At 41.9% G+C, this 144,179-nt stretch overlaps 3 protein-coding genes and 1 non-coding gene across 8 annotated transcripts; 2 read left to right on the top strand and 2 right to left on the bottom strand.

The window, feature by feature from the left end:
* The first annotated feature begins 13,645 nt into the window (after positions 1-13,645).
* SAT1 (spermidine/spermine N1-acetyltransferase 1) lies at positions 13,646-16,642 on the top strand. Its single transcript, XM_044235212.1, has 6 exons — positions 13,646-13,905; positions 14,133-14,184; positions 14,279-14,362; positions 15,738-15,839; positions 15,939-15,979; positions 16,119-16,642. The coding sequence occupies exons 1-6, from the start codon at positions 13,840-13,842 to the stop codon at positions 16,287-16,289; spliced, it is 516 nt and encodes a 171-aa protein (XP_044091147.1). The 5' UTR covers positions 13,646-13,839; the 3' UTR covers positions 16,290-16,642.
* Positions 16,643-55,531: 38,889 nt separating this feature from the next.
* On the bottom strand, positions 55,532-116,192 carry APOO (apolipoprotein O). Of its 5 annotated transcripts, XM_044235498.1 has the most exons (10): positions 115,973-116,192; positions 114,271-114,423; positions 88,053-88,160; positions 86,625-86,744; positions 84,118-84,172; positions 80,814-80,909; positions 74,531-74,622; positions 70,684-70,764; positions 59,509-59,574; positions 55,532-55,788 (listed from the first exon to the last, which is right to left on the bottom strand). In XM_044235498.1, the coding sequence occupies exons 2-9, from the start codon at positions 114,340-114,342 to the stop codon at positions 59,539-59,541; spliced, it is 660 nt and encodes a 219-aa protein (XP_044091433.1). In that variant the 5' UTR covers positions 114,343-114,423; positions 115,973-116,192; the 3' UTR covers positions 55,532-55,788; positions 59,509-59,538. The 5 variants fall into 5 exon arrangements, with proteins under 5 accessions (XP_044091433.1, XP_044091434.1, XP_044091436.1 ...); XM_044235499.1 differs by lacking the exon at positions 59,509-59,574; XM_044235501.1 differs by lacking the exon at positions 114,271-114,423.
* On the bottom strand, positions 71,688-71,837 carry LOC122897722. The gene has a single exon (XR_006382598.1). It is a non-coding gene; the product is annotated as a U12 minor spliceosomal RNA (small nuclear RNA).
* Positions 116,193-116,861: 669 nt separating the features above from the next.
* Positions 116,862-138,268, top strand: CXHXorf58 (chromosome X CXorf58 homolog). The gene is made up of 9 exons (XM_044234758.1): positions 116,862-116,895; positions 119,340-119,466; positions 120,705-120,804; positions 123,029-123,141; positions 123,565-123,676; positions 129,696-129,827; positions 135,013-135,242; positions 137,396-137,558; positions 138,092-138,268. The coding sequence occupies exons 1-9, from the start codon at positions 116,862-116,864 to the stop codon at positions 138,266-138,268; spliced, it is 1,188 nt and encodes a 395-aa protein (XP_044090693.1).
* The last annotated feature ends 5,911 nt before the right edge of the window (positions 138,269-144,179 follow it).

Raw genomic sequence — 144,179 nt, 5'->3', positions numbered from 1 at the left:
AAAGGGTTACATGCACCCCGATATTTACAGCAACATTATCAGCAATAGTGAAACTACGGAAAGAACCCAAGTGTCCATCAACTGATGAATGGATAGAGAAGATGTGGTATAAATATATATATATGTATGTGTGTATATATATATATAGGCGTATCACTCAGCTATCAAAGAGAATGAAATCTTGCCATTTGCAATGACATGGATGGAGCTAGAGTATATTATGTTAAGTGAACTAAGTCAGTCAAAGACAAATGTAATATAATTTTACTCATATGTGAAACTGAGGAAACAAAACAGATGAACATACGGGAAGTGGGAAAAAAGAGAAAGGCAAGCAAACCGTAAGAGACTCAACTATAGAGAACAAACTGAAGGTTGATGGAAGGAAGTTCATGGAGAATGGGCTAAATGAGTGATGGTGAGTAAGGAGGGCACTTGCTGGCATGAATGCTGGGTGTTGTATATAAGCAATGAATCACTAAATTCTATTCCTGAAACCAGTATCACACTATATGCAAACTAACTAGAATTTAAAATAAAATTTGGAGAAAAAAAATAAAGCCTCTATGACTTAAGCTACTATAAGTAGGCTCTTCCCTTAGCTGTAGTTAAAAGCACCCCTAACTGATAAAATGATCAAGTTCATTATAAGATATACCACCTCTCTCTAGGTGTGTTAATACATGCAATTAGTTTACAGTCAAATTAACTGGTCTGGGATACAGTTTGATCTCAATTTTACTTTCAGAGGCTACCCTAACTTCACTCGCTTCTGACTCCACTACCCCAATCATGCAATCACCCCAACTGTCACAGCACTGAGTACCTCAGGGCTCCTTTCCTGGCACTCCTTTCCCTGCTCTTTCAAATCTTTCCAACTCCAGCCAGGTTGTGGGCATTTCTGAATCAAAATCATCTCTTTTACTGCGATAAACAACTTATTTCCGTGCTGAAGGATTCAGAATGTAGTTGATGTTACCATTAACAAAAGCTATAGAATTCCATTTGTGGGAGTCTGGATACCACGTTTACTTACTTTTTCTTTATCTCATTCCAGTTTCAAGAGGCAAAAACAAGATGTAGTAAGTTTTTCCTTTGGGGGTTTCTTACCTGATAGAGGAACAACAGTAGCCCTGTGTTTCTGTTTGTCCTATTTGTTCTTTGTTCCTTTTTCCCTCTTTCCCGGTCTTCCGTTGGATTGTTTATTATGAGTCCATCTTATCTCCTCTATTGACAAATTAACCACAACCTTTTAATATTTTTTAGTAGTTGCTCTAAGCTTTACAATATGCATCTTTAACTTAGCACCATCTCCCTTTGAATGTTATAGCATCTAACATACAATGTAAGATAATCTTTTAACAATATACTTGCATCCTATCTCCCCCATTCTTTCTGTTGTGCTCCTACACTCTACCTCTATAAATGTTATAAATCCCATAATATACTGTTATTATTTGTACTTTAAGCAGTTAACTTTCTTTTAAAGATATTAAAAACAAGAAAAATGTCTCTTATATTACCCACATATTTACCGTATTTATTCTTCACTCCTTTGTGTAAATTCATGTGTCCATCTGGTATCCTTTTCCTTTAGCCTGAAGAACTTCCTTTAGCATGCTTGTAGTAGAAGTTCGCTATTGATGAATTCTCTTGGCTTTGGCTCAATTGAAATGGCTTTATTTTGCCTTCATCTTTGAAGAACATTTCTACTGGGTATAAAATTCTAGGACCATGCTTTTCTTATAATGCTTTAAAGATGTTCCACCATCTTCTGGTTAGCATTATTTTTGATGACAAACCAGTAATTAATTTCATCTTTAAGATTTTCTTCTTATCACTGGTCTTCAGAAATTTAATTCTGTAGTGTCTTAGTGTGGTTTGTGTTTACATTGCTTGGGGTTCATACAGATTCCTGGATATGCTGAAGAGAGTTTGCAATAACTGTGGAATAATCTGGAAGCTGAACAACAGAATTACAAAACTGTACATTGTGTTTCACTGTTATCATGTTGCTTAACCACTATTGACAGCTCCTTAACAGCTTTTTCACCATGGTTTCAGAGACCAGGTACTGAGAAGAAAGTTTGGGAAATTGTTCTGTCTGCTGTCCTGCCCAGATTCTAAGCACTGTAACTGCATAATTTCCCTCCACCTATTTTATAGGTAAAATACCTGTGAAAAGGAGAAAGGAAAAAAGTTGCATGAATTAATATGTTCTGCATAATGGCCTTTTCCACATTTCCTCCTATTTTCACTAAGCTCTTCCTTTTTAAAAAAATTTCCAGGTATGGTTTATAGTTGAATATTAATCAGGTCATGGATGAGGTCCACTTCTAAAGTGAGACAGAGCTGTAAATAATTTATCCTGGGGATCTGTCTGGAATGAACCTTGTCTACAAGATGTCTGGCCAGGCAGATAAAATTCTGCAGGCAGAGCACAATAGGGAATACAATACTAATTACCCAGCCGCTATAATAATTCCTGATTCTATGGCCACTGGGGCAGGCCTCATGGGCTGGCAAATGTTAACAGAATCATTGCACAAGTACTATTCATGAGGAAGGTCAAAGCTTCATGAAAGAAGAGAATGATCCTGCATAAAGGCAGAATAAAAAATACGTTGAGAGATAAATCCTTCTCTGTCCTTATTGGACCATTCACAATTATTCTTCCTAATCCAAAAACCATTACACTTCTTATATCACCAGCTAGACAGAAAGGAATAAACATGGGGCACCTGGGTTGCTCAGTTGGTTAAGCAGCTGCCTTTGGCTCAGGTAGTGATCCCAGGGTCCTGGGATCGAGACCCGCATTGGGTTCCCTTGCTCGGTGGAGAGCTTGCTTCTCCCTCTCCCTCTGCCTGCCGCTTTGCCTACTTGTGTTCTCTATCTCTCTGTCAAGTAAATGAATGGAATCTTGGGGGAGAAAAAGAAAAAAGGAATAAACATTTAGAGGGTACCTACTTTATTCTAAGCACTCTATTAACGGTTTTTACTAAAACATTATTCAATATTTACAATCATAGAAGGAGGAAATATTTAACTCCATATTCCAGATAAGCAGAACTGAGATTCAAGAATCTCATCCAAGGTCACACAACTGGTAACTGGCAGCCCTGGAATTTGCCTCTAGGTCTTCCTGGCCTCAGAACTTACTGCTTTTGCTGCCATACAGTGCATTCAGCTCCAGCTTCCAGAAAGTACTTCCTGAGGGGCGCCTGGCTGGCTCAGTGGGAGGAGCATGCTACTCCTCTGATCTCGGGCTTGTGAGTTCAAGCCCCGTGTTGGGTGCAGAGCTTACTAAAAATAAATAAATACACTTTTGAAAAAAAAGTACTTACAGAGCCAACTGCCCTTTGGTTTCATGTCAAAAGGTTGGCATTCAGTAAGTCACTTGCCTAGATGGAAAAACCCACTCCTCCTGCCAGATGGTATGTGTGTACTCTATCTGGAAGGGAGTACTGGGTTAGCACTCATCTCAGAAAGAATGATGGGAGTGTCGTGCCCCAGATTCACCGGCGAGATGTTCAGAGGGGAATCCTCCATGAACACAAAGCCCTGTGACCTCTAGAATTCTCCTGCAAAGAAGTCTGGACGGGGGCAGCTGCTTGCATCCTCATGGGGTGGCATGGGTCTCCTAGCAAGTTGACTGTTTACTTGTCTCAGGCTGTAGGGTTCCTGATCCATACTGCAGAGTCCTACTCACCAGTCCTGTCCTTGGGACAGGGGGCAGGAGCACAAGGCAGAGGAGGAAGGCTTAGGAAAAGGAAGAAATCGAGGAGAGGAACTGTCAAGGCCAAGCATTCTTTGCTGTAATTAAAACAAGGCATGTGCCGATGAAACTTAATTTGTGAGCAGTGGACCAATGCGTGGAATGTTCACAGCTTTCTGCCTGAGTTCCAGCCTCGGGACAGTATTTAATACACTGTCTCTTAATTTTCCACTTTTGCTATAAGATCTGTGAGGTATAGTAAAAGATCTCTTGCCTTAGAATCAGAAGACCTGAGCTGTATTTCTGACTCGGCCACCTTCTAGCTGTGTGACCTTGGACAAGTGCTTTACCCTCTCTGGGCTTCAGTTTTCTTAGCTATTAGATGAGAAATTTGTACTAGCAAACAACTACCATTCTGTGCTTCTATGATGATGGAAATCTCAACAGTAGAGGTCAGAGAGCCTTAATGAAAAAAAAACCATATTATTCCAGATTACATTCATCCGAGGTAGTTTCATTTAAATGGCTGATTTTATTCCCAGTTTTCCCTGAAGCTCTGGAATGGAGATGTATAATTAACCTTTTTTGAAGAACAACAATGAATACCTTTTTAATTTAATAAAATCTAGATGACAAAACAGAACATATGTTTAAAAAAATCAGTTATAATACATAGTAAGCAAGACTACGTGAAATCACATCTACAAAACACCAAGCAAGGCGTGCCACTCACAATAGGCAGTAAGAAAGTCTAGTCGCAGATCTGATTTCTTCCTCTCCTATGCACTCTGCTATAATTAATCTTTTAAGGAGACCTTAAAATATATTATAATTCTTTCAATCCTATGGTCCTGGGTCCCCTTTTGATGTCCTTGTCCCCTTTCTCCTACCTCCATCATTTCTGCAAAAGGAATGACTCACCCCCTTCCCCTCTACCTCCAGAACCAGCACTGAGGTAATAACCTTTGGTGTCTCTAGCACAATATGCCCAACATGCACTCACATAAGGGCCAGAACGTGGGTCTGTTCCTTGCTCCTCAAGTCAGACAGACACTGCTTGGGTGGAGTTCACTCCCTTGCCCTTCCTTCTTTGAAGTATCCTCTATTTTCCTGGATTCACAGTTAACACCTAATTGCCACTTTATGAATGGTACAAAGATTGGTAAGCAGGATTCTGAACTTGCAAATCTATTGCATGTACCCAGGGGCCACAGGGAAAAGAGGGGGTGTCTTATACTTTGTGCACTAACAGGCAATTATTTCCTATGATCTTCTTCCCGGGTAACCTCCGTACCCAGATTCAAAGAGGTGATACTTTGAGCGGCCTACGGATGGCTGACGGCACTCTGCAGCTTTCCTACGTATTTATGAGGAGTTAGAGCCCCGATCCCTGAGCTGAGTGCTTGGCAGTAAGCAGTCTTCCCTTCAGACAGGACTTCAGAAGGGAAGAGAGGGAGTGTGGCCTAGAGGAGGAAGCTGGCACTGAATGGGTGACACACCGTGAATCTGCCCCCTCAGTTCTGGCGGTTCCTGTCCCTTTTCTCTAGGAGGCTGGGTCCTTTTCATCCACAACTAGAACCTGTGATGTTTAACCGTGAGGCCCCGGTGAGCGGGACTCAGCCACGTTTCTTTCATATTCCCCAAGCATAGTGCTTAGCCGGAAACAGACCTTAATAAATGTTTGTTAAATGTTAAATAACACACGGGCTTTTGCTGACCTTTCAGTGTAGACTGACCTCAAGGTGGCCTCCACGATCCGGCCTCCCACTGCTCACGCTTCTGCGCGCGCCTCTCCACTGTGCCCACCGGGCAGCACCTGTGACTTGCTTTTACCCAAGAGACTGTGGTAAGGTGATACGGTGTCACCCCCATGATCGTGTCACATTCTGTAAAACGCTCTCTTGCCAGGCAACAAAAGCAAAACTAGACAAACGGGACAACGTCAAACTTAACATCTGTACCTCAAAGGAAACAATCAACAGAGTGAAAGTGCAACCTAAGGAATGGGAGAAAGTATTTCCCAATTGCATGTCTGATAAGAGGTTAATATCCGGAATACAGAAGGAACTCCTACAGCTCAACCATCAAGAAACAAATAACAGGTTTAAAAATGGCCAAAGAACTGAAATGGACATTTCTCCAGTGAAGATATACAAATGGCCAAAAAGCATACAAAAAGATGCTCAACATAATCATCAGAGAACCACACGTCAAAATCACAGTAAGCTATCACCTCACCCCTGTTAGGATGATCACTATCCCCCCAAAAATGAAAACAAAAATAAATCATATCATATCTTATGATCGCAATCACATGTGGACTTTAAGAAACAAAACGAATGAGCAAAGAGGGGAGAGACAGAGAGAGAGAGAGAAACCAAAAAACAGACTCTTAACCATAGAGAACACACTGCCGGCTACCAGAGGGGAGGTGGGTGGGAGGAGTGGGTGAAACAGGAGACGGGGATGAAGGAGGGCACTGGTCCTGATGAGTGCCGGGTGATGTACGGAAGTGTAGAATCACTATAGTGTATGCCGGAAACTAGTATTACACTGTATGTTAACTAACTGGAATTTAAATAAAGACTTAAAAAAATGAAATTAGGGAAACTTACACACACACACACACACACATACAATGGAATATTATGGAATATTATTCAACTTTTAAAAAGAAGGAAGTTTGGGGGCATCTGGGTGGCTCAGTCATTAAGCATCTGCCTTCAGCTCAGGTCATGATCCCAGGGTCCAAGGGATCGAGTCTGCATCAGCCTCCTTGCTCAGCAGGGTGTCTGCTTCTCCTTCTTCCTCTGCCTCTCCCCCTGCTTATGCGCTCGCTCTCTCTTCTCTCTCTCTCTCTCTGACAAATAAAATCTTTGGAAAAAAAAGAAGGAAGTTTGATCATAGGCCACAACATGTATAAAACTTGAGGACATTATGCCAAGTGAAATAAGCCAGTCACAAAAAGACAGTGTATGATTCACGTATATGAGGTATCTAAAGTAGCCAGACTTAGATTCAGAAAGCAGAATGGTTGTTACAAGGTGTCAGGCGGAGGGGGAAATGAGGAGGTATTCAATAGGTGTAAAGTTTCAGTTTTGCAAGATGAAAAATTGCTAGAGATTTGCTATACAACAATATGCATACAGTTAACACCATGGTATTGTACAAATGGTTAAAAATGGTTAAGATGGTAAACTTTATGTTATGTGGGAGTTTTAAGAAAAGACTATCTTGCTAACAGTCTAATCTGTAGACTCTCCTTGTTGGCTTGATGAAGGAGATGCTATATGCATAAGCCTAAGTGATATGGAACTGCAGGCAGCTTCTAGAAACCACAGGTGGCCTCAACCAACAGGCAGTAAGAAGCCAGCGTCCTCAGTCAAGGAAATGAATTCCACCAATGCCAACAACTTGAATTCGTAAGTGGATTCTTCTTTGGCCATACTCCCATAAGCCCGGCTGATGCCTTGAATAGAGGAACTAGCTAAGCCATGCCTGGACTCCCAGCCTATAAAAACTGCAATAATAAATGTACACAATTTAAGCTGCTATGTCTGTGGTAAGTTGTTATGTGGCAAAAGATAACTAATACAAAAGGGATGGTATAAAAAAAACTCGCTTCCAAATAACTGCCTTGCTATTGTGGAACCCTGAAAAAAAAAGCGGGGGGGGGGGGTTCATGGTGGAAAGTAATGGCCCTTCGGCCAACAAGAACAATCTTAAGCCATAAACATTCAGAGACTTGGAATATGTCTACATCTTTGCTTGGAAGTCACTCAGCTTCTACATCTTGTTTCCAGGAGGCAACTGCTGCAGATTTAACACAATTGCCAAGAAAGGGGGGAAAAAGAGTCATGATAACACATCTTAAAGTTCAACCCCAGGGTCTTGATGGTCTCTCTCTGCCCTAATTCTTTATGATCTTCAGCGAGAGCCCCATGGAATGCAACAGTAACAGCCCGGGATAGGTTAAACTAGGATGGTAAATTTATAGATCTCAGCTTATAAATACATAGGGAGGCTTAGGATATAGCCTTATAACATGGGAATGTCTCTGCCTCCGTCTAATGATAATGACTTCTCATTCCTCAGTTTGTTGTAGGCATTCCTTGTGGCAAGGGTCAGAAATGAGCAGAACTTGGCACATCCACGGGATTTCAAGTATGATCACTCCTATTTCTGCACGTTCCTGAATAGTATCTACCACTCCCAACCTTTCTCTTTGGCCAAGGAGATTCTTATTTCCACTTCTTTGTAAAGTGAGTGGAATGGAGACTTTCTGACCTTTTGGTTCCCTTTTTCCTTGCAAGTGTGTAAAGTGGTAGACGTGGGTATGGGGGGTATGTGTGTGAGATGGACAAAAATAAGCAATGGGGGTAGTTGGAAACATGCAGGCCATCCCATCTGTGGCTAAGCCGAGCCAGAAACTCAAATGTGGTCAGTCTTCCCTGGCAGGTTGAAGACATTGTCTCAGATCTCCACGTCTTCCCTGATGTGCCAGCAGAAATGAAAGGACTTTCTCAGTGCCAATGAGAAAAGACACTGAATGGTATGGCTTGGATCCGAATATTGACAAAGCAAGTAGAATGCTGTGATCGGCAGCCCCCCACCACTGCCAAGGAGAACCATGTATTTGGGTGTAGGGGGAAATAATTACTCAAAAGGAGAAGATGCTTTTCTGGGAAACATGAGCCCTGATCTTTCCTCTTGTTCAGTGTATTTTAGACTGTACTATGAAGTCCTAGTTTCAGTTATACCCCTGCTCCTTGTGGTGAGCAGTGAATCTCCCTTTTGCCTAAACCAGTGAGAATCAGGTACTAACACTTGCAAACAAGAGTCCTGATGGATATCTCACTTATTACTGACCAGCCTCTTAACTGCAGCCTAAAGTAACACAATACTTCACATTTACAGAGAGAAGTCTTATACTTTTGATGGCCCATCCCTAAAGAAGAAACAGATTTCCAGATCCCGGAACACATAATTTCTCAAATAAAGAAAAAGATTAGGAAAAGAAAAAAAAATCTTAGGCCCAAACAAGGTGTTTTCCTGGAACTAGTTGTTTTATTACCTTTATCCCAAAGGGTGTCACCCATGTGTAGCAAGAAAACTCCTTCTGGGGAAGACCCAAACTCTAGTCTATCCCAAGTATTATAACCTATGGAATACAGATGTCAGATGTTAGCAAAATTTAGATACTTTGAGCTAGAGCAAGTACATCTGGACAGTCACCTCAAATTATACTTTCATGTAATGAGGAACCCGAATTTACAGTGTTTCTCTGGCTTCAGATCAACAAAATTATATCCCTGCTCACCTAGTAATTTTACTTCTATGAATTTTCCTAAGTAAACAATCAGAAACCCAGGCCAAACTTGGATGGAAAGATGTTCATCAAAGCATTATTTATCATCAGAAAAAAAAAATCTGGGGCACCTGGGTGGCTCAATGGGTTGAGCCTCTGCCTTCGGCTCGGGTCATGGTCTCAGGGTCCTGGGACTGAAGCCCACATTGGGCTCTCTGCCTGCCTCTCTGCTTGCTTGTGATCTCTTCTGCCAAATAAATAAATAAAATCTTTAAAACAAAACAAAACCAAACCCAAATTTTTCAATAAGAGAATGGTAAAATAAATTGCAAAAAATTGACCTCTAAGAAGCTATTACATTTTTTAAAAAAAAATTTAAATATACTTAATGACATGGAAAAATACACTACAAATGTTAACAGTAATAAAGTTAACAGGCCAGGTGCTATGCTGAGAGCTTCATAATGTACTACCTCTTTTAATCCTCACAACAACTAACCATATTACAGATATTATTTACTCATTCCAGACAAAGAAAGGATGACTTCACAAGGTTAAGTAAATGACACAATCACACAGATGGGGAATCCAAATGCGAAGCTGTAGTAGCTAAGAAGCCACTACACTACTCTGAAGGATAGAAATTATAGTTATAGGATACCAATTTGTTATTATTACACACATACACAAACAGAGGTAATTTTTAAACTACTTTAAAAGTACAGCAAAAAAAGCACAGACCAGTCAGAATGGACACTACGACCAATCATAATGGAAGCCAGATGTAAACAACCAAAATGGCCATCTAGTTTCAATGAGCCTTTGCTGTATAACAAACCACCCCAAAATTTAGTAGCTTTCAACAATTATTTTATTGGCTCATGATTCTGTGAGTTGATAATGTGGTCAGCGATCAGCTAGATGGTTATTCTGTTGTTTTTTGCCTAGGGTCACTGGTATGACCACAGTCAAACCTGACAACTCAGTTGGGATTGGATGGCCCAAGATGGCCTTACTTACATATCTTGCAGTTGGTGCTGGCTACCAGGTGGGCCCCTGTCTTCATGAGGTCTTTCCTCCTTGAGAAGGCTAGCTCAAGCTGCCTCGATGGTGGCAGCAGTGTTCCAAGAGAGCATGAGCAGAAGGCTTTAAGATCTTTCAAGGTCTTGCTTAGTTGTTTATCACCACTCCTACTGCATTCTATTTGTCGAGGCAAATCACAAAGCCAGTCCAGATTCAAGGAGTGGGGAAACAGACTCTACTTCTTGGTGAAAGGAACTGCAATGAATTCCTGGCCATGTTACATCTTCTACAACTAAGTATCTGTCCTGCATATATATGTACACAGGAAAAAAGATGGGAAGGAAATCAACCTACCAACAGAATTATTTTTATTAACTTTTTGTATTTCTTCCATGCTCCAATTTTCTTAATGAATATGTTTTACCTTTATAAACAGAAAAAGAAAACCCTGACACTTTCTGTAATAGTTCAACAGGGCAGCTTGGACAGCTTCACTTTGGCATGGAAATCAACCTAATTCCTTCTTTCCTGGCTCTATCACTTCCTAGCATTGGCAATTTTGTAACCCTTCAGAGTCTCCAATTTTCTCAGTTGTAAAGATGGAGCTAACATCACCTATTTCACAAGACAGTTGTAGAGATCAAATGAGACAATGAATATAAAACACTACCCCCCCACCCTCCATACACCCCGCCCCCACCTTGGTGGTTTCCCTTCCTCCTACTCCATCCAAACTAAGACCTCCCCAGTTTTATTGGAATTCTTTCTCACAAACCTTAATTCTGTTATAGTAAACTCATACACATCTCTAAAGGTCAACTGTATATACCCTGAGGGCTGGTTTCAAAACTTAATCCTCCCTTATAACTCCCAAGTACCTAGCACAAGACTCAATAAGTACTTGTTGATGTGTTGACTTATTAACCAAATCAAAGTTTTCCAGTTAATCCCTTTTTATGCAGTTTAAATATAAATTCCAGTATCAAGAGTAACATCGGTCATCCATTGTATCTATTCCTGACAATGGAAAAGCCTAACTTGTTCACCACCATAAGAAAAATTCAAATTTCTTATGGTTCTAAGCTTCTACATGCACACAAATACAATCACAATGAGTTGTTTTTGTTTCTGGGGCTTTTTAAAAACCCATATGCTTTTCATAATAAGCTCTTCTTGGGGCACCTGGCTGACTCAGTTGGTGGAGCCTGTGACTCTTAGTCTCCCGGTTGTGAGTTCAAGGCCCAGATAGGATGGAGAGATTACTTAAAAAAATAAAATCTTTAAAAAAGAAAAAAAAAAAGAATAGGCTCTTCTTGCCATAATGGCAAAGTGGAGCATAAAAGCATGAAATTTAAACTGGAAAAACAGAATACATAGATTAAAATGAAACAAACTTTAATGAAACAATCATTCTGAAAAACTAAGCAACACAAACTGAAAACAGCCTTGGTATTGCCTCAACGAAGGAGGCAGCTCTCATCAGTGCTTAGTCATGGAGGTCTAATTTACTGTTATCAGTAAACACAAAGGTAACCCGCTCTCGTAGCTCCTCCCACAAGTTAGATCCAAACAGAATAGGGAAGGGTCTGTAAATGGTCATCCATAAGTCACAGTGTCAGGAAAGACACTATCTGAGTGGCTTAGGCAGATGAGAATCAATGCTATTTTTAAAGATCCTAGAGAAAGACATTTCATAAATTCCTGGGTGAGTCACTTTGCAACATCCCCAGAGGGTGAGAAGGGTAACAAAGAGCCCACTTTTGCTTTCTTTTTTACATACAGGATATTGCTAGGAAAGGCAGAGAATCACTTGTTGAATGTTTGGGTGGGGGGTCATCTGGTGATAGCCCACCTCTTATTCTATGGACTGAGAACCCTGTGGCCCCCTTTCATGCTTCGACTCATCCTGGAACCCAGACAGGGGTGCCAAAGCAAGCCCTCACAGGCTGTCTGGGATGGTGGGTCGTAAAAGAAAAACTGCATCTCCCAGAGGCTTGAATGCTTACTCCAGTGGGTACAATCAGGAAATAGCTATACTCTAATTCAACTGTTCTCAAACATTTTGCTCTCAGGACATTTAAAAATCACTGAAGAGGGGCACCTGGGTGGCTCAGTGGGTTAAGCCGCTGCCTCCAGCTCAGGTTATGATCTCAGGGTCCTGGGATGGAGCCCCACATCAGGCTCTCTGCTCAGTGGGGAACCTGCTTCACCCCCCCCCCGCCTGCCTCTCTGCCTACTTGTGATCTCTGTCTGTCAAATATATAAAATCTTTTTAAAAATTAAAAATAAAAAAAATAAAAATCACTGAAGAATCCAAAAAGCTTATCTTTGAAAATTCTATTAAACATAAGAATACACAAAACACACATTCCTTTAGTCACCAGAGCAATGTCATCACACATTCCAGAAATTTGTAATTATTTCAAAATAAAAAGTTAAAGGGAAAAAAGCAGCACATAGGATGGGGCAAGTAGGGATTACAACAACGTCCAACAGCAAAGGAAGCCAGAAGATAATCTGACATCATCACTAGGCTGAAAGAAAATAACTTTCAATCTCAAATTCTGTAAGCAGTGAAATAAATCCTTCAAGAATTTTAAGATGAATTGAAGACCTATTTAGACAAGCAAAGCAGAAAATTTTTCAAAAACAGATCTTTACTGAGGGAAATTGTGAAGAGTGTACGTCAGGCAGGAGAATGTTTCCACAAGGAAGGTCAAAGATTTAACAAAGAATAAGAAGGAAGAAAAGTAAGAAAGAAAACAGTGTGTCAACTCTAAAATTAAAAGTATGAAAGAAAAATTATTAAGGAATCCATAAAGTTGGGGCGCCTGGGTGGCTCAGTGGGTTAAGCCTCTGCCTTCAGCTCAGGTCATGGTCTCAGGGTCCTGGGATCGGGCCCCGCTTCCGGCTCTCCGCTCGGTGGGACGCCTGCTTCCCCCTGTAACTCTGCCTGCTGCTCTGCCTACTTTAAATAAAATCTTAAAAAAAAAAAGGAATCCAAATAGTTTACCTTAGGGAACTTTAAAAAACACAAGAATATACAAGCACACAGTCCATTAGTCATCAGAGCAATCAATGACTTCATCACTCACACATCAGGTCGCCTCTGGAAAATTCCAGCAAGTACAAAAAAGGCCAATGACGTCTTACTGTTATTATGAAACTAGTTTTGACACACACTGCCTGAAAGGACCTTGGGACCGAAAGGGTGCCCCGCCCCACACTTTAGAAAACCGCTGCTCTAACCCCCATGTTGCTCAAGTCTGGCTCTCCTGAGGTTCACTTCCCGGCCGGCCAAGGAATAAACAGCAAGGTCACCGGCCAGCGTTCACAGGAGGAACTCCTCTTTTCCCTTTGGCGAAGGTGCCTGGGTGACGCGCATCTAGTCGGGTTTCCGGGGAGGCCTTAGAGGCGCCGCTAGAGGGCGCCCCGAGAGAACCCCGCGACGCACCTCAGCGCCCGCGCCCGCCGAGTTCACACGGAAGCCCGGAAGAGAAGGCGGCGTCCGGAAGAGGGGGGCGGTCGCGGCCTCATTGGACGACGTGCCTCCGCTTCACGGTCGGAGGCGGGGCTTCTTTGCGCTAAAAAGCGGGACCCAGCGGCCGCTAGAGCGCGCAGGTTTGGTCGCAATCCGGTGTAGCTTTTCTGTCCTAAAACCGAGGTCCGCCGGGTCATGGTGCCAGCCTGACTGAGAAGAGGACGCTCCCGGGAGACGAATGAGGAACCACCTCCTCCTGCTGTTCAAGTACAGGGGCCTGGTCCGCAAAGGGAAGAAAAGCAAAAGACGAAAATGGCTAAATTCGTGATCCGCCCGGCCACCGCCGCCGACTGCAGTGACATCCTGCGGCTGATCAAGGTAGCGGAAGGCCCGGGCTCCTCCGGGGGCGGGGGGTGGGAGGTGGGGAGCGGCTCCCGCAGGAGCCCCTCTCTCCGCTAGCCTCCCCCGGCCTCGGCCGGGCCGTCCTGGGCCGGAATCTGGGGACGAATCGCCACCCCGCGCACCCCATTCCCAGTGAGCTGGTTGCGTCCGGGCCTCACTGAGTGTTCTACTTCTCTCCCTCTTTCCCATGTGCATCGCCCCAGGAACTGGCTAAATACGAATACATGGAAGACCAAGTAGTGTTAACTGAAAAAGGTAACGCGACCGTAGCTGGGCGGGGTTAGGGTGTCGGGTCCTTGTCCTCGGCACCGAGGCCATCACTGTGTGTCCTTGCTGCCCCTTGTTGCAGATCTACTAGAGGATGGTTTCGGAGAGCACCCTTTCTACCACTGCCTGGTTGCAGAAGTGCCCAAGGAGCACCAGTCTCCGGAAGGTAACCGCCCTCCCCTTCCAGAAGCCAAACACCGAGTGTTTTAGAAAACGCGTAGTGTCCCTGGTGTAGAACCACTGACGACACAGGCCAAAGTTACTGAGAAATTGGCCAGAAACAATAGCCAGTGTTCAAACTACTGAGGAAAAAGAAAATAGATGTGCTGCACATAATAATAGGGCGGGTTGAAAGAGCTGTTTAAGTAAGTATCAGAGTGCTGTGGAGACCCGGAAGAGTTAGGTATAATGTCATTTGTTGTAATTCAGTTTCATAAATGGTTCTTGTTTGACCCTAACGTAACCTTTTTTGTAATTGTGTTAAATCACATTTTTTTCTTTAATTTGTCCCAATCTTCAGGTTACAGTCTCTAGCTTCGCCATGTACATGGCCCTTCCGTGTACATGGATGGGCGGGGAGGTAACTAAAAGATCCTTTACACAATAAAGTAGATGATCATGATAAATGAGGTAAGGTCCTATTATCACACACTTAAAACACGGTAGATCAGAAACTCCAGTGTACTCTCTTCCTGTGTTTGCAAAGGACTATAAAATGGCTAGAAAGTTTAATTTGAAACCTTGGCCTCCATTTGAAATTATAGATAGACACCCTATAAGAGGGAGTCAGATTGTTTTATTTTTTGCTGGTCCCTGTTGACTGGTCAGAAGACAGAGCTAAAAGGGGAAGTTGTTTGGGTGGGTGCTTCATTTTTTTTCTGAAGTCTCTTCCCCAAGCTAGAAGAAATGAACAGAAAACATAAGGGATGAGGTACTTTTTGGAGGTATGTAGATGTTATATAACACCAGTTTCTGGGTACCTCTGCTTCTTCTGGCTTAAAACTGGGGAGAGCAAATTGAAAAGCTGTGAATTGGAAGGCAAGTTCTGAAATTAAACATTGCACTTTTGGCCTGATGTCCTGACCTTAAGGAAGCAGAGTTTCAACTACAAATATTTACTATTCTGAACTGCCGTGTAAACCCAACTTATTCCCAAGTCAACATACCAATATCAGTAGGATGTGAATAATGTGTGTGTTTTGTTTAAGACTATAGCAGTCTTGCTCTGGCAAGTAATAAAAGCATTCTCACTTCCTGAGGGTGAGATCCAGCAGGTTGCAGAACGGCCAGTCCATGATTTTAGCCTCGCTTCAGCTAGTCCTAATGTGTGCTTTTTGCAAATACATGTCCTGAGAACAGTGAGATCATCCACCAGTGGCCTGGACTGCTCTAGCATAAAAATCAGTCCCGATTCAATGGCTACTTATTTCTGTAATACATGCATGTCGATTTTTTAAAACCTACAATAGGCTTCCGATTTTGCAGCTACAACTTTTATGGGTGGCTTTTCGTCCACATCTCATGTGATACTCTTATTACAGGACACAGTGTTGTGGGTTTCGCCATGTACTACTTTACCTATGACCCATGGATTGGCAAACTCTTGTATCTTGAGGACTTCTTCGTAATGAGTGATTATAGAGGTATGGCTGAGTTTAGGAGGAGGGGGGTTTGCTCTCAAGAGAAACCAGGGCTTAAAGTCCTGAAGACGGCTTTTTAAATGGTACTTCTCTTCCCTTTAGGCTTTGGCATAGGATCAGAAATCCTGAAGAATCTAAGCCAGGTATGTCTTGGTTCGGGAGAGAGCTGGTTTGGTTTCCAAATTTGTGAGTGTTACTGAGTTATGTTAATGACTGAATCAGATCGGGTCTTGGAAAGCAGGTGAAACGTCACTGAGTTTGTTTCACTCTCCGTCACAACAGGTTGCGATGAAATGTCGCTGCAGCAGCATGCACTTCTTGGTAGCAGAATGGAACGAACCATCTATCAACTTCTACAAAAGAAGAGGTGCTTCTGATCTGTCCAGCGAAGAGGGATGGAGACTCTTCAAGATCGACAAGGAGTACTTGCTCAAAATGGCAGCAGAGGAGTGAGGAGTACTGATGCAGACAGTGACAGCTTCCATTCTATTTTAGATTAAATTCTCAACTGATCTTGCTTTCTATCCTATTTGTAGTCAAATAATAGAATGAACACCCATTCCAAAGCTTTATTACCAGTGGCGTCGTTGCATGTTTGAAATGCGGTCTGATTAAGATGGCAATCTTGTATGCGGTTTGGAGTCCAATTTCTCCTTGAACATCTTTTGATAAACAAGGTGGTATGATCTTCTTGTATATGAAAAAAAACTTCATTCTTGTGAGTCATTTAAATGTGTACAATGTACACACTGGTACTTAGAGTTTCTGTTTTGATTCTTTTTTTAATAAACTGCCCTTTGATTTAATTGGTATAAGCATTTTTACTAATCTTTCATTTCTCAAGACATTTCTCTTGCTGTTGAACACGAAATAAAAATGACCAAGAAACGTAACTCGATAACCTTACAATTATTGAAAAACAGTTTTTAACCCAATTTAAAGTGGTCATGAGCTGTTCTCAAAGTCTGGAGAGAAGCCAGTTCAGTTCCCTGGTTTTATAGGTAGCAGCGTGTAAAATGACTTGACGCTGGTGACACTGGACACTTCATCTGACAGAATTTTCAAGAGCTGAGAACCAGGTTAGCAAGAAAAGTCCATAACAAATAAGCCCAATGGTTACCCACGTAAAAGGCGGAGACGGGATGGAGGGGTGGCACATACCTTGCCCGAACAACCTCATCCCGCCCAGAATCCCATTCCGAAGGGGAAAGTGGATCGCTTTGCTAATCAGGCAGGAGTGAACCAGCATTTTTACAGGAAATGTGCAAACGAAAAGGCTGGAGGTGGGTGTGGGTCCCAATCAGGGAAAGTTTAACTGGAGCCCCAGTCTATGGTACTGTGGTACCAGAATGAGTTTCTATTTTAAACAATAGTGCCTAAAATGGGGTGGTAAACAAAAACTTTCTCCAGAACTGAAAATGAAACTTCCAAGAAGCATGAGGAAGAGACAGCCTTAGGTAAATTTGACTTCCTCCTTTTTAAAGTTATATCTGCCAGTAACGCTACACCCAACGTGGGGCTCGAACTCACCACCCTGAGATCAAGGGTCCTCCGCTCCTGAGTCAGCCAGGCGCCCCTGTTACCTCCTTTTGTTATTCATGACACTGAGCTAAACCCCTAAACCCAGCAGTTCACATAATAAAATGGTAGTTAATAAGAACCACTGCGCTGATTTCCAAGACTAATGTTTTCCAAGTCATCAGATACCTAAAAAACCATGCTCCCCATCTTCTTTCTGTGTTCTCCAGGAAAGAAATACTAGGCTCCTCCGTGAAAGGGGGGTTTTGCCCAGCATCCCCTGCTCTGGTGTCTGTTCTGGCTTCCGAAGTTAGAAGGCAGCCATATAAACAAGTGGGATCCTGTACTGTACTGAATACAGGAGAGCTTTGGGATTTAGTGGTGGCTCAGAGAGCATTATGAAAACAGGTTTCCAGAGTCCAGAGTCCTGCTGGGATGATAAGGAACTAGGAGAGAGAAGCTGGCAAACATCAAAAGGGTTGACTAAACACAAGAGAGCCTCGTGGGGAAAGCAGGCATTTTGAGAACTGTGTTTTGGAAAGTGGGCCTCTTTGAAGTAAACAACTACATGCTGACTGTGGTTAAATATGTGAATACATTAGATTAACCAAGCGAGTTACAATATAACTCTTTGTTTTCTCATTCTTCTTAGAGCTTAGCCCTAAAAATCCAGGGTTGTCGCCCAGAAGCTTTTATGAAGGCTGTGTCCACTCTAAAGTAGTCCCTTCCATTCAAAATTTAGAAGCTGCAACACCACAGCATCAGCCCCCTGAACGCCTAACTCAATTGTAAAGATACCTCCTGAAAAACTAAACTGTAAAATCTGTAAAGTTTGTAATCCCTAGGCAAGTAAGAAAACACATCCTGGGACATTTTATAAAAAGAAATAATAAACAATGATCAAACCAGAAAGTGGGGGAAAAGATAGCTTCATGTAAAGATAACTTTAAAATTATTTTACTAAAATATTACACCTGACATAATCACTTGGGGAGAATAGGATTTCTGACCTAAGGATTTGCCAATCATTATATTACATTGGATATTTCAGGGTGTGTGTGTGTGTGTGTGTGTGTGTGTTTAAAACAACTGCTATTCACTAAGTGTATTCTGTTCCTCCAAAAACTTACAAAATCAAAATCTCTGAAACTATTAAAATGGGAAGTAGCTGGGTTTGTCCATATCCAGGCCTATGACACCATGCTACTGGTGCCACCACAGGGTTGACGGTTAGAGCCATTGTCCGTCACTGTCCAAACCAGAGCCCAAGACCACCAGCTGCTTGGCCTCCACGGGGCAGCCTTTCTCGGGCAAGAAGTGGGCCGTCACACAGAAAGGCAGAAGCAACAAATCGGAAAAAGCCTAATGACTGATTAATGCCTTATACCCACTCTACCCCATCCTGTGAGTCTCCTTCTCACTGGGTCCCCGGCAGGACCTAGAATGGATGGCACTTAACCCCTGTTCCGGAGGCAAGTGGCTGCTCTGAGATACCGGCGCCACCATCTCCTGCCAGGGGAAGTGGCTTCCTCCCTGACCCTGGCCGGCCTGGCCTCCCGTTCAGAGTCTGCAGGCGGGCTTGCCCGCTCCTGGAATTCTGTTCGCTCCACTGGCTACATCTTTGTTTTCTTGTTTCATCATCTCTTCCTGTGGACTGTCACCTCTGGGCGACCCTGTCCATTATTCTCATCCCTTTTCTTTGTGCTGCCAGGCTAGGCTTCAAGCCAGTCAGGGGTTACCCACAGCTCAGACTGAGAGTCCCACGCCCTTACTGAACATCCCCTCCGACGTCAACACCTTCCTTGCCCCACCTTAGGCCACCAAATGCCCTTCCTCAGGACGCTCTCCCAGCACCGCATTCCCCCATCACCTCTTTCTTGTGGTTCACCTCTGCCCAACAGATGTTTTAGTAGTTTCCAGATGGCTCTCAACATAACAGTTAATAATAAGAGTTAACCTTGAGCAGGTACTCCCCAGGAACCTGGCATTGCACTTAGCCCTCTGTGATCACTGTTACCATATCCTCGCCGGTACACTACAGAGGGAACTGCTCTTACTAGCTGCTTCTTTAAATGAGAAACTAAACCTTTGAGAGGTCAGGTTGCCCAAGGCCACACAACAAGGCCCAGGAATCAAACTCCCACACCAAATTTCTCAAATCCCTGGAGGTTCACTCCCATACTCTTAAAACACCTCATATTCTCTATAAGAATGACTGAATTTGGTGTTTCCTCTGGATTATACTCTAAAGATTAATCATAGAAGCATTTTTCTAGATCATCAAAACCAGGAGTTCCCCGTATTGGCCGCAGGTTAGAATCCTCTAGAAAGCTTTTAAGAAATACCAAAGCCTCACCCTGAGAAACTAATTTAATTGTATTTGCACCTGCATCTCAAAGTGAAGCCAGGATGGAGAGCCACTGATCTAGATCGTGACCTTGTGACTGAACAGTTGTGAGCACAATCATTTCGGCTTGTGTTTATGCTGCTCACCTTATCACCGTGTCATTAACAAAGAGCAAGTCTCACCACACAGCATGAAGGAGAACCTTCTAGAGAGTTTTTACAAAAAAATTACCACAGAATTGTCACCTAAGTACATACAGTGCTGAAACCAAGAACGTCCACCCTAGCCATCCGTACCATGTTCCTCTGCAAGCAACAACTTCACTTAAGCAAAATGTATTCCCTCGTATTAAGTCGGTGTGGTTGATTTGACTTTTATTAGTTGGGTCATTTTTTTAAGATTTGATTTGTAAATGTATATACATTTTACAGTCACGTTGGAGCTATGAACATAATACATTCACATCCAGTTATATGTGTATAATAAGTAATATAATAAAAGTAATTTCAGTTATATGTGTATAATAACTAATATAGTAAAAGTAATTTCTCTGGGGATCTGTGAGAATTCTGCATTTTTGAACAGATTTTTCTCTAATTAAAAGAAATTTTTTTAGTTAACGTACAGTGCGATATTGGTTTCAGGAGTAGAATTCAGTGATTCATCACGTACATGCAACACCCAGTGCTCATCGTAAAAAGTGCCCTCCTGAATACCCATCCCCCATCTAGCTCACCCCTCACTCACCTCCCTCCATCAACCCTCAGTTTGTTCTTTTTTCTTTTAAGTAGGCTTCATGCCCAGCGTGGAGCCCAACGTGGAGTCTGTACTCATGACCCTGAAATCAAGACCTGAGCTAGATCAAGAGTCAGAAGCCTAACTGACTGAGCCACCCAGGTGCTCCTGTTCTTTGTCTTTAAGAGTCTCTTATGGTTTTTCCGCTCTCTCTTCTTTCTTTCTTCCCCCCTCCCATATGTTCATGTTCTGCTTCCTGAATTCCACATGAGTTAAATCGTATGGTGCTTCTCTTTCTCTGGCTGACTTATTTCACTTAGCATAAAACACTCTAGCTCTCGGGTGCCTGGGTGGCTCAGTGGGTTAAAGCCTCTGCCTTCAGCTCGGGTCATGATCCTGGGGTCCTGGGATCGAGCCCCGAATCGGGCTCTCTGCTCAGCAGGGAGTCTGCTTCCCTTCCTCTCTCTGCCTGCCTCTCAAATCTTGCTTATTTGCAGCAACATGGAGGAGCTAGAGTGGTTTTTTTTTTAAAGATTTTATTTATTTATTTGACAGACAGAGATCACAAGTAGGCAGAGAGGCAGGCAGAGAGAGAGGAAGGGATCATGACCTGAGCCGGAGGCAGAGGCTTTAACCCACTGAGCCATCCAGGTGCCTCAAGATTTTATTCTTTTTGATGGCTGAGTAATATGCCAGTGTGTGTGTGTGTGTGTGTGTGTGTACCACATCTTTTTAATTCGTTCATCAGTCGATGAGTATTTGGGCTCTCTCCGTAGTTTGGCTGTTGTTGATAATGGTGCCATAAACATCGGGGTGCATGTACCCCTTCGAATCTGTATTTTTGTATCCTTTGGGTAAATGCCCAGCAGTGCAACTGCTGGGTCATAGGGTAGCTCTATTTTTACCTGTATAGGGAACCTCCACACTGTTTTCCAGAGTGGCTGCACCAGCTTGCATTCCCACCAACAGTGTAAGAGGGTTCCGCTTTCTCTGCATCCTTGCCAACACCTGTTGTTTCTTGCGTTGTTAATTTTAGCCAAGAATTCCTTCCTTGAAAAGGGGTCTGTGTTAAGTTGGAGATACACTGCCACAGCCATAATGCAAAACTGCCAGCTTCTGTGGGGTCAAAAAAAAAAGAGGGTGTCAGAAGTAGAACTTTACCAGTTGGGCTTCAACTTGATCAGATTCAAGTTTGATTTTTTGGTAAGAAAATTTCACACACACACACACACACACACACACACACAAAACTTCACAGATGATTCTCCCCCCATCAAGAGGCATAAAATGTCTAGTTGTCTCTTTGTGCTGCTGGGGGCTGTTAATATCAACACCTACTTGGTCCACTGATTCACCAAGAGTTGCAATATGGTGATATTCTATTTCTATCGTTTCTTCATTTATTAGCAAAAATATTTCTATAAAAAGAGTGCTCTCCCATCTTATATTTCATTAACATGAAATGCACCCATCAAAGGCAGGATAAATACTTGATTTTTCCCTCTGATTTACTGGCTCTTGAAAGAGCGAATTGGGTTTCCCAGCATCTTTCAATTAGCAGCCCACACCCTGCCCCATCTGCCACCAAATATCATTATTAACTCATGGACTTGAAACATTTCCTGTGCCTTAATTCATTGTCCTTGTTTTTCTTACTAAAGCTCAGATGGCCTGATTGTTCAGTGAGAGCTTCTTCCAGTGGGCTTCAGAGTCCTTTGGACACGACCCCAGAAGCTCTTGTTAGTTTCTTTGCTTTTAAGATGTCTCAGAGGCATCCTGTAAAATTTCCTGCCCCAGATCGAAGGCTAGGTCATTCTGGGCTTCAGAGGTTCCTAGAGAAGCAACATTTACCAGGAGCCACTGTGTTCTCCACTGCTTTGACAACGACAGGGACACAGCCGGGAAAGCCTTTTAAAGATTTTATTTATTTATTTGACAGAGATCACAAGTAGGCAGAGAGGCAGGCAGGGGCGGGGGGAAGCAGGCTCCCCGCCGAGCAGAGAGCCCAATGCGGGGCTCGATCCCAGGACCCTAAGATCATGACCTGAGCCAAAGGTAGAGGCTTAACCCACGGAGCCACCCAGGCACCCCGGAAAGCCTTTTAAATGGGGGCTGAGGGTGGTGGCGTTTCACTTCTGACTTAGCTTAGAGAGACTTTCCCCAGCTCTCCTTTTCCACCTGGTTGCTTATACCGCTTTCTTTCAACCAGTCGCTCAGTAACGATGACAACAACGACGACAACAACAACAACAACGAAAGTGATTTCAGAGGCAGTGTGGGTCTGGTGGAAAGCACACTCTGCTTGGAGTCAGAGGTAGCTGAATTAGATCCTGGTTTTTCCTCATTACAACTGCCATTCATAAATGAGATTATGAATATGGATGTGCACAATGCACATCAATTATTAATAGAGTCTACGTGATCTGCTTATCATGACCTATGTTGAGCATTTCCTATGTGCCAGATGTTGTGATTTTGTTCTTCATTAATCTTCATGACAACAGCATAGGGTATTTGAAGGGTGACAGAATATGCCACCCCCAAATATGCCACTTCGGCAGAAGGATTATTTTGAGCTAAGGGCACTTGAAAAACAGCAAATGCGAGAAGAGTGTTCTTATCTCCCCTTTTCTTTCTGAAAACGGGAGATAAATCTCCCATGCACGATGTCTCCCTCCCTGTACCAGGAGAAAAGAAACACACTTCCACAGGGAGCCAATGCCAGAATTCTGTACAGAGTTTGTTAAAATAATCCTCTTTCTTTAGCCTCCCCATGTATTTTAGCTACTTTTCTACAATTGCCTCTTTGTTTGACCTAGTTTTTTAAAAAGATTTTATTTATTTATTTGACATAGAGAGAGACAAAGAAAGAGAGCACACACTCAGGGGGAGAGGCAGAGGCAGAAGCAGACCCTCACCCATGCAGGATTCAAACCCAGGACCCCAGAATCATGAGCCAAAGGCAGATGCTTAACCGACTGAGCCACCCAGGTACCCCTGTTCAACCTAGTTTAAAAGGATTTAGGTTTGTGGTGCCTGGGTGGCTCAGTTGGTTAAGCATCTGCCTTCAGCTCAGGTCGTGATCCTAGGGTCCTGGGATCGAGCCCTGCATCGGGCTCTCTGCTCAGCGGGAAGCCTGCTTCTCCCTCTCCCACTCCCCTTGCTTGTGTTCCCTTTTTCGCTGTGTCTCTCTCTGGCAAATAAATGAAATCTTTTAAAAAATGAAAAATAAGGGGCACCTAGGGGTTCAGTGGGTTAAGCCTCTGTCTTCAGCTCAGGTCATGATCTCGGGGTCCTGAGATCGAGCCCTGCATCGGGCTCTCTGCTCAGCAGGGAGACAGTTTTCCCTCTCTCTGCCTGCTTATAATCTCCCTCTCTCTCTGTCAAATAAATAAAATCTTTAAAAAAATTAAAAAAATAAAAGCATTTAGGTTTTGCCACATCTTTGGAGCTTCAGTTCCTTAGGAGGGCTCCCATGTCACATCATATTTATATTAAATAAATGTGTATGCTTTTCTCCTGTTAATCTGTTTTATGTTAATTAGATTCTCAAGCCCAGCCAAAGACCCTGGAGGATGAAGTTTTGCCTTCCAGAGGTGTGCTGGTAAAGCAGCTGGAAGTGCAGGGTTTGATTCCTAGAAGTTGCACACTAACATGGTGTAAATACTTCCACGGAGGCTGATTTGAAGCTACCAATGATTTTAACCACCGGCTTGCAAAATTCCTGAATATTTAACCAGAGGTTCTCCCAAGCCGGCAAGAGCCTGCTTCAGCACACCACTGAATTAGGCCCACTTTAAAAATGAGGAAACAGAGGCTGAGGGAGATTGAGCAACATGGATTCACTCCGGGCATGCAGGTCCGGACTGTCAGCCGGCTTTGTCCCTCCGCAGCTCTGCACACACGTGCTTTCTCTACCACACACTTGCCCCCTCTCTAAGCCGTTGGTTCATACTCTTCGGCCTCAGATTTGCTTATGCCTAACAGTGTGACCCACATGTTTACTTCCTTAACTGTTAATATCCTGGGAGCAGAAGTCATATCCCGTAATCTTTATATCCTCGGGGCCTCATTTCCATGCATGGTACACAGTGGGCACTTGATAAAATACTTAATGTCATTAAATAAATGAAATAAACCAGCTCCAGCTTTAGAGGGAAAAGTGAGAGAATCACCTCTAATGTTATTCTTTACTTATAAAAGGCCCCCATTTTGAGAGTCACAATTTAATTGGAAAAAAAGAAAGCTCATGATTAGAGAGCACTTTTAATCCTCAAAACAAAGCCATTCTTTTGTGCATGAGGAAGGCAGGGAAGAGGGGGTGAAGCAATTTATTCAATGTCATACAACCAAAAGGCAGTGGGGTTAAGATGTAAACTGATAGCCACATCCGGCTACCGCTCACAAACTGTAACTCACCATCTAGGGCAACCGTATATGGCGGCCTTTGGTCATTGATACTGGTGGTGCTTCGGGGCTAAGACTGTTTCTTTGACCTGGAAAATGTCTCACCTGTGCCTAGATTAGGTATGAAGGACCTGGGGGGAATGTGCTTTCTATCAACTGCTCCCTGCCTCAATCCTTCTCAGTCAGCCCTGCAAGAAAACTCCATTTTTCCACAGAAGATCTGCTTCAAGACCAGGCAAGTGGATCAGGAACCATCCCATTTCACTTTTTCTTCCTCAAAATATATGTGAGTTCTGTTACTAGAAACAAAAATGTGCTCTCCCAAATTTTCCACACAGGCCTCCAAGGAGTTGAAAAACAAAAATCATTTTCCAGTTTCTCTGGCTTCAAGCCTGACTCTAGGACGAGATCCAACACTAATCACCATCCAAATGCCTGTCAGCAAGACAGTCGCTGCGCACTCTGGCGTATAGTACTGAGGCAGTCTTGTGCAATGTTGTTAAAGCATTATGTTATAATTATACCCCGGCCTTGTTTCCTGCACATCTCGCAGATGCTTATCCACCAACGGGGTGTTAGCTGACAACCACTCTAAACAAGCCTGGACAAAAGAAATAATAGCGGTAACCCCAAGGAACTTCTGGGAGAATATGCAGCTGATGTTCCAGAATGTTCGGCCAGTTCAATATTCTCTTATAGGCCAGTCAAACGTCAGGCAGCCTTTCTACCTTCTCCTCCTCTGCCTTTGACTACTCTTCATGCTCTCCTGTCTTGTCCAGAACAATGTCACTTTACTCCTCTGCATCTTAAAATATGTCAACTTAAAACATGAAACACTGGAGGAAATTCTTATAACCCCTCAGCCTCAGAACCCAACATTACCCCACCTCCCAGAGAAGCTAAAATGCTTCTCTATAAGGAATGGCAACGCATGCTGCTCCTCAGAACTGTTAAAGAAGGGTTACCTACCTACTGTCTTACTGCTCCTCCCCTGGGATGGGAGGAAAAGGGTTATGCCAGGGCCATGGACACTCATGGTCATGAACACTATGGTCTCGTGCCAGACCAGATGGAATTCTGGGGAAATGTTCCCACTGAAATCCAGGGAAGGGGTGAAGAGAAAGATCCTGAGAGAAGAATCTAGGTGGTGATTTCTTGGCTGTGTTTTAGGAGGTTTCCAAGCAGGTTTTAATTAACCTTCAGCTGAAACTTGCTAAACAAGTTTTGCAACCCAGGTTATTGTGTTAGTATTTTTCCGGGTGTATTGTCCTAGGTTTGAATTTCATGAAGTTTATTATTCTAACTACAACTCAATGGGAAAAAGCTAAGTATACGTTTTAAAACCTAGGTATTTCCTGGTAACGACTTGTAGAAAAGAACGATATCTTCATAAGATTTGGACCAAAAAAAGAAGTGAAAATTTTGAAGGTGACATTTATGAGTGATAAGATAAAACCAAAACTATTTAAGAATATGCCTTTCTTCCAAAGAAATATTCAGTCTTTTTGTCCAAATGGTAATTTATTTGAGACCTAGCTTTTAAAACCCTAAAACAAACCCTTAGGTTGCATATGCTCCAAATGCGGCAGGAGGGAAGGGAGGCGCAGGAGACAAGTTGATCGAAGTAAAGCCATTTTGGTTTTAGGCTGATGCTTAACCTAAAAGTCAGTAGGTCATGAAAAGAGTCACAAGATACAACTCACGGAAGACCATGAGACCCTACTCCCTCTGGCAGTAAAAGTCATATAGGCTGAACATTTTTTTCTTTTTTAAAGGAGGCTCCATCCCCAACATGGGGCTTGAACTCATGACCTAGAGATCAAGAGTCACATGATCTACTGAATGAGCCAACCAGGCACCCCTAGGCTAGACATTCTTAAAATTGCTTCCTGTGGGTAATTCCACAACCCTAAGACAATGGAAGAACTAACCATCCCATGTAAGTGATCAACCCAAAATTAAAGAGTAAGGCCCTCTCTGTATGGTTAGCTAACTTAAAAAAAAAAAAAAACAACTTTTAAAACCCTTTAGTAGAGGCAAAGGGGGTTCCTTTTCCCATCTGGGAGGAGAGCCTACTATTTTATCTGTGAAGCGGCTCCTTTCTTACTTCTATACTTTATAATTCTATACTTTATAAATCTTTGTCCCTTTCTCTAAATGATTTGCTCTTGAATTCTTTCTCGGGCAAAGCCAGGAGCCCTCTTGGCAATGGGCCTGAGGCCCTCCCTCTCAGGGCCTTGGCTGTTAGGCATCACAACCCCTAGGAGACAAATTCAAAATAGTTTCTGTTTCTTTCTGGTCTACTTCATCAAGTCCTACATTTCAGAGACTTAAGTACCACATGATCTTTCTGCAGCAATAGCCACTGAATAATAATCACTCTGTCCTCAAAGAGCCACGGAGAAGAGTAAGCTTTGAGGAAACTCAGAAATCATCAAAAGATGCTGCCCAAGAGGCCTCTGTCCCAGAGCTCTCAGAATAATTTCTTGGGCGCCTGGGTGGCTCAGTGGGTTAAGCCGCTGCCTTCAGCTCAGGTCATGATCTCGGGGTCCTGGGATCGAGTCCTGCATCGGGCTCTCTGCTCGGCGGGGAGCCTGCTTCCTCCTCCTTCTCTCTCTGCCTGCCTCTCTGCCTACTTGTGATCTCTCTCTGTCAAATAAATAAATAAAATCTTTAAAAAAAAAAAGAATAATTTCTTGACATGATCTCTGATCAGTCACTCTCTATAGTCATTTTTATAAGCCTCTGCCCCCAGCACAGAGGAGTCATCTAGCTCAAGGCCTTCAAACTGAGAAACATTTGCCACTTAGGGTATGTAAGAACTTTTCAGGGGACTGAGTTTTAGGAACTTGGTATCCAAACCTCACATTCCTGGAAATAATCTGCCTGATAATGACCCTGAGGGGAAGCGGTCAGTCTTGGTACTCCTTGCCCATCTCCAGTTTCATAATTGCCCTTCTCCCACAAAGATGTATCTCTCACTCATCCCAAATCTCAGCATGGTGTGCTACCTTACACTATAAAACCTCTGGGCACTAAACCAAAAATAATTCAGCAATGTACAGCTCCAAAGGGTTCAAGTTCCTTGAAAGTAAGGACAGTGTGGGGGAGGAAAAATAATTTTCCCTCTACCCTTCTAGGTTCTTGGCTGAGACTCCCTGGAATAAAAGATTAGCAGGAGAAAAAGAAACAGGAGTTTAACAACATGAATACATCCCGTATACACGGGAGAGCCCAAGATAAATGAGGAACTCTCCCAAATGACCCAAACCACCCCTTAAATATCATCTCCAGCTAAAGACAAAAGAAGCTGCTGAGAGAGGGCAGCTATGGGAGGCTAACAGGCCAAGCACAGGAAACAAAGGCATGGTTGTTACCCAGGTTTGTCCTTGCCTTCTGCATTGATTAGAGTTTCTAGAGATTTACAGTCATCCTTTTCTAGAGAGTGAGAAAGAGAGAGAGAGAGAGAGAGAGAAACAGATGCTCTTACAAATGGAGATTCCCCTTGTAAATTTAAATGTCTCTTACACAAGGGTAATTTCTAGTCAGTTTTCAGAGCTTCTCCTGTGTCTGTTGTCTGTCAAAAAACAACCAGCTCAAGATAATCTGTATGCCGAAGAGACATATTTGGGGGTGACATATTCTGCTCCCCTCTACCAGCTTCTCAGATTGCTTAGGAGCACAGAAGGTTTCATTTCAAACCCCACATGGGAAGCTAATCTAAAGGTTCTCTCTTGGTAGAGATGTCAGTGGTACAATACAGAAACTACTAGTTAAAGAGCATCAGCAGTCAGTCAGCTAGTGGGTAACCAAACATACTCGAAGAGATTGCTCAAGGATTTTGTCAGGATTGTTAATTACCTCCCAGAAGAGACTGCAAATTACATCAGACATAAAAGTTCTATCCCAGACTAGATTTAGAACAATTTTCTCTCTCAAGACCTAAAAAAAAAAATAGATAGGAATTGCATCTTATTTTATCCAGGTGACAAACTGCTTTAACCAAGCATTAGCATAATATTTTGTGTCTATTTGCATTGAAAAATGAAGTGAGATTTTCTTGGAAGATTTCCATTCCCCTTCACCTAATTAGCTCCTATTCCTCCTCAGCTCCCAGCTTAAACTGTCACTTCCTCCCCGACCACACACCCACCCATCTCCTATTACACATTCCTTTAACACCTCCTGACTTGCACTCTGCCCAGGTGTGATGTGCTGTTTGTGGAATTCTTTAAGATCTGTCTCCTCAACCAGAGCCAAGCTCCACAAAGGTAGGAATCCTATCAGTTACAGGTCCACCGTTGCTAGGTGAGCAGGAAGAGGGCAAACATTTTGCACAATTCTTTAAAAGTGAGTTAGATTTGTCTAGTTTGACAGTGAGGATTGGCTTGGCCATTAGGTTAACAGAGCAATCACCTTCCATCAATTGGCTGAGCAAAATGAGCTGTGCCAAGATTTTGAAACAACAAAAACAGATTTAATGTGTAGGTACATAATATATAGTATATCAGAAATCACCTTCTTTACAATTACTTAATCTATGTTTTTACAAATAGGTCAGTTTGAAATATGCATGAAAAATTTTAAAAATTAAAATTTTAAAAGACAAAATACGTCATGGGGCACATAGTTGTTCAAAATTCTTTTAGGGCACATGGGAACAGAAATACTTGGACAAAACTGACATAGTAAAATCACTGCCTTAATGCGGACTCCCATCTCTACTGTTCCTGAGTGGGGGTCAGGCAGCATCTACTTGAACACATTTGATGATAGGGAAATTACCTACATGTAGCTCAAAGGATTTCTGGAAAGCTCCATTTGTGAAAAACTTCAGCTAGCCTGGACTCGAAAGCTGCCTCTTTGTTATTTGCATTCACCCAATGGTGGCCTTAATTCTGCCCACTGGAGCTGGAACAGCATCTCATCCCCTGAGCAGGCTTTTGATGATTCTAAGACAGATGCCTCAGATATCCAATCCTTCAATCTTTTTTATTAAGCATAATTTCTAGGCAGGGCACCATCCTTCTTTGAAGATCTCGGTTTCCCTTTGCCTAATTAACTCCTACTCTTCTCAGCAGTTGGCTTCAATGTCACTTCCAGCACTTCCAAGCAATGTGTCCATTTTCCACACATGGAAAAGCGAGAAGGCAGGGGGTAAAATACCCAGCCTGTCCTCATATAGCTTGCCCCCCCCGCCAACATTTTCTTTAATTTTGAAGAAGAGCCTCTTTGTGCACGGCTACCTACACTTTAATTGCTGGGATATGTCACATGGTAAGCTTTAGCTGCAAGGGAGGCTGGAAATGCTAATATTTTGCTTTCCAGTTACTTCTATAGAGAAAGTCATGGTAAGATGAGCAAAGTGATAAAAACATATATTGCAAGAATTACAAGCTATAATTTTTAAAGCAATTTGGAGGAGACTATAAGGTAAACTAAGTATATCAGCTAACAAAGTACTTAAACAAAACAAACTTTTGCCACCGGGTAAAGCTGTGCAACTTTCCAATTGGGTTTAAAGCAAAAATATAAACAGGTCACCAAAAATGCAAATTCTCAAAAAATCAAAAGCAGGATGTGTGCCCTGACACTGCTCTGTTCTTAAACTTTTCCAGTGACTTCTCCTTCCACTTCCAACTCCATCCACCTCATCCCTGAATATTAAGGTTGTGACTTTCATGTTATCAAATCAGCATGTAAGTCAGAAATTCTTAAAATACATTTTAAACTGTGGATCACACCAACAGATGCCTTGGTCTATTAAGCAATGTGATTTTTTTAAAGGCAACTTCATTTTAGAAACACAAATGTTCAGTTGATTACACTGAAGACCATTTTCTTCTGGTGTGTCAGCATGATTTCTTCATCAAATTAGGTACTTTGTCTGCTTTGTGAAACACTGTCAGTTTCATTTCCTGCTAAGGAAACAGTATCTCCAGAACCCAGATAAATTTTGCCTTTCCAATTTGAGTACTGAAAATAAACTAAGAAAAAATTTAAACACATTTATGTATATTTGGGAATAGTATAGCAAGTCTGTTTTTAGAATCGTTTAAAGGTTTAGAAAGGGATTATTGTGACTGAAAAAAATCACCTTTTAATATGAGCATTTACATATGGAAGATCTATTTTTGAAGCTTCTGCCTGATGCTGCTGGTTTTGTGCCTAACTTCTTTCTTTTTGTAAAATAGTTAAAATCACATAATCACCACAATCTATACACACCCACAGGGACTCTTAAGTGAAGTCTGGGCTAGGTCGGGGGCCCCAGTCCTCCCCAGTATATGTTGCATCAACATCCGAAAAGCTTTTAGGAAAGTTTTTTGTTATTAGTGTTTTGTTTTAGAAAGAGTCCAAAAGAGGACATGATGAAAATCTAAAGGCTAAGACAAGGAGGAAGAGAAAACATCTAAAAATAGAATCACATGGTTTGCAAGTGGGAAAGAGCAAGGAAAAGGGGCACTTGGGAGAAATCGTAGAGAAAATGTGCTGAATACCAGGGAAGACAGGCGAGCAATGTAGTGAATGTTTTCTCAAACGCCTGCCTAGGGCTCAGTATGACAATGACTTTCATGTGGCATCCAGTAGGTTGTGGAGGGGGACTACATACTACATACTACATTGTTTGGCTTCTGGTGTGTTTATGAAACAGCCCAGATTGGTTGGTTTTCTGTCTGGAAAGCAAAAACTCAAGAATTCCAAATATCGTGGGGCCCGTGGTGGCTAGTCTTTGCCAAGCCCACTCCCCATTTCCCTTCTTTGGCTCCTTTGCAGAAATTCCCATTCCATCTTCTTGGCCCAGGTGTCCCAGTAAGGTTATCAGTCACAGTACCCTGCCCCCACCCCCAGCCTCCTGCCAGGAATTGGCTCAGTGCTGGGTAAACCCAGGCTTCACAGCTCCCACTATTTCCAGATTGTTCTCAAGCCAGAGGCTGTAGCCAAGGGCTGTTGGCTGCCATCTTCCTTGCCTTGAGGGAGCACCTGCTGCAAATGTAGCTGAGGCCTGTGGGAATCAGAGCCAATTACTAAGGTAATGGCCTAGTCATTGGAGCTGTTCCTCCTTCTTAGAATCCCTCCTCATTCTCTGTCCTTGAACTCCCAGCCCAAGCTCCACCCCAGCCCATGGGAAAGAGCCATAGCCCCAGCTTACAGACTGCTTCATATTATTGAATATATCATATGGGGGTGGCTCTTCTCCCCACCTAGGTAGGTCCTAAAAGGCTTGGTAGGGGCCATATTCCTGTTTTTCTCTGCCTTCTGTTGTGTACAGCATAAACCTGGCATGTAGTAGAGTAACAGATAAGATTGTTCAATTCAGTTCTTCTCTTGTGACAGAAAATATACTAAAACCAGAATGTTTTTCTAATAACTGATCACATTAAGGGGCTGCTTAAGAAACATTTACTGTGCATAACTTGTATCATCTCATTTAATCTACACAATCAACCTGTGGGGTAGATGTTCAAGTTTATGACCTTGGAATTTTGAAGTTCTGCGTTATCAACTGCAAAGAATACAAGGAACCTCTGACTCCAAATTCTGTCTAAGAAAATATACCGCCCATAATGCCTCCTCTCCAACCCCTCCCACCAACCAGCAAGCAAACTTGCACCACATTACTATCCCTGGCATCTCCAGGGTAAAACACATTCAAGGACAAGGCCTTACAAGCTGAATAAACTGGGACAAATCATCCATTTTGAGTTCTGTCAAACACATTTCCCAAGCAACAAAATATGTGATTCAGCATAGAAAAAAACTAACCATTCACCGAGATAACTCGTTTTTTGAGAAAGCTTTTGGCTAACCTCAATAACCCTGCCCCCGCAGGAGAGGCCTCCGTTTGGGGAATGGAGGGAGGGACGACAAGCCAGTTGTTGGACTGTGACCTTCCAGAACCACAGCTGTGACCCTTAACAAGATAGCTGACCTGGGCCTTTCATTTGCTTTGATTTCATTTGTGTGTTTAATTCCAAGGTTGCAAATAACAGGAAATGAACCACAGTTTAGCCAGTTAACATCAAAGATAGGAGACCAGGAGGCCAACTGTGAAAAAGAATTAAAAGGGTAAAAAAAAAATCCAATGAGTCACACCCTTTCAATACTCCCAAGAACCACAAGAAGCAAAATGTGTGGGAAGCTACAAGTGGACACCCCAAATAAGAACAGACCTGGAGCTCTTCAAAAACTGTGAAGTTCCACATACATGTGAAAAATAACACATAAGCCATAGTTGGGGCAAATACTCATCAGCTGGAAAAATGACTTCTAATGGTAATTAATTTGGGGACATTCTGATTTGGAATGCATACATTTCATCCACTTGTTATTTCTTTTTTTTTCCTTTTAAGATTTTATTTATTTATTTATTTATTTGACAGAGATCACAAGTAGGCAGAGAGGCAGGCAGAGAGAGAGAGAGGGAACCAGGCTCCCCGCTGAGCAGAGAGCCTGACTTGGGACTCGGACCCAGGACCCCGGGATCATGACCTGACCCGAAGGCAGAGGCTTTAACCTACTAAGCCACCCAGGCTCCCCACTTGTTATTTCTTGTAGAGAGAATAATCGTTGTGGGAACTTGTTCTCATATTTCAGACCGTAAATATCACCAATTTTGTGGTACTTCAACTTCGAAATAAAAGTTTGTATGCTGTTCTTTAATAAAAATGGCAAGCTTACCAATCATGCTGCTGGGGCGAAAGCAGTAGCAATTTGCTCTCTGTCACAGTGGCTCTCAGCCTTGGGGAGCTTTGCAAAAATGCTGATGCCTCGGTCGCGCCCCTCTCAGCCACCCTCCCCAAGATTCCAATGTCACTGGTTTGAGTATCTGAGTTTTTTTTTTTTAAAGATTTTATTTATTTATTTGACAGAGAGAGATCACAAGTAGGCAGAGAGGCAGGCAGAGAGAGAGGAGGAAGCAGGCTCCCTGCCGAGCAGAGAGCCCGATGCGGGACTCGATCCCAGGACCCCGAGATCATGACCCGAGCCGAAGGCAGCGGCCCAACCCACTAAGCCACCCAGGCGCCCCTGAGTATCTGAGTTTTTTAGATTACCCCAGGTGATTCAAGTCTGTGGGTAAGGGCAAGAAGAACCACTGTCTTCAGACCTTCCCAGGAAGCAAGGCAGCTGCCCAGAGAAGGAAGGAAATTTCCAGAAGTAGGCAGAATCCCCCAGTCTTGATTCCATACCCGTTAGCTTAGCACCCTCCAGTCCAGGACATGTCCTCGGAGTGCTTCTGCTACAAGCAACCTGGACTTCAAACAGCACCTCTTAACCTTCCTATTATTTCAGATGTCTGGGAGAAAAAGGGATAGAAGTCATACTGGGTCTGCTCAACCCCACCGCTGAGACTGAGTTTGGACAAAACAAAAATGTTCAAAATGAGACTGTTTAAGAGATGGGACCCTCATAGACTGTGTATGTGTGTGTGTGTGTTAGCTGAAGTACAGCTGACATACAATATTACATTAGTTTCAGGTATACAACCTAGTGATTGCACAACTCTACAGATGACGAAATGCTCACCATAAATGTAATTACCATCTGTCACCATACAAAGTTCTTAGAGTATTATTGACTATATTCCCTTGCTGTACTTTTCATCCCCATGACTTATTTATTTTTTTAAAACAAGATTTATGTATTTGAGAGAGAACCAGAGAGAGGGAGCACACAAATGGAGAGGGAGAAGCAGGCTGCCTGCTAAGCAGGGAGCCCGATGTGTGGCTTGATCCCAGGACCCTGGGATCATGACCTGAGCCGAAGGCAGACACTTAACCAACTGGGCCACCCAGGAACCCTGAGTTATTTATTTTATAATAAGAAGTTTTTACCTCTTAATCTCCCTCACCTGTGTGTGTGTGTGTGTGTGTTTTAACAACATTCAGAATAACCTGCTAGAAAGGGGCAGCACAGCAAAGCTTGACAGCAAATGTATGGCTAGCACATGTACCAAAGCGCACATAACTTCAGCTATAAAAATATTCATGGAATGGTGCACATGCACAGGTTTTGCTTCCTATCGGCTTGTACTTCACCTAACAATCAAAGAGAACCAGCAGAGGGGCACCTGGCTCAGAGGTTAAGCCTCTGCCTTCGGCTCGGGTCATGATCTCAGGGTCCTGGGATGGAGCCCCACGTCAGGCTCTCTGCTCAGCCGGGACCCTGCTCCCCATCCCCCCTGCCTGCCTCTCTGCCTACTTGTGATCTCTCTCTCTGTCAAATAAATAAATAAAATCTTTAAAAACAAAGAGAACCAGGAGAGAAAAAAGTGATCTCTAACTCTTATGTCTGACAATTCATCCGAGTAAAGGAGAATGAGGTTTAATGAGAAAGGGCCACAAACAGTGTAAAGAAGTGAAAACCAGACTGAAAAACAAAGACACATTCTCAAGAGTCTGATTTCAAAATGAAAGGTTCATTGCTGGGCGCCTGGGTGGCTCAGTGGGTTAAGCCGCTGCCTTCGGCTCAGGTCATGATCTCAGGGTCCTGGGATCGAGTCCCGCATCGGGCTCTCTGCTCTGCAGGGAGCCTGCTTCCTCCTCTCTCTCTCTCTGCCTGCCTCTCTGGCTACTTGTAATCTCTCTCTGTCAAATAAATAAATAAAATTAAAAAAAAAAAAAAAGGTTCATTGCTGTGACTTTGCTGTAACTTCATTTGGATAATTTCGATTTGATTTAAATTTGCCTCCCATTTTTTTTTCTCAAGGGTCTGTCAAAAACATTGGTGTTTCCCTGATGTATGCTTCTGAATCTGCCCAAGGGTTAAGATATCCATACCTCTGGGTTAACACTCAAAGAGGAAAACAGTATGGAGGTTTCTCAAAAAAAAAAAAAGAGAGAGAAAGAAAGAAAGAAAGAAATTAGAACTACCACATGATCCAGCGCTCCCACTTCTGGGTATTTATCCAAAAGAACTCAAAGCAGAATCTCAACGAGATGTCTGTCCTCATGATCACTGCGGCATTATTCACAATAACCAAGACAGGGAACCAACCCACGTGACCAGTGATGGATGACTGGATAACAAACCACAGCAGATACATTGAATGGAATATCATTCAGCCTTAAAAATGGACAGCCTGGGGCACCTGGCTGGCTCAGTCAGGAGAGCACGTGACTCTTGATCTCAGGATTTTGAGTTCAAGCCCCTCATAGGGTGTGGAGCCTACTTAGGAAAAAAGAAAAGGACATCCTGCCACATACTACAACACAGATGAACCTCAAGGACATTATGCTAAGTGAAATAAACCAGTCACAAAAGACAAATACTGTAAGATTTTATTTATGTGAGGTATTATCTAAAGTAGTCAGATTCATAAAACAGGGGCTGAGGGGAGGAAGGAATAGGGAGTTATCTTTATTGGGTTTCAGTTTCGGTTTTACATGATGAAAAGGTTCTGGAGCTCTTTTTCACAAAAGCCTGAATCTATTTAATGCTACCAAAATGTACACCTAAAAATGGTTAAGATGGTATATTTATGTCATATGTTTTTTACCACTAATTCAAAAAAAAAAATCTTAGTTTCAAGCACCAAAAACAGAATTTGGGCAACTTAAAGGAAGAAAATTTTGGAGGGCTATTTGATTGTTCTGGGAATGTCTGGGAACCCTGAAAATTCACAGGTAGCCTGTAAGAACAAAAAAGGGTAGGAATCCGGAAATTCAGTGTTCCTTCCCTTTAAGCTGGAGAGTTTTGTGTGTTCCCTTGACCGGAAAGCATCCAATAATAAATCTCAGGTTTGTAAATATCGTGAAAAAACCCTAAAAACAAAAACACTAAAAACTACAAGAGGAAGACTGAGCTCAAAGGAGTCAAAGGGTTTGGGCAGCAGGTGCGCTCCATTCTAAATTAGGATGGGAACACTCATTCTAGGGCAGACTCGGAAACAATGAAAGGCAGGGGACTCAACAGCCCCGCTCAAAGATACTCCATTGTGATGTCAGCATTTGACCGGAGTTTATTCTCCCTGTATTTAAAAAAAAAAAAAAAAGTCTCTCTTTGGTGGGAACTAACAACACGATCTGATTCATATTGAATTTTTCCCAAAAGTTACACAAAGGGAAGTAATAATGCTGACTGTGAGAACTGAAGTGGAAATCAGATCTCAGCCCAACCAGAACGACCAATGGAGACAATAGACAATAACTGTGACTCTGATGAAATTCATTTCTCAGCTGAAGGCACTGGGCCCATGTTTCTCTTGCTCTATTCTTAGTACTAAATCTAACTGTTTCTCTTTCAGGGGAACAGCTCTCTTCAGTTTGAAACAATAGATATTCACACCGCATTCCATATTTTCTGGGTTCTCTGTGTTGCCTAAAATGTCACGACCAGCTCACTTCCCCCACAAGGTATGGCCAAGATTTCCCCATCCGCAGGGAGTCATGGCTGTTTCCAGAACATGAATGTGCAGAGCCAGGCTGGGAAGCCTAAATCTATGCACTGGAGCAGTAGTGACAAAGGGAGGGAAGGCTCAGAAGCTGTGTCTTATTCATCTCTTCATTTCCTCGGCCATGCTTGGCATTTACTGGCATTCAGCAAATGTTGTTGAATGAATAGGGCAACTTTGGTATCCTTATACGTAACACATCGAAAGGAGCTCAAAGTTTTAAGGTGAAAGTGGTTCTTCCATTAAAACCCCTTAATAAATGCTAAAGGAACATGTGGTTCAATAAACTGGATTTCCTAATGACCATGACAGGCTTAACTGCCTACCAAATATCTATTCTCCAATTTGCTCTCAAATTTAAAACAATCCCAATTTCTCAGTTGGCATATTATTTCCCAGCTTAAAAAAAAAAAAAAGACAAAAAACAAAAAAACTACATTTGTCAGACTCCATTGCAGCAAGGTTAGGTTACAGTCAACAAGTAAGCTGAAGTAATGAGCTCAAGTTCTGTGAAGTCTTGAAAGGGCAGTGGCATGTGTTCCTGTCTCTCATCTTCCATTCTGCAGCCTGGAACTAAGATGTGATGGCTGGAGCCCCAGCAGCCATCTTAGACTCTAAGGATGATGAGCACATCTTAGGGATGGCAAGGTGGAAAGCTCAGAGGAAGCCTGGGTCCCTTACAACCATGGAGCTATCATAACAGCCCTCGATTGGTACCTTCTAAACCTCTTTTATCTGAGAAATAAACTTCTGCTTTTTTAGCCCTTAGTTGTAGGGTCACTATGACTCATAGCTGAACCCAATCCTAACTGACACAGCTGTCAGAAAACACAGAATTAGGGGAAAGGTCTCAGGAGTACACATCCCTTCTACCCCTCCTCTCCTAAAGATACCAAACTCTGTCTAGGGAGGGTACCTGTCCTCTACTGCATAAAGGCATTCCAGCTTAGACTGTTTTTATGATACATTCCTATAAAACAGCAAAGGTGGTTTAACTTGACTGGCAATTCCCGGCTCCTGACTTCTCTCCCCTCCCCTACTCCTAGAAGCCAGTGCAGTGCCATGGTAATTACCAAAGACTCCCTGACTCCCTTTGGCCTATCTGTCTCCCTCACTCCTGCCCCTTTCTTTCTTTCTTTCTTTCTTTTTTTAACATTTACTTATTTATTTTAGGGGGGGAGAGAGAGTAAGAGAGTGAGCAGGGGAAGGGGCAAAGGGAGAGGGAGAGAAATCCTCAAGCAGACTCTCTGCGGACTGTGGAGTCCAATGTAGGGCTTGCTCCCAGGACCTTGAGATCGTGACCTGAGCCAAAACCAAGAGTCAGACACTTAACTGACTGAGCCACCTGGGTCACCCAACTCCTGACCCTTTCTAAGCCGGCTTCATACAGCAAAATTACCTAGTGTCCCCTTGAAATCTGATTAAACTGATTCACAGTAGGAGAATAAATGGCCCTGGCCTTAATCTGAGAAGAAGAGTCGGAGAGCACATGTTCTACACGTGTATAATTCAGAAAGCATTTGTGACAGGTGGAGGGAGTGAGAGTGGAACATGGTTGTTCAGGCCACGTGGGCAGTGAGGTGCACACCTGGGACACGAATCTAGGCCTTCTAGCTTCCAGTTCAGCATTCTTTCCTTTGAGCCAAAGGGGCCAGACACCTTAGGGGATCCTTCAGAACCGGTGTTACCAAGTCCAGGGTCACCACAAGGAGCATGTGGATGAGATGGGCGCCTTATGAGCTCTGCCAAGTTGGAATCTGTTGACAGAGCTGAAGCCACAGGAAGCCACAGGAGTGGGAAGCATGTGGGGAAGATCGTGGGTTGAACTCTCAACCCAAAGTCTCTTGGTGGCACACGACAGGAAAGGAAGTGGCTCACACTGTGTGCACTTGACTTCTTTTCCTGTGTAGCTCTTCCACAGAGGTCTTCTGAGGAAGGATGAAACTGTCCAGAAAGTATCTCTCTCACTTCTTTCCAGGCCAGAGTTTTGTGTATGGGTCCCCTATCTTGCTGGTGATATTCAAAAGTAACAGGTTAGGGGCGCTTGGGTGGCTTAGTCAGTTAAGTGTCTGCCTTTGGCTTAGGTCAGGGTCCTAGGACAGAGCCCCGCATCGGGCTCCCTGCTCAGCGGGTAGCCTGCTTCCCTTTCTCCTTCCCACTTGTGGTCTCTCTATTTCTGTCTCTCTCTCTCTCGCAAATAAATAAAATCTTTTTTTTTTTAAAAGTAACAGATTATACAGAAATCTTTTTTTCCAATGTGGCAGAATTTACATAACATAAAATCCACCACTGGAACTATTTGTGAGTATAGGTAAGGGTCATTAAATATTCACATTGTTGTACAGCTGTCCCCCACCATCTTTTCATCTTCCCAAACTGAAACTCTATCCCCATTAAACACTAACTTCCGGTTCCCCTCTCCACTGGCCCTGGCAGCCACCCCTCTCCTTTCTGTCTCTATGAATTTGATTACTCTGGGTGCCTCATAGGAGTGGAGTCACACCGTCCTTGTCCCTTTGTGTCAGGCTCATGTTTTACTTAGCGTAATGTCTTCAGGGTTCATCCATGTTGTAGCAGGTGTGAGAACTTGATGCCTTTTTAAGGTTGAATAATGTTCCCATGTATGGATATACAAAAGAATTTAAAAAAATTTTAACGGTTTTATTTGTTTATTTGACAGAGAGAGAGATCACAAGTAGGCAGAGAGGCAGGCGCGGGGGAGGGGGGAAGCAGGCTCCCTGCTGAGCAGAGACTCCCCCCGACCTTGCAGGGCTCGATCCCAGGACCCTGAGATCATGACCTGAGCCAAAGGCAGAGGCTTAACCCACTGAGCCACCCAGGCGCACCAAGGAATTATTTTAAAGGAAACACACACACACACACACACACACACACACACACACACGTACATAAATACAGCTACTGACCATATCTGATATTGTACAGGGGGTCTGGATTTTGAGTCTATGGTTCCTGCAGTGAGCACATAAGGAGCTGTTATACAGCTCCCTGTATTCTCTCTTCACTGGCCCCACATACAAGGCGCCAGTGAAGAGAGAATACGTGGCCCTGTCCTCCAGGACAGCTCAGAATTGACCTGGGATGCGGACGTAAGTAGCTTTAACACAATATGATGGATGTTGTGTCAAACTAGGCAACACAGATGAATTCTCCCTAGGAGGCGTCAGCACGATCACACAAAGGCTGACCTTCGACAAAGCCTTGAAAGGCAACGAAGACAGGGGTACCCAGGCTGGTGACCTCAATGACAGGGCTGTAACTCTCACAGGTGTGGGATGGGTGTTCCAGTTGCGACGGCTGCGTACCAAATTAACCCACAACTTGGGAGGCATAAAAAATAATCCATTCATCACGCTCCTGGTTTCAGTGAGGTGTCTATTCCATCGTGGCTCAGCAGGGACGGGTTGTCACGTCAGCTGGTAGACCTGAAGGCTGGCTCTGTCACATTTGACAGCCCGTGCTGGTTGCTGGCCCGGACTGCAGCCGGAACTGTCAGTGGAACTCCTCCCCGGGACCCGCTGAGAGCCCTGTGCTTCCTCGCAGCGTGGTGACTGGGCTCTGAGGGTGAGCAGAGCGAGGCAAGCAGGTGGGAGGAAGCCACATCACCTTTTATGACCTAACCTCAGAAGTCATGCAGCCTCACTTCTACTGTGTCCGATTTGATAGGAAGAAGTCACGAAGGTCAGCCCATATTCCAAGGGAGGAGAACTACGCTCCACCTTTTGCTGGGAGGGATGGCTGGGTTCTCCAAGAACATGTGGAACCAGAAATATTGCTGTGGCCCTATTTGATCATCACAGGTTTGGCGGTACATGCCTGGGGCTGGAACCACCTTAGCGTGGGGACTCCCTTTGGGACAATGGCTAAGTCCACGAGTATAAATCAGCTGCTAGAAGAGTGTGAAGGGTTGTAACCTTGGGCCACAACGCCAGCCCCTGTAATGCCTAATTTCTTTTTTTTAAGATTTTATTTATTTATTTGACAGACAGAAATCACAAGTAGGCAGAGAGGCAGGCAGAGAGAGTAGGGGAAGCAGGGTCCCTGCTGAGCAGAGAGCCCCATGCAGGGCTCAATCCCAGGATCCTGGGTTCATGACCTGAGCCGAAGGCAGAGACTTTAACCCACTGAGCCACTCAGGTGCCCCTGTAATGCCCAATATCTATAGATAAGAACCATGCATCTATGTTTCATTTAGAACTGATTAATGCAGGCCTAGCAAAACCCTGGGGTTCAAATCTCTGGGGTGGTTCTTGAAAACAATTTGGTGAAGGGAGAGGGAGGGAGAGAGAGAGAGAGAGAGAGAGAGAGAGAGAGAGGGAGGGAGAGAAGGAACACATAGTACTGGATTGCCTACTAATTTGGATATGTAAGTGTGTGAGCAATTAACTTGATTATGGGGAAGTGACACTTGAACCTCCAAGCTAGTGAAGAGCCCATACTATAATTTTCATATGCTAATTTGTGGGCCAGGCTTGCCGCTCCACCAGACTGGAAGCTCTTTCCAGGAGAGAACTCTTCTTATCAGGTCTCCCCAAAAGATTCAACAAGCTTGGCCTCTAGAATCACACCTTTGATTTAAATCTCAACTCTGCCACTTCCTAGTTGCATGGCTATAAATGTTATTTGATTGTGCCAGACTTGAGTGTCCTCACCTCAGACTTATTAAAAAGATTAAGTAAGATTATCTTGCCCTGCACCTGGAAGGCACTCAATAAATGGGAGATCCTTTCTTTCCCACTAAAAATGGTGAATGGCCAGGGACACTCCCCTCCCCCTGTCCTCCCCCATTCAGCTTTTTTTTAATAGTTTCCAGGAGTCCTTCCTCTCCAACCACTCCTCCTCTAATGCTTAAGGTCCCAGGGACTTTGCCTGAGTCCCTCAGGTCTGCTTTTCCCAGGGGCCACTCCCCAGAAGTTTCACTCCCTCCCTCCCTGTTCCCATCAGAGTAAGAAGAGGATTTGGGGAGGCAGGAAGGGGTCAGAGGCTTTAAGACAAAGAGAGAAAGAGGAGTTGGCTTATGCCCTAGAGGACAGGGAGGAGGTCAAGTTACTAGAGCAAATTAAATTCTTTTCACTCTTTGATGAAACAAATACGGAGTTCATCTCACTAGGACCCAAACATTACATGAGAAGCTGGGGATATGGCAGTGAGGAAAGAGGTCTCTCATCTTTGCAGACTTCAGGAATTTATATTAGTCTTTAGTATACTGCACATGGAGATGGGGGACAATGGTGCAGACAAAAGACACACAAGCAAGCAAAATAAAATGATAGTGTAACCAAAAAAGCCCCCAAACTACTTTATGTTGGCTGATCAGGACCCACCCAAGCAAAGATCAACTGAGGTCAAGACCTGGGTGAGAGAAGGAAGGAGCTAGCCCTGCAAAGCCCTCCAGGGCACCAGGGCACCAGGGCCGGCTTGCCCCGCTCCAGCACTACTGGATCATTTTCTGTTGGGGGCTGTTCGGTGCTTTGGAGGAAGTTCAGCAGCATCCCTGACCTTCCCCCAGAAGAGGTCACTAGCGCCCAGCCTCCCCAGTTGAGACAACCAAACGTGCCTCCAGACATCACCAAGGGTCGCCTGGGGGCTAAACCGCCAGGCTAAGAAGCCCAGGGCTAAGGCATGGGCCCCCCGGGCCCCCAGGCTGCCTGACTTCGCCAGTTCCAGCTGCCCCTGCCCCACAGGAATCTGTCAACTGCAAAAACTAGCTGGAGATCTTGGAGAGCAAAGGGCTAAAACAGGAAGTGAGAATACTTTCTGGTTCAACACTGCAGCTGTTGGCTGTTTGGTTTCCCCACTCACAGACTGCAAGGGGCCAGAAAGCAGTGTGGGGGGGGGTGTCGGGGAGCACCAGCACTCTGCCTCACTTCCCTGAAGATGAGCCGCTCCCCGGCTGCCCACCAAACTCAGAGAAGGGCCAGGCGGCTGCATTCCCATCATCCAAGACCAGATCTTACCATCTTAACCATTTCCAATTCTGCAGTTCGGTGATGCTAAGTGTTTGCACTGTTCTGTAGGAGATCTCCAGAACCTTTTCATTTTGCAAATATGAAACTCTAGCCATTGACCAAGAACTCTCCATGCCCCCCCACCCCAACTCCTGGTAATCATCATTCTATTTCTATGAATTTGACTACTTTAGACAACGTCCAATCAGTGGAAGCACACAGCATTTGTCCTTTTGTGGCTGGCTTACTTCACTGAGTATAATATGTCCTCAAGGTTCATCCACGATGAAGCACAGGACAGGATTTCCTAACTTAAAAAAAAATTGTTTGTTTTGGACTTCCTTCCTTTCTAGGGGTAATATTCCACTGTATGGATAACTCACATTTTGTTTATCCATTCGTCTGTCAATGGACATTTGGGTTACTTCTACCTCCTGGCTATTGTGAATAGTGCCGCTATGAACACGGATGTTCAAGTACACATAGAGTGTGTATTTATACCTTATTAACGATACTAATATCTTTATGGAGATATAACTCACAAGCCATACAATTCATCCATTTAAAGAACATAAATCAATAGTTTTCCATATATTCCCAAAGCTCTGCAACCAAGACCACAATTTTAGAACATTTTCATCAGCCCAAAAAGAAACACATTAACAGTCACTCCCCCTCCATGCCCCACCCCACGATGGTCAGTGTTTGTTTATTCTTTCTTTCTTTTTTTAAAAAAGATTTTATTTATTTATTTGACAGAGAGAGAGAGAGAGAGAGAAAGAAAGAATACAAGCAGGGGAAGCAGGAGAGGGAGAAACAGGCTTCCCGCCAAGCAGGGAGCCGGATGTGGGGCTCGATCCCAGGATGCTGGGATCATGACCTGAGCTGAAGGCAGATGCCCAATGACTGAGCCACCCAGGCGCCCCTGTTTTTTCTTTTTAAGGAGGCTCCACTCCCAGCATGGAGCCCAATGTGAGGCTTGAACTCAGGACCCTGAGATCAAGACCTGAGCTGATATCAAAGGTAGAAAGCTTAACCAAATGAGCCACCCAGGTGCCCCAATGACGGTCAGTTTTGTGTGTCAACTCCGTAGTGCTGTGAAGATATTTTGTAGATGGGATTAAAGTCCATAATTAGCTGACTTTAAGGTAAATGGGCTTGATCCATTCAGTTGAAAGGCCTAACAGTAGAAGTGAGCTTTCCCCTAAGAAGAAATTCCACTTGTGGACTGTTTCTCCAGCTCCTGCCCAAGCATCTTAGCTGCGCACTTCCTGATGACTTGCCCTATGGACTTTGGACCTGCCTAGCCGACCCCAGCAATCATCTAAGCCAATTCCCTGCAATCAACTTCTGACACATATCTCCTCCTCGTTCCATTTCTCTAGAATCCTGATACCCTCCACTCCCACCCTGCAGAGTGCTAAGCGACCAGTAATCTACTTTCTCTACGGATTTACCTATTCTGGACATTTCAAATGTACGGAATCATCCACTATGTGGTCTCACCATACAGTACGTGACTGGCTTCTTAGCATAATGTCTTCAAATGTCATCAATGTAGCACATAACCAGTACTTCATTCCTTTTTATGGCTCGGTAATATTCCACTGTATGAAAATGCATTTTGCTTCTCCATTCATCTGCTGGTAAGACATTTAGTTGTTTCTACTGTTCAGCTGATAGAAATAACGGTGCTATGAACATCTGTGGACAAGTTTTTATGCACACTATGTTTTCATTTCTCTTGAGTATTTACCGAGGAGTGAAATTTGAGTCATACGAGAACTCTGTGCTTAACAGCATGAAGAACTGCTGGACCACTGGACCATTTCCTCCACATCCTCATCTACACTTGCTACCGCCTCTCTTTCTTATTCTAACCATCCTAATAGATGGGGAGTGCTATCTCATCGTGGTTCTCATTTGCATTGCCCTAACACTAGTGATGGTGAAGATCTTTTCATCTATTTATTGGCCACTTGTATATCTTCCTTGGGAAAATGTCAGTTCCTCTGCTCAGTTTTAATTGGGTTGTCTTTTTATTGTTGAGTTACAAAAGTTCTTTATGTATCTGGATACAGTCTCTTATCAGATATATGAGTTGCAAGGATTTCCTGCACTCACTCGGTTATCTCTTAATTTTTATCCTATTGTTTATATATGGCACAAAAGTTTTTAAATTTTGAAGGAGTCCAAATTATCCATTCTGCCCCTGGTGTTGTAACTAGAAACCACTGCCAAACCCAAGGTCACGATTTACTCCTTTACCAAGGTTTACTCCTAGGTCGTCTTCTAAGAGTTCTGGTTTTAGCTCCTACATTTGGGTCTATGATCCCACACAGTTTCCTAAAAGTCTTACCTATTCAGTAGTGTTTTCCCAGAAAATATTTATAGCACCATCACAAGACAATTAAACTGTTGTGTTTAAAACAAAATGTGCAATGTGTGCTCTTTAGCATTCTAATCTAGGCGAGAACAATATTCGAAATGAGCCAGTACTCTGTCTGTAGGACAAATAAATGCTTTCATAACTACGTCACTTTTGAATGGAGTGCAGTTTATGACCTATTTGCTTATGAACCAGCCCAAACAGCTTGCCTCCATAGTGTTAGGGAAGGAAGAAAGACCCTATTGTGAGAATCAGAAAAAATCTAATCACTAATTTGGTCTAACAAGGGAGCGTAGAGCTTTCTGTGGCTTTCAAAAACTACTTTCTCTTTGCTTGGGAAAGATGAATAAAACTGTTTTTTAATGTCTTGTGACCTGGAAATATTTAATATAAATATAACAGTCCTTTTATTTATATTTTAACTCTAAAGCTGAGGGGAGGAGAGAAAAACATAAATGAGACGAATACCATCTCAACATGCTGTGTCGGGGGGTCCCCGAGACTACGCACGCATGTGGCAATTTACTAAAATGACTCACAGGACTCGGCATACACTTGTCCTTAGGCTCAGATTTATTACAGCAAAGGGCACACGACAAGACCAGCAAGGGAAAAAGACACAGGCAGAGTCTGAGGAAATCCATGCACAGGCTTCCTCCGTGGGGTCCCTCCTCCCCAGCCTGCGAAGGGATACACTGAACCTGTTCTTTTCCCTCGCAGAAAAAAACGCAGTCACACCTGTATAATGCTCCTACCTAGGGAAGCCTATTAGAGACTCAGCACCCAAGATTTTTACTGGGGGCTGGTCACACAAGCAGCCCTGGCCTAGCGAACATCCAAATCCCCAATGCCCAGAAGGAAATCAGGTGTTGGCCATAAATCACATCATTTACACAAACAATATACCCATACAGTCTGGTGCCCCATCTTTTATCGGCTTGGGGAACTACTGAGATGCCGAGCTTCCTAAGGGCCAACCATGCAAGCAGCCTTTCTAAAAGCCGGCGGCTTGGCACCTGCTACGTTCACTCTCTTCTGCACGGAGGCCGTGGCACTCATTCAAGGTCTAATTTACAGTTTACTTAGGGAAACCTTCAAATTTGTAGTTCAAATGTCTAGTAATATTCCTAATCTATCATCATTATAGTGAGGTGAAGTTTATCCCAACTATGAATTTTTTAAAAGTCAGTATATTATTCTAGTAAATACTGTACAGTGGCATGTTTAAGCTCCTAAGAGATTTTTAAAGGTCAGTGGCATTAATTTTAAATAAAATATGTCTATTCATTAAAGCACGACTTGCAGGATCTCATCTGGTACTACTCTTAGGTGGATTTTTAAATTCCTTTTTGTACTCAAAAGGAATAAAATATCAAATCTTGTCTATCTACAGTAACATTAAGAATGAGCTAGAGGACTACATCAAGAATGCCCCAAAAGCCCAACCCTAAGGTAACTTTTGCCAGACGTGCTGGGGACAGAAGGTGTTCCAAGAAGAAAACAATAATCACACGAAGAGAGCACTGGTTAGGTCCCAACAGACTAAAAGTTAAAACATCCACTCAAAACCAATGTCCTGTTGTACGAGACTTGTTTCCTCTGATGACTATTCCTCCTTCTCTAAAAAAGCTAGTGTACACAAAAAATGTAAAACCACAACCTAGGTACATCATGTTCACGTTTTAGACAAATATCCTTAGGTGTTTTGCCTAAGACCAATATACGGAATTACTATCTATCAGACAGCTGATCTGTACATTATGCTGCTGCTGCCTGTAATTACTGTTTTGTGAACTTGCTTTGTCTTCCCATCTGAACCGGAAACTCCCTCTACAATGTAAGAGAATATCTAGACCATGCACTCAAGGGGTGCTCAACCAGTCTAAGGGGGAGAAGTCACAGAGACTGGAGGCCTTTAGGGAGTACCAAGCTCAACCTCCTCCGTGTTTAGATTCGGAAGTCAGAAACAGAGGGACACGCGCTCTTGGGCTGGTGGCCCTCAAACAAAGTCAATGCTATGGGTAGCCTCAAAGGCTCAAATAAAACCAGATCATAATTGCAATTCTGAACTTTAAAGCGCATGTTCAGCCCACATTTTGCCATGTGTATGTCAGCGCAGAAGGTCAGCACTGTGGGAACACTGAAGAGAAAGACAGCTGCCCCTGGTCTCAGGCAGAGTAGTCTACTAGAAGCCAGGTGCGAACTCACGAGGGTACAGCACACATGGGGACACGGAAAGTCGACAGCGATGCGGGAGTTCAGAGAGAGAAGGTGGTCATGTCTGGAAAATGTAGCTCTTTAGAAATGTAAGAGTGATGGTGAATTCAGCAGGACTACAAACACCTTAAAATGGTTTCGTAAAGAAACAAGCTTTTTCTTAAATCTCACATCCTGCCTAGAAATGAGGAACAAGAACAGAAGGCAACCCAAGGGGTTAAACAAGGATCGCACAAAGAAATCTGTTAGTAGTAAGTTAAAGGTTTTTAGCTCAGTGGGGCCCACAGAGAGCCAGGAACACAGGGTGAGGAGCAGAAAACCATGTCCCGTTTGCCAGGCAGGTCAGAGAGGAGATGCAGAAAGGAGGCTATTTCCACCTCACCAGCCTCACCAGCAGGAGGCAAGTGGGGAACACGAAGCAGGGAAGGCCCTGGGAGCCTTACAGCCACAGGCACGTCTACAGAGCCTCGGTAAGTCCAACACTACATGAAGGGGTCTGTTTTTCTTCACTGAAACAACATGACTTTCGATCCCGGGAAACAGGCCCCCAGACAAATCCCAGATTCCCTCTTGAGTAATGCAGTAAGAGTCACACCACAACCTTCTAAAACTTGAAAAAGATGGAGACAAATGTATACTGCACTCATGGCAAGAACTCACGGAACCAAAGTTTACAAAGTATGAGACTTTTAATGTTAACTTCCTTGCTTTTCTTAGATTTCTTTTAAGAATGTTTTTGTTACTTTTATTTGTGTCAGTGTTATAGGGGGACAGGGTTGCAGGAGTCCAACGGTTCCACGAACTGTGTTGTAATGGGAGGGTCCCATTGCCTCCCTCTCCCCATCCTTCCCTTGCGTGCTGATGACCTAAAAATTCCTCTCTTCCTAAGGAAAAGCAGAATTCCCCTCTCTTACGGTCTCCATAGGGACTCAGGAGAAAGTCATGTGCATTCAGACACTCATTAGCTGAGAACCATCTTCTCCCAGTTTAAAAGAGATATGGAAGATAAACCAGGGACGCATGAGTGGCTCAGTTGGTTAAGCATCTGCCTTCCACAAAGGTCATGATCTCAGAGTCATGGGATCGAGCCCCCCATCAGGCTCTCTACTCAGCGGGGAGCCTGCTTCTCCCTCTCCCTCTATCTCCACCTTCCTTGTGCTCTTTCTCCCAAATAAAATCTATTTAAAAAAACCCACAAACCAGACAGCTGATGTTTAAAAGCTGCTATTTTCTCTCTAGTGAAGAAAGCACGCCTGGGTGGCTCAGTTGGTTGAGCAACTACCTTTGGCTCAGGTCATGATCCTGGAGTCCCAGGATAGAGTCCTGCACTGGGCTCCCTGCTCGGCTGGGGAGTCTGCTCTCCCTCTGACCTTCCCACTCTCTATGCTCTCTCTCTCTCAAATACATACATAAAATATTTTTAAAAGTAAAATAATAAAATAAAATCATGCCTCCAACACAATCAAATTTGGAGTCACTAATAAAATTTGAGTATTGTGTCATCTAGGCCCTGGAAGGACTCACTGTGACTTCACTCTTTTTTTTTAAGATTTTATTTATTTTTTTTAAGATTTTTTTTTATTTGACAGAGAGAGATCACAAGTAGGCAGAGAGGCAGGCAGAGAGAGAGAAAGGAGGAAGCAGGCTCCCCGCCGAGCAGAGAGCCCGATGCGGGACTCGATCCCAGGACCTTGAGATCATGACCCGAGCCGAAGGCAGCGGCCCAACCCACTGAGCCACCCAGATGCCCCTATTTATTTTTTTGACAGACAGAGATCACAAGTAGGCAGAGAAGCAGGCAGAGAGAGAGGAGGAAACAGGCTCCCCACTGAGCAGAGAGCCCGATGTGGGGCTCTATCCCAGGACCCTGAGATCATGACCTGAGCCCAAGGCAGAGGCTTCAACCCACTGAGCCACCCAGGAGCCTCTGTAACTTGACTCTTGAGTGTGGGGAGCAGTCTCTGGATCCTGTTATTTCTCCATCTTTGCCTTTACTTTTGTGTCCACCTGTCCTTTGCACTCTCGAGACAGGTGAGCGCTGAATGGAGAGTGTCCCAAGGTGTACCTGAGAAGACAGAGTTTACAGACTGACTCTGCAGCTACAGAGTCTGAAGACTGTTTCACAGGTTGGGGGTGCGCAGGGAGAGCCACTCCCTACGCTGTTCCTCTGCCTTCCAGAGTCACAGCTAAAGTGCATCAACAAAGCTCTAGAATTGATTAAGAAGACAAAGGCCCGTAAATGTGAAACACAGGTCACTCATTTCAGCACTGCTAAGTGAACAAAATGTGAAACAGTGAAACACTGGCTTATGAAAACAAACTTCTGCTCCGTCCAGAAATTTCTTTGGCGATCATTTCCTAAGTACAAATAAGCCTGAACTTTGGTCATGTCTAGAGACTGACCTAATTGTACCTTCAGAACTGTGTGCTAACTGTGGACTTGAAATGTGAACCTATCAAAAGGGAAACAAAACATCAGACAGGCGGTGTACAGGGTGAAAACCAAGACCGCAAGCAACTTTCAGCTCGTGGTGAACGAAACCATTATTTCTTTTATCATTTTTTTTCTTGTCATGATAGGTATACTCTTTCATTTCCATCTCCTATTTCACCCATTCCCCCACCCTTCTCCCCTCTGGTAACGATCAGTTTGTTCTCTATAGTCAAGACTGTTCCCTGGTTTGTCTTTTTTCTTTGCTTGTTTGTTTTGTTTCTTAAATTCCACATTATGAGTGAAAGCATATGGTATTTGTCTTTCTCGGACTGACTTATTTCACTTAACGTTAATACTCTCTAGCTCCATCCATGTTGTTGCAAATGGCAAGATTTCATTCTTTTTTATGGGCTGAATAATATTCCATTATACACACACACACACACATATGTGTAATGTATACATATAAAATATAGGTCACTTCTTTACCCATTCTCCATTGATGGGACACCTCTGTGGCTTCCATAGTTTGACTATTGTAAATAATGCTGCTCTAAACATAGGGGTGCGTGTATTGCCCTGAATTATGGTTTTGGCACTACTGGAATAAATACCCAGGACAGCAATTACTGAATCCTAGGGAGTCTACTGTTATTTTTTTAAGGAGCCTCCATACTGTTTTCCACAGGGGCTGCACCAGTCTGCATTCCCACCAATGGTGCATGAGGTTTCCTTCTTTTCCACATCCTTGCCAAAACTTGTTGTTTCTTGTGTTTTTCATTTTTGCCGCTCTGACAGGTGTGAGCTGATATCTCATTGTGGTTTTGATTTGTATTCCCCTGATAATGACTGACAATGATCTTCTTTTCACGTGTCTGCTGGCCATCTAGATGCCTTCTTTGGAAAAACGTGTCTATTCGTGTCTTCCATTTTTTAATTGGATTATTTGTTTTTTGGGTGCTGAGCTGTTATCAGTTCTTTGTATATTTTGGACACTAAGCCTTTACCAGATACGTCATTTGCAGATATCTTCTCCCATTCTGTAGGTTACTTTTAGTTTTGTTGACTATTTCCTTCATAATGCAGAAACTTTTTATTTTGAGGCAGTCCTGAAGGTTTATTTTTGCTTTTATTTCTCTTGCCTCAGGAGAGGTATCTAGAAAAAATGTTGCTCTAGCCCATGTATGAAAAATTACTGCCTGTGCTCTCCTGAAGGACTTTTACAGGTTCAGGCCTCACATTTAGGTCTTCAACCCATTCTGAGTTTATTTCTGTGTGTGGTGAAAGAACATGGTCCAGTTTCATTCTTCTCCATGTAGCTGTCCAAGTTTCCCAACACCATTTGTTGAAAAGACTCTTTCCCACTGTATCTTTACTCCTCCTTTGCTGAAGATTAATTTACCATATAATTGTGGGCTTGTTTCTGGGTTTTCTGTTCTATTCCATTGATCTATGTGTCTATTTTTATGCTAGTACCATACTGTTTTAATGACTACCCCTTTGTAATAGAACTTGAAATCTGGACTTGCAATACCTCCAGTTTTGTTTTTCTTTTTTGAGACTGCTTTGGCTATTTGAGGTCTTCTGTGGTTCCATACAAATTTTAGGATTGTTTCTTCTAGTTCTATGAAAAATGGCTGTTGGTATTTTGATAGGGACTTCATTAAGTATGTGGACTGCCCTGGGTAGTACAGACAACCCAATTCTTCCAACCCACGCGCATGGACGGTCTTTTCCATTACTCTATGTCATCTTGAATTTCTTTCAACAGTGTTTTATAGTTTTCCAAGTACAGGACTTTCACCTCTTTAAGTTTATTCCTAGATATTTTATTGTTTTTGGTGCAACTATAAATGGGATTTTCTTAATTTCACCTTCTGCTGCTTCATTTTTAGCATACAGGAATGCCTCAGGTTTCTGTACATTGATACTGTATCCTAAGACTTTACCAGATTCATTTATCTTGTAGTTTTTTGGTGAAGTCTTAAAGGTTTTCTTTCCTTTTTTTTTTTTAAAGATTTTATTTATTTATTTGTCAGAGAGAGTGAGCATAGGCAGACAGAGAGGCAGGAAGAGGGAGAGGGAGAAGCAGGCTCCCCGCTGAGCAAGGAGCCCGATGTGGGACTTGATCCCAGGGTCCTGGGATCATGACCTGAGCCGAAGGCAGCTGCTTAACTAACTGAGCCACCCAGGTATCCCGGTTTTCTTTCTTTTTTTAAAAAAAGATTTTATTTATTTATTTGAGAGAGAGAGACACAGTGAGAGAGAGAAAAGAAGCAGAGGGAGTGGGAGAGGGAGAAGCAGGCCTCCCGTTGAGGACCGATGCGGGGCTTGATCCCAGGACCCTGGGATCATAATCTGAGCCGAAAGCAGCCGCCCAAAGACTGAGCTACCCAGGCGCCTCAAAGGTTTTCTATTTATAGTATCATGTCATCTGCAAAGAGTGAATTTTGCTTCCATACCAGTTTAGATTCCTTTTATTTCAAATATTTACCTTTAATTTAAATTAAGCCTTGCATGAGAATTTAGTCCCACAAAAATATTACTGGTTCCTCTGACAGAAGTTTTTGCATTAGATTGGGTGGGTGCATTAAATTAAAAGGTGACAATGTTTATACTCACTCATGGTACAACGTTCAGCTTATATAATAAGCATGAATACTGCTGGTCACAATGAAAAGAGTTTCTCTACATAGCAAACCTTTCCCAGAAAATGAGTGCAAAGTGCATTCATTAATATAGGACAATGAGGAGAACACAATCTGTCTCTTTTTCACTGAATTCAAGGATTCTGAACTTTATCCTTAAATGAATAAAAATCAGCAATATTCACCAACAAGGCCTAATTTTAACTGTCATTGGTTGGCTATTTAACCGCAAACAAGTCACATTATTTCATCTGTATATGTGAACTAAAGCATTTTACCTTATTTGGAATTTCTTGTAGGTCACTTGAATCTAATGTCATTGATCCATTAGGGAAATACTTGGGAGTACCAGGGCCACATGTGCACTGGGATCCAGCAGTGCATTTACAATAAAAGCTAACCCAGTGGCCCCGGCACCTGTTACTATATGGACAAGGTGGGCGGTCCCTCAGCTCACCTCGGTTCTTCTATCGGCAACTGTTGTTTTAATTTTGTCCCAAGAGGCCACACAGTTGATAAAATTGATGAAGGGATTATTTAGCATCTCTGGTCTCTTTTTCCCCATTAAATCAATTGTTTTACAATCTTGATTTGTGATAAAGCAATCTTTTTTAGGACTCCAACTACCACATTAGCCCAGAACAGACCACATCACATTTGTCTCTTCTGAGCACCTTAAATCACTCTATGGTAGAGAACATTCCCTCCAAAGTCTCTAAATTTATTCAAATAGAATTGTGCTGATTAAGTTCCATATAAACTGAACCGAGAGTCACAGTTTTATCATAAGGGGAACTGGTCATAAAAAAACAGCATAAAAAGTATAAACATAAATAGAAAGTAATTACCTCAGGACAGAGAAAAACAGAGTACAAATGTACTGAGGTCAGGAATAAGCCAAGAAAGGAAAGATATCAACTAGCACTGTGAAAAGTATAAAGAGCTGGACAAATGCAAGATCTTATAATATGCAAATTTTATATTTCCTACAGTTCAGGGTTCATGGAAGGCAAGCAAAGGGTAATACATGTAAAAGGCAGGCGACACTGGATACAAATCACCACGGGAAGGAGAGGATTATAGTATAAAGAGTAAATGAGTTAGCGTGGTTGGAAAGTGATGACCTTGCTGTCCTAAATACAGGCCATGTGCGACTCTGAGCCGGCGCTGTGACCCCCACCCCACCACCCCCCTGGGAGGATTTGAGAGGTTTTAAGGCAAAGTTCAATACTGACTAAAGGGTTAAAAATGGGCAGTAATACCTTACAGGTGATCTCAAGAGCCATTTCTTCATCTTCTCTAGGTCAAGCATTCTCAAGGACGAGGAAACTTGTGGAGTTTCTACTTTCTGGGGGTGATAAGCCAAGCCAATGGGAAAACCCTGAAATAATAACAGTACATTTATGAGATGTTACATTTAGGGCACAGCTTTAATATATCTGGATGGCTAGCACAGTTAACACAAAAGTATTTCATCAAAAAAAGGAAATAAAGATTTCTGGGTCACTATGGGGGGATTAGTCTTGGGACAAATTTGCTTCAGCTCATTAGTCTGGTGATAATGCCAGCAACATTCTTGGCCATTCTGGCTCCTCCAAATGTGGTGAACGTGAACATGAGCGTGTTCCATTTGTGTCTTGCTGTCTTACCAAATGCTATCAAATCTGGAAGGTCAACAATTCAGAATTAAAGTGACACTACAGGGCACCTGGGTGGCTCAGTTGGTTAAACAACTGCCTTCAGCTCACGTCATGATCCTGGAGTCCCGCATCAGGCTCCCAGCAGTACAGGGAATCTGCTTCTCCCACTGACCTTCTCCTCGCTCATGCTCTCTCTCTCTCAAATAAATAAATATTAATATATTTTATATATATAAATAAATATTAAATATATAACTATATATTTATATAAATATAAATAAATATTAAAATATCAAATAAATAAATATTTTAAAAAATAAAGTGACACTACAAGAAGACAAAGACAACTCTGACTTTCCAATCCGACTGCAATTAGGAAATTCTCAATTCTCTTTCACATGCTGTTCCCCTGCCATCTTCCCTCGCTAGCTGATGTGTCAAAGGGGGCTCTTGCCATTCCCACCAGCACTGAAAATACAAATTCCAACGAGCCGTGCACCCAGGGGCCACAAACATGAACCCACGGCCGACATGCACAGAACCAACACACATGACCACATACCGTTCCTCCACTGGCGAGGCCGGGCTGCTTCATTACACATCTCCCACCAGCATGCGAGAAGCGGAAGGTCTGTTTAATCGGGGAGGCAATGGAACACAACAAGGGGTCATGGTGACTGTTTCCTTTCATAGGTCTTCTCACTGCTGAAGGGCCAGCTATTACTTCCGAGTTCCGTTCTCACACTGGCCGGTGAAGCCTCGTGTCTCAGCTCTGGAGCCGCTCTGCTTGACTCAACTCTCGTGGGGCTTGTGCCGTGTACACCGCCAGCTGGTACTGCCCTGGGGGGAGTGAACGGTTTTCTTTCACACATGCACGTGCGTGCACACACACACGTACACTCAGACATACCACACACACAACCATGCATACCACACACATGGGCACCGGATAGGCTTCAACTGTCACTCAAGAACATTAAAAAAAAAGCAAAACAACTTTTTTTTTAATTTGGAATTTTAATTATGTACATAAATAGCAACATGAGAACGAGTTCTAAGGCTAGACATTCTCTCTAGGTGAAAGGATTTCCGATTAGTCCACTTGTAGTATGGTATCACCCAAGATAACAAAGAAGCCTAGCATAGTTTATCCTGAAGAAGAAAGCCAATTTACTACATTCGGTACTGACTTCTCTGCCATTTTTCTGTAGAAATATTGGTTTACTGCATGGAGTTTCCAATGTTTACCTATAACTGAAAGAAAAAGAAAGCCATAAGTAAACTGCCGGGGGGAAAAAAGAGACTCTAAAACCTTGTTTTTTGAAAATTCATTAGGGCTAAATTGAGAAACCATATCAAATATTTACATTACTATTACGACCATAAGGACCATCGTGTGCCAGAGAAAACTGTAATTATTTCTATTTTACAGACACTTAACTACAAAGCAGGAAGGTTTTGTGTTTCATCCAAACTACATTCAGATTCTCAACTGGCTGTGTACCTGAGCATAATTAAACAGACGGATGGATGAATACACACAAAATAAATGCTTAAATGGCACAGTGCACACCACAACTCTCCCCTTATGAAAAACCAAACAACTACATTTCCGTCCATCTGCTTAAGCGGAGAGTGTGGTTACATCACCGTCAGGCTAGCGTCGACCTATGCTCGTACACCTCACTATTCCTCTCTGGAGTGGAACACACACTATCCAAAGACATACCAAAGACAAAGGAATTCCTCTCCAGATTGCTTTCTTCCCAAGATGTAAAGAAACTACTTGGCAATTAGAGGTTTACCAACATTTTAGAGATACGGTTTTAGATACAAATATGTCTTTTGGTATAAAACCAAAACTTCTTAAGTTAAACATGTAAACCTCTAGCTTACCTTTTCCATTTTGGTTTATTATTTCCATTTGGTTTATTTGGTTATTATAACTCTTTAGGACTTCTCTAAGAATTCAATACATTTACTGCTTTGTTAAAACTGCAAAGTGGAAATGACCTATATCGATAAGGATTCAATAGGCCACGGGAGTCCATACTAGGAAATTATTAAGCAGCAGCTAAGAAGAGGAATGAGATAGATCTCTAAGTACTAAGAGAAAAAGATGCACGTAAGAAATTAAGTGGAAAAAAGGCAAGTTATTTCATTTGTTCGACACAGCTAAAGACAATACTGCCTTTGAAGTATTTTTACCAAAACTGAGCCTCAATCTGATGGAGCCTTCAGATCTAACTATCTGTTTACAGAAAAGGCAGAGAAGAGAAGAACCAAGAGGTAAACAGAACAACACTAAATGGATGTACTTAGCCACAGCCAGAACGTGGGATCTTCTAGAGGATAAATAGGCCTGTTTTTCAAAAAATGAATGGCAAGGGGAAAATGAAGGAGAAGGAACTATTACGGTTTAAAAGGGACTTAACGGACCTATCAGTCAAATGTAATGGGAAGATCTTGTTCAGATCCTGATTCAAAAAAACCAAACACAAAAAGACAATCAGGGAAATCTGCATACTACCTAAATATGAAATGATATTAAACAATTAGTGTTAATTTCTTTAGGTGTGATAATAAAATTGAGATATGTTCCCTCATGGAGGTTTCAATGTACTTGCAAAACAATTCTAGGAATATGAGCTCATTCTGTCAAAAAAACAAAAGAAAGTATGGCTGTGCACACATTTACACACAGAGAAAAAAGTCTGGAATGGTATGTCAAACTATTAACAGAAGTTAAAAAAGGAACAGAGGACTAGACAAACTGAAAATATTTATCTAAAAAAATTTCCTTTCAAAAAGATTTTATTGGGGCGCCTGGGTGGCTCAGTGGGTTGGAGCCTTTGCCTTCGGCTCGGGTCATGGTCCAGGGGTCCTCGGATCAAGCCCCGCGTCGGGTTCTCTGCTCCGCGGGGAGCCTGCTTCTTCCCCTCTCTCTCTCTGCCTGCCTCTCTGCCTGCTTGTGATCTCTCTCTCTGTCAAATAAATGAAATATTAAAAAAAGATTTTATTATTTATTTGAGAGAGAGCATGAGAGCACAAGCGGGGGGAGGGGCAGGGAAAGAGGGAGAAGCAGTTTCCCAGCTGAACAGGGAGCTGGCCACAAGGCTTGATTGGATCCCAGGACCCTGGGATCATGACCTGAGCCAAAGTCAACTGCTTAACCAACTGAGCCACCTAGCCACCCATGAAAAAAATTTCTTTACAAAAAAAATGTATTGCTTTTATAGTTTGAAAACTCCATCTCCAACAGAGACGTAAAAAGGGAAGAATGAAATCAAGGTTGTATATACAGTAAACTGAACCCTGGCCCAGAGTATTTTGGAAAGAGGAAATAGATATTTATGTAGTTTTCCTGTATTCCAAGTCTCATTGTCCCTGCAGCGAAATGTAATATATTCAATGTCAAGTTTCTGGAGGACACATGTGGTTTCCTGGCTGCTCAAGTTCTAGTCTCTCTTCCAATAGCAGATCCACCCCGTATGCATCTGACCTGGCTCTCCAGAGATGCCGATTCTGGGGGTGGGGCTTAGGCCTCTGTCTTTTAAAACGTTCCTGCAGTAATTTGGTTGTATGATAAAATTTGAGAAGTACAACTCGGGGCTACCACAGGAAGGGCTGAGATGTGAAAGAGGATCTGGCTTTGTTTTCTGTGACCCTTAAGGCAGGATCAGAACCACTGCATCGGAGTTACAAAAAGACATATTTTTGCTTAGTATAAGAAACAGCTTCCTAAAAAATCAGAACTGTCCAAAGACGGCTGCCCTGTGGGGTGAGGTGCCTATCAGTGAAGATGAAAAGTGAGAACACACAGGGCAACAGGGTATTTATGCTTGAGGCTGGCTGGGGGGCCAGAGGACCCCTCTCAAATTCTAAGATTATATGACTCTCTACATCCCTAAAAATATGGAGACAGCTTGAGAAAGAAAAGCCTCACACTGAAGGCTTTCATGGATTGTAAATAGAAGTCATGGTTTACACTAAATGTAGTGGTGATTTAAAAAAAGACTATAAAATTCATATTCACTGCAGAATATTTTAAAATATAGAAAGTTATATAGAACAAAAACTATAAAAAACATCCATAATTCTACGATACCAAGATATATACTTAAATTTTTGTCATATTTCCTGGTCTTTATTCTTTCTCAAAACATACCATACTACCTTGATTTTTCATTTAATGAATTTCTGTGCAATTAAATATTACTGAAATATAATAACATTCCTCTTCATAGATATGCCAGAATTAAGCCACTTTTTGTAGCTCAGTATTTATTTCTGAACTCAATATAATCTTATCAGGAAATCACAAGTGCTATTACAGCATTTTTAATATATACACAAACTAACATTAATATAACTAGTGTTTTGTGCTTAGCTGGTATTCATGAGTAAATACTGACCAAATGAATGAAGACAGTGAATCGAGTATAAGAGAAGAAATCACGCCCATTTTCTGACTTCATCTGGTATCCTAAATTCCTCTAGCCTGAGGTAACTCAATCTTTAAAGAAAGAATAATTACACTTGTGAATTCCCTATGGCACTTAATGATAATATTTCCATATAATCTTGAGCTTCTCTACAACCATCACTCCTTCGACAAATGTTTATTCAATGCCTATCAGATGAATACAAGGATGCCTACAATAGTAAAGTGTTATTTGAAAAAAACACAAACCTAAGAAATAATGGCACTTTTCAATTGTTTGAAACAGTTTTGTAGGCAAATCTCAAGTGCCAAGTTCTAGCTTGTCTAAAAAGGAACTTCTCAGGAATGGACACAAACAAGTGAAGGCACCTAAATCCACAAATTAAAGATGGAATGAAACATCACACTGGCCCTAATGAATCTACATGAAGCTGAAACTGCTATAATTAATTGAGTTAAATCAAGAACAAGCCATTTCAGCTGGTGCTAACAAGGCTTAAAAAGGACTAGAGAATTCTCTTGGTTTTTACCTGATTAAAATGGGCAGAGCATGCAGCATTCTATTTATTTCCAGGTGAATTCTTCACATTTCCTGGCTTATAAAACAAAAATTAAGAATATTAATACAGTTTAAAAAGAAATAGTGATGCTTCTAAAGAAAGACTGGAATGTCTCAGCATGCCCACCTTCAGTATTTGGCTGAATACAACATTAAATATTCTTATAACGCAACCTGACCCATTTCTCAGTTAGCTGAAGGAATTATGAGGGCTCCCTGAGGGCCCTGCTGTAGACAGTGACTTAGGCACGGAGAAGAGCAGGAACTAAAGCTCCATTAATCCTCACCACAGAGATTCAGCCAAACAGCTGATTCTATTAAAAAAAAAATCCAAAAGTAAAAAGATTTGTTTGCTATTTCATGCTGCTGCCAAAGCTAAAGAATTTTTTTAAAAATTAAAAATAAAGAATAAAGCTGTTCTTCTCTGTGTATCATCCACCATAGGGGCCAAATCACAAAACATGTTTACTGCGAAAAAGGTTATAATTGGACCACACCCATTCTGTCTGGCCACCATCTGGGAACGTATAATTAGGTCATGTCATCTACCAGAAGTGATGTAGCAAAGTTTCTAGTAGGAAAGGTTCATGCGGTAAAGGTTGAAGGCTTTACTTTCCTCCCTATATGTTTTCAATACTGTAATTCTGAAAACATGTTACTAAGAACTGATATCCATCAAGGAGATGAACTCTCACGAGATGGCAACAGAAAAACAGTAGGCTGTAGGTAAGCGGGCAATAGGGCTGGGATCCCATGGTCTAGACTAGGTGCGGGTTCTCCTGGTGGCCTTCTTACAGTTATCCATGGGTGAAGGGGGTGTAGTGAGAAAACAGGAACATATAACCAACCCTGTAATTTCAGAGCATGGTTTCTAGGCAACTCCAGGCTTATCGGAGTGGCTGAAAACTGGTCTGTAAGCATGGTGATCATATATCCCGGCATGCCCAAGTTCTACAGGTTTATACCCACTGTCCCAGTATAATTAACAGCACCCCCTTTCACTCTCAAGCATATGCTGACTTGGATAATAAATTATATGGTTACCCTATCTCCAGACCACATCCACTTGATGATGAAGTTGTGGGGAACAAGGCCCTGTGTATTGCTTGGCAGATCATCACACAACACCCACGTCTACTTGTTGCTCTGAACAGAGTTCTCTCTACAGGACTCGGTACCGTGTGCCTTACTGTATTCCTTGAGAGCCACCATCACACACACAAACACAAACGCACCCAGAGGCCTTCTTGCTGTTGTTTTCCCAACCTGCCAAGCTCTTTCCTAGGATGAGAACTTTGCAAAATGCATCCCTTGACCTAGACTGGTAAATCCCACTTTCTGCCTGGCTAAATGCTATTCATCCTCTAGATCAAGGCTTTCCCATCATGTGTCCTTCAATTTAGATGAGAACCTTTTATTCACATTCACAGCACCCATGTGCTTCCTGATTTGTAGAATTCCTCCATTCATTTACTAATATATAAGCAGAATCATTTACTAATATATAGGCTTTGTGAGGGCACAATATCCCTAGGACCTCCTAAGCACATGGTATTTAAACATTTGTTGAATAATCAAATGAAATGCAACAGAACCTAGAGATCTGATGAGGGTAAAAAAAAAAATGTTCCGGTATGCAATTAATGAAGAACAAAAAGAGATAAAAATAAAAAGAGGCTTCATTTATGAAGGTAAGTGCGATAACCATGTCCGGCAATTGGGTCCATCATAAAAGCCATATAGTTCTCTACCTAGTTAAATATATTAGGTGTGAATTACCTTAATGTAATGCTTGTCAAGTACTTCTAATGATATTCTTATATATTCTACTATCCATATTTGCCAGCATCTCGATCTCAAAAATATAAGATGCTAAATTCGTAAGCTTTTTAAAATCTTTTGGACATTCAGAAAATGGGCACATAAAATATTCTGGTTGAGGAAAACAACTCTGTTGCTAGGAAATTTTTCTTGTTTCGTTACATATCACTTACAGTATAACAAAACATGACAGTCAAATATCTCACTAAAGAAATATTGAGCCCATCCACCCTATTACAAATCAGATCTCTCTTGGCAGAAACTGCCATGATCTCAGGAAAAAAAAAAAGAAATTCTCCAACTTCAAAAGACAGACTGTGATTAAGTACAAAAGCCAGAAATTAACTTTTTGGGATATTTTTCAGATAGCTGTATTTGATATATTTTATAACTGTTTCTCCTTATAATTTAATTTTGATGTCTATCAGGTTTCACTTTTTTTAGGACTGATTGATTTAGGGGAGCCCAGGTGGGGTGACTGCTCTCAGATTTACTTATTTTAGAGAGAGAGTGTGTGTCGGTGGGGGGAGGAGCAGGAAGGGGAGAGAATCTCAAGCAGACTCCCCACTGAGCATGGAGTCCAACACAGGGCTCTATCCCAGGACCCTTAGACCATGACCTGAGCCGAAATCAAGAGTCAGAAGCTCAACCAACTAAGGCACCCAGGCACCCAGGTTTCATTGTTTTTTAACAATTAATACATTTTACCTAACCCAACATATCTAAAATACTAATATTTCAACATATAATCAGTGTAAAAATAATGATAGTTTACATTCTTTTTATTTGTATGGTGTCTTCTAAGTTTGCTGTGAATTTACATGTACAGCACACACCTCAAATGAGACTAGCTATATTTCAAGAACTCAAGAGCCAGTGGCTGCCATAATGGACTATATGGGGCTAGAGGAATGAGGTAAATAGCGCTATGATAGCTCGCTTTATGTGTCAACTTGGCTAAACTATAGAAGAAAATTTATTTTCTTACCACAGCCATGAACATGAATGATAACTTCTATTAGCAAAATCAAAACACTTGTTTTAGTCCAAACATTTACTTCTAATTAGTATGCACTGCCATGTGAAGAGGGATTTCCAGACAAACCTCTGGGGCAGACCAGCCCACTGAAATGTCCGAGCCCCTCACCAGTTGATTATTTTGATCAACTACTTAACTTCCCCAAATGCAGTTTTCTCGTTCACAAAATGGGGATAATAAGAGAACCTGCCACGGACTCTTTGTAAACAAAAAGTTTAGCACCCAAGACCGAGCTCATAGCAAGTACTCAATAAACATTAGTTATCCTAGGTAAAAAATCACGTATCTTTATGACAAAGAAATAAAAGTAAGGATAAATGTCCTGTTAAAAACCCCAGTGATATCCTAGTTCACTGGCTAAGGTAAGCAGAATCAAGCCTCCCCCAAAAATGTCTGCATCCTGGGCGCCTGGGTGGCTCAGTGGGTTAAGCCGCTGCCTTCGGCTCAGGTCATGATCTCAGGGTCCTGGGATCGAGTCCCGCATCGGGCTCTCTGCTCTGCAGGGAGCCTGCTTCCTCCTCTCTCTCTCTCTCTGCCTCTCTTCCTACTTGTGATCTCTCTCTGTCAAATAAATAATTAAATAAATAATTAATTAAAATAAATAATAATTAAATAAATAATTAAAATAATTAATAAATAATAAATAATTATATTATAATTATAAAAATGTCAAATAAATAATTAAATAAATAATTAAATAATTATTTAATTTATAATTAAATAAATTATATTTAAAAAATAAATAATTAAAATAAATAATTAAATAAATAATTAAAAAAATGTGTGCATCCTAATGCTGAGAATTGTGACTGTTACCTTACGTGGCAAAGGTGAATTTACGTGGCATGGAGGTTCAGGCTGCTCTCAGCTGACTTTCCAATAGGGAGATTATTCTGCATTATTACATGGGTTCCGATAGTCAGAGAGGGAGGCTGAAGACAGGGTCAGAGAATGGGACATGAAAAGAATTCAAAGGGCAGTGGCTGGCTTTGAAGATGGAGGAAGAGGGCTGTGAGCCAAGGAAAGCTGCAGCCTCTAGAAGCTAGGAACAGGCCTCAGCTGGCAGCCAGCAAAACAGACCTTGACCCTACAACCACAAGGAAGTGAAAGAAATTCTGTCAACAGCCTGAATGGGGGTGGGGAATGCCTTCTCCCCTGGAGCCGCCAGAGAGGAATGCAGCCCTGCTGACACCTTGATTTAGACTTGCGACCTACGGGGGTCTAAGAGAATATAAATTTGTATTACTTTCAGCCAGTACATTTGTAGTCATTTGTTTTGGCAGGATAGGAAACTAAAACACTGGTGGAAGGACTCTTGACTAGTGGATATAAGCCCTCCGGTTCCATTTCCCACCAGGAGATGTCAGCTTCTCAAGCAGAAGCAAAAGTATGCAGTGTCACAGGACATCTGTCATGGCTATCACGTGCGAGAGTCTGGCCATTTTATAAGTTTCTTACAGGGATAAACTCATTTCGTCCTCAAAGCGGCCCCATGTGGTCCTACTCCCATTTCCCAGGGTGCCTGAGCAATGTCCCTGGGTTTCAAGGCTTGTAAGAGGCAGAGGCGGGGCGGGGCCTGGAGCATCTGCTCTGGAGTCCAGGCTCTCAGACACCAGGTGAGGCCGCACTCTGCTTGGTCCACCTTTGCTGATGCAAAAGCCTTGTGCCTTTCAAAACAGGAGATGCTCCCCTTGCTCGGGATTTTTAACTTTTTATTTTGTTAAGTAGTGATGTTAAAAAAAGAAAAAAGAAAAGAAAAATTCATCGCCAAGTACCTTTAGTTTGTAAACAACCGACACCAGAAAAGGCACCAATTCAGAACAAATTTAGCTTTATGGAAAACCCACCACATCGCCCTTATTTTTATTTATATTTTATTGTGTTAAGAAGACTTAACAGGAGATTGACTCTCCAGACAAATTCTGAAAGTATGATTCAGTCCCGTTGACTTGCAGGCACAGTGGTGTATGGCAGATTCTAGAACATACTCATCTCACGTGACTGACACTTCATACCCCTTGAACGGTAACTCCCAGAGCCCCTTCCCCACACCCAGCCCCTGGAAACCACCATTCTGCTCTCTGTGCCTGTTAGTCTATTTCAGACACTTCATGTAAGTTGAATCACGCAGTATTTCTCCGTCTGGAATAGAAATACCCAAAAGGATCACTGTGAAACCACGCAACTTGCTGAGAGCTAAACTTGAGTGTGTTTAGCAAGCTGTGGAATTTGGAATGGAGGAAGAGAAAGCGCGGCGTATTTACTCAGGGTGGTGGCTGTTGCTTCCCTTTCATTTTCCTGCTGAGCCAGCAGGGGCCTGAACACAACTATTAAAAGCCCGGCTTCAGAAGTTCTGCTCACTTTTCGCCACGTTAGTAACAGGTTTATATTTCTTCGTGGATTTTCCTGCCCTTTAAAGAATTATTAAGATTTTGCTTTTTAGTTTTTGTTGGCCTTTTAATGGTCATTCTACAATTCTTTCATAGTAACTTCTTATCTTTTTTTTTTTTTAAACCTAGTGAAAACTAAACATGCCATTTACTGAGACACACTGCTGTGTCTGGCTAATTATAGGACAACTCCAAAAGAGCCATCTGTGACCCTGGGGCCCCACGCCCACAACTGGCATCCATCTCGGATACTCAGATGTTGGGCTGATACTTGCGAAAGGGTTTCAGATCAACAATGGACAATCAGTAAATAGTTTCAGGCTTTTATTAAGCTCCTAGACTCAGAGTGAAAACCATAATGGAAAAAAATCAATAAAATCAACTACAGTAATAACTTCTGATTGTCAAAAGACAACCAAAATGAAAAGACAACCCTCAAACTGGGAGAAGGCATCTGCCAACATGTGACCCACAATATTAGCTTCTAGGAAAAAAAAAATAAAGAACCCCTGTAAATCACTAAGGAAGAAACACATTCCTCATACCAAAAAATGGCCAAAAGACAGGAGTAGGTGTGTCAAGAAGAAGAAACCAATGAACACGTGAAAATGCTCAACCTCATTAGTGATCAAGGAAATGTACATTAAAACTACAATGAGAAATTCTGAAGCCATTGTGACATGCCAGATAATGAGGAAACCATCAGAACTACTTGAGTCATGTCAAAAGGACTCAAAGCCAACTTCTACTAGCTGAAGTGGGACAATTTGACTTTAAGGACTATGAATCATAAAACATTCAAATCCAAATATGTATAAATCTACAAATTCATAACTGTATTTAAAAAACTGGTGACCCTCTGAGGATGAGAGGGAACCAATCCATTATTTTGAAAACTGGATGCATAAGAGAAAAAACAAAGCATTTATCCTGTCTTTCCTCTAACTGGGTAACTAAACAGTAGATGAGCAGAAGTAGTTCCAGTATTAAAATATTGCAGCTAATATGTGAAAAATGACATGAGAGAGGTAGAATATAACCATTTTTTTTAATATAACCATTTTCTAACCCCCAATAAATCCATGGGTCTAGGCACTGGGCGTCAATACCCATTAATATCAAAACAGCAAAGTGAAAACCAGACTTAGGTGCCTATGCAGACCTACAGCCTTGCCAAAAGGATCAAACACAAACCTCATCAATCAATCATCTGAACCCAGCTGCCAATCTGCAGGAAATGCAGAGAAGACAGCAACATGGTCAAGTGTGCCATCAGCAAGGCCCAAACCAATGGAGACTCTTTAGGTCCCACATGCCAGGTTCTTTTAACAGATACATTGTAGGGAAAATAAGAAAGATGGAAGGGGAACCTGTAGATTAAAAGTGACTTAAAAAGGGGGGAGAGGGAAAAAGACTTAAAAGGCATATAAAGTCAGAAATAACAAGAGGCAAAACTAAAGTGACAGGGATAAATACTTAGGTGACAAAACCATAAAGAAAAATAAGAAAGCTATTATTATAAAAGTCAGGGTAACAGATACTTTGGGATGGAGGGAGAGAACTGTAATTGGAGTGGGCTACATGGAGGGGGTTCTAGGAAGGCTGGAAAAATTCTGTTTTTTGTCTTTAGATGATGGTCACAAGGGAGCTTGACTTACACTAATTCACCAAGCTAAAAAAAGAAAGTAAAAAGTTGTTGAAGGAATGCACATTATTGGGGCAGCTGGGGAAACCCGAATACGGACTGCATAAGAGGTAAGGCTTACGGAAACAAGGAAATGTTAACTTTCCCCAGTGTGATAACGGTATTGCGATTCTGTTAGTGAATGTCCGCATTCTTTGGAAATACACGCTGAATTAGGTATGGGTGGGAAGTGCCATGATACCCACAACTAATTCTCACATAGTTCAGGAAAAGAAAATACATGCGTGTGAGTGCCCACACATGTGTAAAATAAGAGACAAAGCAAATGTGGCAAAATGTTAACTGGTGAATCGAAGTGAAGGGGATAGTCATTATTATTTCTGCAACTGTTCTGTAGTTTTGAAATTTTTTCAAAATAAAAATTGGAGAATAAAGTAAAATCGCACTTGCGCATGCACACGCGTAGGCATGCACACAAACACACACCCCACAGTGAAAAACTATTTTAAAGCTACCAGATGGCAAAACTGGAAGCAACCACTTTGTAAAATGACTTGGCGTCGTCTAGTAAAACTGAAGTGCAGACCCTATGAACAGGAATCCCGGCCTAGGGAAACTCCTAATAAACCTGACACAGGTATAAAAATGCTCACAGCTGTGTGTGAAACAATAAATGGAAAATTACCCAACTAGTCACCAACATGGTTATTTTCCCACAAAGGAATATTCTACAGCAGTGAAAATGAACAGACTGTAGCCACACTCAGCCCATAAACATGTGAAGGGGGCAAAACAAGGTACACAATAGTACACAGAGTAAGAGTCCATTTAGATAAACTCTTTGTATGTGTATTTGATATATTTTAAAGATAAAAAACAGGCAAGTTCCGCTACAATGTTTTAGAAGAAGAACAAGGAGATGAAAAACCAAATTCTGGATCGTAGTGCCCTCTGGGGAGACAGGTGCAGGAGGGGGAGGGCATGGAGAACTTGGAAGGCATTGGTAATTGCCTATCTTTTAAAGGTGGGTGGATGATTGGTATATATGTGGTCATTATAGTGTTGGATTTTATTTATTTTTTTAAGATTTTATTTATTTATCAGATAGAGATCACAAGTAGGCAGACAGGCAGGCAGGGAGAGAGGGGGAAGCAGGTTCCCCGCTGAGCAGAGAGCCCAACGAGGGGCTCGATCCCAGGACCCCAAGATCATGACCTGAGCCGAAGGCAGAGGCTTTAACCCACTGAGCCACCCAGGCGCCCCTCTAGTGTTGGATTTTAAACTCTGTCTGTCTCTGTGTGTGTGTGTCTGTAAACAGAAGTTTTTTTTAAGATTTTATTTTTTTTAAAGTAATCTCTGTAGACACCCAAAGTGGGGCTTGAACTCACGACCCCAAGATCAAGAGTTGCATGCTCCACTGACTGAGCCAGCCAGATGCCCCTGTAGACAGAGTTTAAAACCCAACATGTTATCTGAAAAATAAAAACAAACATTGGACAACTCTAGGCTCACAATATTTTTTGGACACACGCATCACTGCTTCACAGTTCTGACAGAGTTCATTTTAGCAGATAAATTTCTCTGACCTGACCAAAAGCAATGACAGAACTGAAAGACCACCTCATCCAAACTACTGGTCAAATATTCAGTGTAAACATTTAGTATCAATTTCTAAAAGGGAAAAGGGGATGTGGCAGAGAAGAAAAATGCCACAGACTTATTTAGGGTCTCTGAGAGTAATACAACTCCATGGCAAATAATGTAATTGAGAACTGAGCCATCATTCCTACCACTGAAAATTTCAGAGCCCTGTTTTAAATACGCTGTCCACAGATTCCTTTTGACCATTTAGAACCACAAGCATGTACCTTTGTTAGATCACTACAGTGGTAACTACGGACAACCATGAATTAGACTGCATCTAACTGAGACTGCTAATTTCAAGCCTGACTTGAAAACCAATTTCCAAATAAGCTAAGAAACAAACAAAACTCTCAATCATGAAGCATCCCCCCAGGTCCCTTCAGAGACAGAGTTCCTGGGTCCCGAAGGATTCCTGTTCCAGGGTTAACTTAAATCTTTGCTCTCATCCGTGAAACAAAATAAAAACCACTGAAATCCATAAAAGCCAACAAGAAGGGGGAAGCGCAATCAATAAAAAACAATGGCATTTCACCATCAGATAATTTCTGATATCTATCAATATTTGATTAAAGCCTCCTGTTGCTCTTCATTTAAAACTTGTGCGAAATGTTTAAGTAGTCAACATCAATTTTATTACTTTCTAGTGAGAACACACAACGGTCAAGAAGAAATTGTGCTTTCACGGTAAATAAATGAAAGAACATTACATTCTCAATGACTCCGAAGAGGACAAGAGCACAGAAGACCAGAGAAAAAAAATCCAGCCAACTGTAAGCTAATTGGACATCTTTACTCTCTCATTCCCCAAAGACTCACATATAAATGTGAGTGGCTTTAATATCTAACGTTTTCAAATTACCATAAAATCCTGGCCTGTTTAACCTGCATTCCAACCACAGTCCCGCTGCTTCTACCCTGGGCTGAATTCTCAGAGCAGAGAAAGCTATTTCCAAGCTAGAGGCTCTGGGGGGATCCCCTCCTCGGCTTTCGTGCACAGTGGGACTGAGCTGCCCACGGACACCACGGTGAGCACTCAGAGGCTCCCAAGGAGATCTCACCACAACTGGCTTTAGGGCACATGTGTCCCTGCCACCACCACAGTGAGCACTTGGAACTGAGCACGAGTTTCATTTTCCACGTTTCCTTCTAGGGCTCTGTAGAGCCTTCCTGATGTTCTTTCTTTTTTTTTTTTTCTTTTAAGATTTTATTTATTTTTGACAGAGAGAGAGAGAGAGATCACAAGTAAGCAGAGGTGGAGGTGGGGGGAAGCAGGCTTCCTGCTGAGCAGAGAGCCCGATGCGGGGCTCGATCCCAGGACCCTGAGATCATGACCTGAGCCGAAGGCAGAGGCTTAACCCACTGAGCCACCCAGGCACCCCCCTTCCTGACATTCTATTTCCTTTCCCATATAAAACTCAGTGTGGACTTAAGGAATTCTTTAAACAGGAAAGCAAGCTGCCAAAGAAAATGTCAGAGGAATGGAAACAAAACTAGGGGTGTTTATTCTTTAAAGGAGATTGCCAAAAGGTACTTGATATTAACACAGAACTTCCTATTCAAAGCTAGCTTAAACAGGCACCAGAGAGACTAATTCCTTTAACTACTACTAACACAAACATGAGTCTTAAGATTTCACTGGAAGACTATTTCTGTAAATAATGAGGATGGTTTACAACTGATTCTATAATGTTACATCCAAATTCCAGTTCAAAACTGGATTTCAATTGTGACACAGTTCTTTGTATTTTTAAAGAGTATTTTGACTTGAGATAACAGAACTCAAAATCAACTTCCTTCCATCTATAATGTAGAAGGTATGTTAATGTAAGAACCCTAATTCTTCCTTATCGAGCAGTGCCTGGGAGGGCTTGGAGGAGACATGATACTTTATTCTATACTCATTCTTCCTTATCAGAGGAAAGAATGTTCTAGCAAACGGGCAACATTCATTCAGCTATGGTGCTGCAAGAAGAGATGAAAGAGGACACCCTCTTACAATCACACAGCCTTCTCCCTCTGCTGCTCATCCACCAGACGTAACAGAGAATATGGTCTGTGGCTGGTGGCTGATTGCCCCCTTATACCATGGCTCAAGCCCTTAACTGGGCCAAGGAAGCCAGGGAATCCGGTCATGCTAAAGTAAAGGAGAGAGCCCATAACAAGTATAACAGCAAGAGGAGGAGCCTTGCTTAGTTGTTTGTGTGTGTGTACTTTTTTTTGGTGGTGGTGGTGTTTTGTGGTTTTTGTTTTTGTTTTTCGCCTGGGAACACAGTATGTTCCCTAAGAATCAAGTTTTGATAAAACTTTCAGAAAATATGCTACACTTTGAACACATTATAAATACAAGAGAGAGAAAATGATGATCTACAAGTGCAGTGGAATGCATTTCATGGTCACCACTTTTTAGCCTTACTGGTAATAACCCAATACACAGAGGTTCTCTTGCTCCTCCAATAAAGGCCACCAATAGAGAATCTGAGCTAGAGTCGTAATGAAAACAAACAGAAAAAGCAGGATCAGGCAACAGTGTTATCAAGAAGCTTACAAAACCCTAAAGAGACCATATATTTAAACCAAAAGGAAAATAATGAAAAAGATCTTTCTCACCTTTTGAAAGTTCTCCTTCCACAAATCTTCTATGACTATGTATCCTCGTAAACCCCAGTCATATAATTTCTCCCCACTGACCTTGAAACAAAATATAAAAGATCCATTACTATTCCATACATGACTGGTAAAAAAAGAATATTCCACTTTCCTTTTTCCTGTTTCCAAAAGAACTGTAGTTAAGCATACAATGACCCCAGAAGCCCTGGGGCATATACATTAAGGCTGGGCAACGTAAGCAAATACAAAGATAGTGAGAGGCGCAGCATTAAATAGAAAACACAGTTTGGTCATGCAGTCAGTGTTTGAAATAATTTGCCATAAATTACAGGTGAATAAGGGAAAAGAATGAAGGAAGTCAACCACTGACAGGTGAAATTCCTGAGAACGAGACACAGAAAGAAGGCTTCTGCCTATCACATCTAACACGTCATAGCCAACCAACAAGGCACACGAAAATCACTCACTCATTTCAGGGGCCTAGTTAAAAAAAAATAGGTGAACCTAATGAAGATGGTCTTAGTTTTCCCAGATCCCCCCAAACATACAAGTCTTCACGTTTCAATAGGGATTTTGCCTCTTGATCCAATATCCTTCCTACAACATCCTGAGAGGTAGGCGCCGGGGTCAGACAATACTCTGGGGCCAAGACGCTCACACCTTCATATAATACTGTGAAGGCACTGCACGGTGACAGAAGGAAGCTACACTTGTGTGAGCACAGCATAATGTATAAACTTGTTCAATCACTATGTTGCACACCTGAAGCTAATGTGACACTGTGAGGCAACTACACTCAAATTGAAAAAATTTAAAAAAATTTTTTTTGTAAATGCCCTGGTCCACTTTTCACTAGCTGACTTTAACTGTTGAATTTTTAAGTACTGAGGTTTTTGGGTGTTTTTGTTGTTGTTGCTTTGTTTTGTTTTTTTGTTTTTTGTTTTTTGTTTTACTTAAAACCAACTCACTACGATCTATCTGCTTTTTCAATATTAAAAAGGGGACGGGCAGATCGCAGCACCCAGGCATCCCGCAAAGTAGGCGGGTCACCTTAGGAGCAACCTTTACCTGCTCAAAAATTCATCTCACATTAGCAGTGAGGATTCGGGCGTCACCCCGAATCGTTATTTTCCTTACTCGTAAGTTGAAGGCATTAAATTGAGTTTTCTTTAAAAAAAAAAAAAGTTTCCAGTAATTCACATGCATCAGTCCCACATGTGACAAACTATGTTGATTACTCTTCCACACGGAATTTCTACTGCGAGATTCTGAAAGTAGTTCCTATTCTTTCTAATTTTTATAATAATTTATCTATGTGGAGCACTTTAGTTTACAAAGCACTTTCACATGAATTATCCCTATGCTAAATAACAACCTGTGCAGTAAGTAGGCAAAGATTTTAAGGAAATACTCAGTAGCCGAGTGACCAGTCCAACTAAGGTCACAGTACTAGTAGTTATTTTCTTCCGGTTGCTCTAACCATTCTTAAAATATATGATTCTCAGACCCACTGGTAGACATATTGAGCATTTACCACATATACAACACTATTCTTGGTACTTTACATTTCTGAGAGGAAAAGAACATTTGCCATCACTTTAAGCATTTTCTTACAGTACTTCTCTCCAAACACTACTGAACAAAAAACAATGTGAGTAATTATGTGGCTGGTTCAAGGTCAGGGTATTCATAAAAAAAAAATTAAAACTGTTGACACAGGAACTAAATGGCACTAAAACAGTAACAGAAAATCCCTTTCAATCACTGATGTCTCTTTCATTTTATTGTAGCCAAATATACATAAAATTTACCATTTTATCCATTTTTAGGTGTACAATTCAGTGGCATATGTGCATTCACAGTGTTATGAAACCATCACCATTATCCATGTCCAGAACTTCCTCACCATCCCAAACAGATCGCTAATGTTTTAGGTCTAGTGAAAATGAAGTTAATTGTTTTGTTCTGGCTTACCCTAAGTACCAAATAAAAGACAAAACACTCCTTCCCACTGACTTGAAAAATAAATTAGAATACAACTCATATTTGCATCCTACGATCTTGGCTGTGAATACAAAAGCTCTTTTGCAACATATGCTGTGGCCTATAAATAAAAAGACCTCTACTCAGGGGGCAGCCACATGTGCTTCCGGGGCAGCAGCCCAGCCCACCCTCCACCCCCTATCCCTTTACCGGTGGAACCACAACACACCAAGATGATGGATGATGGTGATGATGAGCCAGGGCAGGCAGACGTGATTCACGGTTCCTGAGCCGGGGCTGAAGCAGGCAGGGGGACATTAACTCTCTGCCTCCAGGACTGCATCAAACAGTGTCAAGCCCATGTGATAAAGACCTTCCCGGCATCTGCTACCAAAGCCACCCATTTCTCACAGCTGCGGCCACTGGGCACCCACCTACGACTACGGTGCAATCCAGGAATCCAGCCTCAATCCCGTCAGGGGCACTCCAGGGAGCTCAGGGTCAGAACGGCTTGGCTCAGAGCCCTGAGGGCCCAACTCTAATGACGGCACCGCTGCGCCTCTGGGATCAAGTCTCGGTGTGACAGAGTACCTCCAGGAACTGGGCAGGTCCCTGTCTCCAGATGCTGTCCAGGACTTCAAAACCTCGAGCCTGCTTTGTTCTTGCCAGGTTTCCAAGGCACTCGATGTCTAGAGTTCCCCTAAGTCCAGACCCCACTGCCCTGAGGAAGTCTAGCCTCTCTCAGAGGTTCTCCAACATCAGGGACCCTCACACCCCCTGGGGAGCTTGCTAAAACCCAGATCACTGGCCCTCATCTTCAGAATGTTCTGAGTCAGTCAGTCTGGCTTGGGGCCTGAGAACGTGCATTTCTAACAAGCCAGGGGATCCTGATGTTGCTGGTCTAGGGACTGCGCTTTATAAACAGCTGGTCTAGCTGTTAGGGACTGAATTGTGTCTCTCAAAATTCACATGCTGAAGTCCTAACCCACAGCGTGACTCTATTTGGAGATAGAGCCTTTAAAGGAGTGACCGAGGTTAAATGAGGTAATGACAGTGGGGCTCTAATCCAAAACGGCTGGTGTCATTAGAAGACGAGGGTGAGACACGAGGGATGTCCACGCACCATGAGAAGGTGGCCATCTGCAAGACACGGAGAGAGGTCCTAGGAGAAACCAACCCTTCCAGCACCGTGATGTGGACTTCCAGCCTCCGGAAGAGCATGGAAATAAATCTCTGTTGATCAAGCCACTCCATCTGAGGTATTTTGTGAGGAAACCCTGAGCAGACTGAAACACAGCTTTACCCATCTTGCCTGCCAACTCACTTCTCCGACTTGACAGGATGCCAACAAGTTGAGGTCTGAAGGGAAAGAAAGGAGCAGCCAACTGAGGGGGCACGCCCGGCAGACGGGACTGCACGCCTTGAAGCCCCCGGCAAGGAAAGTGAGGCTGACACCAGGCCCGGGGAGAAGGTGCAGAGGGCAAGAACCCAGGCCTATGCGTGCAACTCCAAGGAGGACCGGTTGTGATCACATGCACCCAAATGGAGAATGACCCGTAACTGGCAGCTGTGGAGTGTGAGTCTCTAGACTTCCATGTAAATATGCCCCCACAAAAGGTATCTCGATTCTCTGGACTAATATTCAACTTAGTGTGCATTCTCTGAATACTGACTTGATCGGAAGGAAGGCCAGAACTGAGGCACGTGGTGGAGAAAAGCACTTAAGTATGTGGCAGTTCATTTTATGTGCAAACAAATTCTAGTCAGGTGCAGTAAAAGCTGCAAAATAAAAAACATTAAGCAGTAAACCCAAACATACACAAGCAAGAAAAAGGGACACCCCAGCTTACTGTGTCTAACTTACCTGGACAAATACGATGGCTTGTTGTGGGTAATAAAGAGAGGCAGCAAGTCCCATGAATCCAGGCGGATATACCAGCTTCTTTATTTTTGAGCCTATAGAATAAAAGCTTGTAGATGTCAAGAGATGATTCATGACCCTTACCATCTCCGTTTGCCCTGGACACCTAACACTGAATAAGACTTTTTTCTTTGATTCTAGATTAGCAGAGAATGTGCCTAATAATGTCATACACACCAAAAAGAACCATCACATCCCCATAGCTTTGGTGAGATATAATTCACACAAGTCACCCATTTACAGTGTACATGCATTCTGATGTATTCACAGAGGTATGCAAACCATCACTACAATCAATTCTAGAATATTTTCATCACCCCTCAAAAGAAACGCTGTATCCACCAGCAGTCACCCCACCCCTTCCCCCATGACCCCAATCCCTAGAGAACCACTAATCTACTTTCTGTGTCTACAGAGATGCCTATTCTGGACACTCCACATATACACAAATATATAAATGCAGTTATATAATGCATATATAAATGCAGTTATACAGTATGTAGTCCTTTGTGACTGGTTTCTTTCATCAGCACAATGTTTGCAAGAGAACCACCACTTCTAAGGGAGCAAAAATAAAGAATGTTCTGAAAAGAAGCACATGGCACTTTGGTCTCCAAGGTTTATGTTTTTTTTATAGTAAACTGGTTTCCTATTTAAGGACTCAACACAAGCCTTGCTCTCCTCTCCTTTCTAATACTCCATGAAAATAACAGTAAAAGAATAAAATACAGGTAATAAACCCGCAGTGAAGAGGAAATGGGTGGAGGGGCCACTGGGAAATAAGAAGTGTCATCCAACTTACAGAAAACAGAGTGGACAGAGGCAAGAGGACACACAGCTATGAAGTCCCGAGGGCGAAGCAGCAGGTCCTCGGCAGCCCAGAGCCGGCAGGCACTGTGGGTGGCGAGGGCAGCCAAGGATCAAGAGGGAGGGAGGCGGGGGGATGTGGGGACTACGGACGGACACAAACGCAAGTCCTGTGCAGAGCCTAGGGGTGATTCTCTCCTTCCTCCGTGTCATCTCGGTGCAAAACTGTCTGTGGCCAGGCAGTCTGTCCAGCCAAACTTTTACAAAGGGGGAGAAGTATCTCTAAAGAGGGGCACTCGGGTGGCTCAGTCAGTTAAGCATCTGACTCTTGAGCTCAGCTCAGGTCTTGATCTCAGGGTGAGTTTAAGTCCTGCATTAGGCTCCATGCTGGGTACAGAGCCTACTTTAAAAAAAAAAAAAAAAAAAAGAACTATCTCTAAAGAAATGCCATAAATTTTCTGCTGAGAACCAAGACAGCCAGTGTGTGTGTGCATGTGAGTGTTGTACCCAAGAGCAGAGTTTTCCCCGAAATGGCCTCAGGTATAGGCACCCTCTGTATAAAATCAGTTCCCGTTCAGCTCACCCTGAGGTAGAACCTACTGGCCAGTAAGCCCCATCTATGCACAAAAAATTCTTATTAGCATTTCAATCGCCTTGCTCTTCTACTTGACTGTATAACCAACAACCACTAGTCATTTGAGGAAGGCCTGCAGCATAAAAGGGGAGATTGAGACAAGCAAGAAAGGAAAAAAATGACCCTTCAGGCAACAAAAAAACTTAAAAACAAAAATACACCTGTTATTAAGTATGGTTGAATCAACTTAATCAGCTACTACATTAAAAGAAAAAAAGGTTCCATGAAAAGGAGATAATCAAAGAACAAGAAAGAGCTACTTAGAAATGACAAAAGTAAAAACAATCAAATCAAAAGAAATAAAATGAACAAGAAAATAAAAGAGACATACAGGGTCACTTAAACAGCTTCATTGCTAATTCAGAAAGGAGAAAGAATGAGAGTAAATTTTCTTTTTTTTTTATTAAAGATTTTATTTATCTGACACAGAGAGAGAGACAGCAAGAGCAGGAACATAAGCAGGGGGAGTGGGAGAGGGAGAAGCAGGCTTCCTGCTGTGCAGGGAGCCCGATGATGCGATGCGGGGCTCCATCCCAGGACCTTGGGTTCATGACCTGAGCCTAAGGGCAGATGCTTAACGATGGAGCCACCCAGGTGCCCCGAGAGTAAATTTTCAAAGAAATACAAACCAGATTACATCCCTACAGCTGAAGGTTGCAAGCCACCAAAATGCCCAACTAGGAATGAGGCATCTACAGGCAGCCACACCACCCTGGAAGTTCAGAACACTGAAGACTGGGGCACCTGGGTGGCTCAGTGGGTTAAAGCCCAACATGGGCTTTTTTGAAAGTTACTCGAGCATGTAGTTCAAGAACATGGCAGAGTAAACCAAGGAAAAGAGGACATGGAACCCCCCAAAAGGAGGTCAGACCCAGGAGAGCAATGGAGCCATGTCCCAAGACCACCACAGAGCTGAGTCTTAGTCCAGACCGCAAGGGGGTATATGAAAGAGGACTTCAACTACCTCCATTTTGATCTCAGTCTGCACTTTCTGAAAAATTTTTAAGATTTTATTTTTAAGTAATCTCTACACCCAACATGCGGCTTGAACTACAACCGTGAGATTAAGAGTCGCCTGCTCTAACAACTGAGCCAGTAGGCACCCTCAGTCTGCACTTTCTAAATACTGAAATCTCCCTTTCCAGCTTCTCTTTTAACTCGGGCAAAAGACCCTGTGTGCAAAACGTCCCCTGGTGGGAACCAAACCTACCCCCTCCCTCGATTAGTAAGGACTGCCCTGAGCCAGTAGGAACCCCACGTGACTGACTCCAAGACGATGGACTTGACCTCCATTGACTACCTGCACTTACCTTTGCCCCACATTGCCCTTACATAAACCTGGAAGCATTTTCGGCACTTTGGAGATAGTCTCTGAGACGCTAGTCCACTGTCTTCTGGGTGTTGGCCTCACTGAAATAAATTCCTTTCTTGTTTCAACACCACTCACCTCTCTGACTTTGGATTTTGTCAGCAACGACTGGCTGAAGCTGGCCTGTTTAAGATTCCTGAAGACAGCTGCTCTTACACCCTTGTGCCGCAGGTACACGTAGAGCCCTGGGCAAAGGGGAATGGCAGGAGAGGGAGCAGCACGGAGAACCAGAGAAGCCTGAGAATAAGGTTCAGAAAACCAATAGAGGGTGGAACAGGAGACGCCTCTAGAAATGAAATTGGACCTAGAGAGTGTCTGCCAAGAGGCGCAGGGCTCTTCACGTGGGCCATGGATAGACGCTAGGGCAATGTATGTTAGTAACACACAGAATAACCTAAGTGCTGTTTACTGGTTTTAAACTCTAAACAGACATATCTCCAAAGACGGAACTAGGGCCATAGGAGACAAAACAAATGTTATCATCTAGACTCGTAATAAATTCATGTTTCTCTTCTTGTCTTACTGCCTTGATTGAAAGGATACAATTATTCTAGAACACACTGTTTTTATCCCTGGGGTCCCACCTATACACTTGGAGCTCATACAGGTGAGGACCAAGTAAAGGATAGCACACCCAACAACCAGCCATTTCTGGGTCATTCGCAAAAAACTGGTAAGCAGCAGCTCTTGGGCCTCCAGCTCCTAATGGTTCACTCAATGAGCTGGGGGCTCCAAAACTTGAGGAAGGATGTGGGGGAGGAGCCACCAGAAGCCAATGATAGTGGGCAACGGCCACCTGCCACCCTTGAGTGACCTGGCTGAGTCCACATCCTCGGAATGATCACCCACTCACCTCCTAGAGAGGTGTCTCTTGTCACCACCAGTCATGGCCATTCTCATCAAATGAGGAGCACTACCTTAGCATTTATGCTCAAGAAACTCTACCTTATGACCCAGCAATCCCTCTTCTGGGTATATACCCAAAGGAAATGAAGCCAGTATCTCAAACAGATACCTGCACGTCCGTATTCACTGCAGCATTAGTCACAAGAGCCAAGACATGGAAACAACCTAAGCGTCAAGGGATGAGGAAGTAAAGAAACTATATGAATGGAATATTATTCGGCTTTGAAATGGAGATCCTGCCACCTGTAATAACATGGATGAACACAGAGGACATTACACTATGTGAAATAAGCCAAACAAAACCCGCACAATCTCACTGACAATCTGGAATCTAAAAGAGTCAAATGCATAGAAGCAGACAGTAGAAGTGTGGCTACCGGAAGAGGTGGGGTGGAGATGGAGAGATGCTGGTGACAGGGGACAAAGTCGCAGTTATGCAGAATGAGTAAGTCTAGAGAGTAATGTAGAGCATGATGGCCATGGCTAACAATATTGAGTCCTGGAGACTTACTAAGAGAGATTATTGGTGCTTTTATCTTAAAAAAAAAAAAAAAAAGGTAACTATGCTAGAAGGCATGTTAAATAGCTTGACCAGAGTATTCATTTCACTATGCATATGTATACATATATGTATATCAAAACATCATGTCATATACCTTAAAAAAATACAATTTTTATTAAAAAATAAAAATTTGTAGATGTTAAACCAAAAAAAAAGAAAAGAAAAGAAAAGAAACTCTGTGCCTGGAGGGGGGTGCAAAGCACTTCAGACCCCCAATAGATATGCTCGCCATCCCACCCATCTTATTCAGTGATCACCTGACATTGTTCACTGCACGCCTTTCTACCCCAGCCCTGAGGAAAAGACCCGTTATTGAATATTTGTGCACGAATGTGTGTGTGCACATATAGTTTTTTTTAAGATTTATATATTTATTTCAGAGACAGGGAAAGCGCGTGAGAGCAAGGAGGGGAAGGGCAGAGGGAGGGAATATCCAAACAGACTCCCACTGAGCATGGAGCCTGACGCAGGCCTTGATCTGACAACCCAGGAGACCAGGACCTGAGGGGAAACCAAGAGCTGGAGGCTTAACCGACTAAGCCAACCAGGTGCCCCCCGTGTACTTTCTTGAAAAAGAATTAGGGTTTTACATTATTTTAATGCTACTGAGCCCTCCTGGGAAAAGGAAAAGGAGAGAGGAAAAGATAAACCAGCAAGCAAAAATGGAGGACTAGAACCCGCAGGAGTGTGTGTCCTTCTGCTGCTGTTTTGCCCGGGAGAGCACAGTCCGCAGTTCTCCTTAGGATGGTCACCCAGTGGACGTGCAGGGGGATAAACACCAGACAGCACAGCACAGGAATCGTGCTTTAGGGCCATGCTCTCACCATGGAGGCGGCGGGGGCGGGGGAGAGCTAATCTCACTTGATTCCACATTCCTGGCTCCCTAGCAGTAGCCAAGATTCCAACAGTCTGGCCCTGAGATCTTTATAAATTTCAAACGCTATCTAAGTAAGACAGGAATGCTTTTTTGGACAGCTTTACAGAAAGGAGGAGGAAAATGTTCACGGGGTGGGGGGGTAGTTGGTTCAACTCTTTCGCAGCTGGTTAGTAAAAATGAACTCTAACTTTAATTCTTATATATTCTGCACAGGATGGTAGGAGGGCACAGAAACTATGATAGGAGTTTGTTCTACAGGCTGAGGGAGGGGCACCAGTGCCACCTGCCTCCAGACTAAAATAATAGATAAGGCATGTACAGAAAAGCTTTTTAAAATTGGAGGAATGGGTACTGAGGGAGTCACTATAGTTAATCTTTTATGAGGGTCTGCTTGCAGGGTTCATAAACTCTCCATTTTAGGAATTTTTGTGAAGTCTGAATTTTATAATCAGTGAAACCTCAGTAGTTTATAACAAACTGATCTCATTATAGTGAAGTACCTTGTCATCCTTTATTTCCTATGAATGTTTGGAATCCAGCAGTATAGTGTAGTAACACATTTCAGGTGACATTTATTAGCTTTTAAGTGTTTTAAAATTTTTTGTATCATCACTGGTAACTGAAGCTATGACAGACACATCAAGAAATTCATAAAATCCCTACAAAATCACTGTTCTATTTACTGTGATTAATAGTCTGATTTCAATAGTGAAAAACAATAGAAACAGAGTCTCAGGTGTAACAGACTTGTGGTTAACAAAAATTCACTCTTTCTGTAACAAAGAAAAATGGAAATTTGATCAAGTAAATGTGCCTATAAAGGATATAACTATATTATCCTTTCAACCAGGGGTATATAATTTCTTCCATTTCATATTTTTATAATTTCTATGTATGTCTAAAATCAAACACACTGGAGAAAACAACCTTATCAATTATATATTAAGAAAGTCATATGTTAGGAACCAACTCATTATTCTGACAACTGGCAAATAAAAAGAAAGAACCGAGTATCTATCTTATCTCTTCCTTATGAGCGGTTTTTAAAAAACCCCATAAAAGTGCACCTACCTCTAGCCAAAAGAAGTCCAACAATGCCAGCAAAACCGATAACACCAAGTCTTGGAAAAAATCCAGGAGGTGCATTTTGGAGATAGTCATAGCTGCCTACAATAGAATCAGACCAGGAAACCGTTCTATAAATTGCCCATTAAGAAACAAACCAAAAAAAATCTTACACATAACTAGTACATATAGTATCAAACACTTCTCAAATAGTGTGTTCTTTGCTTTATGCTAATATGCTTTTTTTAACACATTCTTTTTATGTGATAGATAAATATGCTTTATTATTCACATAGCAAGTAGCCAATTTTCAAACACTTCTGGTTTGATGGCCTACTGACAGGAAAGTCATGTTAGACCACCTTCATACTCCTGAATGCAACAGATCTGAGTTAACTCTGCACAGGGGGAGAAGTACCAATATGGGGATTCCTTGTCTTCCAGACACAGAGACGGAACAGATTTGGAGAGATCTGCCACTATCCTGAAGCTCTGCTGCTTGCTCTCTGAAACTCAGGAACCAAATACATGAGGCTTGGGGAAAAACGTATCCTTTGCCATCTGAATTCATGATTTGAAATCAAGAAGAGAATCAACCTGGACAACGTAGGAAACTTTTAGTGCACGTATTTGAGGGAAATAGTCACTGGTGATAGATAAACCACAAAGAAATGCAGCACGTGAGCCTAGGTGCCCTGCCTGAGCATGCCTTATGACCTCATCGGAATGATGACTCCTCTCCCATCCACGGAGCCAATCCCACCCAGTAAGAGCCATCTGCATTCCTAACCCTCTCGGAAAAACCTTTCCTAGACTCCTCAGCCCATGCCTCTCTCTCCTCTAAAGTCTCATCATATTTATTCTCGGTACCATCATTTGGTATGCAATCCTATAGAGCACGCTGTGTGTAATTACTCACGGGTGTATTGTATGCCTCCTCAAGGAGAACATATGCTCCTGAATGGTTCACTGGCTGGACTTCTATGTTGTATGCCTCCTCAAGGAGAACATATGCTCCTGAATGGTTCACTGGCTGGACTTCTATGTTATTTCCCCTCAGAGGAAACAGTCGATGTTCATCCAACAGCTGTTTACCGAAAGCACTGCTAGGTGCTGACGGATACCAAATGAATTAAAAAATGGGTTTCAGAGAGGCTGTAACTTCAAAACCCTTCATGTCTGTCTCAACCCCATCTTCAGCACTCCCTATGTGCTTCCAGTTTCCGGCTCAGGAAACACCGAGTCACTCCTCCAAGCCCTGATCATGCTGTGCCCTCCGTGTGGAATGATGCCTAAGTTCCACCCCCATGTCTTGGTGTGGCTGACTCTAAGATTCAACTCAGAAATCCTTCCCTGACTCTTCCCCACCCTGCAAACCCTATTAAACTCATCTCCTTCCTCTGTACCTTCGAAAGTGGCCTGTGAGGGGCACCTGGGTGGCTCAGTGGGTTAAAGCCTCTGCTTTCGGCTCAGGTCATGATCTCAGGGTCCTGGGATCGAGTCCCACATCCGGCTCTCTGTTCAGCAGGGAGCCTGCTTCCCCCTCTCTCCCTGTCTGCCTCTCTGCCTACTTGTGATATCTGTCTGTCAAATAAATAATAAATAAAATCTTTAAAAAAAGGAAAAGAAAAAGAAAAAACAGTGGCCCGTGACTTTCTCTGGATTTGCGCTACTGTTGAAAATGTATTACATGCCCCTCAGTGGTCATGACCGTTATCTGAATCAGCCGTGACTGTCCATGCCTGCCATGAGGCTGACTTCACAAATGTCTGCGGAACCGAACTGACTGGAATGCTCGGTAATTCTCCCCCCCAGAAAAGAACAGACACAGGCCAGTTTTCCTTTTCCTGGCTGTTTGGGAAATATGGTGATCATTTTAAACACTACTATAGGGCTTGTGGTGTTTGCACGAATTCCTGGCTGGCCTTTGACTTATTCTGCCTTTAACTTAGTTTTCACTTTCCAACTCTTTGTCTGGGTCATCTGAAGCAATTTTCTGCTTCCCTTTATTTTTGCCTACCGGTGCAGTGTTTTCAATTCGAGACGTGCACACAGAACACTTGATGGGAGGTCACCCAGATGGCCCTGGTGAGCTGAGCTGAAGTGGGTAAATCACAGAGAAACGGGAAAGAAGATACGCTGAAAGGCTGCAGTGAAGCCCCAGCCCAGCTCCTGGTACCGTGTCCTGGCTAGGACTGCCGGGAAATGGACGGACCGCCTTGGCAGACAACAGCGCAACTCATAATGGAATGTTTCTTAAGAGCTTTTGCAGTAACCAGTCCAAGAGAAGACAAACAAGACTTAGGTTGCTAATAATGCCTATTGCTGTGAATCGACGGGAAGTGATAGGTAACAATGCAAAGCCCTTCATGACAAGAGATCTGGAGTTCTTGAGTTTCCTCAGATTAAAACATGAAGGTAATAAAAGCACCTATCTATCAGGGTTATGAAGATTATACATAAATTAATATTTTAAAGCACTCAGACTAGTTCCTGGCATGTAATAAAAACTAAGTAAGTGCTGATGAAATTAATAAAACAAAGATGTTACTTATTAACATACATATTATTCACGGGTGTTAATATCCTGTATCAGCCCATCTATACCTGATGATCTCTGGAAGGAAATAAACTATATTCGTGTTTGTTTTATTCAGTCATGGAAGCAAACGCTTGTAAAAATAGGAGTTTTTCTTTGCTGAGATGCCCAGCAAAGGGAATGAAACATGCTCAATGTCCATTAATTCACCAGTGTCTGAAGGAGATGAGTCAGAATATAGACTGTGAACCCAGTTTACGAGTGTATGGGATAAGTGGATATGGAAAACAATCAAGGACAATAAAAACCCAATGAGAAAAATCTAAGAACACTACTCCACGCAGTAAGGCCTTTCCTAGGCACACCAGCCCAGTTTCTTCCAGCCTCTAAATTTCTGTTACGTGTATTAACAGCCATACAGATAAGCTATCCTGATTCCAAAAACCTACTGATGAGTTAGTGGGGGTTAGTGTCAGTCGGGGACACTGCACCTGGAATTAGATTTCAGGAAAAAACATCCAGTGTATCTGAACTTGTTAGCCCAGCAATCCCAATGATCTTGAACAGACTTCCCAAATGTTGGGGGACACTAGTCCTCTGAAATCTGATGAATACAAGAGATCTTCTTTCCAGAAAAATCCACATAGTTCTAATATTCTGCATTCAATTTCAAGGAATTCCCAGATCTCCTGGATCCCATCCATGGTATCCTGGTTAAAGAATCCAATGTTAATGAAGAAACTGATTATGCCCAATTAAAGATCAACTTACCTAACCCCCATTGAACCAAGCTCTGCATCTTGGGCTTAGTTTGGGAGTACGTTTCCTAAAAAGGTGAAAAGAAAATGAATGAGAAGGATAGGCTGATTAGAAAGTAACAAGAAATATATTTGTCTTTACCGTATAAATTACCATGTTATTAACACTTTTTGGACAAAGGGATATATTGTCTATCTGGGTTTTTCTCTGTTCTTTTCTCTTGTGTAATTTCCACTTCACTGCAAATTGCTCAGCAGAGCAGTTTAGTATTGTCACAGGAAGCAAACATTACAAGCAGAGTGATTTCAACAACCCAGCCTTTTTTTTTTCTGTTAAATTCAAGAGAATGGACAAAAATCAATCTCCTTGATAACTGAAGTGGCAATCCTCTCCTTGTGAGACGCAATCTCTTTCATATTAAGTCTATTTCCTGATATGTCATGATTTTAGAGTCTGTATCTAAAAACTGCCCTTCTGAAGCAGTAATGACCATCTTGAATGGGACAAAGGAGTCTATATCCAAGTTTTGAGAGACACTTAGCCTAATCCTGGAACAAATGAAGTACTAACATTCTCTTAACAACAACAAAAATAAAATGGCTTTGTACATGAACATCATATAACCTAAAGAAAACAATGGACTAGCTAGAACTTCATATTCCACCTCAAGAAGTCTACAACGGGGCACCTGGGTGGCTCAGTCAGTTAAGCATCTGCCTTCAACTCAGGTCATGATCCCGGGATCAAGTCCTGTGTGGGGATCCCTGCTCAGCGGGAAGCCTGCTTCTCCCTCTCCCTCTGCCCCCTTCCAATCACGTGCTCGCTCTCCTATCTCTCGCATAAATAAATAAAATCTTTTAAAAAAGAAGTCTAAAATAAAGTTAGAAAAAAGAGACATACGGGCATCAGAAGGTATCAGAACCAGTTGCCACTTGGAAAAGGATTTGTTTTGTTTAATTTGGTCGAAGTCAGAACAAGTTATCCTAATACTATTAAATGCCCTTAAACAATAAACACTGAATTTAGGGGAGGACATAAAAAAATTTAAGAACTGAATACTGCTTCATTAAAATTCATTATTGGTATTTTATGCCCATAAAAAAAGAAAAACTACATAGAAATGGCTACAGTGATGACCTATTTCTTTTGTTAGCATAATCTTCTCACTATAAAGAAAAATTAAATTAATTCTTAAAGAAAGGGGCTAGAAATCACTGGCCTGAAAAAGGAGCCAGGAATTAGAAATATTTCTATTGAAGAAGGCATCATCCTGAAGAAAAATAAAGCCATTGTAATCACAAAATGGCTTTTTTATTTAGAAGCAGTACAAATAAACATGTTGATAATTATTCTGTCATTTAGAGAGGTATTTTGCTACACTGAGCATCATGCACAGATGAAAAAGTAAAAAACAAAAAGCAATCTGAGGTTGAAAGGTTAAGAGACAAAGTACTTTTATAACCCCCCAAAAAAAAAGCATACAAAATAACCTCAGTCAATGCCTGCATGATAGAAAAATATTTGCACAAATTTGTGGACCTTATCTTAATCAGCAGATGGCTTAAAAATCTTCTAGAACAAGAGAATAAAGTCTAAGCTTTTTACAACACATTATGTAAGTCTTTAGATATTCATAACTCAATAATATGGTTACAATACTTATGTATACTGGCCTAATTTATATTGCTGACAGAGTCTATGCTTACTGTTTTCTTCTAAATTGATAAAAAAGAAGTTCAGCACTGGCAGAGAGAGTGGAAATGAAAACATTAAGACAAGCTCTGGATGAAAATTCTGTCTGTAAATCTCGAGCAAAGTAGAGCTAGACCATATCACACACATCTACATACTTTGTACTAATCTGCTATCAATTTTCAAAGTCCAGACCAAGTATGGCAAACACTTGATAGATCAAAGCCCACAAGAACATTCTGTAGATTGTAATCTTCCATTTCAGATGTTAAAAATTGCAGAAATGCTTCCATGAACATAATCACAAGAGGCTGATCTAAAACCTGAGCGGGGAGAGAAGCCCATCTGCGTATGTAGCTCTTTGGTCACCTATTAGAGCATTCAGAATGTTCTGTAGCCATTCCTGTTACAATGGCTCTGGTGTGTACACTTTCTGGAGGGGGAGAAAAACTTCCCCATTTTTATATAAATGCTTACATTATATCCTCTTTCTTCTACTAGATGTCCAGCCCCATATCCTCCCCTGGGAGACAATGATGGCTTCCTAGCTGCGACCAACAAGATAGTGACCAGTCCACTCTCCAGTCAAGGTGCCACACGCTGCCTGGCAGGAGGGCCATTCTCCCTGCAGCGATGGCAAAAGCCACCACCAGGAAGCTAGGGCTCTCGACTCCCCTCAGAGAAGGCACTGATGAACACCGTTAAGTCAGGCCCTCTGAAGCTGGAGACCTCTGTTGTGCCTTTTTCTGAAAACACGCAGTCAATAGAGACTTTTCACTCTGGACTCCAAACAGAAATGTGTCACTCCACTTTCAGAACAGCTGTACCTGACACCAACTTGTATACGGCTCGCAATAATGTCGGAGATGTGAAATGCTTTCCTCAAGTGGGGTCCTTGGCTCTTCCACATATTTAGACTGACCCTCGGGAACGGAGTAGAGTGAAAGCTGCATACACGAAAAAAACAAAACAAAAAGAAATTAAAAAGCACCAACAGTCACGAGATAATGTAATCAATCATCAAACTGTTAAGCATCACTCTTTCTAATAATTCATGAACTGCTGTGACTCTAAGGGTTTCATCCCCCCTGAAACTTACTCCAGAGGATCTTTGAACCTGATTTATCAGTAAGAACAAGGCCAAGAAGACAGGACTATCAAGTGCCCTCTCCTCCTCCCACTCCAGTGGTAGCAGACAAAGCAACACACCCCCTCTTATCCATTTTCTATCCTGGCATTTGGTATTTCACCTTAGATACTGTATGGGAAAAGGATTCTATTACTCTAAAGTGGGGAGGAGATGTAAAAAAAAAACTGAGCTCAAATGATCAGTCTGGTGCTAATCCAAGCAGGAGAGCAAGTTTGTTCCCCACCCAGAGGAAAAACTGTTCATAGTCATTACTGGCTGCCTTCTTCACCCTCAAAAAACACCACAGTCCCAAGGCCTGAGAAGAGTATAAAGGGCAAAAGATAAATTAATTAGCTTTTTGAAAACACCATTGAAGTAACCTGGTTCATGACTGAAAGCAGATCTTTACATCAATTTACTCTAAAATCAACAGATAGCAAATATCCAAAATAATCGGTGGGAAGTATATACAAAAAAGAATGTAAACAATGGAAAGAAGATTTCTTCTTTTATTTATTTAGTATTTATTAAGCATCTACTTATGAGCCTCTAATGTGCCCAAGAAGAATGAACCCAGGTATTTAATTTCTTAGAGAGGGAAAAATGCAAATGTTTTCCTGGCTTAAAAGCAGTCTTGGAGGGGCGCCTAGGTGACTCAGTTGGTTAAGTGTCTGCCTTTGGCTCAAGTCATGATCCCAGGGTCCTGGGACAGAGCCCTGCATTGGGCTCCCTGCTCAGCCAGGAGCCTGCTTCTCCCTCTCCCTCTGCCTGCCACTCCCCGGGTTTGTGCTCGCTCTGTTAAGTAAATAAAATCTTCAAAAAAAAAAACCACACTGAAAAAGAAAGCAGTCTTGGATGAGGCGGGTCACTTAGAAGTGACAAGCAGATTCCCCACAAAAAACATCTGGGAAATATTCCTTAATTATGCCCTTAGCTAACTATCATTCATTAAAGTTTGTTGAAAAAGCTACCCTTTAGTAGCTTCCCATGAAGAAAAACTGGAGGGAAATCCACTTTCTACTTGGAAGTGTCTTCTAAACTGTCCTATCTCCTGATGTACAATTTGTAGACTTCATATAGTAACTAAAGCAGATGTTCAAAATATACAACATGAACGGCATGTTACCTCATTAACCTTCACAGAAGCTTTGTGAGGTGAGTCCTTTTTAGGTGACGCATAGACTTTGAAGGTGAGCAGACTCAGGCTGGCCGGCCCCACAGCCCTCTGAATTACCTGAAACACAGAAGCAATCTTAAAGCCTTCTTCAATGCAATAAACCGAACGTGCATAATGTGAGCACATTTATAACTTCAGCGACTTCTGCCCTAGAAGGCTTACTGTGCTTTATGAGAAACAGATGTGTTCCTGAAATTTTATGGAAACTTGAAGAAACATGTACTCACAGACTTAAAATTTCAGGTCACCTTCACCTTAATTTCCAAGACAGTAGTTCCTAAGTTTTTCTACTTAACCTGTCAAGTGAAGTAAAAGATACGTACACAGACACGTGTGCATGCTTTTAAAAATAACAGAAATGTTATGGAATGATTTTAAAACTCTAAGAGTCTCGATCTCTCTCACACACATACAAACACCCCCCCACCAACAGTGGAAGTGGTTTCGAAATGATCTCAACTAGTGATTCACTGAAGAGAGTGAAGATTATTTCTGTAATTCTAATAACCAAATTTTCACAAGTTTTCTCTTTCCATTCCCATTCAGAGCTGGTCTCCTCCAAACTAAGTTCCCCAACTCAGTATCTTTTTGTGCCTTGCCCTCCCTCACTGGGTCACTCACACCCAGGGCTGCAACGCAAATGTAGTCCCAGCCCAGAGCTCCCAACTCACTTATCCAATTACTCCTGGACATTTGTATTTTTTTGCAAGCCATGTCCAAAATCAACTCATCGCGATCTTGTCTTGTGCCTCCAAGTCCACACTTGGCCTGATGGGTGGGTGTGTGCTATAGAATCAAGTCCGAAGGCTTTCTTTTCTTTTTTTTTTTTTTTTTAAGATTATTTACTTATTTATTTGACACAGAGAGAGAAAGAGATCACGAGTAGGCAGAGGCAGGCAGAGGGGGTGGGGGAAGGAGGCTCCCTGCTGAGCAGAGAGCCCGATGTGGGGCTGGATCCCAGGACCCTGAGATCATGACCTGAGCCGAAGGCAGAGGTTCCCCCAGAAGGCTTTATTTTCTATCATAATCCCTTACCTTACACAGCATATGACCAGCTAGCATCTTTACCCCAGACCTGTCCCTTCTTCCTCTACTTCCTCGCAGGTGTGGTACCACTACCCAACCAGGCAACCCGGTCAGAAACTCTGAGGTCGTGTTCACACCAGCCCGGCCTAGCAGTCAGCAAGTCCTGTTAACTCTAACTGTTCAGCAACCTCCGTTCACTCTCTCCACTTTATCTCCTGCTGTACAATCTTCCCTTGAGCCCTCTTTTCTTTCTTGGATTGCTTCCAGCAGCATTCGAACAGCTCACCTGGCCCTCCGATGACTCGAACCACCACAATGTAAAAGAATGATCTTTCCATACTGCAAATTGATTATCTTCTAGCCTTAGTTTGAGATCCTTCCTTATTTATTATCTTTTATGCGGACTTTTCTGCCGGCCAAGCAAGGCCCATTATGATGCGACCGCAACCACCTTCTTTCACCTGGCGTCTGCCTTCCCCACAACACACCAACTCCCTAGATTTCTCCCCTGCTGTTGCCCAGCTTCCTGGGTTTACATATGCTGCTTCCTCTGCCTGGAATGTCCTATCCTTGCTTTGTCTTGCTGTACAGCTGCCTCAGAGCAGGTAGTTATACTGCATTTTTCTTTTCTTTTCTTATTTATCCATTTATTTACGTCTATCAAGTTCTCCCTAACAGATCGGAAGACCTTTCGTGACACTGCCATGTCTTACTCTGTCTCCCTACTGCCCCTGCCTGTGCCTAGCACAAAAGAAATGTGCAGTAGTAACTGTTCACTGCCCGCATGAATGGATGGAGGAGAGGTGGAAAATAAATGAGTGGCTGGCCTGTTCTAACTCTGCAGGCATGCTTCAGCATCATGGAAATCATATTACTGAGATCTGCAAGACTAGGCTATTGTGAAAGACTAGGCTATTCCACAATACTCACAAAACATACTGTGCTAAATAAAACATAACAACATGTCTGTTGAAATGTGCGCCTGGAGTTACACACAAAAAAAGAAATTCCTACTTCGGAAGCAAATAAAGAGCTGGAGGCTATTTAGAGAAGTGGCTATGACTTTAACTGATTTAAAAATAATTAACATAACCTGAAATAGTAAGTGTTCACCTTGAAAGGACTTAATTTCAAGGCAATATTGCTACAAATTTCTTTTGTTTCCAGAGTAAAGCTTAACCACCTACTGCTGACAGTCGGTGTGGTCCCTCCTGGCATCCCAGGAGAGAGGCCTATTAGGCTGCTGGTATCTGGAGGTGCCAACTCAGTGCTCTCTGCCCCCTGGATCTGTCCACAACCTACTGACAACACTGCCTTGAACTGGAGACTTTCCCCTGAGCCAGCTAGCCTTACTCTGGACTTTGATCCCAAGAGCTGGTGCCTCACCCTTTCCCACTCCCCATCCAGCACTGCAGCCCCCACGCATTTGGGGTTCATACTGTCCTCTGCTTCATCGTTCTTTTTTAAAGATTTTATTTATTTGAGAGAGACAGAGAGGAAGAGAGAGAGAGAGCAAGAGAGAGAGAGAGAGAGCACACAAACAGGCAGAGGGGCAGAGAGAAACAGATTCACTGCCGAGCAGGGAGCCCGATGCCAGGCTAGATTCCAGGACTCCGGATCTCAACCTGAGCCAAACGCAGACGCTTAACTGACTGAGCCACCCGGGCGCCCCTACGTTCATCCTTCTTTGACATAATGCCTTATGTTGACCTTTTAAATTCTCAATTCCTGCTTTCAATCCTTAATCCAATCTATTTCTCACATATTTTGTTTTTCACCTTGTAGCCTTCTATTGTTTTAATGCAGATTTCTACTTCTTCTGTTCTTAGTGATTATTTTTACTCCCTTTGATCTTTTTAACCTCAATTTACTCACTTTTTAAATGTAACATTTTGGGCGCCTGGGTGGCTCAGTGGGTTAAGCCTCTGCCTTCGGCTCAGGTCATGATCCCAGGGTCCTGGGATCGAGCCCCACATCGGGCTCTCTGCTCAGCGGGGAGCCTGCTTCCTCCTCTCTCTCTGCCTGCCTCTCTGCCTCCTTGTGATTTCTGTCTGTCAAATAAATAAATAAATCTTTAAAAAATAAATACATAAATAAAAATAAATGTAACATTTTATTGGACTCTTGATTACTTTTATTTTTCCCTTTCATCCACTTCTCTAATTTCAATATTAAGTAAAGCCTGGTCCTCTATTGCTCAAGTTGTTTTCTCCCTCTTCTCCAGTCAGTTTTCCGCCCCCTCCAAAGCCATGGCCCCTCCCATCCCACAGCAAGAACTGTGCCCTCGAGGGCGGGAGCACCCAAGAAAGGTTCCTCCTGCAGCTGCCCTTTCAGCTTCCCGAGGGCTCTCAACAACAACCAGGAAAAAATAACCCTCACCCCAGAAGACTTGGGAGAACTACAGATTAACACTCCCTAGGGCCACAGTTCTCTCTGCCAAGAGCACATAATTTACTTCAGGGTTTCTCAACCTCAGCAATATTAACACTTTGGCCTGGATCACTGTTTGATGTGAGCGCTGTCTTGAGCACTAGATGCTTCCTGACATCCTTGGCCTCTACCCACTGGATGCCAGTAGCACCCCTCCCAGGCATGGCTCAAAAGAATGTTTTCTGACATCTCTCACCATCCACACTTCAAGCAAATCGGTAGGTCTTTAAAAATCCAGGGCCTCGGATCTAATACACAGTGATAAAAATCAGAAAAGTCATGCCTGGGGTGGGGAGTGAAGCGTAGGGAGGGGATGGACTTACTGAGAAAGGGCACCAGGGAACTTTCTGGGATGATAGATGATCCATGCCTCAACTGGGGTATGGGTTACAGAAGGCGTATATACATGTGTTAAAACTCTTAACTGTAAGATCTGTACAACCTAACAACTGTGCATCTCACTGTACATAAACCGTATCTCAAAAATTCCATGCATACTTAAACTGCACCAAGTCCATGCTGAAATATGAGTGGAACCTGGAGGCCAGGGGGGATTCCTAAGGAATCTGACCATGGTGCCAAACCAGGTGCTACTGACCTTTGCAACAGCAACCCCCACAAGGAGCCTCAGTACCAGGTCCACAGGCAGGCCAGCCTGACGCTCGTGCACTGCCCAACATCCTGGGTGGTTCCCTTTCCTTTTTGGCATCAAATGGGACTCCTCTTGGGAGTGACTACCGCATCCTGCCTCAGCCAGACCACGTGTTATCACAAATGGGGGTTCTGGAGGCGGGGCCCCTACCAGGTATTTAACGTAACTTGTGAGAGCTCATACTGAGTATTCAGGCCAACCCATTTGATATCAGAATTTAAGAAGAGAAAGGCTATTTAAATGGGCAGAGATCACCCCATGAAAGTGAGAGAGCAAAAGAGGAGTCAAAGAAGAACATTCTTCAATCTCCTGTCTCCTCCAGGAAGAAAAAAACCCCACTAATCTGGAAGTGAGAGGATTTGAAGAAAGATTTAACCAACTTCCAGGATCTGGATCACTAAATCACTTCAGCTCTGGCTTTATCACCTTTTCTCCAACGGACATTCTGTTGGGTTGCCTTGTGTGAGGCATCCTCTCTCCAGGAGGGGTCTTGATCCATTATGGTACAACCAGACTGAAAACACCTCCTGGGGCCTTTTCTGGACCTTTTCTGATGAGAAGCTGGAACCTCTAGGCTGTGCATACCCGCCTTACTGTCCCAAGAGATAGTACTTGAGAATCTTTGTTTGCGAGGTTTACTCTCTACCCAGGACAGATGGCTTGGCTCAGAAAATGGGTACAAAAGCACCTTCCAAGAGCGGATTAGACATGCTCTAGTTCAGATTTGATAAGTTTGGCTTGGTATAGACCAAAGTCAAGCCCACTCTGTTAAGAACTGCATCTTCAATGAGTGCTAAGCTACAGGTACAGAATAACTAGATTCAACAGCTTTGTTGCTTTAGATCCAGCCTATCCTCTGGAATGTATCCTTGAAATGTACTAGATGCCTCTCCTGGAACTCAGACAGTTGGGGACCCCAGTGTGGTGATTTCAAACTAAGGACCCCAGTGTGGTGACTGGTCTGAGGTTTTAAATACAGCTGCAAGAGACCTCAGTCACAGGGAAAACTAAAATCTGACTCAGACAAAGGTAAGTTGGTGACACTTAGCCTTGCAAACCTCAAGGGGAGTATCAGCAAGTTTCCTGGCTCATGTGGCTAATCCTTCTTTCTTTCTGTCTGATTCTATTCCCCAGCAACATATCTTAAACTCTCCCTTATTGAGGTATATTCTCCAACTTAAACATTTGGATTCTTCATCTTTCAACATTTGTTTTTACATAACCCACAAAAGGTTTTCATCATCATTAGAAAATGAGCTCTAGGATTGGCAGGCGGTTGGATGGGCCTAACAAGAAGTGCCATAAATGGCATAGACCACAACTATCTTTAAGGATTTCTGCTTCTTACTCTCTTCAGTGAAGGTCATCAAGGACTGATGAGAGCAAAACAAATCTGGCTAGGAAAGCAGGGTTACAAACAATATAATAATTAGAAGAGGTCAACTATGATTTTATTGCAAAAATAAATTTGTTGTACACCTACTCCACATCAGGCACAGTGCAAAATATGCCACAACATATAGGGAGATATGGTCATTGCCCTTACAGAGTTTCCAGGAAGCTAATGAGTTTACTCAAAAAGGCTCAGGTCACAATTTAAAAAATAAATTAAAAAGAAAAAACACGTGGGCTTGAGATTGAGTTTAGCCTTCAGCTCCAGCAGCAAAGGAGATCTTGGACACAGTTAGCCAAGATATGGATCTGGTGAGGTCATAAACACTCAGCTCATAATGGGTACCCAGAAGGCTAACCTGTCCTTGTTTTGCAAATAAACACTGTCCCAGACTCTGTAACTTCGTGATCACTTTCTGATTGTGTCCCAGTGAAACTGTCTTAAAGACAAATAAAAATCTCGAGCTAAATAAGCCATTTTCAGAATTACTCAAGCATGCTCATAAATGGTAGGGTTCAAACCCTGACAACTTGCTTTCTTTTTTTTTTGTTTGTTTTTGTTTTTGTTTTTGTTTTCTGCTTTCTTTTTAAACTTTATGGAGAATCCAGTATATAGAATCCCATCTTCAAGAAGGGTGACATTTTTTTCTCCCTAAATTAAAGAACTATGATCTTATTAGACCTTTCATTTAAAATATATGTCAGTTTCCTTTTGGACAAAATGTAAGCCTGATGTTGTAAGCCTGCATACAGAAGAGGTTTCAGAATCACCTGGGGAAGGTTCTTTTTTTTTTTTAGGAGCAGAGATCCCAACACATTTCCCCATGGTATCTGATTCAGTAAATCTAAGGGGGGGGGCAAGAATCTATTCCCACAATCAGCCAAATTTAGAAAACCACTATTCCACAAGCAGATGCTTGGGGACCAGTTATCCAACTTAGGTTTGTATAAACACTCAAACGTACATACTTTTTAAAAACATCTGAAAGCATGAAATGAAAATTGTCCTAAACTTAAAAATAAACAGTGACTGGCCACCGACTAAAGAAGTTACTGGATTTATTTACATTCAATAAAAATCTTTCCATCATAAACACAACACAATCAATACCCTCCACCCCTAATTCTCAGTCTATCACCCATCCTTCTATCTTTCTTCACTGACAAATTTACTTTAAAAATAGACTATGGTTAGAATGGAGAATACTGGATATCCATGGAGCACCCGGCTGGCTCAGTTGGAAGGGCATGTGACTCTTGATCTTGGAGCTGTGAGTTCGAACTCTACGCTGGGTGTAGAGATTACCTAAATAAATAATCTATTTTTTTAAAAAGAGGAGTAGAGTCCATGATGGCAGAGGAGCAGGAGACCTTAATTTCTTCTGGTCCCAGGAATTCAGCTAGATAGTTATTAAACCATTCTGAACACCTGCCAACTTAACCCAAGATCAAAGAAAAGAATAGCTGCAACTCTATGAATAGAAAAACGACCACTTTCTGGAAGGTAGGACATATAGAGCCCTGCAAGAAATACTGAAAGGAGTCCTCTAAGCAAAGAGAGAGCAAAAAGTAACACAGACCAGAAAGGAATAGAGACAATATACATAATAGTCATCTTACAGGCAAAACAATGGCACCAAATTCATACCTTTCAATAGTTACCCTGAATGTAAATGGGCTAAATGCCCCCAACCAAAAGACACAGGGTATCAGATTAGATTTTAAAGAAAAAAAAGACCCATCAATATGCCGTCTGCAAGATACTCATTTTAGACCCAAAGACACCTCCAGATTGAAAGTGAGGGGGTGGAAAACCATTTACCATGCTAATGGACATCAAAGAAAGCTGGGGTGGCAATCCTTACATCAGACAAATTAGATTTTAGACCAAAGACTGTAATAAGAGATGAGGAAGAACACTATATTATAATTAAAGGGTCTATCCAACAAGAAGATCTAACAATCGTAAATATTTATGCCCTTAACATGGGAGCAGCTAATTATATAAGCCAATTAACAACAAAATCAAAGAAACACATCAACAATATACAATACAATACAATAACAGCAGGGGACTTTAACAGCCCCCTCACTGCAATGGACAGACCATCTAAGCAAAAGATCAACAAGAAAATAAGGCCTTTGAATGACACACTGGACCACATGGACTTCACAGATATATTCAGAACATTCCATCCCAAAGCAAAACAATACACATTCTTCTCTAGCGCACACGGAGTAGAATAGATCACATCTTGGGTCACAAATAAGGTCTCAACTGGTACCAAAAGATTGGGATCATTCCCTGCATATTTTTGGACCATAATGCTTTGAAACTGGAACTCAATCACAAAAGGAAAGTTGGAAGGAACTCAAATACATGGAGACTAAAGAGCATCCTACTAAAGAATGAATGGGTCAACCAGGAAATTAAAGAAGAATTTAAAAAATTCATGGAAACAAATGAAAATGAAAACACAACTGTTGAAAATTTTTGGGATACAGCAAAGGCAGTCCCAAGAAGGAAGTATACAGCACTACAAGCCTTTCTCAAGAAACAAGAATGGTCCCAAATACACAACCTAACCCTACACCTAAAGGAGCTAGAGGAAGAATAGCAAATAAAACCTAAACCAAGCAGAAGAGAAATAATAAAGATCAGAACAGAAATCAATGAAATAGAAACCAAAAGAACAGTAAACAAATCAACACAACTGGTTCTTTGAAAGAATTAATGATTGATAAACAATTGGCCAGACTTATCAAAAAGAAAAGAGAAAGGACCTAAATAATACCATAAAAAAGAGGAGAGATTATAACCAAAACTGAAGAAGTACAAACAATTATAAGAAATTATGAGCAACTATATACCAACAAATTAGGCAATCTGGAAGAAATGGATGCATTCCTAGATACCTATAAACTACCAAATTGAAATAGGAAGGAATAGAAACCTGAACAGACCCATAACAAACAAGGAAATTGAAGCAGTAATTAAAAGACTACCAACAAACAAGCCCCCAGGACTGGATGGCTTCCCAAGGGAATTCTACCAAACATTTAAAGAAGAATTAATACCTAGTCTTCTGAAACTGTTCCAAAAAATAGAAATGGAAGGAAAACTTCCAAACTCCTTCTATGAAGCCAGCATTACCTTTATCCAAAATCAGAGAAAAACCCCACCAAAAAGACCAGTATCCCTGATGAATATGTACGTAAAAATTCTCAACAAGATACTGGCCAATAGGATCCAACAGAACATTATTCACCTCAACCACATAGGATTTATTCCTGGGCTGCAAGGTTGGTTCAACATCCACAAATCAATCAAGGTAATACATTACATTAATAAAAGAAAAAACAAGAACCATATGATCCTCTCAACAGATGCAGAAAAGTCATTTGACAAAGTACAGCATCGTTTCTTGATCAAAACTCTTCAGAGTGTAGGGATAGAGGGTACATACCTCATAGTATCATCAAAGCCATCTATGAAAAACTCACAGCGAATATCATTCTCAATGGGGAAACACTGAGAGCTTTTCCCCTAAGGTCGGGAACACGGCAAAGATGTCCACTATTTCCACTGCTATTCAACATAGTACTAGAAGTCCTAGCCTCAGCAATCAGACAACAAAAAGAAATAAAAAGCATCCAAATTGGCAAAGAAGTCATCAAACTCTCACTCTCTGCAGATGATATGATACCTCAAACCCAAAACATGCCACCACAAAACTGCTAGAACTCATACAGGAATTCAACAGTGTGGCAGGATATAAAATCAGTGCACAGGAATCAGTTGCATTTCTATACACCAACAATGAGACAAAAGAGAGAAATTAAGGAGTCAATCGCATTTACAATTGTACCCAAAACCATAAGACACCTAGGAATAAATCTAACCAAAGAGGCAAAGGGTCTATACTCAGAAAATTATAGAATATTCATGAAAGAAATTGAGGAAGACATAAAGAAATGGAAAAATGTTCTATGCTCATGGATTGGAAGAACAAATATTGTGAAAATGACTATGCTACCTAGAGCAATGTACACATTCAACACAATTCCTATCAAAATACCATCAACTTTTTACAGAACTAGAACAAATAATCCTAAAACTTGTATGGAGCAAGAAAAGACCCCTAAGAGCCAAAGGAATGTTGAAAAAGAAAACCAAAGCTGGTGGCATCACAATTCCGGACTTTAAGCTCTATTACAAAGCTGTACTCATTAAGACAGTATGGTACTAGCACAAAAACAGACAAGTAGATCAATGGAACAGAACAGAGAACTCAGAAATGGACCCTCAACTCTACGGCCAACTAATCTTCAACAAAGCAGGGAAGAATATCCAATGGAAAGAAGACAGTCTCTTCAATAAATGGTGTTGGTAAATTTGGACAGCCACATGCAAAAGAATGAAACTGGACCATTTCCTTAAACCATACACAAAAATAAACTCAAAATGGATGAAAGACCTCAATGTGAGACAGGAATCCATCATAATCCTTGAGGAGAACACAGGCAGCAACCTCTTCAACTCAGCCACAGCAACTTCTTGCTAGACACATCTCCAAAGGCAAGGGAAACAAAGGCAAAATGAACTACTAGGACTTCATCAAGATAAAAACCTCTTGCACAGCAAAGGAAACAGTCAACAAAACAAAAAGAGAACTGATAGAATGGAGAAGATATTTATAAATGGCATATCAGATAAAGGGCTAGTAAGGGCGCCTGGGTGGCTCAGTGGGTTAAGCCTTTGCTTTTGGCTCAGGTCATGATCCCAGGGTCCTGCTATCAAGGCTTGCATTGGGCTCTCTGCTCAGCAGGGAGCCTGCTTCCCTCCCCACCTCTCCTTGCCTTTCTGCCTACTTGTGACCTCTCTCTCTCTCTGTCAAATAAATAAATAAAATCTTTAAAAAAGAAAAAGAACTTATCAAACTCAACACCCAAAGAACAAATAATCCAAACAATGAGCACAAGACATCAACAGATATTTCTGCAAAGAAGACATCCAGATGGCCAACAGAAACATGAAAAAGTGTTTGACATCACTTGGCATCAGAGAGGTACAAATCAAAACCACAATGAGATACCACCTCACATCAGTCAGAATGGCTAAAATTAATGTCAAGAAATGACAGATGTTGGCAAGGATGTGGAGAAAAGGGAACCCTCCTACACTGCTGGTGGGAATGCAAGCTGGTGCAGCCACTCTGCAAAACAGTATGCAGGTTCCTCAAAAAATTGTAAATAGAGCTGCCCTATGACACAGCAATTGCACTCTTGGGTATGTACCCCAAAAATACAAATGTAGTGATCCAAAAGGGCACCTGCACTCCAATGTTTATAGCAGCAATGTCTACAATAGCCAAAGTATGGAAAGAGCCCAGATGTCCAACAACAGATGAACGGATAAAGTTGTGGTATAGATCTATATACAATGGAATTTTATTATGCAGCCATCAAAAACGAATCTTGGGGTGCCTGGGTGGCTCAGTGGGTTAAAGCCTCTGCCTTCAGCTTGGGTCATGATTCCAGAGTCCAGGGATCAAGCCCCACATCGGGCTCTCTGCTTGGCAGGGAGCCTGCTTCCCCGTTTCTCTCTCTGCCTGCCTCTCTGCCTACTTGTGATCTCTCTATCAAATAAATAAATAAAATCTTAAAAAAAAAAGAAATCTTACCATTTGCAATGATGTGGATGGAACTAGAGGTTATTATGCTAAGTGAATTAAGTCAATCAGAGAAAGACAATTATTATACGATCTCACTGATATGCGGAATTTGAGAAACAAGGCAGAAGATCATAGGGAAAGAGGAAAAAAATGAAACAAGACGCAACTAAAGAGAGAAACCATAAGACACTCTTCATCTCACAAAACAGAAGGTTGCTGGAGGGGAATGGGTGGAAGCGAGGGGTGGCTGGGGCATGGACACTGGGGAGGGTATGTGTTGTAGTGAGTGCTGTTTGTCGTGTAAGACTGATGAATCACAGACTTATACCCCTGAAACAAATAATACATTATATGTTAATTTTAAAAAAGATAAAGGGGATTAAGAAGTACAAAATTCTGCTATAAAATAAGTCATAGAGATGAAAAATACAACATAGGCAATATTGCCAATAATATTATATCATGTATGGTGACAGATGGTAACTACATTTATTACAGTGAGCAGTGAGTAATGTATAGAATTGTTGAACCAATATGTTGTACACCTGAAACTAATAAAATGCTGTATGTCAACTATACTTCAATAATAATAATAAAATAATTTCAGGCCAAAAAAAAAAAGAGTAGTGGATACCCTTTGCAAGCTGTGGAATGACCAGGACCATGAGGGGTTCTAGAGTACTAGATATGCTAGTATGGTCAGTTTGTAAAAATTTACTTGTTATCCGTGTATTTTTCTGTATGTGAGATTTCTTCTTTGTTTTTTTAGATTTTAGTTATTTATTTGACAGACAGAGATCACAAGTAGGCAGAGAGGCAGGCAGAGAGAGAGAGGAGGAAGCAGGCTCCCCGCAGAGCAGAGAGCCCGATGTGGGGCTCGATCCCAGGACCCCGGGACCATAACCCGAGTGGAAGGCAGAGGCTTTAACCCACTGAGCCACCCAGGTGCCCCTGTATGTGAGATTGCAACACAAAGTTGAATAATAATAGACTCTTGGGGAGCCTAGATGGCTCACTCAGTTAATCATCTGCCTTCCGCTCAAGTCATGATCCCTCAGTCCTGGGATCAAGCCCCACATGGGGAATCCTTGCTCAGCAGGGAGCCTGCTTCTCCCTCTCCCTCTACCACTTTCCCTGCTTGTGTTCTCTTGCTCTCTAATTAATTAATTATTTTTTTAAAAAAAGAAAAGAAAAATAGACTCCTACTTGCTTTCTCTACTTCATTCCCTTCCCCCCTCGCTACTCAACATACCTAAAATCATTCTTCCGAAGGCAACCAATGGCTTCCCAGTTACTAAACTCCAATGGTCATCTGGCATCCTGGCTGCAACCCAAAACTGGTGACCCCTCTACCATCTTCATACTCTCTCTTGCTTCAGTTGCCAAGATTCTACTCTAGCTCCATTGTACATGCTTTGTAGGGCATTCTTTCCCTCTCCTTTTGGGCCTTATCTTTCTCTGCCCATTTCTTGAAAGCTGGTGAGTCAAAGTAGTCCTTCACCCTCTCCCCTTCTCACTCTGGAGCAATTTCATTTGAATCTAAGTCTTTGACTTCGATCATATGCCACTTATGCCCAAATATGAATTCCCAACCCCAGCCTCTCCTAAGCCTCAGGCTTGCACATGGAACTCCCCATAGACTTCTTCACTAAGTGTTTCAAATGCTACCTCATAATGAACTTCCTTTCTCCCAAACCCTGTTTTTCTCCACTTCCCTACCTCAGTTAATGGCCCTGTAAGCCACACAAAGGACAACATCAAAGCAACTCTTTAATGGAACAATGAAAACAGACTTCAAAGACAGTCAGATGTGGTTGCTGCCTCCGCCATCTAAAAAAGTGGACAAATAATTACACCACTTGTGATGAGTGCACTAACCAACAAAGGACTGGAGAAACACAGAGAAAAGAATAATGTACCACAACTGGAAATTCTGGGAAACAACTGCAGGGAGAAGGCAGAATCAACAATCGAAAGTTTATGCATTTCTTTCTTTTGGCAGCCACCCAATGGACTGATGTTAAGACTTAGTGTCACTAGGACCAGCCTCTGAAAAGAGCAGTAACAAGGAAACCAAAGGTTTAGAGCGTGAGGATGATTTTTGAAATACCACAATCTTTTCAGCTATCCCATGCGTAGGTACAGTCTCTAAACACAGCAAATACAGAGCTATAAACCAAGTCTGCTGCTTTAATAATATCAAAACATTCTCACACAAGAAGTTCCCTTCTAATATCAAGGTCAGATGGGTTTTGATGATAACATACACAAAATTATTCAGTATCAAAAACTGTACAAATAAACCTAAAGCCGTAATTATTGCATTTTAGCTATTACATAACTTATTGGTCATATAATCTATACATTAAAATGTGCAGCTGTTTCCAAAGTTATTATATGAGACCATTTTTATGTCTATCACTGCGGAAAATAAGCACATGTGGGGACATTTTTACAGTAAATGTCATTAAAATTAGATATTCTCCAATTTATAGGAAATGAGGCATAATTATATATTTTTCCTCCAAATGTTACACTGGTTCTTTGATCTTCAGTCAACCTTTTCTGCAGTAATTTCCACGTGAAAACATTCTTCATTAAAAACAAAATCTTTTAATCTGATTCTTTTCGGTTAAGAGATAAAAATCTGAAACGTATTTTTTTAAAAAGCGGTCTGGGGTGCTTGGGTTGCTCATTCAGTTAAGCATCTGCCTTTGGCTCAGTCATGATCCCAGGGTCCTGGGATCAAGCCCCACATCGGGCTCCCTGCTTAGAGAGGAACCTGCTTCTCCTCTTCCCTCTGTCCCTCCCCCTGCCCCTGTTTGTGCTAAATAAATAAAATCTTTTAAAAAATTAAAAAGGTCTATGAAAACTGACAATACTTTTGAGGATATTCTTGTCCCAAAAAAAAGGAACATAAAATGAAAAAATAAACTATGTGAAAGAGTTTAGGGTAAAACAAAACGATGAAATCAACGAACAATTCTACCCAAATCAGGCTACACTATTGTCCTTAGGAAAGCGTTTTACACCAAATTAAAAATAAAGAGAAACTAAATGAGTCCATATTTGTGAAATATCAAAAAAAATGCCTTCCTGCCATAATGAGCATTCATGACCATATCTACATTTTATACAGAAATCCTTTCCCATCTGGAGAGCCACATACCAACTGGTAATCGAGGCTTTCTTTCTCTGAGAAGAGGGTTAGAGGGATACAGACAGTGGGAACCTGAATATTATCTCCACTGTACTGTTTTGGCTTTTTAAAAGTATAGTTTATTCAGTATTACTTATATACTATTTTTAAAAAATAGTTATAGTCTCACCTCATACACCTTAAGATGGCCACTATCAAAACACCAGAAAACAGCAAATGTTATTAGCAAGAATACAGAGACAGTGGATCCCTTGTGTACTGCTGGAGGGACTGTGAAATGGTGCAACACCTAGGGAAAAGTGTGTGGAAGCTCCTCGGGGCACCTGGGTGGCTCAGATCATGATCTCAGGGTCCTGGGATCGAGCCCCGCATTGGGATCTCTGCTCAGCTGAGAGCCTGCCTCCCTCCTACCCCCCGCCCCAGCCTGCTGCTCTGCCTACTTGTGATCTCTGTAAAATAAATAAATAAAATCTTTTAAAAAAATAAGAGTGTGGAAGTTCTTCAAAAAAATTAAACATAGAGGGGCGCCTGGGTGGCTCAGTGGGTTAAAGCCTCTGCCTTCGGCTCAGGTCATAATCCCAGGGTCCTGGGATCGAGCCCCGCATCGGGCTCTCTGCTCTGCAGGGAGCCTGCTTCCTCCCCTCTCTCTCTCTCTGCCTGCCTCTCTGCCTACTTGTGCTTTCTCTCTCTGTCAAATAAATAAAATCTTTAAAAAAAATTAAACATAGAATTACTATATGATCCAGCAATTCCATGTCTGGGTATATATCCCCAAAAAACTAAAAACAGGATCCTGAGGATATATAGTCAGGTTTATAGTAGCATTATTCACAATAGCCAACAGGTGAAAGCAACCCAACTTTCAAGGCCATTATGCTAAACAAAATAAACCAGTCACAAAAGACAAGTACTGTATGACTTCATTTACGCAAGGCATCCAAAGTAGTCAAATTCATAGAAACAGAGAGTGAAATGGTGGTTACCAGGGGCTGGAGGAGGAAGAAATGGGGAAAAGTTCAATGGACAGAAAGTTTCACCTTCCCAAGATAAAAAAAAGTTCTGGAGATTATCGTGCATCAGTGTGAATATATTTAGCACTACTGAACTGTACAGTTTAAAATGGCTAAGATGGGGTGCCTGGGTGGCTCTGTTGTTGCGTCTGCCTTCGGCTCAGGTCATGATCCCAGGGTCCTGGGATCGAGCCCCACAACGGGCTCCCGGATCAGCGGGGAGCCTGCTTCTCCCTCTCCCACTCCCCCTGCTTGTGTTTCCTCTCTCACTGTGTCTCTCTCTCTGTCAAATAAATAAATAAGTAAAATCTTTTTAAAAAATGGCTAAGATAGTAAATTTTTTGTTATGTGTGGGTTGTTTTCTTACTGCAATACAAAAAAAATGACTAAAAAAATGGTTAAGGTGGTTAAAAAAAAAAGTGCAGCCTGGGAGAAAAATAAACAGTATGCCTTCTCAAAAAGAGTTCTTTCTCTTCAAAGTAGTAACCTTGATAGATCAAATATGGAGTCAGAATTTATTCCAACTATTTATGTAACAAATTAATAAAGGGAATTTACTTTTAATATGTGATCATGTGGCTTCCATTTCCAAATACTTTCAGATCAAAATTTAAGCTTGTCAGAAAAGCAGTTTCGGTACATTTGAAATGTAAGTGAGAAAAGCAGATTAGAGGGCGCCTGGGTGGCTCAGTGGGTTGGGCCGCTGCCTTCGGCTCAGGTCATGATCTCAGGGTCCTGGGATCGAGTCCCGCATCGGGCTCTCTGCTCAGCAGGGAGCCTGCTTCCTCCTCTCTCTCTGCCTGCCTCTCTGCCTACTTGTAATCTCTCTCTGTCAAATAAATAAATAAAATCTTTAAAAAAAAAAAGAAAAAAGAAAAGAAAAGCAGATTAGAAAATGGCACTGTTTAAAGGGTTGGGGGTTGTAAGTTTTCTGGAAATGGGAAACTGAGGATATGTGTAAGTATGCCCACAAACAAGTCTGAAAAGATGTTAACTGTGGTTGTCTATAAAAGGTGGGGGAATCAGGGCGCCTGGGTGGCTCAGTGGTTTAAGCCTCTGCCTTCAGCTCAGGTCATGATCTTAGGGTCCTGGGATCGAGCCCCACGTCGGGCTCTCTGCTCAGCAGGGAGCCTGCTTCCCCCTTCTCTCTCTCTGCCTGCCTCTCTGCCTACTTGTGATCTCTCTCTATCAAATAAATGAATAAATAATCTATTAAAAAATCATTAAAAAAGGTGGGGGAATTAAGGGTGAGTCTTTAGTATCTTCTGTATTTCCTAAAGATTTTACAACATACATTGATTCATTTTGTAATACACAAAGAATGAAAGTGCCTGGTTCCTAAGTGTATTCTAAAGAAACTTCCAAAGTATGAAGATCACTCCAAATGAAGAAGAGTAAAAATATTTTGATGCGTTAAGATATTTTTTGAATAATTTATTAGTAGGTTTGAATAAACCTACTGATCAGTGACACCATGTCTTGGAAAAAAATGTATTGACAAGATAATTAAATCTATCCTCTCAAAACGACCATTTGGATGGGCATTCATTTGGATGTATAAATTTGGAAGCACTTACACTTTCACAACAACGGAAACCACAATCATTTCAGACTGTTTCATAGTAAATGGATTATGAAGTCAGTAAGCTGCTGTGAAGTCAGTATTTTAAGAGTTTAGACTTTAACCTACAAGTAGAAAAATGGTCTTCCAACTACGACAAATACAGAACTATTTTTTAAGAGTTTATTTATTAGAGAGAGAGAGGGAGGGAGGGAGGGAAAGCACAAGCAGGGGGAGGGACAGAGCGAGGGTCATAGGGAGGGACAGAGGGAAGCAAGACTCCCCAATCAGTAGGGAGCCTGATGCGGGACTCTGATGCCAGGATCAGGACCTGCCCAGAAGGCAGACACTTAACCGAATGAGCCACCCAGATGCCCCAATACAGAACTATTTTGTGAGAAACTCAATTCTGTAATTCTGCAGTAGAGTAACTGATACCTCCTGGGTCTTCCTCATCCACCATAAACAAACTGTGATCTAAAGAGGTAAGAGGGGAAAATGAGGCTGTCTTTAAGATAAACACTATCTCTGGCTTACATAAAACCAACTTCTATTTCATCTTCGGAGGGCAGAATTCACCACAAAATTAGGTCAGCAAAGAAACTATGGTTCATCTGCAACTGTTTCATATTCTACTCTTTAAAAATAGTTATCGGTTTCTGTTAAAGTCACACAATAAGTAACAAACTTGTCTGATAAACAGGAAGGAAACCTCAAGGCCAAGGAGTGAGATTACCGTTTCTTCAGGCACGTTCTGACTCAGCTGGTCAGGCTGTACTGGCGTCACAGACTTAGAACACACATGACACATAATCTACCATGTTTCAAATTTATCTGAACTTCCTCATTCAGACAGAAACTTATCACTGCTTACCTATTTCTCTCTCTCTCTCTCTCTCTCTCTCTCTCTCTCTTTCAGAATGGCACCCCAATATCCATTCAATCTTTTCTGAGTTAGGGGACTACAAGGAGGAAAAAAATCAGAGGGGAACAATTTCCTTCAAGAATTGTCTTTCAAACGCTTCCATTTTTTCAAGTAACTAAAAAAATCTGTATTTTCTAAGAGGAAGAGCTATTTTGTCAACACAAAGTCTATCAAAACCCAGGTTTCATTTCCTAATAAACCACTGCGCTACAAAGAACACAGAACTCACTGACAACTGCCTACGACCTCATCTCACTTACTCACAGCTTTTTCTTAAGGAAAAAAAAAGAATAGTAACATTTTTTAGGAAAAACGTGGCTGTGTAAGAAGGCTCAATTCAGTTGATGATAATCTGGATTCATAATGAAAATCGCTGCAAAAATACGAACAAAAACAAGAAAAGTCAATGTTTGGATTATACACAGCAACTTCTAACAGTGCTCCCGAATGATTTGACTCCACAAACAGGCTCAGGGTCAATATTTGCCAAGTGAGGTAAGCAATCAACAGAGGAGTCAGGAAACTTGTTGGAGTCCTCGTATCACTCAGTGCTTGCTTACTTACTCACTTGCCAGTTTAACCCATGTCATAACACAACACGTGAATCAGCACCTCTAATGGGAGAGGAGATTCATTTCAGCAAGCATAAAGAAAAACATTCTGTTATTTCACAAGGACTGACGTTTGTGGGATGGAGAGAAAAGAAAAAGAAACCTTTACTATTTTCATATATCCTACTTAAAAAGACCAGTCAAACCTCAAGCTGTTTACAAAGCTATAATCATCAAGATAGCATGGTATTGGCACAGAAACAGACTAACAGCTCAATGGAACAGACCAGAGAACCCAGAAATGGGCCCTCAACTCTATGGTCAACTAAACTTCAACAAGGCAGGAAAGAATGTCCAATGGAAAAAAGAGAATCTCTTCAACAAATGGTGTTGGGAAAACTGGACAGCCACATGCAGAAGAACGACACTGGGCCACTTTCTTACACCTTACACAAATATAAACTCAAAATGGATGAAAAGCCTAAATGTGAGATAGGAATCCACCAAATCGTAGGGGGGAACACAAGCAGCAACCTTTTTGACCTAGGCTGCAGCAACTTCTTTGTAGACACATCTCTGGAGGGAAGGGAAACAAAAGTAAAAATGAACTACTGGGAAATCATCAAGATGAAAAGCTTTTGCACAGCAAAGGAAACAATCGACAGAACCAACTGACAGAATGGGAGAAGATATTTGCAAATGTCTTAGCAGATAAAGAGCTAGTATCCAAAATCTATAAAGAACTTATCAAACTCAACACCCAAAAAATCCAGTCATGAAACAGGCAGAAAATATGCATGGGCATTTACAAATGGCCAAGAGACACATGAAAAAATGCTCGACATCACTTAGCATCAGGGATATACAAATCAAAACCACAATGAGATACCACCTCACACCTGTTAGAATGGCTAAAATGAACAACTCAGGAAGCGACAGATGTTGGTAAAGATGCAGAGAAAAAGGAACCCTCTTACACTGTTGGTGGGAATGCAAACTGGTGCGGCCACTCTGGAAAACAGTATGGAGGTTCCTCAGAAAGTTAAAAATAGAGCTACCTTACGATCCAGCCATTGCACTGCTGGGTATTTATCCAAAGGATACAAACATAGTGATTCAAGTGGGCATATGCACCCCAGTGTTTACAGCAGCAATGTCCCCAGTAGCCAAGCTATGGGAAGAGCCCAGATGTTCATCGACAGATGAATGGATAAAGATGATGTGGTCTATATATACAATGGAATATTGCTCAGCCATCAGAAAGAATGAAATCTTGCCATCTGCAACTACATGGATAGAACTAGAGGGTATTATGCTAAGCACAGTAAGTCAGTCAAAGACAAATACCATCAAATACCATGGATTTTACTCATATGTGGAATTTAAGAAACAAAAAAGATTAACAAAGGGGAAGGGAAGAAAAAATAAAGTAAGATGAAAACAGAGAGGGAGGCAAACCATAAGAGCCTCTTAACTCTAGGGAACAAACTGAGGGTTACTGGAGGGAAGGTGGGGGGTGGATAGGGCAACTGGGTGATGGGCATTAATGAGGGCACAAGATGGAATGAGCACTGGGTGTTGCATGCAACTGATGAATCCGTCAATTCTACCCCTAAAACTAATAATACAGTATATGTTAACTAAATTGAGTTTAAATTTAAAATTTTTAAATTTAAAATTAAAAAAAAAATTAAAAAGGCCAGTCAAATGAATGAATAGATATTTCTGAAGAAAGAAACCACTGGATATCCCTCCCAACTAGAGCCATTAACAAATGCCTGTGAACCTGTCTCTAGTTCCCATGAAGGGCTCCTCATCCTCACCCAACCAAACAAAGACATCCTTAAGTTGGAGCCAGTGTGGGCTTTGAATAAAACACACTGAGTTGCTTCAAAGAGGCAGAAAGAAGTAGAAAGACAAAGGGTGACTGTATTTAAAGTTCCTTTAAAACAATACTCATTCAAAATACAACTGTACTATCTATAATGCCATTATCATAAAAATACAGCTTAATATTCAAAGTTATAGGCTCTCAGCATATTGAAAACTCTCCAGCCCTTGCTCTAAATTCTTGCTTCTACCACTTTTAGTATAGAATGAAGTTTTAAAACCCACTACATTAAGAAACTGGCACTGTTCAAGTTTTCTAAAAGAACTGGCATGAGGCCATGCAGAAATTAGGAAAAACTCCAAGTGAAAAACAAGTAACTTCCAAATTCTAGGATTTATCTTCAGACTGAGATTTCCACACACACCCCCCAAAATATCTACATGAACTTTCATGTTATATGCACTCACCATAAAATTCCACTTAAGCATTCCTGGGGAAAATCAACTCTTTTTAAACTTTCATTTCAAAAATCTTTTGGCACTTTCCTGTCATATTATAAATAAGTCAACTGTCGAGTTTTGGAAACAGGTATGTTTCCTTGCGATAGAGATGTCTTACGCATCTAATTACTTGCAGTAATTTTAAATGTACCATACAAACAAATATCAAAGTTCATTTCTTAGCCTCTAAAAACTTCCAGTCTAGCCTAGAAAAGACTGGAGTGTCAAGCACACATACACAAAGATCCTCTAATCACGAAAGTCTACAAACATGCGTAGGCTCCACAGGGTAATGAATTCACTTATCATAAATACCTAGTCGATTATCTACTGTTTTCCATTTGTCTCTGCTCCCCATTCTTTTAAGGTACAATTCATCTACGCCTTCCTTCTCCTCTCCCAGCGTTAGCTGCACACAAGAGGCCATTAGCGTTTTAGATGGAAGATTGTTCGGGTGTCCTGAGCAGAATTCAGTTCTATCTGAGAAGTGAATTTATGCAAGTTTCATCTATTTGTGACAGTCAGTCCTAAGTCCAGGGTGCTACCCAAAACTCTAGATCACTTCAGAAGACAGATGCAATGCAGAAGGGATAGAAAATAGCTTACGTTCATACAGCGCTTCATAGTTTACGGTTCTTTCCACATGTTATTGTATTTGAACCTCCCAACAATCCTGTGCCAAATGGAGGGGCATATTATTGGTCCCGCAGTATCTTGATAATGGAACTCTGAGAAATTAAGGAACTTCATTAAAGTTGCTCAGCCCTAAACCAAACATACTATCAACCGAACCTGAGCCTGTGCTTTCTGACATCATCCAATGGGGCTGGGCAGATTTTCTTCTTTGTGATCCACCACCCAACATCTTTGAAGGGTCAGAAAGGAAAAAAACCCAGTTAATCCTGCACATAAATATGTATTTATGTGAGTAAATATGCATGCATTATATACACATATGACAAATATATACACATAATAAACACATATGTGTATGTATAAATATACATATTCATTATAATTTCTCAAGAAGTCCTTTGGATATGCTTATATTGCAGGGGAGAAATCTTTACTATCTTCCCAAATGTGTGCCATTTAAAATAATACATAAAATAAAGTTACAGTGCTTCTTTTGCAATTTACAGGTGATTTTCCTTTTCCATTTAGCAGTATTATTCTCCCCTCAGTCTGCACTAGTGATATATTATTCATGGTAAGAAAATTAATTTCAGAAAGATAGACAATTACATCAAGACCAAACAGCCACAGAGTATGTAAGGTAAAATGCCTCATAGCCAAGGACACGGTCACCTCAGGCTCCTGGGAGTGGGGAGCTCTGAGCAGAGGTCAGATCTCTGTCCTTCAGGAAGGAACTGTTGGAGGTTTCGGGAGGCCAAGTTCTCTCCCTCAAGATGTCTGATGATTCCCCAATCTCCAAACCACATCTCTCATGAAAACGTCATACCCTTGGGTTTCATGTCAACTGATCACATGATAATGTCCACAGACACTTCAAAGGGGCCAATTTGTGTCAGATCAAACCCACCTCAGCCTTCTTCCATTTTCCCATCCCACCAAGTAGTTCTAACCGTCCCTTGGTTTTCCAAGCTAAAAGCCTGAGCAGCATCCTTAAATTCTCCTTTCCCCTCTTCTCCCACAGCCAGTCAACAAATTTTGAAAGTAAAAAATACTTTTGGAAAGCCCCAAGATCATGCACCACCCCAACAGTATGTAGCAGCGTCCTACAAGAAGCCCACTAAAAGTCAGTAAGAGCTCACGTTTATCGAACCCTTACTTGATACCAAGCACTGTGCGAAGCCTGGGGTCCAAGTTAATTTATACCCACACAAAAGCCTGAGGTTGGTGCTAGTCTTATCCTTGCTTTACAGATGAGGACACAGCTTCAGAGAATTTGAGTATCTTGCCCAGGGGAACACGGTGAAGCCCAAGGTCTTAAGACAGTGCCGAACCCTTCTGCGTCCTTGCATCCACGTCTCTGCTCTCCCTGGAAGGCCCTTCCAATCGTCCCGTGTCCCCCTCCTCCCGGCCAGCTTCAGAGGTCAGCACAGGCAATGTTCTACTGTACTAAGTCTCCTGATGCCCCCTGCTGGTGCTCGCTCCTCTAAATCACTAGTTTTCAAGGGTGGCTACACTACAAACTGGATGCTTACACCCCAGTCCTAAAGATTCCGACTGCACTGACCTGGGCACCGCCTGCGCAGCAGGACTTGCTCGCTATGTGATTCTAATGTGTAGCCAAAGTTGTGACCCAATCTGCCCAACTTGCCACAACTTTGACATCAGAGCGGTTACCACACTGCATCGGCATGGGCCATTTCTGCGCCACTAACCTCAAGTTTCGGTCACCTGCAGGGTGGGCTGGTTCAAAACCAGAGGTACCTGGACCTCACATAAAAATGAAATCAGACCCATGGGCAGGGCCCTGGAAAATACCTCTTGAATAATTCTGGCATGCGGCCAAATCTGGGGACTCTCTCCGGAGTAAGAACTAGGACTTTTTATTTGTACCCACGAGGGTGTAGCACAGTGCTCAGTCACAGTTGGACTATGATAAACATTTGTGTAATGAATGGAATCGAGTAACAGGAATCTGGGGACTGGGTATATATATTCAATTCTAGCAGCAGCACCTAGAAAAACTTCCTGGAATAGTGAGTGTGCAAATAGGGACTGGGCAGCTTTTCAAATGTGTTTTTTAATCCGCCAGTGCCCCCTACTGACCTGAAGATGGATAAGTCAAAACAATGGTTCCGGTTTAAATATTTTAATTGTATATGCACATACTAGTCACACACACAGTACTTTTTCCACCAACACCTATATTATCAATTCCTTTCCGCCCCAAGCTGAAGACTCTTAAACCCACATCAATCCTACCATTTGCTTGTCCCCATTTCCAGGAATCAGTCATGATAGACCTCCCGAAGCAGTTCTCAGAACTGAGTCCTCAAAGCCCCTCACTGACCTTTTCTTCCTTTGGCCAGTACCTCTTGCAAATCCCACCACACTCATAAAATCAAACACCTTTTAAAAACACAAGAAGCCATTCATCTACCAATCTGCTTCAGTTCTTGCTATTCAAAGTATGACGGGGGGACCAGCAGCATCTGTATCAACCAGGAGCTTGCTTAAAAAAACAAAAAAGAAAAGGAAAAAAAATGAAAAAAAAATGGACACCCTGAGGCCCCACCCCAGACCTGCTGAAACAGAGCTCCATGTATTTTAGAGTTTGAGAAGCACTGGTTCTAAATTTCCTTAACTACTAGACCTAACACTATTTTATGACAAATATTCTAAGTAACTCTTTTGCTATCTTGAAATAAAAATTTATCACCCATCTACACATGTAAGACCAAAAAAAGAGACCAGTATACTGATTTGATGGTAACATGATGGAGAACAAAAGGAAAAGATTTACAGTAAGAATTATATTTCAGTATATAACTGTTCAACACAACTAAAGACATGCAGAACAATCCAAGTTTCCAAAATGTACCCCAAATGGCTGGTACTGTCTGGCTGAGAACCACTAGTCTACCATTACTCCCAACCTTTTCTTTCCAGCTCACAGAAGGCAGGCAACATCTTTCCTCCTTTTTGAAGCTGAGGGATTCTCTCTTCTAAAAACCCCCTTCCCAAAAAATGAAAGGAGATGGGATCGGGAGAGAGACAAACCATAAGAAACTCTTAATCTCAGGAAACAAACTGAGGGTTGCTGGCGGGTGGGGGGGTAGGGATAGAATGGGGGGGTTATGAACATTGGGGAGGGTATGTGCTATGGAGAGTACTGTGAATTATGTAAGACTGATGATTCACAGACCTAAACCCCTGGGGCAAATAATACACTATATATCAATAAATAATGAGAATAACAAAAATGAAAGCCCCCTTCCTATATTCCTCCCTAAGGCCATAAACACTGCCAAATCTTGAATACTGGAACAACCGCAAAAACAACTCTACAATCTTGACCAACATGTCTCTCTAGTTACCATATTCTCTCCTTTGTTTGAAGGAGAAAATAAAATTTATCAACCCCACCACTGTGTCCATTTACTCATGTCTCAGTCACCAACCCACATTAATATAGCTTTCATTTCCATCAGTAACCCACATCTATAAAAAAAAAGTCATGAAAGCTTTCCAAATTGCCCAAATTAACAAACACTTCTCTAAATTCATCTAACTTCTCTTACTGTAACGGACACTGTTGGGCGCACATCCAAACTCCATTCCCCACTGTGTTAAATTCATTTCTGTCCCACGTGATTAAGATAAACTAACCCCATCCCTACCTGATCCGGTTTAATCCAAGCCAATCAGAGCATGGCATTCCCCTGGCACTGGCTATCAGGTCAGGGGCAGACATGTGACCTAAATTGGTCCAATCAGATTGAAGGAAAAGCGTAATCCAAGCGTGGGAGTTTTGTCCTCTCCCCTGCTCTAGCGAATGAGAAAGCATGTGTTACTACTGCCAGTCATGCTTAACCATAAGGGGAACCAATCTTATCATGGAAAGCCAAGAAAAGAGACCAGGTCCTTAATAACACTGTTGGCCTACTGGAGTCCACCCTTCCTCTAGACTTTGTGAGAGAATTCTTACTATTTAAGTAACCATGTTTTCCCAGCTGAAAGCATCCTAACATAGCCTGCCCTCCTTGAACCATCTTCCCTTGATTTTCTAAACATCACCCTTTTGTACACCTACTTACCAGAAGCTGCTTCTAGAACACCTCTGGTCTCCCCTCTTCCTCTGCTTATTCCTTACATTTTGGTGTCTGCCAAGGTTTGTTGTGATCTTTTCTACTCAAACTATGTATTTGAATAATTGAAACTGAGCTATACTAGCACTTCCCCCAAAGGAGTACCCCAGCTCATCCACCTGAGGGACTCCTACCAGTCTTTCAAAACTAAATGTAAATGTCTCCTCTGTGAAGTCTCCCCTTAAGTTCCCAGGGGTTCTTTGCCTTTTTTGCATCATAGACCCTATGGACCCCTTTTCAAATTAATGCTTATAACTGCATAAAATGTTAACTGTACTTCAATAGTTATAAAAACATTTTTAAAATTCAAAATGTGATACAGTAATACATACTCCTTACCTTATTAAATAAAAGGACCTAACAGTGAGTCTTATAACTACCAGAATTTTGAAGTAGTAATGACCGTAAATGATATCTTGAGTTCTGCAGCAACCGTGATATAAAAACATCCGTGACATCTATTGGTCCTGTGAGTCCTACTGATGACAGGTACTGCTAATATTACTGTGATTTATTGCTATACCAGCCTATTAAATTAATTGCTCCCAATGAACCTCCTCATATCCATGCTCTTGTGTAGTGTCCCCATACTGACTCTGGCTTGGCCACGTGACTTGTTTTGACATCAGCAAATGTGATGCAAGCAGGTAAGTGTTTGCACAATCGGACTTACCCTCTTGGAACCCAGTGACCATGTGAGGAAGCCCAAGGTAGGCACAATGAGGGGCACCAAGCTCCCATACATGACAGTAAGGCCAACTTATAGTCCAAGCACCAGCTGAATTCAGCCACTGGGAGATGCCAGCAGAACTGCCCAGGCAACCCACTGATGGCGAGAAATAATAAATTATTGTAGTTTGAAGGCACTGGTTCACACTGGCTTGTTACCCACCAACAGCTAACTAGAACAGTTACCTACACTACACTCATAACTAAAGGAAATGTTACATTTCAGTTGCAGATTGGTGAAAATAAAGATTTTTTTCCCCATCAGGGCTTAGGGACTCCCCTAGATTTTATCTACAGACCCTCTGAGGGGCTGAAGACCACAGGTCAAAAGCCCCCAGTGTAGAGGGGAATCCCTGAGGCAGAGGAGATCCTGCTCTCCTTTCTACTACCACAGTGCCTCACTGACACCCATATAAACTGATCATAGCATATCCTTTGGTGTTGCAACCCTAAAACTGAGCTGAGCTCCTAGCACATAATAGCTGTTCAACACAAATTTATCCAATGAATCCAAGTTGCTAATGGATCTGTCCTGGTAACTAAACTGTGAGCAGCCTGAAAACAAAATAAAAGCAAATACTTAGATGACACTCCTATATGCCAAGAGCTCTTCCAAGTGCTTTACACTTACTTATTTAGTCTTTATATTTATTTTTTAGTCTTTATAACAACCCTATTAAGTATATGCTAGTCCCCCAATTTCACCGATAGGAAAATAGGCACAAAATGGTTAAGTAACGTGCCCAAGGTCACCCAGCTAGAAAGTGGCAATACCAAGACTGTAAGGCCGAATCCACGTTCTGATTTTATAGCCTGTCCTAATGTGCCCAAAGCACACTGCAGAAGCACAATAAAACTTTCAAACAAGGTGTACAAATTTGAGATTTCATTAGCACTATTTTATGGGTGCTATGTTTCTTTAAGACTCAATTTTGTAGACTAATTTCTGGTAGCTTGTGATTTCTCATGATAAGAAACAGCATTTACTTTTTTTTTTTTTTTAAGTAGTAGAATAATGGCCTCAGGTCAAAATCAGATTTTCGAAACAAAGCCTTCACTCTGAAAAGCGCTTTCTTTCAAAAGACATAACTTCGTCAAATGTAAAGAGGGTCGACTTGTCCATATTAAATAATGTTCACTTGGAAGGGGAACTAAGTTCCAGCTGCCCATCCTTCCAACCATTCCCATACCAGCTTCCCCAAATCCTTCAACAGCTTCTCCAAAGGTGACCCTCCCCCCATTCACACACCAGGTTCTGAAACCTGACCCTGCCAGGCAACCGAAGCCGAACCCTGCAGTGCCCTGAGCTGGCCTCTCCTTACCCACCAACCCAATAGGTAACCATCGGGGGTGGGGTGGGTGAGCACTTTGCGGGGTACTTTAACTTTTCAAAGTGTTTTATTCACGAGAGCAAGACCCACAGGACCCGCCTACCCACCCTGGGATCTCACGCCTCCGCCCGGCAACCTCCCGCTCCTAGCGGCTCAGTGAATGAACCGCGGGGTCCGGACGCACCCGGCCCGGAGGCGGGAAAAGCCTCGGGGCGAACCGGGCCTGGCCCCCGGGAAAGCCCACGAGAGCGCGAGCTGGGCTCCGTGAGGCCAAGAGGGGGCGGTGACAGCTGTGACCCGGCTCCACGCTCTCACCTTGAACATGCTGCTGGCAGAGGTGGCTCCGGCGGGGTGACCCCGGCCTCGGCCCCGCCTACTACAGAGAGGTGGCTACGGCGGCCGGGTAGGGCCCTGATTCGTCTGACCGCAAGCGGGCCGCGGTGCGTATGACTGCCGAACAGCCAATTCGATCCCGCGAAGGATTAGTTCGGAAGCCGGGTCTGGGAGCGGCGTCGCCGAGCTGCAAACGCGTCGCTCCTCAGGCGGGAACGAACGTAAGCCCCGCCCCCCGGAGGCTCCGCCCCTGCGCCGGCCGTTGCTAGGCGGCAGGAAAGCGCCAGCTCAGTGTAGGCGGTACGCGGGGGCGCGAAGAGGGAGGTGCCGGGTTTCTCGCAGCGCTGGGAATAGGCCTTCGCTGCGGCGATTGGGCGCCCAGCGGCGTGGGCTGGGAATCCTGAGCGCCGAGGCCACCGGGCGGGGGCGCTCGGCTGGTCTCTGGCATCTTTGAAAGTCTCATAGCCGGAAGCTGCTGACCCCTGGGGCCTGGAATTATCTCACAAAAGGTTTTCAGATTTATTTTTTCCGTGGGCTGGAAGTTCCTAAGGTTTTAAATTTAACCTAGTTTGCCATATCCTTTAGTCTGGAAAGGCCCTGACTTTTTTTTCCCCTTTAAAATACTTAAGCATATACCCCTCTCTGGGAGTCAAATGTCCCTTAATACATTATTAGTAATGACAATAATGATCTAATTAACAAGAATACCAAAACACTAACACAGAGTTTACTATGTGCTCAGCTCTGATCTAAACTGCTTACTCATATTCATCTAATCTTTCCAAAAACCCAGGTAGGTGAGTACGATTATTATTCCCAATCTAATAGATGAGGAAACTGAGGCACGGAGAAGTAATTTGTACGAGGCCACATGGAAAAAGTGGGAACCCAGAATCCAAACCTAGGTAGTCTGCCTTTAAAGCCTGTAATGTCGCCTAAATAATTGTTATACTGTCTCATAGTTGGGGGGGGTGTTTCATATTTCGATCTGTATCACATGTCTTCACCTCATAGAAAGTGTAAATTCATTCAGGCGGGCATCCAAAAGATTAGGGAGGCTTGTGTGAGGCCGCGTCACTGCCCTTCAGCCAAAGACCACTAGGAACACATCTGTAGGTGAACCAGTTGGGTTTATTATCCCTCATTGCTGCGATGAAAACACACAATGTGGCACAGCGGGGCATCTCAGCGAGGGAGGGAGATAGAAAGATTTATTGTAAGATTTGGGCTGGGGCCCCTGGGGTAGCACAGTGAGTTAAGCATCAGGCTCTTAATCTCAGCTCAGGTTTTGATTTTAGGGTCTTGAGTTCAAGACCCCCGTTGGGCTCCATGCTGGGCATGCAGCCTACTTGAAAAAAAAAAAAAAGATTTGGACTTTGGTTGGTTGATTTGGGAGCGAATTCAAAGAAGCCAGGCTTTGCTCCGGTTTGAGTGTTGTTAGGAAGCCAGGATGGTACCAAAGCCCAGCTGTGAGTGCCAGGCCAACTCCCAGATGCTAAGGGCTGCTTTTCTGTTTCTCAAGAGAATTGTATGTTCCAAGCCATCCCCATCCCTATCCCCAAGGACAAATATTGAGAAGACTCTAAAGGCTCTGCCTTTGTAATGGAATGTCACACGTATGTAAAAGTGTGAAGTATAGTGATAAATTAGGGCAGGAGCGCTTACATCTTTTTTTTTTAAGATTTATTTATTTGAAAGAGAGAGAGAGAGAGCAGGGCTGAGGGCAGAAGGAGAGAATTTTCAAGCAGACTCCCGGTTGATCCCACGACCCGAGAGATCATGACCTGAGCTGGAAGCAAGAGTTGGATGCTCAACCTGACTGAGCCACCCAGGCGCCCTAGAGCAGGAGTTCCTAATTCAAGGGTTATATGAACTTAGATGGGGAAAAAATTACTTTATTTTCACTCATCTCTAACTGAATTTTAATATTTCTTTCACTTAGAGTGTAACCAACAAAGCACAGTAGTCTCAGCAATACCTGGGACTTTGTCACCAGTAGAAAGCACAAATATTTTCATATAGTGTCACAGTCATGGCACACTTCCTGACATAGCATTTCTGCTCATTACCAGTTCAAAAGTACAGTAGTTATTAGAGCACTTATTTTATATAATGCCTAAATAGGACAGATTCCTGTAGTTTTATTTTTGAAAATATTTTGACAGAGATTTCAATATAGTGTCCTTTGTGACCCTATCTGTTTTATGTTATGCATTTTAAAAATGTAGTTCTTGGGAATCTGTCCATAGGGATCCATGGCACCAGAAGAAAAGGAAGAGCCCCTGCTTTAGTAGATGAAACTAAGCAGTGACTAAGAATTTTGAACCATATCCAAATCGGAATAATGCATCAAAGTATAGAAAACCAAAGGTGGAATCAGTTCATTTAGTATACACCCTCTCAGTTTACCACAGAGAGAACTGGGGTACCAAGAGGTTAAATAACTTGCCCAAAGTCTCACAACTATTCCATGATAAAACCAGGACAGAAAGTACTTAGACAAGCATATTAAAATTCTCCACTCTTGCTAGTGATGGAGGATTTCATAGTTAGCAAGATACCTCTGGCCCTCAATGAGCTTGGTGGGGTGACAGCCAAGAAAATACATCATGACATAATATGAGAAGTACTGTGAAAGAAAAACCTTTATTATTGGACCTTGGAGACAGGGTGAGGAGTTGTATGAAAAAGAGAGGGTGGAAAACTTCAGAGAAGAGGCATCAATTAGCTGGGGTCTTGAAAGATGAATTGATGTTTGCTGGCAGTAGGGAAGTCACTCCAGGAAGGGGAAATGGCATGATCAATGGCGCAGAGTTGAAAAACATTGGCTGATTTTGGTGAGAAGTTCTTGTTCTCACGGAGTCTAGAAAGGAATACTGGTGAACAGTGGTATTTTGATATTTGAAAGAGAGAGTGGACTGTAGATTGGAAAAAAAGTCTGGAATACCATTCTAAGGAGTCTGGACTTCAGCGTGGAGGAAATGAAGTGTCCCTGAAAGATTTTATGCTGGGCGGTCAGATAGCTGGATTATTGTGCTATAGAATTAACTCAAGCTGTGGTGTGGAGGAAGACCAGAAGGATACAGAGACTGGAGACTGGGGGACCAGTTAGAAGGCTATGGATAGATGCACTTTTCTTTTCCATGTCCCTCAGAATATTTTTAGCACCTAAGGCATGTAAGCTGTAAGCAACATTAAGAGATCCATGATACCTTCCTTTGTAAAGGGCTCTGGAATTAGCTCAATAATCATATGACACTTGAAAAAAAATCATATGGCACTTGAGTCTTGTCTAAACAGTGCAGCAATATAGATTATGACCTCAAATGCTAAACCTATGTACTTTCAGAGCCCTTCATCACAAGGAAAATGAAGCGATCTTCAAAGGCATCAGTTCAAAAATCAGATAAACCTCGCTCAGGAAAAGACTACAGAATGCATTTGTCCGATATTGGAAGGAGAAGGGCAATACAAGAGTAAGTAGCCATCTTTCACCCTTTATCGTTTGCCACAACTGGTCAGTTTCCATACCGTACTTACCCAGCTAACATCAAACACTTCTTGTTTTGTAAATTAGAGATTTTTTGGTATGTTTTAAAATGACTTTTGTAAAGATTTTTTTTTTATTTGACAGACAGAGATCACAAGTAGGCAGAGAGGCAGGCAGAGAGAGAGAGAGAGAGGGAAGCAGGCTCCCTGCTGAGCAGAGAGCCCGATGCGGGACTCGATCCCAGGGCCCTGAGATCATGACCTGAGCCGAAGGCAGCGGCTTAACCCACTGAGCCACCCAGGCGCCCTTAAAATGACTTTTGAATGGAATAGTAATTATTATAATTATAGTATTTCATAATTTGCAAAGCGTGTTAACACACATTTCTTTGATTCTGACAACTCCGTGAAGCAGTCTTATTATTATATTTTATAAGTGAGGAAGCAGCAACTTGGAGAAGGTAAGTGATTTGCATGAGGTTAAACAGCTAATAAATGGCATCAGCCAGGATTTAAAGCTTTGTTTCCATACGTCAGGCCTTTTCTACTCTACATCTTGTAGTTTGCATTTTGCCAACCAATGGTGACATTATTCAGGGGTATCTGCCTCTCCTCACATGTAGCCCTGTGAGGGGTAAGAACGAGTCTGGGTGGGTTTGGAGAGGGTGATCCCTATGATCTCCTAGTGCTGAGATGTGATCCAAAGTGAGATCATTCTCTGACCTGACTGGGATGAGCCTGTTTCAAGCAAAGATCAGAGAAAGGAGTTTCTTTTTTTAGGGCCTGGTTGTCTGTTCCCAGAAAAGAATTGGACCTACTGTAACTTTGAGTATTCTACATTCTATTTTCATAGCACTTGGACTAGTTGGACAGTGTTCTGAAGAACTAACTATAATGGAATCATTTTAGGTCATGGATGTTTTTAGAAAGCAAATTTGTCTCTTCTTACATTTTTAGTTATATATGCCTTTTGCTGATAAAGTTTTAGCCAGGACTTTTTTTTTTAACCCCAAGGGAAATCTTCTCAAATATCTTATATCCTCATTTGACTGGATTCTGCAAATGACCAGTTCCAATGACCACATCCCAGTGTTCCTCATTAGGTCAATCTTAGGGTAGTGGACAGGAGGGTGCAGGTGGAAGAAGCAGAAATGTAGAGTTCCCTAAGATTTTAGGAAAATGAAAAACTACTTCACTAATCTTAACCTCTTGTTTTTCTTCTCAGAGCTGTGAAAGATATTTCAGCTCAAAGGATACAGAGAGCTTGGTTATCTCATATAGACAAAACAATATTTCGACTCTTAAAGCACGCACTTTGTGCAGTGGTATGTATTTTGCTTTTTGTTTTCTCTGACAGATCTAATTACTTATAAGCTAAGAGGTCTGTTAAGTAAACATAGAATAGATAATCTCTTTTTTTAAAATTTTATTTATTTATTTATTTGACAGACAGAGATCGCAAGTAGGCAGAGAGGCAGGCAGAGAGAGAGGAGGAAGCAGGCTCCCCGCTGAGCAGAGAGCCCGACATGGGGCTCTGGGGCTCAATCCCAGGACCCCGAGATCATGACCTGAGCCAAAGGCAGAGGCTTTAACCCACTGAGGCACCCAGGCACCCCTACATAACCTTTTTTATCTCTTCTATTTGAATTTAAAGTAGTGCATGAGGTTCTGGGATTACTTCTTTGGTTAGCCCTAAATGACTATTTCTGGATTTATTTGTAAATAACGTGGGTGATTGTTATTTCTTTTTCTGAAACCAAAATCATGTTTTTAAAAAATTCAATTTCTTATTTGAAGATGTGGAACATCGATCATCCAATAAGAAGAATTTCTGAAATAAAAGTGCCCTTACCGTCTTCCACCCACCGATTTCACTTCTAGGAATCCATTATACAAGATATGTACAATTTCATTGAAGTATTGTTTGTAACAGGAAAGAAATAAGCCATGTAACGTCCACCAATGGGATGCTGTTGGTGCTTTCATGGTGTTAAACCTTGCAGCCTTGTATGTGATTCTGCAATACAAAGATAGCTAAGATAGCTCATTAATGAAAAAGGCAAGTACAGAACAGTATGAATAATATGGTCTTATTTAAATAAAACAAACAAACAAACAAACAAACAACCCTAAGCTGCGTATCTACCTCCTTCCCCCCCGACCAAAAAACAACTCTGGCAATGCTTGCAGAGTATGTAAAGTTTCCATCACATAATACCAAGTATTCTGATAAAAATCACACATGAGGGGCGCCTGGGTGGCTCAGTGGGTTAAAGCCTCTGCCTTCAGCTCTGGTCATGATCCCAGGGTCCTGGGATTGAACCCCACATACAGCTCTCTGCTCAGTGGGGAGCCTGCTTCTCTCTCTCTCTCTCTCTCTCTGCCTGCCTCTCTGCCTACTTGTGATCTGTCAAATAAATAAATAAAATCTTTTTTAAAAAATCACACGATTATAATAGTTTATAATTAATAATAGCCACATTAAGGGAATCTTAGCAGCTCTGAAAAAAATCATGAAGTCTGAGAAGTTTGTACATTTCTTCACCATCTGACCCACAGACCCTTTTCTGATGCCGGGAAAAGCAGAATACCCCAGAGAAAACCCACTCAGGTAAACAGGTGACATTTCAGGTCCATAACCAATGGTCGTCTTCACATATGGAACTTATATTTTGTTATCATTATACTGGTTTTGTTGTAATTGTAGATGCCTACAGCAGCAGAAAAAAGGAAATTAATTCTTTTTTTAAAAATCTGTTTCCTAAAACTTCAAGTTCCTACCTGATATTAATAATGCTTTGTCGTTTTAGAATCCCTTTGGTGTGCATTTTTATGTGATTGTCATAGGCGGAAAGGTTGGCAGGGTCATGTCGGGAGGTGGCGTGGGGGCTTTAGACAAATAGATCTATGTTTACCTCCTGGCTTGTCCATTTACTACCTGTATGCCTTTGAATAAGTTAACAGACACTCCCAAGGTCTCAGCCTGCTCATTGGAAAGAAGGGAATGAAAATTTTTGAATAATATTGCTGAGTTGTAAGGATTAAATGAGGTTATGTCTATAAGGCATGTAACAGAGTATGTGGTATATAAAAGGAGCTTAAAAGCTAGTAACATTACTATCATCTTCCTCATTTTACAAGGACCATTCATTCAACATCACATACTTGCTCAGCACCTGCTATGTTCCAGGGACTGTACTAAATACTAGGAAATACATGGAGAAGAAGAAAAACACGATCAGTACCTTCACACAGCTTACAGTTTAGTAGAAGACACAGATTAGTTCATAGTTAATTACAATACATGGTGAAAAGTGTTGTCATAGGGAAGGAACAGTGCCTGGGATGTCAAGGAGGGATACCTACTCCACCTTGGTGGCTAAAAGGATGAAGTAACTGACTTAGGGTTGCACAGTTAATAAATGGAGGAGTCAGGACTAGAACCCAGGTCTTCAGGACTCCAAATCTGGTGTCCTGTTCACTTTACCATGCCACTTCTGTTATTCTCAGTAAATTACATCTGGGCAGGGCACCATTGTCCATTTATAGCATCATCATCTATTTCAGGAATATTGTGTGACACATCAAATCCTGAAGAAAGTGAGCCCCTTAGAGGCTGAGCTTCTGAAAGATCCCAGCATGAAGTGTAAAGTTAGATTCAGGTAATATTTCTATGCTCATTTATTCCCAGAATCCCTTGTTAAAATGAGGAAAACTGAGAAACTTATTTTCTCAAGTCCTTATAAGTTTTCAGGGTATAATCACAGAGTAAATGTGTCGTTCTTATTCATGTTTGTTATGTGAGGAAAACTGAGGCGTGACTCTTGGGCCAGAATGTGCCTTGAGATGTCGCTCCTCTCCCACGATGGGTCCAGTCTGACACGTGAATGAGAACACTGGGGACCGCACACACTCCAGTACGACTCTTTCATCTTGGGAATCCATGCCATTGCTCATTCTTTCCGTGCTCTGGCATAGCCTTTACCCTGCATGCAGGAAACCATGAGAACTATCTTAGTATAGGAAGAGAAGTAACTGAGTCCCAAGTCTGATGCCCAGTCACTAATTTTTGGTCTTTATTTCAGGTTTAGTGGTGAAACGTTTCCACCTGTCATTGTATTTAAAATTTTTCTTCATAATGAAGGCCATGGTTACAAGTACTTCAGCGGAAAAAATTTATTTAAACCATCAAATGAGGTGATGTTTCATGATGTATATTTTATGTTCTTTTATTTTTTAAGGTTTTTATTTTTTATTTGAGAGAGACAGAGATAGCGACAGAGAGCATGAGTGGGAAGGAAAGGGAGAAACAGATTCCCCACCAAGCAGGGATTCCTCAGTGCAATACTCAATCCCAGGACCCTGGGATCGTGACCTGAGCCAAAGGCTGATGCTTAACCCACTGAGCCACTCAGGTGCCCCCGTTTTATGTTACTTTCACTTCTTAACATCTGTGCAGTATCTGAATTGCATTCAAAAATGTACAGACTAAGTGATTTCACCATTAAACAGCACAGCAGCCAGGTAGTATTTTTTCTAATCATCATGTTTCAGGGTGTCTGTTTATTAGCTAAAAAAATATTTGGAATGAATGACTTTTAGAGGCCCTTAAAAATACTCATCACTTTTCTTTGTATTAAAGTTTGATTTGTTCCCAAGAGACTCTTTTTTTTTTTAAGATTTTATTTATTTATTTGACAGAGAGAAATCACAAGTTGGCAGAGAGGCAGGCAGAGAGAGAGAGAGGGAAGCAGGCTCCCTGCTGAGCAGAGAGCCCGATGCGGGACTGGATCCCAGGACTCTGAGATCATGACCTGAGCCGAAGGCAGCGGCTTAACCCACTGAGCCACCCAGGCGCCCCATCCCAAGAGACTCTTAACTGTGCAAAAGGAACTGAGGGTTGATAGAGGGGAGGTGGGGGGGGTAACTCGGCGATGGGCATTAGGAGGGCACGTGATGTGATGAGTACTGGGTGTTACATGCAGCTGTTGAATTACTGACCTCTACATCTGCAACCAACAATGTTCTGTATGTTGGCTAAGTGAATTTAAATTAAAAGAAAAGAAAAAAATAAAATTTTGGTGTGTTAACAAGGGACTAAAGTGGCCCATTGGTCAGGGCTTTTACGTTATGCAGAACATTTGATGCAATTTTATTTTAATAACATTTTATCATGGTTTCTTTGATTCTGGTAGCATATTTAGAAAAAAGTGTCCTGGACTATTTATTGAAAATGAACCTTCAAAATATTTATCTTTCCTTATATGAGTTCTCCTGCTTTTAAGTCTCATGAATATTTACCATAATTGTGTCTACAGCAGAGGAATCACCTGAGAATTTTGTTAAAATGTAGCTTCCGATTCATTAGATCTGGGAAGGGGGATGAGATTCTGCCTTTCTAACCAGTTCCCAGGTGCTGCCGCTACTGCCGGTCCACGGACCCCACTTTTAATAACAAGGATCTGCAGTGCTACTGCAGTGAAGGTTTTGCTCCTGTGGCCCTTAAACATGACCATGATTAAGAAAAACATGTGCACATTCTCATATTTAGCCTTTTATAAATCCTACCTCAAAGGTTATTTTCCTGTAGCCTTCTGGAGATATTTTACATGAAAAGTATGGTCCATCTGAAATCATCAATAATGGCACATGTTTAGGATAGAATCTGAGCAGAAACTCCCCGGCTGTGTGGTCACAGCCGGGGAGTTTCTGCTCAGATCCAGGATGTACTGCATTTATACTCTGAAAAATATTAGAAAAGAAAAAGAGACTGCTTTTCTCTGTTCTCAGGCAACATCAGAGAACATTTCATTCAGTTTCAGAATATATCAAACAGACTATGTGTTTGCAGATGTAATATGGTGTTCCAGAAACATTAGTATTTGTTCATTTATATAAAATGACTTCACATACAAAAGTTGATATTTATCCTACCCTTAAGGAACAAATTCATGCCACACTTAAGTACAGAATAAGCTTGTCGTCCTTATAAAATATCATCAACTATTGCTTCTCTGAGGTTGCATAATAAGACTTTTCCAGGAACAGAAATTCTCCCAGGTCTGCTCCTGGTGGTCCGCAGGCCGGAGCAAATGAGAAACTTAGAGGCCGTGACTAGAAAGGATTGTGTGTACATTAAAACTCATTAAAATGCTGTATAATAACTTTCATTTTTATTTAAATTACAAAGTAACTGTTGGGGAAAAAGGAAATAGCACAGAGATTTTTTAAAAAGGAAACTATGCTTCGTGCCCTTTTTCTCTGTGCTGGGACTTTCACTCGCCTGGAGTGATCACCATTAATTGTTTACTGTGCATCCTTCAGGTTGTTGTTTTTTTTTTTTTTTGCCCATAAAAATGCTCACACAAACATATTTTTTAAAAACTTTTGTTCTTATTTTAAAAATGTGATAATACTAGTTTGAATTTTTCACTAAACATTCTAATAGGATTTAAGTGATCAGAACATGAAAGAGCAGATTAGGATTCCTTTTTCAGCTTCATAACAAACTCTGGTAACACTTGGATTCATGGTTGATAGAAAACCTGCAGAAGTAGAATTTTTCTCACTATAAGTTTACACTGGCCCTTTGAATGTAGAAATTGTGTGTTGAGCAAACTGATCCAACTTTCCTAAGTTCACTTCTCTTGTTTTTTTTTTAAGATTTTATTTTTTTAAGTAATCTTTACACCCATCCTGGATGTGAACCCACAACCCCAAAATCAAGAGTCTCACACTCTACCGACTGAGTCAACCAGGAGCCCCAACTTATTTCTTAGTATGAAATAAATAAGTCAGTTTCAGTTCAGTTATGAAGAAGGGGAGTAATTTAAGTTCACTTATGAAGAAGGGGAGTTTCACAGTTTTGTTGTTTTTCTATCTTTTCCCTGGGTCTTACTTCCATTTCTAGTTTCATTTCCTTATCATTTCCCGATGGTATTTCTCATGTACTTACACACACACACACACACACACACACACAGTAAAAACAGGTGAAAGAACATAGAATGGCTTTAACCACTTTAGAGAAGAAAAACAAAGATTTCCATTATCTGACTTCAAGACTTAAAAAGCAGTGGTGATCCTGACAGTGTTGTGATGGCTTAATGACAGGCATGTAAATCAATGAGATAGAATAGGGAATTCAGAAATACACCCACTCATAGATGATCAATTGATTCTCATTAGATGTGCCAAGTCAGTTCAAATGGTGCTACAACAGTTGGATAGCCATGCGTACAAAAGAGAGATCTCATTTCAGTTACCTACTTCGATGATCTATTTTCAGAGCAATGCTTATTTACAGAGGATTGTCACTATAGTTCATCCTCCAACTATATTTAGAATATTCTAAAGCCTTGCTACTCAGAGTGTGGTCTACAGACCCACAGCACTGGCATCACCCAGAACTTACTAGAAATGCAGACTATCAGGCCCCACCCCAGACCCACTGAATTAGCACTTGCATTTTAACAAGACCCCCAGACAATCCTAGGCACAATATAGTTTGACAAGCACTGTCCTAAAGGTTCCCCCCGCCCTCCGAATGCACAGACACCGCAGCCTGGAATGCCTCTGGGTAATGGACAGTTCTGAAACCTGAACGTCCAATTGAAGACCCATCTTCTTTTTGAGGATTGGGCATTTATGTAAAAAGGAAAAAACATTATTATTAATAGCTGCCCTTATTAAGCACTACCAAGTACTGTGCTAAACATTTTGTGTGGATTATCATTTAATTCTCCTAAACTCTAGAATGTAGATTCTGTGGTTATCTTCCGTTTTAAAAAAGACTAAGTAACTTGCCTGAGGTCTCAACAGCTTGAAAGGGAAGGAACCGATAACAAGACCCAGTGATCCTGACTCCAGAGCCTGTGCTCTTAACCACACTCGAGCCAGGAAGCCTGCTAAGCAAGTGGTCTTCTACGCCCCCCCCCATCACTCTGGTGAGGTGTGTGTTGTTCCCATCTTGCCTGCAAGGAAGCCGGACCTCGGAGAGGCTTGTCAGGGGCAGAACCGAGGCTTGACTACTGTTGCCCTGTGCACATGTGGAGGTTGAAACAGCCCTAGCCGTTGTGGTAGTTTCATTAATTTGGAGCCTGTATATAATTAAACTGTTCCAAACCGGGACACTCTGTGCCCGTGCAGGGTACCAGTTATCGCCACCTCCGTGAGTGAGAATTTCCAGCTGGCTGAGGGAGTGACTTGCGATACTAGAGTTAACTTCCCAAGCACAGGTATGGATCTGGGCCAGCGCAGAGCTGCAGGCCTATGGGGGCTTCTGGGTCACACTGATGCCTGGTATCAGGGGAGGTGTCAAGTTTAGAGATGCCCCCCTTTGACCTTTGGAGTCACCCACTAAGAATGGAATCCGCTTCTCGAATCCTACTCTGATTGGCTGCTGTCCTGGGCCCCTTGCCTAGTTTCTGCCCTTCCCTTTCACCTGGGGCTGGGCTCTCCTTTCCCAGCCCTTCCGACCCAAAAGCACTTTCGTGAAGCTGGCCATACCCGGCAGATGCCGGAGAAAGAACATCCTGGCCATTGGACGGCGAACTTTTTTCAAGCCCCTGTCGCAAGTGGGCAGCGAGCCTGCCCTGTGCTGCCAGGGATAGGGTTGTTTTGGCTGGATCCTGGGATGGGCCTGACACAGCTGAGCCACACAGCTGAGGCACTGTACAAATAAGGAAACTGGGGCTTGGAGAGTTGTGGGTGGAGGCTGAGTGGAGTAGAGTGGGGAGGGATTGACAAGAAATACCCCTCCTGAGTAACTTGAGCTGAAGTAAAATACAGTTATAGCTAAAGAACTTCTCAAAGGAGAAATTATACAGCTTTCAAATGTGTTCACTCTACAGTTTATTTGCTGTTACCTTTAGTGTTACTGTGAGGATGGCTAACGAGAGCCCACAGGAAATTAATTGCACAAAGCATCATGGTGACACGTGCCAATATTGCCTTTTGTTTAGATGCGTAGTATATAAAGAAACTAATGAAATGGAAAACAAAGACGATTTGCCTAAAGGAAGGGTCACCACGTAAACTGTTTCTGTCCCTTCAGTTTAGTGCATTAGGAATAAAACTACAACCCTTGAATATTCTTTCATTTTCCATGTGTGTCTGTGTTCAAAGCTTTGGAACTAGAAAAATAAAAAAGGAATATTCTCAATAACAAAAGTGAAGATTGAAATGGAAAATACATTCAGGCTCATTGTTGTATTGTGTGTTAAGTAAAAAGAACACATTCCAAATTTCGATCTCGTCTGAAGCAGCCTCATATCAGCATTACAACCCGGAGTTCCCATGCTTTCACAAATACACATTCTGAGATACAAAGGAAAGAGAAACTGATCTGGAATCCAAAGATATTTGAATTTTCATCCACACCAGTCTCCCTTCTCATAAGCATATGCTTTGTGGCCAGAAGCACAGATATGTAATATAAATATGTGTTAGAAGAGTCAGCACATACTTATGGGGGGTGGGAACAAGGGTGGGGAGTACTTAAGTCACACAGTCTATGTATAGCTCTTAGCAAAGGATGGGCGTATGTGGAAGGGTATGGTACAAACAAGACCAGATGAGATCTGGGCTTCCGCATTTTCTAGCGTTCTTCTACCTCTGTCCTCTCAGATGCTGTCCTTGGGTGCAAAATGCCAACATCTCAGAGAGGAAAAAAAAAATGATTTGCTACTCTGGCCACAGAGAATGAAGTCTGCCGGAGAGGGAGGTCTAAGCAATTTGAAATGTACAGTTTCCATTTGGGGGTGAGGTATTAACTAACACACAAGAGAGCTAGCCTTAGTAACACCTTTCGCTGCAGTTCCTAGGGCAACCTATTTAATAACCAAGGAAGTTTTCTCTGCCTTGACAGCATGAATAATGCTACAGATTTGTTTTGTTAAGGGAAAATTTTGAATGTTTTTTAATAGGGAAAAAACAGATTTTTTAAAACACCATGTTTCTCTGAGGGTTGTGGACTCAACTACTCCTCCAGCTACATTTTAAAACTATGTAGATATGGTTACGGAAACATTTTTAATGGCTTAAAAACTCCTTTACAATCTTTTCTTTGTAAATACAGTGTTTTTATTGAATAGCAAGCTGCTAGAAAAAAGGAACAATATTTGATGTATTTGTCAGAAGAAATGTGTAAAATGTGCACTGATAATTGTTGCTATTATACTAGTGTTTAAAGGTGTATTTTCTATTCTCTTTATAGGGAGTGGCTGATGCTTGCAAAATGATGGGGAAAAAGAAGTTTTACTGTCAAATTATGGAAGATGAACATCGTTTCCAGAAATTCAAAGTAACTGATGAAATAGATATTGTCACCCTGAAAGATTATATGCAAGTAAGGAACCGAGATTTAGATATTAGAAACAATTAAAAAAAAAAAAACCCTTCTGGGGGCATCTGGGTGGCTCAGTCGGTTAAGCAGTGGCCTTCAGCTCGGGTCACGATCTCAGGGTTCTGGAATCGAGCCCCATGTCTGGCTTCTCCCTCTCCCTCTGCCCCACACCACTCATGCTCCCTTTTCTCTCTCTCTCAAATAAATCTTTTAAAAAAATAAATAATCTTTAAAAAAGCCTTCTGACATTGTCCTCCTAAAAGAAAGGTCCATTCATTTTTTTCCCAGTAGAAAAATATGCACAACATAAAACTTACCATTTTAAAGGGTACAATTCAGTGACATTGTGCAATGTTGTGCAAACACTACCACTATCTAGTTCCAGAACGTTTTTGTCACCCCGAAAGGAAACCTCACATCTATTAAGCTGTCATTCCCCATTCCTCTAGCACTTCAGCCCCTATCAACTACTAATCTGCTTTCTGTCTCCCTGAATTTACCTATTCTGGATAGTCTGTATTAATGGAATCATGTAATATTTGGCTTTTTACACCTGGGGAGTGATAGCTAATGAATGTGGCCCTTTTTTGGGGGGTGATGGAGAGATTTTAGAATTAGATCATAGTGCTACTTTTAAAATGGTTAAAATGGTGAATTTTATATTATGTGATATCAAGTATGTGGTCCTAAGAGAGTGCCTGATGGAGATTTGACCTAGCAAGGAAAGCTTCTATTAATATTTGGATTATTATTTGGGTGTTTTGTGCTACAAGTGACAGAATATTCTCAACCACAAGAGGCTTAAACAGCAAAGGACATTTATAGTTCCATGTCAGAAGTCCACAGATAGGTGGGTCCTGGGCTAGCTAATGCAGCAGCTCGAGGACATCAGGGTTCTGGGTCAGCTTCTCTACAGTGTTCTTAGCTTCCTTCACATGGTAACAGGGTGACTATCACCTTCTCAGCTTCCTTCAAAGGCAGGAACAAGGGGACTCTGAAGCATCATTTTCCTCCTTATCGCAAGAAGAAAAATCTTTGGGGGTGCTTGGGTGGCTCAGTTCGTTAAGCATCCAACTCTTGATCTCAGCTCAGGTCTTGATCTCAGGATCCTGAGTTCAAGCCCTGTGTTAGGATCCACGCTGGGTGTGGAGCCTACCTTAAAAAAAGAAAAAAGAAAAATCTTTGCCAGCAGTCCCAACAGATTTCCCCTCAGGTCCCATTGGTCAGAACTAGGTCACATACTCCCCCTAACCTAATCATTAATAAAGGAAAATGGGATCATTTTCCATGAGTGACTTAGAACCATCATGGTTCACGTGCTGGGGCCCTCCTTCCTGGAACATACTGTTGTTCCATACTTTAAAAAAAAAAATCTGGGCTCTGGAGGCAAGGGAGAAGTGGGAAATGGTTGACGGGCAGGCAATCAACAATGTGTCACCCGTCAGTCCGGGGCTGAGCAGGTGTTGCGCCCCATGCCGAGGCTCTGTGGCAGAAGGAACTGCAGGGCCCAAAAGCAGATCTGTGGGGGTGGAGAAGAGGGAGCAGAGGGTTTGGTATTTAGGAAGCCTGGAGGGCTGGTAAGAGAGCATCAGGCAGGCCTTTTGACCAAAGCAAGGTGTTTTTCTTTTTCTTGATCCCATACGCAAGTAGAAGCTGGTGCTTTTTAATGGGTTAAGAAATGAGATGATCTAATCTAATGAGTGAAGAGATCCGTCTGGCTGTGGTGTAGGGAATGGATTGGAGGACAGCAAGAGCCTTCTCCTAGCTTGGATGTCCCTGCTGTATTTCAGGAGAGTTGGTGGTATCTTGACTGAGGGCTGTGAGGCTGGAGAGGCAAGAGACAAGTAGACAGTAAAAGCAAAGGGCCTTAGTGACAGACGGGAGGCAAATTAAGGAGAGGTGTCCGGCATGGCTCCTGAGTTCCTGGGTTACATAACGAGTTGGACAGCAGTACTAAGTCAGGAAACTTTAAACAAGATACCTGATTAATAAGAACAGTAAATGCTCAGTAGGACCGACTCCTTTTATTCTTAAAACAACCCTAAGAGGTAGGGACTATTATTACCGCCATTTTACAAGTTCTAAAGACACAAGGGATCCCAAAATTCTGGCCCATAATAATGGTAATATGTGGTTTTAACTGTTCATTCAGTTGCTTCACTGTGACACATGGAATTAATGCAGTGCCTTGGAGACACCCAATTGTGTTTTATTTCCTTTAGGGTCTTAATCTGGAAAATGAGGGAACTGAACCAGGAAATAAGTAGTGCTGGGGGATGCCAGCTGTCTTTGCTAAGGACATGGGTCACATACTTGCAGAGTGTGACTATGCCAAGGACTGGTGTCATAGGAAGAAATCCCCAGATAGACACGTTGGGAGACAGAAGCATGATTGTTGACATTTTTTGAGTCCCTTATGGACACAGCCCTGTTTTGGGCCCTCTTTTTTTAGAGATTTTATTTATTTATTTGAGAGAAAGAGAAAGATGGAGAAACAGAGCACAAGCAGCAGACTCCCTGCTGAGCAGGGAGCCTGACATGGGGCTCAACCCCAGGACCCTGGGATCCTGACCTGATTCCAAGGCAGATGCTTAACTGCTTAACTGACTGAGCCATCCAGGAGCCCCTTGTTGGCTTTTTTTTTTTTTTAAAGATTTTATTTATTTATTTGACAGAGAGAGATCCCAAGTAGGCAGAGAGGCAGGCAGAGAGAGTGGGAGGAAGCAGGCTCCCCGCTGAGCAGAGAGCCCGACGCGGGACTCGATCCCAGGACCCCGAGATCATGACCTGAGCCGAAGGCAGCGGCTTAACCCACTGAGCCACCCAGGTGCCCCCCCTTGTTGGCTTTTTTTATGCATATTATCTCCTTTAATCTTCAAGTTTGTACATTATGTGACCCTCTTTAATGGATTAGAAAAATGGAGTTTAATAAGATTTTTAAAATCTTGCCCGAGGTCACATAGCTAAGTACAGAGCAGGTTACCGATGGTTCTGAAATGTTTACTCATTTTACTACTCCACTCCCTGCAAGTAAAATATACAGGCAGTTTTCACTTTGCACGGTAGTGCAGGGCCATAAAAATTGACTGTGCCATGATGCCTGGATTTCTCAGCCGGAACATGCAACTCATGATCTCAGAGTTGTGGGTTCAAGCCCCAGACTGGGTGTAGAGATTTTTTTTTAAATAAAATCGTTTTTAAAAATGACGATGTAAGCTGAAACCATGCATAGCAAATTTAATAATCAATGTGAAAAATTATGATTGTTCCATGCCTTTCAAAAAAAATCTTGTCGGAACTTTAAAAACTCTCCTACTGTCGTTATAAATATGTAGGAAAATGAAAAACAAATCATTTATTATGCTATAATTTAAAACATTGGAAACACTAAGGATTAAAAGTGTTTTATTTCTTTGTAAAAACTTACCAACTGTAAATATAATAAACACCATTGAGTTGTATGCTTTATATGGGTGAATCTATAGGCTGTGAATCTCAATAAAGCTTTAAATAAAGCTTTAAAAACAGTGTCTGAGAAGTAGTTAAAACAGTGCTTTCCTTCTTGTTCTTCTCATATGACTTACAATACGTAGTAAGTATGCCTTGGTGAATTGTCACACTCCTTTCTAAGTTCGGATTACCTACCAACATTTTATCCTTTGCGCTTTAAATGTTGTGAAATCTCTCAAAGTTCCCTTAATGTGAAGAGGCTTTTTCGTCAGCGTCACTTCCTCTGGAACAGCTTCATCCTTTCTGTCACAACTGCTTTCCTCATTTATGCTGCTAAATTCGCCTTCAGCACATTCCTCTAGCTGCCCACCCGCAGTCTCTTGAATGAAGACAATGTCAGTATCCCCTGGGTCACCTATTTCTTCTAGAACTCCATTTACATTGGATTTGAATTTCATTTCCAGCAGTAGCACTTTTTGTTTCTCTTTTGGCCTGTTCTCTTGATTATCTTTTTTTTTTTTTTTTTTTTTTTGGTAAAATGGTACATGGGTTTATCACTGGGAGACAAGGAGGTGAAAGGAGGTGACACAACTACATACTTTGCTGATTGTGTGTGAACTAAATAACAAATCCTCAGTGACCGATTGTTGCCCCTTGGGAAGAAGCGACATGATTTGTCACTAATCACCACGCATATCTGTTATTTCTGTAGAGACCTATGGATGGGAGAGCAATCAGCCATGTTTGTACTTTAAGCAGTTAAGTTGTACTGGGGAAACTGAAATTTGAGATGTTCTTAGAGGACTGGGCTTATTCAATCAAATGGTAGTAATTAAAATTTGTGCATGCCTGGGGCACCTGGGTGGCTCAGTGGGTTAAGCCTCTACCTTCGGCTCAGGTCATGTGGGATCAAGCCCCTGTATCACACATCACATCGGGCTCTCTGCTCAGCAGGAAGCTTGCTTCCCCTTCTCTCTCTCTCTGCCTGCCCCTCTGCCTACTTGTGATCTCTGTCTGTCAAATAAATAAATATTTTTTAAAATCTGTGCATGCCTAAATGATCCAAAAGAAAGACTGCTTGTATATGCATGTGAGAGAGAGAGAGAGAGATACCCTAAATGCCTAGCTGGTATCCTGTTTCCCAGCATTGTAGATCCTCCGGCCCTTTTCCTGTCTCTTAAATGAACATTATAAAAGGTTGCATCGATCATATATACTTGCATTTTAGCATTCCCAATTTGGTGTTTTAACTTAAAAAAATAAATGGAAGTGGGATTTCTACAAATCCTCCAAATGAAAGTAGTGAAATTCACCACTTAGTACCAGAGGTAAACTCGTGATTTCTAAAAAGTTTTGTGCAAATGTCCTCTCAATCCAAGCATGTTACAAACAAGCACTACCAGGTATGCAGATCATGTATTTGGCAATAAAATGTTTATTCATTACATTAAAAATATAATGTTTATCATTAAATACAGGTTTAGTGAGTGTGGTACTATGTGCGTGATACTGTGTGACAAGGGTCATGCCTTTTGGTGGGGGAGCTAAGTACACAGATAACTAAAACATCAAGTAGTCAGGAGTGAACCATAGAAGAAAGTTGCTGATCAAGTTCAGAGATGGGATCAAGGATTGTTTTTTGGATGAAGTGACAATGGGCATTTGGACCTTGGGAAATGTGTCTAAAAACATTCTGGGTTCCCACAACGGATCATTCTTATTTATTTTTTCCATACAGTATTCCAGTCTCCTAGATGAGACCCCTGCATCTTCCGGTGGCAGATGTAACTACTGGCGAAAATTAAACCTCAAAAACATCCCCAGGACCATGATAATATACGACATAGTTGATTATGCAGAGTCTGGGATCATCTCAAGCCGTCTACAGAAAGTAATGAAGTATCTACTACAGAGACCAGGAACAGAAGAGATGCGTCAGCACCAGCTACAGATTGTTTCTGAAGTTAGGTAAAAGCGATATTTTAATGGGGTCACAATACTAGGGGCATTTCTGAAAGCCTTCACATTCTGCCAAATAGCTCGAGAAAGATGATAATAGGGCATATGGGAAAAATAGGGTTGGGACAGTTTGCTCAAAATGTAGGCATGTTTGTAAACAGAGCGCTAACAAAAAGGACAGTTGGAACCTGGGGAGATAACTCACGCCACCAGACAGGCAGCTCAGGATGGCTGGAGGACACCACAGCAAATATAAAAAATGTACAACAAGAGGGTGGAAATGCTGGCATCTCTTTAATTAGAGCAGATAGTGGGCACAGAGATAATGCAGATGGAAGTGGAGCCCTGGGCTAGTGTGGTTGGCTTTTAAGTAGACATGAGAGGCAGTGCAGCCGACCAATAACCAACCCCCCTCCCCACCACCAGGGTGGGGAGTGTGGCGGAGGGGAGTAAGGGTGGGCTGGGGGTGCGGCGTCCCTCTGCGGAGAGAGCCCAAGGTGCAGGTGCTAATTCTTGTTTTCATAAATACAGCCAAAAGGGCTCCCATTGCCTGTGCTGCACAGAGCTGAGGACCTTTTCCTTTTCTGCTGAAGGTTATAATTCTACTCCTGTGATTCTGGCTCCCCTTGCTGAGGACAAATTGCATATAAATTACAGTGACATTATTCCCTTCTTTAGCAATAGCATGTGAGGCAATTCACATTATAGAAACTCATGTTGTAGCAAAGTAGACGGTATTATGATCTGAAACAATACGGACAGAATATGATTGCTCTAATTATAGTCCTTTTTTCTTTCCATTACAAGTCCTACCTAGCCCATCTTATTTACAAATGAAGCTTTCTTTCTTCAGAAAAAAGGAAGACATAATCAGATTGAAGAGGATCTATTGGTAGTCTCTTTCCACAGAGTCATATTTGAAATGAAAAAATACTCCTTTAGTACATGAAGACGCTGGTGACCCACTGTCAGGCAAACACACTGGGTTTTTTCCATGGCTAGAGATAAGTGGTACTGACCCAATAAGATAATTTAGCCCATATATTTTATGATCGAGGCTATACATTTGCCAGACAGATGGCCTGGTATAAGGTGTAGTCTGTCATCATGAAATAGATTTTCTCTAACTCATCCGTATAAGCACTGAATTCAGAAATTAACCCTATTACCACCAAGGTCAAATAAATGATGTAATTTTCCCTGCCACCATATATAACCCTAGGTTCCCCGCTATTTGGACTATTGCTAGTGATTATCTAAGAATGAGTCACTTGAAGAGCCAAATGAAGTCGCCAAATCCTAAATCAATTAAAGAGGGAAAAGTACTTCCTTATGAGTTTCTTTGAATGCCAATGTTAGTTTGGGATCTCCCAAGAGATCAAATATTTGGATATGAGTAGTCTATTTGAGAGGTGATTCCCAAAACCACTGATGAAAGGAAAACAAGGAGGGGTAGGCAGCCAAAAGAGCATGTGGTAGCAAACAAGTTACCTCTGTGGATAAATGGTGCTTAGTCCCTCCTGGGAATGTCCAAGCCATTGCAGAACGTGCAACTCAAGTTATCTTGCAGGGGCAAGGGAGTTGGGATATTTATATGCCGATGTACATCAGGCATTGGCTAAGGACTGTTTAGGAGGGGAAGTATTAATTCTCAGGCACTTTCCCTGCACATGGGCTCTTGTTTTCATAAGAATGCTGTCATGCTGAGTGAGGCTGATGCCGGCAGTTGGAAGTGGCCCTCTGTGCTTTACAGTAGTGAGGCCTAGGGGACTATGGGCGTGGCATCACCTGTGTCTGATCCCAACACTGGTAAGAACAGCTTGTTTTTTCAGCCATTATGAAATTTAACACTTTTTTGTGTTAGTATATGGTGTGTGTGTGTGTGTGTGTGTATAATTAAATGACTACTATCTGGTATTTTCCAGGAAAACTGACTTTAAACTGATACCATGTTTTATACACCTTCATAGGGTGCAAATAAAGAACTATGCCATATAATTTAAGCAGAAATGATAACTCTGGTCTAAAACCTTGCATGCAATATTGCTCCAGATGCTGAGGCCTATGATCTAGTTGCTAGAAGATGCTTTAATAAAATTTGCAACTTGCATTACATTTGAATGTTATTTTGTACATTTTTTCTATTATTCATATCTTTCTAGACGCCCTTCATCCTTTTCAGCTATCAAACCTTTATATCGGCCCTACCAACAGCAGAATCAAATTAAACATCTGGGTCGTCGATCCAAGCAAGCTCAAATGAAAGTTGAAAAAATGAAAAAAGCTTTTAAGATGGCTAAAGAAAAAAACGCTTCCAAGGTGACGGTAAGTCGAACTTGTACTGAATCCATTGTCTTGGACATTATTCAAACTGTAAGTAATTCTACATGTATAAATAGAGTTTTCCTAATCTACAAGTTCAAGGCTGAAACACCTTTAGTATATACTTGGGTTCCTCTTGGTAACACATAGTTTAAAAATTCTTCAACAATATTGCTAACCTGATAGATACCAGCTGTTTTGGGTCCACATCAATATGAGGTAACAAACAACAGCAAAAATAGTCCCTGTATGTTGACACTGTTCATTCAGCACATCTCATATGGTGCTTTTCTCAAAATGAAAGTCATTTCTATCAAAGCTTATTAAGAACTATATGTGTAAAGTCTGCCCCTGTATATTTCTACATGGTAGGGTATTTATAACTAACACATATAAATGTATTGCTTTGTAATTTTTTTAAAAATCTGCAATAAATGTTTTGAGAGAAGGCTGAATGTAAACAGTCAACATAAAAACAGAAAGTAGTAAAAATCAAATATAAATTTTTTTCCTCTTTTATTTATAATTCTACCTAGGAACCACAAACAGACAAGCGAAGTACAAAGCAGCGACAGACGATTATCTTCTCTACCCCATCTTTTAACATTGTGAGAATTGATGAGCTCTCGCCCGATGAGGAATTGGAAAAACAGGAAGAGGAATTATTTGCCTGGTATCAAGACTTGTGTATTAATAGTTCTCTGTCATCTTAGTGCATAGCTAACTGATAGAAAAACAAATTGTTTAACAATCTGCTTGTCTTGCTAATATGCATATTAAAGAAAAATGAAGTAAAAACAAGTCTTCAGGATGGTCTCTTAACCAAATGTGTGACTGATTTTTAAGCCGTTTTAATATTACCACAAGTACTAATATTTTTTACTGGCAGAATTTTGGTCTGAATAATGATTTTATTAGATGCCCTTGAACTAGCCGGATACACTTTTACTCAAGAAATGATGAGTAAGGGGACCCTTGGGTGGCTCAGTAGTGAAACATTCTGCCTTTGGCTCAGGTCGTGATCCCAGGGTCCAGCAGGAAGCCTGCTTCTCCCTCTCCCTCCGCCTGCTGCTCTGCCTACTTATGCTCTCTATCTCTGTCAAATAAATAAATACAATCTTAAAAAAAGAAATGAGTAAATTAGTCCCTAGAACTTTTATTCAATTCTGATTTACCTTTACTTTTAAAAACTTCTGAACAGGCCATGCTTAGCATAAATATTAGAATTCACAGAGTAAAAAGCTACCCTTGAGTCAGCTTCCAGTGCCTTTTTTCTTTAACTGGCATGTTATTTCTACAGAGCACTATTTGATTGACCTATTCTGAATTATAATAAAAATAATTATGAATTTGTTATTACAGTAGGCATGACGTATAGCATACCTAATCATTATGGAGGATTATAAGGACCCGGGGCAGAATGTCGCATCTGTTTCAATGTTGTGTTTAGATGTTTTACAAGTATAAAAACTGGTTCGAGTAATGTTTACCAATCTCCTTTTGAATTGATCATTTTATTCCTGAGACAGTACAAATTATTGATCCTTTTTGTGATCTAGGCTGTTGGAATATATCAAACCTTACCAGGGACTGTGATAATTAAAGTGCATTCTTTATTGAACTTTACAGATACAATTTTTTAAAAAGATTTTATTTATTTGACAGAGATCACAAGTAGTCAGGCAGGCAGAGAAAGAGGAAGGGAAGCAGGCTCCCTGCTGAGCAGAAAGCCCGATGTGGGGCTCGATCCCAGGACCCTAGGATCATGACCTGAGCTGAAGGCAGAGGCTTTAACCCACTGAGCCACCCAGGTGCCCCTAAAGATACAATTTTTGATTTTTGGTTAACATGTAAGATATGGAGGTTGATTGCTGACTTAACTTGGATAAGCAGCCTATAAATGGATCTCATTCTCTGTTGAAACATTCTCTTAAATGATAACGAAATATTGGAGTAAAAGTGTATGATTTAGACTAGAATATATTTAACATAAACACGTACTCTATCATATTAATATATTATCATTTGATATCCAAAAATAGGATGAATAATCCCCTTGTTTTCAGAGCTTGTACTGCCAGTTGAATAGAAAACACGTATTTGTCCTCACAAGTCATACATACTCATTCGTTAAATTGGGAAGCAGTGCCTCATCCAAATCAAATGTGTATCGGGTTCAGTCTACCCACAGTATTGTGCAAGAACAAAGCTAAGGAAGATTTCAGGTAACAATGAAAGAAAAAGACAAAGGAAGGATAGACTCTTAACATTTCATGGCACCCACTTCTCATCTTTCATTAGCTCTGACTTTGTCTCATTGTAAGGCCGAGCTACAAGAAAGTCTGGGAAATGTACACTTGTTTTGGGCAATTATGTGCCCAACTAAAATTCTATTGTTATAAAAGAAAAGGATAATGGATATTAAGGCATAAGTAGCATCAGCTGCCAGACAGAGATCACGTCTTCTACTGATTATTTTAACTCGCCTTAAACAGTATAACCACATCACAGAAAATCTTTTTAAAGGTAGAATTACACATAATCTCATCATTGTAATGTAACAACTCTTTTAATTTGTTTATATCTTTCTAAATACGTACATATTTTCACTTGGCTGTAATAATAAATACAATAGATTTAAAATTTTTACCTAATATATTATACCTTAAACATAATCCATTTAAAAAAATAATTTTTTTTAAAGATTTTATTTTATTTATTTGACAGAGAGAAATCACAAGTAGACAGAGAGGCAGGAAGAGAGAGAGAGAGGGAAGCAGGCTCCCTGCTGAGCAGAGAGCCTGATGCAGGGCTTGATCCCAGGACCCTGAGATCATGACCTGAGCCGAAGGCAGCAGCTTAACCCACTGAGCCACCCAGGCGCCCCTAAAAAAATAATTCTTAATGGCCACATGATAGCCCATTGTGTTGATGTGGCATAATTTACTTAACCATCCCCATATCATTGGACATTTCAGTGACTCTAATTTCTTTTTTTTTTTAAAGATTTTATTTATTTTATCTGACAGAGAGAGATTACAAGTGGGCAGAGAGGCAGACAGAGAGAGAGAGGAGGAAGCAGGCTCCCTGCTGAGCAGAGAGCCCGATGCGGGACTCGATCCCAGGACCCTGAGATCATGACCTGAGCGGAAGGCAGCGGCTTAACCCACTGAGCCACCCAGGCGCCCCAGTGACTCTAATTTCTCATTGTTGTTGCTAATTAACACTAGAGTGAGTATCTTCATAGACTTTTTTCTTTCAGTTATCTTTCTGTTACTTATTTTTTTACCTATTTGCGCTGTAATCAGAAAGCATGATTTGTATGATAGTGATTCTGGGAAACTTGTTGACTTTATAGCCAAGTATATGGTTGGTTTTCATAAATGTTTCTTGCATTCTTAAGAAAAAATATACCTTGTCTCTAGTTGGATACATGATTCTATTCATGTCCTTTTGATCAAGCTTATTAATTATTTACATTTTCTTTATGCTACTAATTTTTGATCTGTGTGACAGCAGTTACTGAGAAAGGTATATTTATATCAGTTTCTCCTCATACTTCTGTCCGTTTTTGCTTTATGTTATTTGAAGATATCATCAGGTACATATGTAACTTCAGAATTAGTGTTTCTTCCTGGCAAGTTGAATGTTATCTTTATGTAGTTACTATCTTTATTCCTTTTTTTTTTAAAGATTTTATTTATTTATTTGACAGACGGAGATCACAAGTAGGCAGAGAGAGAGGAGGAAGCAGGCTCCCGCTGAGCAGAGAGCCGGATGCGGGCCTCGATCCCAGGACCCTGGGGATCATGACCTGAGCCGAAGGCAGAGGCTTTAACCCACTGAGCCACCCAGGCGCCCTCTTTATTCCTTTTTAAAAATATATTTATTTATTTGAGAGAGTGAGCGATAGAGCATGAGCAAAGGGAAGGACAGAGGGAGAGGGAGAAGCCAACTCCCTGCGAGGCAGAGAGCCCGATGCGGGGCTCCATCCCAGGACCCTGAGATCATGACCTGAGCCAAAGGCAGACACTTAACCGACTGAGCCACCTAAGCACCCCATTATCTTTATTCCTAATAAATTCCTCTGTTCATAACAGAGCTGCTCTAGCTTTCTTCTGGTTAGAGTCGGCCTGGCATGTCCTTTTCCATCTTTTCGCATTTTCAACCTTTTTATGTGTCAGAGACTTGCTAGATGCTCACTAATTCCATTTCTTCTTCCTGGAAACACAGGAATAACCCCAGCTCTCTGCAGTTATGCTAGGACCACTGAGGAAGGTTGGCAGAAGCGATGTATGCCACTTCTAAGCTCGGCCCCTAAAATGCCGTGCATAGTCTTATATATGCCCTCTCCCCTGCTTACATGGCTCAAGGCAAACAACTCCAAGATGGTAAAACTAGGATCGACAGATCCCAGATTCCTAATGTCACTGACTGAAGGAGTGACAGCTAGAGCAGCAGCCTCACCCAATGAACGGTGATGTGAGCAAAAATTAAGTCTTGTATTAAGCTCCACTGATCTTAGGAGTGTTCGTGCCAGCAGCTAACATTAATTATTCTGATATACCATGTCTTTGTATTTTAGGTTTTCTCTAGGACACAGGAAATATCTGGATTGTTTTGTTTTGTTTCATTTTAGTCCAATCTGAGGATATCTTTCTTTTGACTGGTGAGTTCAGAACACTTACACTTCATTGTGATTTTAATTAATTGTTTGTATGCAGAATTCTCTTTATCTTTATTTTGTGATATCAGTCCTGCTTTTGCTCTATCTTCTCCGCTTCCTGTTTTCTTTCAGAGTATTCTTTTGATTCCACATTTTCCCTTCTATTGGTTTGGAAGTTGTGTACTTTCTCTTCTTAGTGATTACTCTTAAATTTCAGCGTGTGTACTTAAAATTTAAATCAATAGCTCCACCCCCTCCCAAACTATCCAGCGGCTTAAGGATGGCCAATCACCATCCTCTTGTCTTAAAAGTTATTGTTAGCCAATATTTTAGCACCATCTTATTTTTTCAAAGACTTTATTTATTTGATAGAGAGAGAGAGAGATCACAAGTAGGCAGAGAGGCAGGCATAGAGAAAGGGGGAAGCAGGGTCCCCGCTGAGCAGAGAGCCAGATGCGGGGTGGATCCCAGGACCCTGGGATCATGACCTGAGCTGAAGGCAGAGGCTTAACCCACTGAGCCACCCAGGCGCCCCTAGCACCATCTTATTTTTACCCTCCAAATTAGACATTATTGTTATTTTATAAATCCCAGACTTTCCTTCTGGGATAGTTTCTCTTTATCCTTATGTATACTCTTAAAAGTGCCTTTCATATGCACTTTTTGGTGATAATTCTTCCAGGTTTTGGTTTTCTGAAAATGCCCTCATTTCGTCCTACTCTTAAGTACATAATTTAAGTCGTATCAAATTCTACATAGATGGTGGTTTTCTCTCAGCAAGCTAAAGTTATTGTTCCACTGTTGCTGCCAGGCTAGTTTTTCCTTTTAGATGATCTCTCTTTTCTCTCTGACAACTCTGAAGATTTTCTCTTTACATTTTGTGCTCTTCAGTTATGTGGAAGAGGGATTCTTCCCACATTCTCTCTCATATACCTCCATTTTGTCTCACTATACTGTCCTTTGAGAGTCTGGCTTTATCCAGATGCCTCGGTTCCAATTCCCTCCCTTCCCTGAGTCCAAGATCTTTTCTCCCACACATATGAGGTCATTAAAACCCAAGACTTTAGGTTCCTGAGAGTGACAAATGTGCTTGGAGTCATCAATCACAGACCACAGTTTGGAGCTCCCTCTTTATTTTTCACTCCTGAAGATTTTCCTTCTTACAAGCTTAATGATACCTTTTTATTATTTTTTATTTATTTATTTATTTTTTTTAATGATACCTTTTTAAAAAAGATTTATTTATTTTGGTCGGGGGAGAGATGGGGAAGAGGGTCAAGCAGACTCCCTGCTGAGCGCAGACCCCCCCCCAAGACCAGGCTCTATCTCAGTGCCCTGACATGACCCAAGCCTAAACCAAGAGTCAGACACTTAGTGGACTGCACCACCTAGGCACCCTCTCAACAAAACCTTTTAGAAGACATTTTTCTGTATTTTTTTTAGGGTTTCTTTGTTTTTTGCAGTGGAATGGTTTTTCAGACTCTATAGTCCACCATTTTGTCATCATAAATGAAAATCCACATTGTCTCTTCATTCTGTTGAATTCTATCCTCACGATAAAATCTTGAGAGTGGTACTACTTACTGCATCAGAGAGCTTAAGAATTTTTATAGCTGTTCACATACATTGTTGGATTGCTTCCCAGCCATTCTCTTCTTGAGTGGTGAGTACTATATTTGTTTATCCACTTCTTGGAGACAGAGTACTATCAGTAGCGAATGGGCTTTGAATCACTCGAACGTGGTTCTCCCTCTCCCTACCCCATCTCTCTCTCTCCTTCCACTCTTAACATGTATTGAGAATAGAGAAATATTTTCTTTACAAGTTTTGTTATGGTTTGAGATGTGAGAGAATTAAGAAAGAAACCACCACTTGAGAAGGAAAGAATGAAGATACACATAGAAGAACTTTAGGCTAAAAATGCTGTTAGTTTCAGCTCCACCCTCAAACCCCAATAA

This window comes from Neovison vison, chromosome X, assembly GCF_020171115.1.
Source record: "Neovison vison isolate M4711 chromosome X, ASM_NN_V1, whole genome shotgun sequence".
Lineage (NCBI taxonomy): Eukaryota > Metazoa > Chordata > Mammalia > Carnivora > Mustelidae > Neogale > Neogale vison.
The sequence above is the reverse complement of the archived record's forward strand: the minus strand, read 5'-3'. Positions and strand labels throughout refer to the sequence as shown.

Bases quoted from the DNA above. Each gene is read 5' to 3' on its own strand.
- CXHXorf58 (XM_044234758.1), top strand. From the start codon at position 116,862: ATGGAAAAAGTGGGAACCCAGAATCCAAACCTAG. The intron at 123,142-123,564 runs GTAATATTTCTA...TCTTTATTTCAG, and splicing joins AAGTGTAAAGTTAGATTCAG to GTTTAGTGGTGAAACGTTTC. The intron at 137,559-138,091 runs GTAAGTCGAACT...AATTCTACCTAG, and splicing joins AAAACGCTTCCAAGGTGACG to GAACCACAAACAGACAAGCG.
- SAT1 (XM_044235212.1), top strand. From the start codon at position 13,840: ATGGCTAAATTCGTGATCCGCCCGGCCACCGCCGCCGACTGCAGTGAC. The intron at 13,906-14,132 runs GTAGCGGAAGGC...GCATCGCCCCAG, and splicing joins ACATCCTGCGGCTGATCAAG to GAACTGGCTAAATACGAATA. The intron at 15,840-15,938 runs GTATGGCTGAGT...TCTTCCCTTTAG, and splicing joins CGTAATGAGTGATTATAGAG to GCTTTGGCATAGGATCAGAA.
- APOO (XM_044235498.1), bottom strand. From the start codon at position 114,342: ATGTATGGGAGCTTGGTGCCCCTCATTGTGCCTACCTTGGGCTTCCTC. The intron at 84,173-86,624 runs GTACAGCTGTTC...TCACCTTTTTAG, and splicing joins CGTATACAAGTTGGTGTCAG to GAAACGTACTCCCAAACTAA. The intron at 74,623-80,813 runs GTAGGTGCACTT...TTTATTCTATAG, and splicing joins TGGACTTCTTTTGGCTAGAG to GCTCAAAAATAAAGAAGCTG.